Here is a 121896-nt window from a genome sequence, read left to right as displayed (position 1 = left end):
CTCTCGTACAGCTCTCCCCCTTGATGCACGTTATCCCTTCATGTGTATGAAGTGCCGGCGCCAATGCAGCACCATGACACCGCACTGTAGTGTATGGCCAGAGTCAAGGACAGCCCTGGATTGTGCCCGGTAATGGCGGCTTCCCCTCCGCAGGATGGCTGCGCTGCTGGAGCAGGGAGTGTGGAGGCAGTTGGGCACCTCAGATCTCCGGCGTGGGGGGGGGGGGGGGGGATGCTGTTTGGTGCGAGAGATCTCTGGCACACAGGGGGAGGAGGGGGAAATGCAGTGTAGTGGGACAGAGTGTAGGTGGAGCAGCGGCGCTTGCACCTGAAGGCAGTACGGGGCCATGGCAGCCGCAACCCTGCACCCACCACAGTCACACCACTGCCTGCACTGTACCCTCGTGCACCACAGTAGCTTTTGGGGGGAGCACTCTCCACACACACACACACACACCCTGTGCGGGCAGGGATGGGGGAGCCCTTGGGATAGGGGGTCCTAGGGTAATGTACCCCCTGGGCCCCCCCCTTAATCCGGCTCTGAGCATGGGGCGTCACACCTTCTGCATACATTACTGATCCGAACCGCGTCCTAGGATGCAGTATCGGATCATCTCCCACACCAATCGGCTTGCTGAATGACCCATGGGGTCTCGCAAGCCGGCTGACAAATTTGTTAAACAAAGGCCAGGAAATCTCCATTCTCTGACAAAGATGCTGGCCTCTTCCCTCCCCTACAACACTAATAACACACCTTCATCTTAAAAATCAGATGCCATTGCCGTCCCCTCCCTGCCCCCAAATGACATCAGACTGTCAATCACTGACAGTCTGATGCAATTCTGCGTCTGCCATCGCAGAACCATACTGTACATCAGTGCCGAAACTAGACATTTTGGTGCTGTGTGCAAGAAACGGCATCGGCGCCCCCCCCCCTTTATGTAAAATAGGGGCAGTGTGCGCCGCAGATACACGTAAAAAAATATAAGGGTGTGGCTTCATGGAGAAGGGGTGTGGCCACAAAATTATACCAATTCATATTACGGTGCACAGTAGTGTCCATTATTCAAATTACGCTGCACAGTAGCACCATTACACCAGGTAGAGCCCCTTTGCACATTACGGCAGGTGTCGTCCCCTTTTTACACATTATGGCAGACAGCGTCTCCCTTTTTACACATTATGGCAGACCGCGTCCCTCTTTTTACACATTTACGGCAGAAAGCATCCCTCTTTTTATACATTACAGCAGACAGTCCCCCTTTTTACACATTATGGCAGGTGGAGCCCCCTTTTACTCATTACAGCAGGCAGAGCACCTTACATCCCCCCCTACCATTAGGCTGTAATGTAGTGTACTTTAGTGTAGTGTACTTTAGTGTAGTGTACTGTAGTGTAATGTAGTGTAGTGTAGTGTAATGTAGTGTAGTGTGTGGGAAGCCACTTACATGATTTCTCCTTCTTCCTGTGGCTGTGCTGCTTCCGGCTCCTGACCCAGAGCTCCCTCTGTACACTGCACTGCAGGCCAAGGGAGAGGGCGGGCCGCGGGAGCACAGTACATGGGGGGGAGCGATGGAGGGGGGGCCGTGGGAGCACAGTACACATGGGCCAAGAGAGGGGGCGGGCCGCCGGAGTGCAGTAGAAAGGGGCGGGCAGTGGGAGCGCAGCACATGGGGATTTATTGATAGCCAGCGCTGCCGCTAACTGTATGAGGCAGAGGCTTTCGCTGATTAGAGCTTGTCTGCAGGTGCCAAATGCTGGAAAAGCACATAGAGGAGGGGGATCGGGAGGTGCGTCTGTCAACAGGGAGAATATGCGCTGTAACTGGGTGTGCACTGTGGGCCATGCCCCTCCTGCACACACCCAGTTACGGATCTGCTGTACATGCACAGTTCCGAGTCTGGCACATGCACAAAGTACTGGACATTGGTACTTTGCGCTATGTGCCGCAGATCCATTGGGATTTGAATGAGGGCCTGCATGCACAAAACACGTCACTGTGCATGCAAATCTGTTATCTGTCATTTGTATAAAATGGCGCTAAACAAGACAGTACTACTCATAATGTTTTTTTAAAGGGAGTTCTTCCTCTTCAGTCTCAGATATGAGGATTACTATGTAATGAAAAGAACAAACACAAAATATCCTTGTTGTGTAATACAGTTATAACAACGGATCAGTAGATAATATAGCCCATATTAGATTTAGAAACTAACTGATCTCAAAGTTTACGGGGTTGCCCCCCAAACATTACACTCACACTTAGCGGAATGTAATAGGGTGTGAGAACCAGAGACAGAGATTTTGTGAGAGTTCTCCTGTTTTTTTAAAGTGGCAATCATTTACATGGCAAAAGCAGGTTGATTTTGCCATGTAAATGACTGCCACTTTAAAAAAACAGGATAACTGTCACAAAATCTCTGTCTCTGATTCTCACACCCTATTACATTACACCCTTAGTAGGAGAATATACAGGAAAATCAGAAAATCCTGGTTCTAATTTGTATGTGATGCCCTCTTAATTATACACTCACAAACAAATGAGCACATCGGCTTTCACCTTAGATGGTAAATGACCTCCCCAGTACGGTCTTCCTTAGCGCCATTGTATACAATTGAACTGTTTTCTGTATACAGTATGTAATCACTGGGGACTACAAGGTGTGGTTTCCATTGTAATACATAGGCTGCTTCTTGTGAGCATTAAAGATTACACCATCTATATCTGTAAAATCTGTTAACTATCTTTTGCCGTCAAATGACCCCACATCAGTACATTATGACTAATTCAGTGCAGTACAAAACTTCACTATCTCCATTTATGGAATCACTGATGAAAAAGTTTAACTGCCCAGTATCTCAATGGAGGTTTTGTTTTAGTGTCTCTCACTGGGAAATGAGAAAACCTTGAATGTCAATAATGTTTATATTCTCTTAAACCCCATCTACTACGTAACTCTGCAGTTCTTGATTCTAACCTGGAGTATAGTGTCCATTTTAGACATCTTACTAAAGATTCTAAAACAGACAAGTGTTGGTGTTGCCTATAGAAACCAATCAGTTTCTATAAGTTTTTAGAATGCAATAGAGATATGCTAGGAGGTTTCTGATTGGTTGCTATGGGCATCATCACCGTTTATTTTTTTAGTAAATCTACCCCTATGTGTCATCTTCAAAAACAGTCAGCTATGTTATGGTCAAGTGGTAATTCTTTTTTTTTTTAATGAATAACTCAAAGTCTAATGAATGTGGCACCATGAAAATTGCCACATTACATAATAAGTGCTTTAAGTCCAGAAAAGCAGAGCACATCTACAGTTTTGTGTTTCATTCTTCCCTTCAACCCTGGTGACTGCGAAAGTACACTTAATTCAATCTTCGTTATCAGTGGGGGTTTAGGTGCGGACTAGCAGGTCAGGCGTTCGGGGCACTGCTTCACACTGGATGGATGTGAGGTAATAGAGCCAGGAGTCAGTGGCACATGCACACAAACACATATACATACATATACACATACACACACTCTCTATCTCTCTATAGAGGCGCTCTACCTGGTGCAGTGTGTATAAGTGGCTACCTACTGCAATGTCTATAAGAGGCTCTGCCTGGTACAATGTGTTTAAGGGGCTACCTGGTGCAATGTGTATAAGAGGCTCTACCTAGCATAATGTGTATAAGGGGCTCTATCTGGTACAAGTGTATAAATGGCTCTACCAGGTGTAACGTATGTAAGGGGCTCTACCTGGCGTAACATGTATAAAATGGGCTCTACCTAGTGTAATGTTTATAAGATGGGCTCTATCTGGTGTAATGTGTAAAAAAGCAGCTCTACTTGGTGTTACATGCTTTAAAAGGGATCAACCTGGTGTGATGTGTATATGAGGCTCTACCTGGTGTAATGTGTATAAGGGACTCTACCTGACACAGTGTGTATAAAGGGCTCTACCTGGCATAACATATGTAAGGGGCTCTATCGCGCATTACATGCATAAAAGGGGTTCTACCTGATGTAATGTGTATAAGTGGCTCTACCTGGCATAATGTGTATAAGGGGCTCTACCTGGTGTGTATATGGAGTTCTACTGTGTGGTGTAATGTGACTGACGGACCCTACTTTGTGGTGTAATGTGAATTGGTACAATTCTGTGGCCACGCCCCTTTCCCATGAAGCCATGCCCCTATATTTTTTACTATCATCATTGACATGCACTGTCCCTGTTTAGAATGGGGGGCGGGATGGCGCCAAAGGAAACGTTTGCCCTGGGCACCACAAGGTCTAGAACCGGCCCTGTTTGCTATGTCTAGAAATTGTAAAGGGAAAATATATATATAAAATAACAACAAACACGTTTTTTTTATTGCATTCATATCAGCATTGCAGTTTAATTATCAATTAGATGCAGCACTTTATTACAAATGCTTGGGAAACATTGAATGGAAACAGACTCTCTTACTAATATCCAAATGTATCACCTACAATTAACATATCATTGTACAGTGTTGGTTTATACAGTACCAATTAGCACAGTACAACACATTCAGGTTTGAGTTTAAATGTATAGAAGATAAGCTAAATAAGCGATAGCCATTAGTCAGTGGTCACCAAAATTTATTATCCAAACCTTTATTCACAGGCCATTTGCTTTTAGTTTTGTTCCTTGTAAAATTAATTAAATCAGTGTGTAAAAATATGCAAAATTAAAAGACAAGATTGTTAAATAACAGTTGGCCAATCAAATTCTCAGAGTTTATCTTTGCAATCCACTATTCTAAGTAAATCCAGCAATGCACCAAAATGATAATCTGTTATTCTAGAGAGCGCAGATACTGGTAGCAGTGATTTAATGCAATTCTGTCATCAGTTTGCAGATTAGTAATGGCCTGTACCATAAAAAGTATTCTGGGTCTGTTTTCTACTTTTTTTTAAATGTATGGTATATTGTTATTGAATTATTGACATCATTTTTGAAAACCAAATTATTTACTTATTTAAAACAAATAACAATTTTGTGGGTGGGAGAAAAGTTGAAATATATAGATATATTTTTACATAAGCAGATGATGTAGGTTGCCGTCAGTCTTGCACACCAGGGTTGGACTCAAGACCTTAGGAGTTCTTCTGTGAGATTTTCACAACAACAGTCTTCACCTCGGTGTACTGATGCATACCATAGTCCCCCCTAATAAGAAGAAATTACATTTATCATAAATTGTACATTTGTAACATGGCCAGTGGGTCTCAATCTTGCAGAGGTGCCCTGGGTTGGTGGTCCAGAACCCATGTAATAGGCAAAACTAGTGCTCATTGGTTCCAATCATAAAATATATGGACAAACAGAAGTCAATACAGTCCACCACAAGATAACTGAAGTAGTTGACCTACTGTATAAACACAATTTACTTAATTTAATAATTTTTTTTTCTGAATTTCTCAATAAGAAACTTTTGGCCAAGGGGTGCCATGAAAAACAAAATCTGATACTCTAGGTCACCCTTATTCAATATTTCCCATGCGAGACATTTACAATAGTTATATGTAACATTGTTCAGGTAATATATTTTACCTTAAAATGTAACAGTCAGTTGTTACCCATCAATAAAAATCTTAGCAAGCATTTTTGTTTTATTCTTTTCAGAAGAGATAGAGCTTATCCTTGGTAATGTACTGTATAAACTATATATTTATCATTAGATGAGAAACACATGTACTTCTCCTAAACTCTTCTCATGGTTACTTTTATACATAGTTACTGTTCAAGCTTTAGGGACAGAATTTGTAGTATCATTTTTCTTCCCTTTTATGTACTGTACTACAGAAGAGTTACCAGAACTAACAGATCCAGTAAGTACAAAATGTGATGTACAGTAGTATTGGGGTGCCTGAACGTTAAGATTCGGGGATCTATTCATAAAGCAGTGAAACGAGTGAAGAAATCAGCCAGTAGAGAAGTTGCCCAAGGCTACCAATCAGTGTTGATGTAACATTTATAAAGCACATTCTATAAACTTATACGTAGCTGCTGATTGGTTGCCATGGGCTACTTCTCCACTGACTCATTTCTCCACACTTTTAACTGCTTCATGAATAGACCTCTCAGTATTTTATGTTTCTGTTTCTTGTAGTTAAACTTACAAGTAAGCTTTGTTTGTATTTAACAGACTATGGGTTTTGCTTTATTTTGGCAAACATCCTCACATTTCTGTTTCTGTAATAAAAGGCTTTTTCCAGTACATCCAAATATCCAGACATAACAAGATTGTTTTTGACCGGATTCCAGGCTGTGGAATGTGAGTCCGAACATTCTTATGTTCTAAATGAATCCCTTCACCTACATGTAACAGGTTCAATATAACCAGGGACTTAAGGGACTTCCTTGAGGATTTCCAGGCGCTGCTTTCCCATCCTTTGTACAGTATTTTTCAACCTAAAGTGTCAGCTTGATATCAGTAGAAAAAGAGACTAGAAAATGTGTGAGTTTTTGCATACACCATTAAATGGATGAATACAGATCTGCAGTGATTAAATTAATAATAATGTAAAATTGTTAAACAGCTGTACTATAAGCTGCATGTCAACCGATCCCTTACTGAACAATTCCCAGTGTCTCGTACTACACTATTTTGAGGCTTTGCCACAATCATCCAAACTAACAAATGTTTTATGTAACATAACAATGATATAGCGTTGAGATCTTCTCTTTGCTAATGCAGTCTTTTAAGTATAGCCAGGGTAGTTGGACAATACTTAGGAGCTGATATGGTGCCAAATTGTTGTCTTTGTAAAGTAATATGGTTTCTCCTTAAATATATAATCTGGTGAAATAGGCACTTAAAGGTCTTTGTACTAGGCCTTGGAGAGAGGTAAAAGAGTATGGAGATAAAGTACCAACCAATCAGCTAATACTGTAACTGCCTTGTTACAGGCTGTGCTTGAAAAATCACAGGAGCTGGTTGGTACTTTATCTCTGTCCACTTTATCTCTCTCCAAGGCTTAGTACATAGACCCCCTAATTTCTTCATCATTACTTGTATACTTTTAATGTCTGTTAAATGCATAAGAATCTATCTCCCTGTTAAGTATTGGAACAAAACAGGCAGGGAGCCTAACTCTAACCTGATCGCAGCAGCAAATTTGTTAGCAGTTGGGCAAAACCATGTGCACTGCAGGGGTGCAGATATAACATGTGCAGAGAGAGTTAGATTTGGGTGGGGTGTGTTCAAACTGAAATCTAAATTGCAGTGTAAACATAAAGCAGCCAGTATTTACCCTGCACAGAAACAATATAATACACCCAAATCTAACTCTCTATTTCTGCCCCCCATGGTTTTGCCCATATGCTAACAAATTTGCTGTTACGATCAACTCTGAATTACCCCCAATGTGCAATGCTGCCCGTACTGTGAGATAGCAATGATATTCAAGCCTTTGTTAGATACAGCCATTCAATTTTCAGATGTATAGAGGACAACCAGATGTCTATGTGGGTAATTCAGACCTGATCGCTGGGCAGCAATTTTTGCAGCCCTGCGATCAGATAGTCGCTGCCTACAGGGGGAGTGTGTTTTAGCTGTGCAAGTGTGCGAACGCATGTGTAGCAGAGCTGCACAAACTAATTTTGTGCAGTCTCTGCACAGCCCAGGACTTACTCAGCTGCTGCAATCATAACAGGCTGATCGGGGTCGGATTTGATGTGAGACACCCTCCCTTCAAACGCTTGGTCCTGCCTGTGTTTTTCCAGACACTCCCTGAAAATGCTCATTTGCCACCCACAAACCCACTCTCCCTGTCAATGTCCTTGCGATCGCCTGTGCAAATGGATCCTTCGCACAAACCCATCGCTGACCGGTGAACCACTTTGCAGCTGGCCATTGCACCTGTTCATATCTGATTGCCCGCTGTGCGAAAACGCACAGCAGCGATTAAGTCTGAATTACCCCAAATATCTTGCCTGCAGCAAGCCAGGATTTTGTGTCTACTGTGTGATCTCTGATAGAAATTGGGAAAACATAAGGTGGAATGGCAAGATTCATTTTGAAAGTGACCACTGTATGCTAATAATAAATAAAGTGGGTACAGCTTTAGTTAAAAAATAATACTAAAGCTGAATATACCTCATGTGATCAGTGTGACCCAGTGATGTGATGTAACGATGCAACGCACCGCTGTACAACTACACAATGAATCATTACATTCTGCATGTAACAACTGCATGTCAGCTGTGGCATCGTCCCACTGGATGTGCAGCACAGCCAATGATACACACTACACGATGTGCATGATATACAGTATCTTACAGTGTGTGTACCCAGCTTTACTTCTTGTTATCTCTGTTATCCACAAGCCATAAATTCATGAAAAATCAATGATTCAACAAATTTGAAAGCACCATTTCTAAAGCTATCATTGTTGATAAGGGCACATTTATGGAAGTACTCTAGGATCAATTGTGCCTTGTACTTTTCCCCCTCTAATATTTATTTTATTGTTGACTTGTCATAATATTCAGCATCAGTAACATATAAATAAGCTTTGGCATTATATCCTTCATTACCACGAACAGGGGTAACAATGCTTGAGGCGTAATTAATATGTATATTTTAATTGTTTGGAATGTTATCTGGCGTGTCAGGCCTTATGTATTTTTCTCTAAAGGAGACGATGATGACTTTCCATTCCATATCTTGGATCAGAGCTGAACTTGAGAGCATTATTCCTCAGTGACCCACTGTTTGTGCACACACTACGCACTTGGCTAGAACACGTTATTCAGGTCACTCTGAAAATATTTCCAAACTGAAGATTTCTGGCTTGTGATACTGGCTGTGCTTTCAGATAAGGTACAGCTTGCAGCTCTTGAATTGATAACATTTGTTGCACTTGTTTTTAAGGTTGCTTTTACTCTTTCAGTTTCCCTTATTACAGTATATGTTAAGGATACGTGTGACATTAAAAGCTAGTTCCCAAGGGAAATTATAAGTATTCAGGGCGTTCCTAAATTATTGGTCATATGAATATGTTGGTATTTATACAGCTGATTGGACATTAGTGGAAATATTTGGGATCAAGGATTTAGGAATCTGGATTAACACCTGATGTCACAGTACCAACACCGGTTATCCAGTCTTTTCATCCAATTGTTAATGTGCCATGAGAAGCCATTTCAAACGGAACAGAAGACCAAGTAGTTAGTTTAGCCTGTCTGTGACAAAACACAGTTATCAAAGGAAATACTGTATGAGTGTTCAGATTTAAGAATTTGGGGAATGTGGTTGCAAATATATGTTTAAATACAAGAAATGCGTAGTGTGTGAGAATTATGAGACTTCACCCAAAGGTAACCTATAGTAATCATGTATCTTATATAAGGAAGCTTATTAATACTATAAAAATGTAATTTTCCATATGAAACTGTGCGAGAGGCTATGAGCGATGTAGTGATGGTGGATTACAGTATGTCTCTGGGAAATGTCAGAGAGAAATTATGGGATGAAAAAGCATTTGAATTCTTTGGGGACTCAATAATTCACACACATGCAACATTTGGTCCCCAATATTAGTAGCTAAACTGATGTCTGGGTGGTACATGCAGAGGTACCTTTATATCCAGATAACACAAATTACAATTTTCGTCCTTTTATTTTAAATTGTGTTTTTGCAAACTTATTGTATGCCTTACTTGTAAGTTATTTTACAATGTACTACTGTTTGTATACTTATTTCATAAGTGTTTATTTTATGCTCTGAGTAACTCATTAGCCTGGTTATGAAGATAAAGATTACTGGACCTTGATAACTATTGCGTGCTAGACGGCAAAGTATTAAATCCTTTGAGTGCTACTACAGGTTGAGTTTACGATATCCGAAATGCTCAGAACCAGAAGCATTTCAGGTATTGGATTATTTCGGATTTTAGAAAATACCTGGACAGGGGGGTCTTGTGGGTGTTGCTTTGTGGGGGTCCAGCGGGCATCGTTGGGGGACTGGCAGGGTGGAGGAGGCGGAGCTCTCATGAGGGAATGGCTGTGAAGCCACACTCATGCCACTTGGCTACTGACACTAGATGACATCATGACGTCATGGCTTCCAAATATTCCAGTTTTCACAATATTTCATTTTATTTTATTACGGAAATTACGGAGACTCAGCCTATATAAGAATTATTAACCCATGGCTACCAGATATCACAGAGGGTACTGATAGTGTGAAAAGGTATCTAGGCTAGGGTATCAACAATCTTATTTAAAAATGAGTGGTGGCGGCATAAATTGTGTGTTGTGGTTGGGAATGGGGGGTGGTAATTGGCAGCAAAATGTTTGAGCAAGTTTAAGTGTGAGTACTTGAGGAACCCAGTAGTATTTCCCATTAGGCACACTTAGGTGTGGCATTTTTCTGACCATTACTGTACATCACTGAATTGAAGTGATTTATCTTTTAGCACAATATATAGATTACCTGTCAGGGTTCAACAGTTTGGGAAATAGGTAAACCATAGAGGTGGCTTCAATTTCCTTAGAACCCTGTCCTGGCACTTACTATAAAAATACTGTGTATAAATTAAGCACAAGTAATGTCTGTCTACACTGCTTGTATACTATTATGTTACTAATATTATGTTGTCGGCGGGCTCCTGACCAACGCTCACATAACTACATCCCGTGATACACATGTATGAAATTGAAGTTCCTGAACGGAATCAGTAGTGGCCTTTCCTACACAATAGGGGGTAAATTTACTAATATGGGAGTTCTATTTAAGATGGGATGTTGCCCATAGCAACCAATCAGATTCCAGGTATTATGTTCTAGAAGGTGCTAGATAAATGAGAAGCAGAATCTGATTGGTTGCTATGGGCAACATCCCATCTTAAATAGAACTCCCATGTTAGTAAATTTACCCCTAGCAGTCATGAGAGGGGAATAAATAACAGCTATGCTGGCCACAGAAAATAAGAATATTCAATAAACAGATATATGGGACAGTAATTTAACAGCGACAATCCTGATTAAGATGAATTCAGGGATTAATCTCATATATATTTAAAAAAGGGAATAAGAACCTGTAAAAATGTATTTAATAACTATTAGGAGATTAGAATATAAGCCATTTTGGGAATACCTTGATTTTAATCACTATTTTCTAATTTATCAATTAAATAATACTAGATTTTAATACTTTGGAGTTATATGTTAATATGATAATCAGTCACTAGTACAGTGCACCATAACTAGAAAGTCTCAACTTTTTTTTTCTTTGATTAACTTTCTTAATACTGATTAACAGGAAGAGGACAGAGGCTGCATTCTCATAGTTCACAGCAGAACAATGTAGGGTTATGTTCACCTTCTGCCTTGTTATTCCTTTATCTGACATTTACTATTGACCCATTTTTTAAACCTTAAATTATTTAAACTGTTATTAAAATGTTGCAATAAATGTATTTGTCAAATGACATATATTAATACAAAATTCCTCTTGAAAGTTAAACATATTTTATCTTTCCTGCCAAACTTCCTTTGCTTTTACATTTGTTCTCTGTCATGGACCATCTAGAAAATGTCATAAAGTGTAAATTAAGTGGAAAATATTTCATGTGTTGTAGAAGAAAACAGTTGACGATATTGCATCTACTATTATGTGAGATGCAGAATCTCTCTGATTCATCAGAATATTATTCTGATGTTGTCTGAATGCTGCCTTTATTTCTGCATTTTAGAAACCTAACCTTCCTTGGTGCTGTTAGTAAAGGTACAGCTTGTCTGTTATGTTGAAGCATCAAGCACAGCAGTTGACTGACAGAAGATGATAGGGCTGGGACCTATTCAGAACAGACCAATCACATATCTCCCAACTTTCATGATTAGAGATTTGGGACTCCTGTGCGTGGCAAAAAAGGGGCATGGCCTTGACAAAGGGAACATGGCTTCATGGGAATTGTCTGACACGAGCCATGCCTCCCACTTTCATTACTGTGAGAGCATGTCCAGTGCTCTGTGAGGTCAGCTGCTGGTGGGACAGCGAGAACCTCCCAAAAAATGCGACTGTCCTGTGAAAATTGGGCCAGTTGGGAGGTATGTATCATATAATGCTGTCATCAGGGGGTGCACAGCACAGAGCTCAAGGAGAAGCAAGCTTTCTGATCTACAAACCAAAGTGTGTGCCTGCCTGTCTGTCTGTCTGTCTGTCTGTCTGATCCTTCAGTGTGCATACCCTCCAACCATCCTGATTTTGGTAGCAAAGTTCTACCAAATATACTGCACTTTTAATGTCTCTTAAAAGATAACACTGAATAAGCAGCACTTAGGGACTCAACCTTACTTGTTATTTATGTAGAACAATTTAACATAAGAAATTTGTCTGTCATTGGTTATTTTTCTTTGCTTTACTCCAGAACTAAACCCTATGGGGTGTATGGTTAGTGTTGCATACCAGGAGGTAAACTCATTTTTGGATGCTCCTGTTCTATTGCCCTGCCTTTAGCCAACCTTGGTTTAATGTTAAGTCTTGGGATGCCACTGGATGCAGGCCCAAATTAATTACTTTTTGAACCATACTGTACTTTCCAACATCTTTACGTCTCAACAGAGGGACAGGGAGCAAAGGTCTGGCAAATATGGGTTTGTGACCATATCCCAAGTACATGCTTAAACGAATCAAAAACAGAATTTTAATGTAGCACGCTGTGGAGTCATCTTCCCAGGAGCAGCAGGGGGGGGGGGGGGGTTTGAGAAAATATTAATTACTCAGATCTGTTGATGGGGCCCAGGCCAGCTGCCGAGAGTGACAAATGTACCCCCCTTGCACTTCACGGTGCTGCCCATAGTATTTTACTTCATAATTTTCTGGAGGTGAGGAGACCATGCATCCCAGATTTGGCCACTCCGCCTTCAGTACACAGTCTTCATATAAGCATAATATGTTTTAATAGGAGACTACTGTACTTTAATACAATAGGTCTCATCTTCTTAAGACACAGAGAGGTTGAGATAAAAGATATTTTAGGGCTTTACCTATACAAAACAATGATAGCTTTTGGCTGGCTTGCACAGCATAAACAGTGCTGACTTGGTAACTTCATCACACGTGTGTGACAATGCCATCATTAATTTTTGATTTTGGAAGATAACGCTTATTTTTATTTCAGAATGTTATCAAATGTCTGACTTACATTTCACGTCCATTTCCTGACATCTTGAATCCTCCAAATGGAGCCTGAGGTGACAGGGCGCCATAGCAATTTACCCTTTAAAATAAAAAACAGATGATTACTGGAATGTATTTTACTTTTAATACATAATTTAAGAATTGAATACATTAATGAAAATGCTGTGAAAACTTTTAGCAAAACATTTTATAAAATCGCGGTTTGCACTATGATAATTGTTAACCATATTACGTATTGCACTGTACCTAATTTAGTAGTAATAACTATTCTATAGATGTAATAGCTTAATAAAAAATGTATTGTACATCTGGCAAACAGCATTAAACAAACCTAATTATATGTCCGCCAATTAAGAATCGTTATAGTTCAGTATGGCACAGACCAGACTGATAATGAAAGCTGTAAAAGCCAGTAAGATACTGAACCTACAGACATCTTTCACTGTCCTCTCCCAACCTCACCACCAGGAGATGGTGCTGCAGTTGGTGAATAGCAGACATGAGTCCGTCAGTAAGTGATGTAACTTGCCTCCATAAATCTTCTTCACCACACAATAAAAAGAATACTACAAATACCAGTCTGAAGACACTTTTTGCATTCCATGGGGTATATTTACTAAAAGATAATTTTGGTAGATGTTTGGTCAAGTTTCGATCAATTTTATGTTTAAGGATCTAAATTACACAATTACCAACAGATGATTTTTTTACATTGATTAAAAATAAAATGTCAAAAATCATGTTAGTAAATCTGGAATTTATACCCTGAAATATAAAATCCACCAAACATCAACCAAACATTGATCCAGATTATTATTTTTTTGTAAATATACCCCTAAATCCCACATTTACTAACAAATGATTTTTTTACATATTTTTTTTAAAAAGGATGTAAAAAATCAATCGAAAATTGACCACACATCAACCAAAATCATCTTTAAGTAAATCCCCCAGATCTCAATCTCACCAATGTGAGTTATGGAAAGGAAACGCTAGCATTTATTAAACCCTGAAAATCCTTAACTCCAGACAAAACAACAGTTTTTGCAAGAATTACTGCTTTTTATTATTTATTAAGGGATATGGGAAAGATTTTCCCGCTGTAACCATGTCCTGCAATAGGTTCTCCATGCTTTGCATAGAGAATATAGCTACCGCAGAACAGTCAAAGGGACAGTACAGCCGCTATCCTCAATTGTTGTCACCATCTCAGGATGACCATAGTGGTGACTGACCAAGGGAAAAATGTTTTATCACTAAAATAAAGCATTCGCTTTTTTTATGGGTTTTTTTTTTATTCTATTTCTTACAAATATGTTTATCATTGTTATATATATTTGAAATATTTTCTTAATTTAATCTGCACAAGGATCTCATGGCCAGGCTTCCAATGCAGGGTGCATGTGTGCATATGCATGTGCAGAAGGTTCTCTGTCTGAGCGGCGATGTGCTAAGTCACTGCTTATTGCTTTACTCAGCTGACCCAGTGATTTTCTCTTTTTATGTTGTCCCCAAAAAAACTTTTATCAGCTAATTTTAATAAATAGGTCCTTAAGGCTAAGAGAGAGAGAGAGAGAGAGAGAGAGATGAGAGTGTACCTGATACCATATTAAGAACTTCAGACCAGTAGGCAGAACTTTGTGGGCCCCATAGCAACATTTTGGTCCTTGTCCCAGTTCTACTAGAGAGACTGTGTCCTCCATTATGGGGTTGCTGCTAGCACAGCTGTCCCGGGTCTTTCTAACAGAGAGGGGAGGGCCCGGGCTGCTCATGCTGTCATCTGCCTGCCGCCACACATCCTCGTTCCTATCCGTCTGCCAGCGCCAAAGATGTTCACCCGCAGGCCCTATTAAAAATGTCCCTTTCAAAATGGCCGCCTCCTCAGAGGAGACCGTTATTAAAGATACTAGAGGAGTCTCTAGTATGTTGGATAACTGTCTCCTCTGAGGCTGCTTCCATTTTGGGAGTGACATTGTCAATATTTTTTTTTTACTTGAAGCACGTGGTGCAGTCTGCTGCAGCAGCGGCGGCGAGGGGAGTTCCCCTGACAACGAGCAGAACCCCTGACAACAAGCAGGTACTGCATAATTACTGTGTGGGTGACAAAGGCAATAATGTGGGGGCACAATATGTTGCCAGGGCCATTACTGTGTGGTGCATAATATGGTGTCAGGGGCATTACTGTCGGGACTAAATATGGTATAAGGGACATAATATCGTGCTGCTCCATACAGTATGTGCATAGGATTTATATATATATATATATATATATATATATATATAGAAATTAGTACATCTTTTATATATATATATATATATATATATATAAAATGTATTTCTTTTATTTTTTTATATATATATATATATATATATATATAAATTTTTGAGGGGGGCACATATTTTGCCAGTCCCGGGCCCCACAATTTCTGATGGCACCCCAGTATTAGTGCCTTAGTTTATTTTCTGAACCATTGTAGAGCCTTAGTTAAAGTTATGCACCATAGTAGTGCCCTAGCTTACATTATGTCACATTATAGGACTGCAAGTACACATTATGTAACATGTTTGCAAGTAAAGCAAAAAAGCAAGCAACTAGGCAAAACTATGCTGCACTGCAGGTGAGCCAGTCATACAAATTTGCAGAGAGTTAGATTTGAGTGGGCTGTGGTCAAAATGAAATGTAAAATACAGTGTTGAAATAAAGCTGTCTAACATTTGTGGGCTACAGTACATGCAAAAGCAGCCAGTATTTACCCTGCACCAAAAAAAAAAAAAAAAAAAAAATTTGCTCCTCTGCATGGCAGCATGGTTTGTTCCAGACAAAAAAGTTATGTCTGTTTTTGCTTTTCTTACAAACATGTAATTCACATAATGCACATACAGTGTATCCAGTTCATAATATGCCACATTATACTGCCTTCATTTCAAATTGTGCCACAGTACAGAGCCCCAGTTCATATTATGTAACATTACAATTAGCAGGTCCAGGGGTGTAACTAGATATATTGTAGACCCAGAGGCAAACGTTTGTAACCTCTATATACCACACAATGGTGAAAAATGTATTTAACACATGTAACTGTGACAGGGAAGGTGACCCCTAAGCTCTGGGCCCCATAGCAGCTGCACTCCCTGCACCTGTGGTAGCTACGACCTGAATAACACATGTAACTGTGACAGGGAAGGTAGCCCCTCAGCTCTGGGCCCCATTGCAGCTGCAATCCCTGCACCTATGGTAGCTACACCATGTATATAACATGTAACTGCGAAAGAGAAGGTGGGCCCTCTCGGCTCTGGGCCCCATAGCAGCTGCACTCCCTGCACCTATGGTAGCTACACCATGTATATAACATGTAACTGCGAAAGGGAAGGTGGGCCCTCTCAGCTCTGGGCCCCATAGCAGCTGCATTCCCTGCACCTATGGTAGCTACACCATGTATATAACACATGTAACTGTGACAGGGTAGGTTGGCCCCTCTCAGCTCTGGGCCCCATAGCAGCTGCAATCCCTGCAACTATGGTAGCTACACCATGTATATAACACATGCAACTGTGACAGGGAAGGTTGGCCCCTCTCAGCTCTGGGCCCCATAGCAGCTGCAATCCCTGCACTTATGGTAGCTACGCCCTTGCTTCAGACTCTTGGCTTCAGGATAAGTCAGCGATACAGATCTGATAAATATACTGTGTAATCTATAATCAGTTATGTCACCGGGACCCTAGTGTCTAGATTCAGTTTGGTAATTAGTGTAGTGGAGTTCATTAGGTGCTCACCCTAATTTGTGCATTCATTACGATACTCACTAATTCCGTCATAAATAGTAGAATACAGGATATGGGGGGTCATTCCGACCCGATTGCTCGGTACAGTTTCTCGCAGCACAGCGATCGGGTTGGAACTGCGCATGCGCCAGTGCCGCAGTGTGCCGGTGCATGCCAGCCGTCATTGCCTAGCGAGCCTTTGCACTTCTGCGGGGTGGGCCGGCACTGACATGCGGGGCGGACTAGCGATGTGCTGGGCGTCCCCCCGCGTGTCAGTGTGAATGATCGTAACTACGATCAACTCGGAATGACCCCCATAATACACATGTTTTCACACTACTGTATGTCTGATGGGGGGATTGTTATTTTATACTGTAACAGTGACGTGAGGTCAGGGTAAGAAGGGGATGCATAACTTTTTTATATGGATAGATGATTGAAACATTTAAAGGTTACACATCCATGCCACATTTGCAGCATACAAGTACATGCTTTTGTATTGGATTGTTAATTGTAAATTCAAGGGACATATTTATCAAGCCTGTTTTTCATAAAATGATGCAGAAACTACAATTTGTACATCATTTTATGTATCCCAGCTATGCACTAATAGCCAATTGCAGCAGAAGGCTTATTTACGCTGCAGACCAAGGTACCCATTATTCTCAGTAGGAACTAAAGCCTGTCCCCTGTGTACCTATGTATCCTCAGATGGCATTAACCGCTTTATGAATATGGAGGCATTCTTGCAGGAGAGGGATCTTACAATTGGGGTAATTCAGAGTTGATCGCAGCAGCAAATTTGTTAGCAGTTGGGCAAAACCATGGCCCTCATTCCGAGTTGATCGCTCGCTAGCTGCTTTTAGCAGCAGTGCAAATGCTAGGCCGCTGCCCTCTGGGAGTGTATCTTAGCTTAGCAGAAGTGCAAACGAAAGGATCGCAGAACTGCTCCAAAAAAGATTGTGCAGTTTCTGAGCAGCTCGAAACTTACTCCTACCTTGCGATCACTTCAGACTGTTTAGTTCCTGATTTGACGTCACAAACACGCCCTGCGTTCGGCCAGCCACTCCCCCGTTTCACCAGCCACTCCTGCGTTTTTATCGGGCACACCTGCGTTTTTACACACACTCCCCGAAAACGGTCAGTTTCCGCCCAGAAACACCCACTTCCTGTCAATCACTCACCGATCAGCAGTGCGATTGAAAAGCGTCGCTAGACCTTTTGTAAAACTGCATAGTTTTGTGTGAAAGTACGTCACGTGTGCGCACTGCGCACCATACGCATGCGCAGAAATGCTGCTTTTTCACCTAATCGCCGCGCTGCGACCGAAAGCAGCTAGCGAACAACTCGGAACGACCCCCTATGGCCCTCATTCCGAGTTGATCGCTCGCTAGCTGCTTTTAGCAGCAGTGCAAATGCTAGGCCGCTGCCCTCTGGGAGTGTATCTTAGCTTAGCAGAAGTGCAAACGAAAGGATCGGAGAACTGCTCCAAAAAAGATTGTGCAGCTTCTGAGCAGCTCGAAACTTACTCCTACCTTGCGATCACTTCAGACTGTTTAGTTCCTGATTTGACGTCACAAACACGCCCTGCGTTCGGCCAGCCACTCCCCCGTTTCCCCAGCCACTCCTGCGTTTTTATCGGGCACGCCTGCGTTTTTACACACATTCCCCGAAAACGTTCAGTTTCCGCCCAGAAACACCCACTTCCTGTCAATCACACACCGATCAGCAGTGCGATTGAAAAGCGTCGATAGACCTTGTGTGAAACTGCATAGTTTTGTGTAAAAGTACGTCGCACGTGCGCACTGCGCACCATACGCATGCGCAGAAATGCCACTTTTTCACCTAATCGCCACGCTGCGACCGAAAGCAGCTAGCGATCAACTCGGAATGAGGGCCTATGTGCGCTGCAGGTGTGGCAGATATAACATGTGCAGAGAGAGTTAGATTTGGGTGGGTTATATTGTTTCTGTGCAGGGTAAACACTGGCTGCTTTGTTTTTACACTGCAATTTAGATTTCGGTTTAAACACACCCCACCCAAATCTAACACTCTCTGCACATGTTATATCTGCCCCCCCCTGCAGTGCACATGGTTTTGCCCAACTGCTAACAAATTTTCCGCTGTGATCAACTCTGAATTAGGCCCAATACCTCTCCCTACGCCTGCAGCTTTGCAAAGTCAGTTATTAAGAAGGAATCTTTCTAAAATGTTAATGATTACTCAAATGTGCCTGGGATCTAAGTCAGAGGGACAGGCATACTTGCAACCGCTGTCCCTGTGAATTAGTTCTAGTATATAGAGGGGATAATTTTATTAAGAATTAAATGTCTGTCTCAATGCAGACTGATAATAATTGCAGCAAAGCCACAATTATTATTACATAGGCCCCTAAATCTTGCTCATTCCAACTGTTGAGCGATAAAAATGTTAGATCTACTGTAGCAGCTAGTAGATTTTTCCTTTGGTTATTACTGGATAAATCCTGCACCAGTGTAATCTTCCCGACTCTGATTGTACTACTTTGATCTCTATTCCAAATCTTTATCTAGGGCGATAGACAGTCAGCGGGGAAAATTATTAAACATATCTGTTTTGATAAATGAGCTTCATGTTATGCGAGGTGAATGAGGCTTAGGTTAGAATGGGGATAACTGGATAGTGTTTTCTCCTCTTGATAGCTCTAATCTTTCATCTAAGTGCAGTGTGGCAAAACTTCAGACAACATTTTGATTAATGGAAAATACAGATCTTGGCAATATTGAATATCTAAACCTTGGCCAGCACATTTGCAGTCAGATAGTTTAAACAAGACATTAACAGAAAATGTGGCTGCACACATCAAATACAAAACAATGATGTAAAACAATGATGCAAACAGTTTCAGCTGAGGTTAACAACATCGGCCCTTAGCACCAGGTACGTATTAAGAGAGGAGAAGACCTGTGTGTGTTTATACCTCCCAACTGTCCCGATGTTCGTGGGACAGTCCCGTTTTTTTGGTACTGACCCGCTGTCCCAATCGCAGGCCACAGTGTCTATTCATGGAGACAAGAGGGACTGGGTGCATGGCCAGCAGCTCACAGAGCACTTGATAATCCCATAGTGACGGGGATTGGGGGCATGGCTCGCGATCGCAGCATTACCGTGAAGACATGCCCCCTCCACTGAGGCCACACCCACTTTAGCAGACAGTGGCAGCAGCAGTGACAGTGACTCTGAGCACTAGGTGGTGCATAAGTTTCTGGGAAAATGGAATGGTGGCCATTTTCCTGGTGATTTTCCCTATTTTGCATGAGTAAAACTCCGGGAAAATGTCCACCACACCATTTTCACAAAGACCTTTGCACCACCTAGTGCTCAGTGTCACTGTCACTGCTGTCGGACTCCAGAAAGGTAAGTATTGAAAAAATGGGTGCAGTGTGTACAGTAACACTATCCAGTTATCCCCTTCTAACCTAAGTCTTATTCACCTCCCATAACATAAATAACATAAATAAATGCGTATCATTTCCTTTCCACAATTCACATTGGTGAGATTGAGATCTGGAGTGCAAAAAGTGTCTTCAGACTGGTATTTGTATCTTTATTCTTTTTACTGTGTGGTGAAAAAGATTTATGGAGGCGAGTCACATCCCTTACTGACGGACGCATGTCTGCTATTCACCCACTGCAGCACCATCTCCTGGTGGTGAGGCTGTGAGAGGGCAGTGAGACGTGTCTGTAGGTACACTTACTGGTGTTTACAGTTTTCCAACAAAGTATTAGTCTAGTCTGTGCTATACTGAACTACTGTATATCAAATCTCAGTTGGCGGACATATAATTATATGCAGTGGCGGAACAAGCAAGCGGTGGGCCCAGGTGCAACAAAATGCTTTGGCCCCCCCCACCCATCCCATCCAAGTCCACCCCATGGGCAGTGCGCGCCGTAGGCGCGCGCAAAAATACATAGTGGCGTGGCTTCGTGGGGAAGGGGTGTGTCCACAAAATAATACCAATTCATAAAACGGTGCACAGTAGTCTCCATTCTTCAAATTACGCCGCACAGTAGCACCACTACACCAGGTAGAGACCCTTTTACTCCTTACAGCGAACAGATTCCCCTTTTTACACATAACGGCAGACAGCGTGCACTTTTTACACATAACGGCAGACAGCGTGCCCTCGTTACACATAGCGGCAGACAGCATACACTTTTTACACAATGGCAGACAGCGTGCCCTCGTTACACATAGCGGCAGACAGCGTGCCCTCGTTACACATAGCGGCAGACAGCGTGCACTTTTTACACATTACGGCAGACAGCGTCCCCATTTTACACATTACGGCAGACAGCGTCCCCATTTTACACATTACGGCAGACACCATACACTTTTACACATAACGGCAGATAGCGTGCCCTTTTTACACATTACGGCAGGCAGATTCTACCTTTTTACACATAGCGGCAGGCAGATTCCCCATTTTTATACATAGCGGCAGGCAGATTCCCCATTTTTATACATAGCGGCAGGCAGATTCCCCATTTTTACACATTGCGGCAGGCAGATTCCCCATTTTTACATTGCGGCAGGCAGATTCCCCATCTTTACACATTGCGGCAGGCAGATTCCCCATTATTACATTGCGGCAGGCAGATTCCCCATTTTTACATTGCGGCAGGCAGATTCCCCATTTTTTACATTGCGGCAGGCAGATTCCCCATTTTTATACATAGCGGCAGGCAGTCCCCCCTTTTTACACATTGCGGCAGGCAGTCCCAACAAATAAAAAAAGAAAGAGACAGAAAGAAAGAAAGAAAGAAAGAAAGAAAGAAAGAAAGAAAGAAAGAAAGAAAGAAAGAAAGAAAGAAAGAAAGAAAGAAAGAAAGAAAGAAAGAAAGAAAGAAAGAATTATACTTACCCTCTCTGTTGGCTCAGGCTCCTCGGTGCAGCTTCCCGGGCAGTAGAGAAGAAGGAGGAGGGAGGTGAAGGAGGGAGCCGCAGCAGCGCTGTGTTACTGGTGGAGGCGCTGCTGCTGCTGCCCCTCTGCTTCCCTATAGGCTGTTCTCAGAGACAGCCTATAGTGAAGCAGAGGAGCAGCAGCAGCAGCGCCTCCACCAGTAACAAAGCGCTGCTGCGGCTCTCTCCTTCACTGAGAGACTGTGACCTGTTTGTATATGAGGGAGGGAGGGACGGACCCTCCTCCCTCCTTCGTGTGCGGGTGGCCAGAATCGTTCCTTATGACGGGCGGGTCACAGGAGCGCTGGTGTGCGGCTGCGGCATGACATACAATGAGTCATTGTGACTCATTCATGTAATGCCGGCCGGCGGCTGTGGGCCCTTGAGTGCGGCGGGGCCCCAGTGCAATGCACTGCCTGCCCCGCCAGTAGTTCCGCCCCTGATTATATGTTTGTTTAATGCTACTGTGGTTCCTTCAGCTAGTCGCCATTTTTATGTTATCAATAGTTTAGTGGCGTCTCTCACTGAACTAGATGCTGGTTTGACATGCAGATAGGTCTTTCTTTATAGTAAAAAAAAAAAAAAAAAACTTAGTTTTGGTTGAAAAAGATGAGATGTGAAAGGTAGAACAGGAACATGGAGAGACATTAGTGGTTTCTACAGTATCAATGCATGTACTGTATGTGAAGGGTGGAGATTGCACAAGGATCCGTTGAGGTCAGCATTTATTCTCAGCACTCCTCTATCTCTTGGCAGCTTCAATCAACTCATGACTCTGGGAAAGTGTATGACCTTTACCATGTTGTCAAGCAAACAAACCGTGTTCATTTAAGTTCTTACTGTAGTTCTCAACACTAGCCAAACAATACTAAAGGTAACAATTTCATTAACACTTTCTTTTTCATCCACTAGGGGTCACTGGAGTACTCTTGGGGATATGGACGGTGTTAGCAAGGACTGGGCACGGAATATTCAAATTTCAGTAACTCTCCTCCCCTCCATACTCCCAGAATGCCAGTGTTTTTTCGGTGCTAACATGGACAGGAAGCACAAGTGTGGACCTCCAGAGGGGGACATACATTTTTTTTACTTTTAAACATTTTTGTTTTTCTTTTTTATACATTACAATCCTTTCCAAGCTTACACAAAAGCTCTGGCTACGGGATTATAGAAGCTGCTGCGTGCAGCTCTTGGCGTGTCGGGCCTCACAAAGGAGCCCCCTCACAGCCACAAGCAGCTCAGCTAACAACAGCTGAGACTGCAGAAAGGACTGGACGGTGCTTGCTGGAAGAAGCCCCGTCAGAGTCCAAGTATATCAGCTACCTTCAGCTGAGAATGCAGAACGGAGCTTGCTGTAGAAGCCCCGTCAGAGCACAGGAACCCAGGTATTTATGACAGGGGCGGTCAGCTCACGCTGCCGCCCCGCCGTGTGGGGGTACTGCTATGTGCGTTGCCCGAGCCGCTGCTCCGTCCCCGCCACCGCTGTTATCAGCTCCCCTAGTCCCGGTGCCGCTCAGAGGGACGCGCTGGACGGCCGCTGCAAGCGCTGTTCTCAGCGCTCCCTGCCTGTAATGCAATCAGACCGCTGACGGCGTTAAGTGCTGCCGCGGTCTGTCCCTGTAACGGCCGGAGGCTCCGTCGCTTAGGGAAAGGTGCTCCCTCAGACCGGACAGCGTTCACTGCTGCCGCGGTCTGTCTCAATAACGGCCGGCAGCTCAGCACTGCCAGCGCTCCCTGCACACACTAAGGGTAGCAGGGGGGGGGGAGGATGCCGGCGCCTCTTATCACTCAGACCGCGGACAGTGCACACTGCTGCAGCGGTCTGTCCCTGAAAAACAGCCCTCTAGTAACTAGTGGGCTAATGCTGGGCAGTCAGGAGTTTCCCTGTCCCTATTACTTGTAGCGCAGCTGCAGGGGGGAGAGATTATGCCACAGCAGCAGCAATAAACAGCCTATGCTAAAGAAGGGCTGCATTGTGTTATATATGCATTCGTGTAGCACTTGTTATTCCATAGACAATGTTATACCATAGGAAATGTATATAAAATACTGTATGTATGTATATATGGTCATGTAACAAAATATGCTATATGTTCTTTGACTATAAGCACATGGCTGGAGGCCTTTTTAATCATACTTTCTGTTTCTTTTCCAGAATGTTCCTGTCCTACAACACTGCTCCACTGGATGGCGCAGGGGTGTTGGTAGGAATTTTTGGATCAGGTTTCTTATGGTCTGGCCACGTGCACTGCAATTTGACCATATACACACAATTTTACTGAGGTGGAATTGGTTTGTCTTTGTCTATTTATTTGTCTGGTTACATAATAAGTCAGTCACCAGCAAAGACGGAAAAGTTGTTTCACTCCAATGTCTGTACCAGTGGGTTCCCAGTGAGTTCTACCACATGCACAGTATATTTTAAACTCCCATTTCATCTCCTGTTTTGCAAAGATAGTTGTCATTTGCCTTATAAATTCCCAGTTTCTGCTATGTTGCAATCCTGACGATTCTATGCCAGGCCTAACTGCGCAAGATGAATGTGAGAAGGGTGAATAGAACAGCAGTCAGATAGTGTGGGTGCGTCAGACTCTGAAGTTTACAGGGACTGAAGAGGCTCTGACAATTTATAAGGTGGTCTTTACTAAGGCCACAGATCTCCAGCGTGGAATCTCTAAATAAGATGTTAATAGGATCCTGATACACAGGTTTCGAAACCTCGCCGATTTCGGTCTAGTTACCCGTTTCTAAAGTCAGTGACATCTCCATGGGAGCTATGCTAGAGTCGCTGTATACAGCAGCAGGGGTGTTGCTTCGACCGTGTTTGGTTGGCATTTGGGTAACTACGGCGTTGCTTGTCTGGATAACAGGACTCGGGTCCGCCCTACAAAACGTCCACCTTATGTTTCTCGCTGATCAAATCTGCGAAGCTGCTGATTATCTATGTACAGCTTCTACGGACGTCTGCCTAGTCAGTTCTCGCCTTTCAGCGTCACTCGTTGTGGCACGACAAACGCTCTGGCTGCGTCCTTAGCAGGCGGAGGCAAAGGTCGAGAGAAGAATAGAAGCATTACATTATGCGAAGGTTGTTTGGTCCTGATTTGGACAAAGGTATTTTTCACGGGATACTCTGGACCAGCGTTCGAATCCTTTAGACCACAGCCCTTTCGAGGCCGTGGTAGACAAACAGCCACGCCTGGTAGGCGAGGTCGAGGACGTGGTTTTCAACAAACCAACGCCAGTCGTTCGGACGCTACGGTCACCGGCAAGCCAGTGGCATGACGGGCTCCCAGCCCATCTCTGTGCTCCAGTTGTGGGAGCACGCCTTCAGACGTTTCATTTGGCATGGTTGCAGATATCCACAGATGGGTGGATCCGCAATTTAGTGTTAAAAGCAATCTACCGCCTCTGCGGTTTTTCAACACAGGACTGCCTGTGTAGGAAGAGGACGGTTCGGTAAATTGCTATTCACTCTCTGCTGGAGTCAGCAGTTTTGATTCCGGTCCCTGTACACCAACAAGGTCACGGTTATTATTCCAGTCTGTTGTGGTACCAAAGCCAGATGGCTTGGTCAGGCATACTTACTTACATACTTACTACAGATTCAAGATGGAATCTCTGCGGACAGTACTTGCAGGTTTAGAGCCACAGGAATTCATGATTGCGCTGGATCTCGAGGATGCGTACTTACACATTCCGATTTGGCCACCTCTTCAGAGGTTCTTGCGTTTGCAATACGGCAGATCCATTATCAGTTTCAGACTCTACCGTTTGCCCTCTCGTCAGAGCTTAGGGTATTCACCAAAGTGATGTATGTTTTGATGGCTCATCTCATATTCCTGTAAGTGATAATAGTTCCGTACTTAGACGATTTGCTCATCAAAGCTCCGTCTCAACCAAATGCGCCTTCAACATGCGTTGCTAAGGTACAATGTGCTGGTTCAGCACGGTTGGTTTGTCATGTTCAAGAATTCACATCGGATTCCGTCTCAACGACTTCATTTCCTAGGAATTATTCTCGATACGGTAGATCGAGGAATTTGTCTACCAGAACAGAAAGTACAGACAATTCATCATCTGGTACGATTAGTGCTCAAGCCTCGGTATGCTTGTGCATTCGCCGGTTAGGCACAATAGTGGCGGCTTTCAAAGCGCTTCTGTCCGGAAGATTTCACTCACTTCCTTTTCAACTGCATGTGCTCGCACAGTGGTGGGCCTCGCATCTGCAGTTTCACTAGAGGGTGAGGTTGTCTCCACGGGCCAGAGTTTCTACACTCTGGTGGCTCCAAGTACACAATCTAACCGCTGGAACTCGGTAAGGCGTCTGGAATTGGATAGTGCTAATCACAGATGCGAGTCTCAGAGGTTGGGGAGCTGTAGTTCAAAATTGTCAGCTCCAGGGTCTCTGGGAGGATCACGACAGATTGCTGTCTATAAATGTCCTAGAACTCTGACCAATTTACAATGCTACGACAAGTAGTGCACTTGCTTCGGTCTCAGACAGTCCAAGTGCAGTCAGACAACGCAACGGCGGTCGCGTACGTCAATAAACAAAGGGGAAAGAGAAGCCGCATGGCAATGCGGGAAGTAGCTCGAATCCTCAATTGGGCCGAACATCACCAAGTGATATTGGCGGTAGTGTTCATTACGAGAATGGACAACTGGGAGGCGGATGATCTCAGCCATCGGGATTTTCATCCAGGAGAATGGCCATTAAATCCAGAAGTGTTTCACATGTTGGTCCAGAGGTGGGGTTACCCTCAAGTGGACCTGATGACATCTCGCCACAATCACCAAAAGCCAGTATGTGTCCAGAACGCGAGTTTCAAAGGCAGTGCAGTGGATGCTCTCACGATTGCGTGGCCATACAGCCTCGGCTATCTGTTTCCACAGTTTCCGCTGCTCGCTCTCTGTTGCTAAAACGGATCAAACGAGAGTCCATCACAGTCATACTAGTGGCGCCTCATTGGCCTCGGAGAGCTTGGTTCTCGGATCTCCGCGGACTACTCGCAGACGATCCTTGGCCGCTTCCGTTACGTCCGGACCTGTTACGACAGGGTCCATTCCTTTACCCCGATTTAGCGCGGATGCGTTTGAAGGGGTGGCTGTTGAGACCGCCCTCTTAAGAAGAGAGGGCATTTCACTATCGGTTATAACAACCATGTTATGTGCTAGAAATCCAGTTACGACAGCTCATTATTACAGGATTTGGCGTGCCTATATAGGTTGGTGTGAAGTTCGTAAGTTTCCGACATCTTTCAAGTTATTCCGTCCTTTATTTCTACAAACGGGGTTAGATGGAGGACTGCGTTTATCTACACTAAAGGTGCAGGTATCTGCTTTGTCAATTTACTTTCAAAGAATATTGGCTCTATTGCCGTCTCACACACCTTTTCTGCAAGGTGTTCTCATAGTACAGCCTACATTCATTCCACCTACAGCGCCATGAGACTTGAATCTGGTTGTATATTTTGTACAGCTTCATACTTTGAACCCTTACATTAAGTGGATGTTAAGTTTCTCACTTGGAAAACGATTTTTTCTCCTAGCCTTAGCTTCGGCAAGGCGTGTTTCAGATTTGGGTGCATTGGCATGCAAGCCACTGTTTGTAGTGTTTCATGATGACAGAGCGGAGCTTCGTACGAATCCCGCTTTCTGGCAAAAGGTAGTGTCATATGTTCACATCAATCAACCAAAAGTAGTTCCTGTGTTAACAGGACAGTCTGGAAATTGGGATGTGGTACGCGCATTACGCGTTTATGTGTCCCGAACGTCTACAGTTTGTAAGACGGATACGTTGTTTGTTCTCTATGATGCTGCCAAAATGGGTTGGCCAGCTTCTAAGCAGACCTTATCCAGATGGATTATACTGACCATACGTCAGGCTTACCTTCATGCTAGGTTACAGCCGCCTACATCAGTAACAGCTCTTTCCACACGTTCTGTGGAAACTTCAGGGGCAGCTGGTCGTGGGGTGTCTACGACGCAGAATTGCCGTGCGGCTACATAGTCATCAGTGCACACGTTTGTGCGCTTTTACAAGTAATACGTTTGCGGCATCAGCATCTAGCTTTGGCCGCCTAGTGTTACAGGTCCAAACAGCTCTCCCGCCCACGAGGGAAGCTTTGGTACGTCCCAAGAGTACTCCAGTGACCCCTAGTGGATGAAAAAGAAAATAGGATTTTGGTACTTACCAGGTAAATCCTTTTCTTTGAATCCATAGGGGGCACTGGACGCCCACCCAGAGCAGTTTTACCTGGTTGTGGTAAGTTCAGGGGATCTTATGGTAACACATTCTCACCGATTTATCGGTTATGGTGTCAACTGGTTAGTTGTCAGTTACGTTATGTGTCAACTTTATTGGTGTCCGTTATGTTATAATATTATAGGTAATTCTCCATTGTTCATCCTCTCTATCCTGTTCGCCTCAGGAAAAAACACTGGCATTCTGGGAGTATGGAGGGGAGGAGAGTTACTGAAATTTGAATATTCAGTGCCCAGTCCTTGCTAACACCGTCCATATCCCCAAGAGTACTCCAGTGCCCCCTATGGATTCAAAGAAAAGGATTTACCTGGTAAGTACCAAAATCCTATTTTCAATGTAACTACTGTATCCATTTCCATTATGCCATTCTCTGTACTGTAGATTATGCATCAATTTACTCCCTGCAACTTTTTCTGGTTATAAGATTTTTTTGCACTAATAAATGATGGATTTTATTAGAATATAAAAGTGCATTATAAATGAACATATAACATTGTAGTTAATCCCTACATACACCACACTAAAGAGTGTGTTTGCCACTTATACTGAATTACCTGTTTGACATTTAGGGAACTGATATCTCTCTGTAACAAACATCAAACAGTGGCATTAGGTGCCAGTCAGTTCTGACCTTGCTGCTTCTGATTGTTGGACAGAAGCGCCATGAACCTATTTGTGTTCCACCTGCTGTTACTGTACGTATTCAGCCAAACACTTTCTGTTCATGGGCCTTTAGCCCTACCATCCATTGTAACAACAATTTTTTTTTATTTCTCTTTTGACAGGTTTGTTTAAACTTTAAAGTGAACAAAAATACACATGCATACATCATATATATGTGTATGCATGTGTATGTATATATATATATATATATATATATATATATATATATATACTGTGACGTGCAGCGAGGTGAGGCAGGTAAAGCAGTACATTTGCCTGTCATACTAACGTATACGCCAGAGGTTTGACTATAAAAAAGTATATATGAAAAAATACATAGAATACATTAGAAATATCTTTTTTGTATTATTCCAATCATTTTTCTAGTCAAAACTCTGGGGTAAAAAGTCTATGACAGGTGAGGCAGTGCCTCGCTTGTCTTTCTTTTCTGCACATCTCTGATCAAAAGTCACTAATTTCCAGCAGTACATATATACTGCTGCACCTGTGTATAATGCCCACACGAACCCTTTGGCTCATATACTGTGTGTAAATCTGGCTCTGGTGCCTCCTAAGCCATTTACCTCACTGCACACTATAGCAAGGAAACCAGCAAAATGCCCAACCCTGCTGGTAAATTGTCCCAAAAACAAAGTACCAGCCAATCAGCTCCTAACTCCCATGTTACAAGCTGTGTTTGAAAAATGACAGGTAGGAGTGCTGTTCTGATAGCACTAGGCTCTTCCCAAGACCCAGTGCCATTTCTTGCGGCGGGCGAGCCGTGCAACCGCACGGGGCGCCCGCCGCTGCACTTCCTGAGCACTTTCAATCCCCCCTCCCCTCTCGATTGCCCAGCTCGGGGGGCGGGGTTTCGCGGAATGACGCGTTTGCGTTGTGACATCAAGATGCAATCGCGTCATTCTGCGAAACCCCGCCCCCCGAGCTGGGCACTCGGGAGGAGGGAAAAGGGAGAGCCAAGCCGGCCAGCGCTGCACAGACGAGGGAGAGGCGGCTAAAGAGCGGGAAGAACCGCTTCAAATGTAAGTCAGCCCCTCTCCCTCTCCCTCTCTCCCTCCCCCCCCACCACCACCTGCCGTACTGTGTAAAATGGGGACACCTGTCTGCCGGAATGTGTAAAATGGGGACACTTGCCTGCCGGAATGTGTAAAATGGGGACACTTGCCTGCCGGAATGTGTAAAATGGGGACACTTGCCTGTTGTACTATGTAAAATGGGGGCACGTGCCTGCCGCAATGTGTAAAATGGGGATACTTGCCTGCCATAATGTGTAAAATGGGGACACTTGCCTGCCATAATGTGTAAAATGGGGACACGTGCCTGCCGTAATGTGTAAAATGGGGACACTTGCCTGCCATAATGTGTAAAATGGGGATACTTGCCTGCCATAATGTGTAAAATGGGGATACTTGCCTGCCATAATGTGTAAAATGGGGACACTTGCCTGCCGTAATGTGTAAAATGGGGACACTTGCCTGCCGTAATGTGTAAAATGGGGACACTTGCCTGCCGTAATGTGTAAAATGGGGACACTTGCCTGCCGGAATGTGTAAAATGGGGGCACGTGCCTACCGCAATGTGTAAAATGGGGTCACTTGCCTGCCGCAATGTGTAAAATGGGGATACTTGCCTGCCGTAATGTGTAAAATGGGGGCACGTGCCTGCCGCAATGTGTAAAATGGGGATACTTGCCTGCCGTAATGTGTAAAATGGGGACACTTGCCTGCCGGAATGTGTAAAATGGGGGCACGTGCCTATCGCAATGTGTAAAATGGGGTCACTTGCCTGCCATGCTGTGTAAAATGGGGGCACGTGCCTGCCGCAATCTGTAAAATGGGGACACTTTCCTGCCGCAATGTGTAAAATGGGGGCACGTGCCTGCCGCAATGTGTAAAATGGGGACACTTGCCTGTTGTACTGTGTAAAATGGGGGCACGTGCCTGCCGCAATGTGTAAAATGGGGACACTTTCCTGCCGCAGTGCGTAAAATGGGGGCACGTGCCTGCCGCAATGTGTAAAATGGGGACACTTGCCTACCGTGCTGTGTAAAATGGGGACACTTGCCTGCTGTAATGTGTAAAATGAGGACTTTTTTTATCCTGTGGTGGCCGTGATGATGAGATCAGATAAGGCCACGCCCATCTTAACAAAGCCACACCCATTTTAACGAGGTCACGCCCCCTTGCCGGGAGCACGCGCATACTTTTCCTCTTTATATCTATGGGGAAGGGGGGCGCATTTTTTCTTATGTGAAGGGGGGGGGGGGGCATTTTTAAATCTCGCACTGGGAGCCAAATTGGCTAGAAACGGCCCTGCCAAGACCCATGCCTAAATGAATCTTTTTCCCCCTATGGATGCATTTTATGTCTGTATGCCCTAGGTGCACACTTCTGTGAGCAACATTCTTTCATTGAAATGATCAGTTTACATCTCACAAGGCCTGGCCTGAAACCTCAGCCTGTTACCAGTCTCAAAGGAATGGAGTGTCTGTTCATTTTGATTTGGTCATGGCCTCTGCTATATAGGTTTGGCACATTTTCTCTATGCCTGTTGTGCAGACACACATTGCGCCAAGTATCATGCACAAAGAAGTTGACTAGCTGCATATTGTATATAGCCTAGCACAAAGCAGACCCACTTTTACTATGTTTATATTACCCCCATTGCTGCATTAGTTTTTTTTTACCAGCATAACAGATGTACTGTATATACATAACATGATAACAGATATACTGTATATACATAATCATTGCTTACCAGACAGTTCCAGCTTGAAAAGCAGAGGAAACAGTTAGTGCTTTGTCAAGGTCTTTGGTGAAAACTCCTGCAGCCAATCCATATGTGGTGTTGTTTGCTCTCTTAATTACTTCATCAATAGTTTTAAATTTCATAATTAGTTGTACAGGTCCAAATATCTATTGACATGAATACAGATACCATATTTACTTCCTATAAAACATTAGCAGTAACATAAACCATGGTAGATGTATGACTTAAGAGCAATAGTTACACAGTTATCCAGGGCAATGTAAATATCAGATGACTTAATAGATAATGTTAATTATCTGGCTCATGGTCATAAATGTTGGATTCAAGTTATCAAAGCAGTAGTTATTTTGGGGAAAAAAGGAAAAACTATGGGGGTAATTCAGACCTGATCGCTCGCTAGCTGTTTTTTCAGTTCTGCATTCGCATAGTCGACGCCCACCAAGGAGTGTATTTTAGGTGTGCGAGTGTGCGATCACATGTGCAGCCGAGCACAAAATAACTTTGTGCAGTTTCTGAGTTGCCCAGGACTAACTGAGCCGCTGCGATCACTTCAGCCTGTCCAGGGCCGGAATTTACGTCAGACACCCTCCCTGCAAACACTTGGACGCACCTGCGTTTCTCCAACCACACCCTGAAACGGTCAGTTGCCACCCACAAGTGCCTTCTTCCTGTCAATCACCTTGCGATCGGCTGTGCGAATGGATTCTTCGTGAAAACCCATCGCACAGCAACGATCCGCTTTGTACTCGTGCGAGGCACCTGCACATTGCTGTGCATACGCATGCGCAGTTCTGACCTGATCGCAGCGCTGCAAAAAATGCTAGCGAGCGATCAGGTCTGAATTACCCCCTATATCCATTTCCATTAGCAACAATATGGCATAGATTTGTCTGCACAATATCCCTGCTTCAAACATGAACTCAGATTAAAGTGGAGTTGTTCTAATGAAGCTAAATACTATTTTGGAAAGTTTAAGCAATGCAGAAATTCCAAGACTATAATTAGTTTAATATCAGTGTATATCATATTATGTTTTATTAATTATTTTAGTCATACACATACCTCTTCTTTGGCTATGCGCATATCATCTTTGACATCTGAGAAGACTGTGGGCTCTATATAGAAACCTTTGGTGCCCCATGGACCACCCCCACATTCCAGCTTTGCTCCTTCTTTCTTTCCACTTTTAATTAAGTCAAGAATTCGGTCATATTGTTCCTTGTCAATCTGTAATACAGGATTTATTTTTAAGTTTCTTTTTTTCCTTTTTGAAAACCTAAAGCTCACAGAATATGTGGATACATTATAGCATGCACAAACATAGCATCTGAATCAGAAAAGCATGGCCTCACATTTTAAAATACTAAGAGTCCCATGTAACAATGAGAATTCGCTAAAGGGGTTATGTACTCCTTCTAGCGTTTAACAAACGGTGGCAGGCAAATACATGGCAACAGCAATACAGTTCCCATTGCCAGCAAGTCTTCCAGGCAGTAGCCAAGTCCCCAGTGTGTGAGTGTGTCCTGCACATGCTCAAGCTAGCAGTCGCGCATGCATTTTATAGAGCACCCCATCGCCGGAAGAGGTAACCTGCCAGCTACAGAGCGAAGGACGCCGCTGAAGAGGGAGGCATCACTAGACCTCGCTGGAGAGGTAAGTAGTGCTTAAGACCAATGGCATATTCGCTAGTATCACTGTGATACTAAATGAAATATGGGGTCTTAAAAATCCCTCTTGAAAAGAGTCCTTGACCACCATTAATGATATTGGCCAACAATCATCATAACATACTTGGTGGCTAGTGAATTTGGAAATTGGATCTAGTTTGTGAAATCCATAAAAGTTGTGACATACTGTACATAGAGATTTTACATTATATAACTATATAAATTACATATTTTGTATGCTAGTTAAACTTTAAGCATTTGTTTAAAACTAAGGGGTGAACTGGAATGTTGGTGCAATTTTAGAGTTTTCCCAACATGGTTGCATCACTCTAGTTTACTATGCTAAAAACCTCCAGAATTCCGCAGAGAAGCCACACTTTAAACAGCCATCTCATCCCCCCCCCCCATTAAAAGTATAAAAACCGTCAAAATAGATGCTTATAAAAATGACGTCACTGAGAGGTATTTTGCGCAACACCCTGGACAGATCCCTCATATCTCTGCAGAGTTTTTTTTAATTTACTATTCGAAAATATACAAAATAGAACAGAATCAGACCATCAGACCACCCCACCAATAAAGAAAGGTAAACCAGCATTACGGCTTCAGCCAAGGCTAGCACTGGAAATATCAAGTGAACAAAGAGCACAAAAGAGCATTCCCCCTTCCACAAATTCCCATTACAGCACTAAGCTTTACCAGCCAGGGAAGGTGGACTATGGCAGTGGGACACTTGGTGTGGGGTCCCCTGCCCTGCCATTATGTCAACCAGCTCTAGGTCTGGATTCCCTATGGAAGTGGGGCCTGGAAAAAAAAAGTGCCCCTCTCCCCCTAGGGACAACCAGCTGTGTGCTGATAGCACCAGTATTATTCCCCACTACATTGTGTATGTTATACCTTTCATATAGAGTATTTACAGCCTTTTTTTATTACAGTACTTTATGTTGCAGATAACAAAGTAAGAAATACATAAAATGAAAATCGTATTTTAAAAAGACAGAGCAGACAGTAAAATCTAAAATATCCATGGGCTAATTATACAAGGACCCCGTTCCTCAGCTCTTATGACCTTATTCAGATATGGTGGCAGTAAGCACAACCGCTATGACTTTGTATGCAAAATGTGTACTAAAGTATGTAAACGCTGCAGGATACACCTACTGCTGGCTTCTGTGATCCAATGCTGCATCCTCGAATGCAGCATATGATAATCTGCGTGACCATTGCCCATCTGAGCATCCCTCAGATTATTTAGTATGTCCTATTAAATCAGCATTTGTTTTGTAGCATGCCTACAAAACAACACTGACACACAACCGGTTTGAAAAAATGCTCCCATCACCACCTCCGCCCTCCAAATGGCCCCAGCCTCTCAATCAGGATGTAGTGTTCCAGGCACTGTGAGGACTGACGTTCAATGAGATCTGCACATACACAGTGTGGCATATGCCCATATGCACATCTCGAAACATTGGAGATGTGCGTTAACATTGAGTTAAGGTACATCTCTGATTCAGACCCTTTGAACGGTGAGATCAGTCTGCGTGCACCCAAGTTGTCCTGTTCATGTAGGCACTGTACAGTAAATATGGTATGCATGGAAAAAAAGTAGAAATGAAGATAAGCCATATAAATAAATGTATCTACAGGAAAGAAATATGGGTTTCTCACTGAACTAATGGAAGTGAAGCTAACCGTACCTTGTGTTGTTTCATACAGAAATATTTTGTCTAGAAAACTTTCATAGTTGTTCATGTTTATTCTTGCTTTGTGATAACATATATCTAAAACTCCCACAGCAAATATTTCCAAATAAAGGAAATGTACTGCAACTATATTTTGTATAATATCTCATAACCAGAACCATTTTACGAAAACATATCATGAGCTTTCCTCTAACATTACGCAACAGCTTTGCTGGGAGCATTTATCCAAGTATAGTGCTTGAATTAGCCATGCATATAATTTCTCTTTTATTCAATCTCAGGTTTCTATTGTAAGTTTAATTCACTTAATTTGTGACTTGAGCCAGGCAGCAGAATGGAGAATTTAGACCACAAATAATGAACATTTCTAAAAATGTACATGCTTGACTGAACGGCTATGTGTTGTGTAATGGAATGGCAGTCAAAGTAATTCAATAAGAAGATTTTCTTAAGACAATACACTTATATCAGAATACATCTGATTAATGCTTGTAGAGTATGCATTTATTCAGGCTACTGTGCAGGGAGAATAGGGAATGAAACATGACATTTCTGATGCTTGGGCTTTCATTTAATTATCTAGCAATACAATCTCCTTGGATGTTGCAGGTGGCATTGTTTAACAAAAAAACTGTGATAAGAAAAGCTACAGTATGAGATTGTTTTCTTGAAGAAGCTGTTTTGCATTGCATCTCTCATATATGTTTTACTGTGTGTGGTGTAGGCCATTGAACACTGGAGGAACAATGGGAAGGGGCATATACAATTCAATGGGAGCTGCTGTTGGTAGGAAAATTCTGCTCACACCACATAGGTTGCGAACAGAATCAGCCTTCTGTAATTAACACGTGGAAGCTACAGGAACAGGTCCCGGTAGCTCCTGTGCTTAATTGAATTTTCCCCATAATGATCATCTTCATGTTTGTAGTCTTATCTGATTGCCATTAGAATAGATAGTGCTACTATATTAATAGGACTTATATTTACTGTACAAAGACTTTAGTTTCCAACGTTAATTTTTGGCTACATTATATAAGAAGGAACTACACAGAAGGCACCATGGAACACAACCGTTATTGGAAAGTTCAAAGGTACCTATTTGTATCAAAATGGTCCAACTGGCCAGGTATTATACAACTCAGCTGCAGAAGCAGTGGTGGAACTTGTGAGTGATCGGCGCAGCTGCAAAAATATAATTTGGGCCTCCCTCTCCTCCTCAACCCAAGTTCACAACATGTCACATGGCAGTGGGTGACAGGGGTACAAGCACAATGTCTTGTGCGGTGTGAAGAACAGGGGGCATGTACCTTAATGGGGGCCCTTATCTCTTGTGCTTTCCTCAGTTTGGCACTCAGTCAGTCAGGCAGACTCTGACACTGCCAGTTACAGGTGGTGAGCTGGATTTAATTCACAGACAGCAGTGAATCAGAATAATGTACAGCTGTCTGTTATTTAGAGGCAGTAAGTGGCTGTGATCATCAGCACTGAGAGATGGCAGGACTTCTCTATCAATCCATCACACACAAGGTTAGCCCTGCCTCCCTAAGGTAAGGGGCAGGTCCCTCAGGCAGTAGGGCCTACCCTCCTCTCTTCACCGGGCTATTCATCTGACATTGCTCAAAATGGTCTGCGGGGGAGGGGGAAGCCAGAGGATAATTTATTGCTGGCCTGGACAGCAGTGGGCCCCCTAGTCCTCAGGGGCCCTGGTGCAATGCACCTGCTGTACCAACGGTAGTTCCGCCGTTTGGAAGAAGGCAGTGTTGGGCAGTGACATCCCAAACATATTTAATTTTGGATGTACCAATCTCTCTCACTCCATTTTTACAGTTATCTTCACTGCATTCTTTCATCATGGCAACTTTTGCAAATCTACACTGTCATGGAGTAGGCCACATTGTGGCATTGCTGGTGTAAGTGGTACTGTTACCATATTGGCCCTGATGCTAGGTGGCACTTCTTTTGTTGTGGGGTGAGCATTGTTTTGAAGCCCCCTCAACTGGTTGCCAATAACAACAGGAGATAAGAATGTATCTGTCTGGAATACCTTTGGGGACGGCCTAGTGGAAAGTCAAGGTGCAAGAATGAAAGGCGGCGGGGGTCGGTCCTGCTCTCAAGTTTACAATATATAGTAAAATAAGGATCAGTGCTACAATCTGTAAATTGTTACAGCCAGGTTGCAAAGGTAATGTCCTTTGTCAACTCATTAATCACAAAGTTACAGTGTCATGGGGTCAGAGAGTTATGTGAGTGAAGAAAGAGAACATATGTAAGTTTTGTGTGAACTGTGAATAGCGGAGGTAATTGGGTAGGGTAGCTTATGGTGGTCTTATGTGTGGTCCAGGAATTTGATAAGCTCATTTGAAGAGATATGTTTTCAGGGAACACTTGAAATTTTAGAAGAAATTCTTGGGCGTGGGAGGGCATTCCAGAGAAACGGTGCAGACCTAAAGAAATCCTGTAGTTGCCAATAGAAGATGTTAATAAATGTGGAGATTGAGTAAAGATTGACATAGAAAAGCAACAATAAAAGGCCATTTTGTTGGGAAAATCATTCTAGCTGCTCCATTCAAAATAGATTGAAGTGGTCAAAATCTGGGCAGAGAAAGGAGACTACTGCAATAATCAATGCATAAATTAAAGATTACATACTGTATTAAAGCATATTGTGTGAGATATGTGCGTTCCAGTGTTTGAAGGTAATAAAGAGGAATAAAATGTGCTTATATGAAAAAAGAAAAGGAAGCAGCAATAAATTAAAAATAAATCTAATTTATCTTTACATTTTAAATCAAATTACAACATTTGTGAATGTATTGTGAATAATTTATTTTAATGTTGTGCAATATTAAAAAAATAACCCATTGCATTTCACTACACTATATGTATATTTGTGTGCTTGTAAGCTGTATACCAAACATCTTCTTGCAAATCTTTTAAGTCATAAACTGTATTTTTGACTGTTAATTGCTATTCTGTATGTTATGGAATGTCCAGGAGGATCCACAATATACTGTATAAAAGGTAACAGAATTATACCTGAATCTCAGGTCACAAATCTTCGAAATATAAAATTTACACCATTCACAGAGCAATTTCCTTAGTTATTATTAATAATTTATGTTATGTTTGTTTGAAACAATGTTCCCAATACTTTGTTTTGTTGACTAATTGTAAATATAGAATTTAATAACCCAGTGTATTTGAAAATAACCACAGAATATTGGGGGTAATTCCAAGTTGATCGCATCAGGAAATTTTTTAGCAGTTGGGCAAAACCATGTGCACTGCAGGGGAGGCAGATATAACATTTGCAGAGAGAGTTAGATTTGGGTGGGTTATTTTATTTCTGTGCAGGGTAAATACTGGCTACTTTATTTTTACACTGCAAATTAGATTGCAGATTGAACACATCCCACCCAAATCTAACTCTCTCTGCACATGTTATATCTGCCCCACCTGCAGTGCACATGGTTTTGCCCAATTGCTAACAGAATTCCTGCTGCGATCAACTTGGAATTACCCCCATTGTACAAAGCTTTAAACCTACATGTGTATATGTTGGTGACTGGTGGATTGGGCAATATATTATTAGTTTAGCTTTTTAACATAGTATAAAATGAAACATCAATGTGTTTTAATTGTTACTTATATTTTGCAGCCATACTCTCCCACTGTCTAAACCAGGCCTGACCACCCTCTGGCTCTCCAGCTGTTATGAAACTACACATTCCAGCATGCCTTGCCACAGTTGTAGCATTCCCTAATAGCAAAACTGTGGCAGAGCATGCTTTCACAAAAGCTGGAGAGCTACAGGTTTGCCAGGCCTGGTCTAAACAATCATCAGTTTTTAACAAGAGCAGTTACATTATTTGTACATCATTTATCATATTTATTACTTGTGATATTATCTGTTTTGTAGTATGAGTCAATAGCAGTACATAAAACTGTAATAAGAACACATTCTGCAGAAACCAACTGTAAAATATGCTTTATGAAATTGGGAATTAAAGGGACATTTTTCGGTGATCACAATTCAGGGGATTTTAGGCTTAAGATCTTTTTCTGTGGAAAGTGATAGTCTGATTAGACACCTACTGGAAAGAGGGCCAAAAGGTGCATTATTGCACAATCTGTACTGCTTGTTAAAATCTTATCAACAATGGCTTCAAGGTTCTGCTGTATAATCTCCTGCTAGTGAGATATCATTTTATAAAAAGATGTACACATCAGAATTCAAATTGGCAGCAATTCAAGTGGTGTGTGTTTAATCACGTGCTTATGCCAGGGAGTGAACACAACACCATGGCGGCTCGCCAAATACAGTTATTTTCTTGCCTGGGAACCTGGCAAAAACACATGGTACAGCAGCTTTTAATTGAATGTATAATTATAATGCCTTTAGGTCTGATTATGCACAGCACCCTTTCATTAAAACAAATTAAAAAGTCTAACATTACAAAGCACAGCTAAGTGTAATATATTTCTATAGCAAGGTTTGTTTGCAAAACACAAATGCACAAGACCTCCATGCTCTATGACAAACAACTATGCATTGCATAATGTATCTAGAGGGGCTAGGGGTGTCTAACCCCCACAGTGTGTGTTCCCAGATTGTAAATCAGATGTGTACCAAGTTTGGTGTAAATTGCTCCAGGCTTCCACAGTTTTGCTGTCTGCTGACATACTCTGTGCTGCTGTCCTACCCCTAGGGTGTGCTAGGGGTGTCTGACACCCACAGTGTTTCTTTCCAGAGTGAAAGTCATATGTGTATCAAGTTTGGTGTAAATTGCTGCAGGCATTCCAGAGTTATGCTGTCTGCTGAAATACTCAGTGTTGCTGCCTCACCACTAGGAGTGCTAGAGGTGTCTTCCCCCCACAGTGTTTGTTTCCAGATTGTAATTCATATGTGTAACAATTTTTGAGTACATTGCCCCAGCAATTCCAGAGTTATGCTGTCTCCTGATGTACTCTGTGCTGCTGTCTGCCCCCTAGGGGTGCTAGGGATCTCAAATTGTTTAAGTTGCCTCCGCCGTGTTTTAATACGTTCGTATGTAAAATTTCACGATTTTCGCTTGTAAACTGTGGAATTGTATAGAAAGACAGAAGGACAAATTTTCATTCGTGTATATATATATATATATATATATATATATATATATATACACACAAGAAAAGTGTCCAGAGCCCGGCACTCCCGTGAGCCTTATAGAGTAAGTGCTGTGGTGCCCTCCTGGTGATTCCAGGTCACTATATAAAGCATATGTAGAAGGCGGCACTTAAACAGACTCCTGATTGCAGATGATTAAGTCATTTAATAGACCAGAGCGGCCGACATGTTTCGGGGCAGAACCCCCGTCCGCAGGGCCCTGGTGATGGGGCAGAATGCCCCGAAACGTTGATGTTTTGCACTAAACTGTGTGCACTAATGTTTTTTTGATTCTCAACCTTGGAGTGCCGCCTTGCTTTTTTGTTCTATATATAGGGGGTTGCCATACCCCAGGAGGGCACCCAAGTCAAGTTACTGTTGGGGGGTTGTAGCTACCCTGTGGAGTGCCGGATATGTTCTAATATATATATATATATATATATATACATACACACATTTACAGTATATTTACACATGTATATATATACAGAGACTTGGCTGTCAGCACTGCACCACTGGAGGGTCTACCACGTGTTCTAAATTGGTTAGACATTATACCCATTTGAATTGCCTTCACTCCTGAGTCTGAGTGTCAGGTTCAAGCTGCTGACCGACGAGGTTCCTTATGCTTGCGAACAAGTTAGATTCTATACACATATGAATCTTCCCCATATTCGAATATCTGAATGTCAGACTGAAGCTGATGATATATGAGGTATGGTCCTCGCTGTATCAATCAAGTCCCATTGAAATATTGAAACGTTGTTCATACATCTTTGAATGACCTTTTATGTGCTGACAATATGTTCTGAAATGAAGAGATTTTACCCCTGATGAAGTCTTGGAACAAGACGAAACGTGTTGGGTTATTTATCTATCTATTATCTGATGTTACCTCCGAATCTACAATAAGGAGAAGGAGGAAATCGTAGTGATATATCTACGCTTTTTCCTCATCACTACAAACTGATTGTTCAAATTGTGCGACAAATGTAAATGTATCAACTCTGTATACTTATGAACATTTGTGTCGGGTTTATATGTTGTTTTAATAAATTTTTATGTTAGTATTTGTTATCTGACGTAATTTATCCGGAGAGTACTGTGAGGGTCCGTTTTTAGGTAGGGCGTTGATATAACTCCCTTGGCGCCATCTCCTCTATTTCATTTCATATATATATATATATATATATATATATATATATATATATACATATACACATATATATATATATTATATTATATATATATCACACATGCATATCATGTTGCACATACTGTACATTACACACACTTGCAATGCAAGCATCTGCATGTTGTAGATGTGCCTGGGACCAGACACCATGTCCTTATGTCCTTAGGCCCCTCCCACTAATGGCGATGGCGATTTGCAGATCAATTGCAAAAGGGCCGGGTCAAAATGACATGCTTGTAATGGAATACATCATGACCCACAAATCATGGCATTGTGGGTACGTACTCAGAAACCCCACCTGCATGTGAAACTGGTGCTGTCAGTGTCAGAGAAATTGGTTATGTGTGTGAATGCATACAGTATGTGTGTGTTATGTGTGAGTGTGTGCACAGATCACATATTATGAAAAATAGAAAATAATGACTATGTAGTTATGTTAGTTTGAATGTGAACAACTCTTATGTTATGATCATCAAGTAAGATGAAAAGTCAACTCCTAATTATATCTCTGTGTACTTAATACTGTACATCTCTGGTTACCACTCTGGGAAGGAATTTCAAAGAGATAAATCACCATCTGAATATTGCAAAAAAACTCTGCACCTGTACTGTATGTGTGAATGTTGGTGGCTGGTATACTGGGCAATATATTGTTAGTGTTTATTTAACATTTTAAGTAGACAAATATCAAGAATTAGTCCTCTTCCACATATTCATACTCTCCTACTGTGGCAGGGGCTGACTAAAAGTGGAGGGCGCTTACTGTATGTCCAGTTTCTGAGACCCTCCTTTTCTTTGGCAGGGCTTGTGTATGTAATGAGCAGACGCTGGCAATTTCTCCACTGGTTCACTTCTCCACTCTTTTCACTGCTTCATGAATAGACCCCTTAGGGTGGAATGTATCACAGCCTTTTTGTGTTAAAATCCCAGAGAAACTGTAATTTTACTGCATCTATATACTTTCCCATATATAAGAAAAAGGGTTCGCAGCGGATATTGGAGACATCTCCAATATGTGCTGCAGTCCCACGCAAAGCAGTCCCTATAGCATTCTGTGGGGCTCTCGTGTGACCGCATACAAAAAGCTCTATAAAGTGTAACGTTCTAGAGCTTGTGCCCGGTACCAAGGTAACTAATGCCATCGTTAGCTGTCATATGCTATAGTAGCCTATGGACCACTTTATACAGAAAATTCCCGGATCCTTCTCTCAGGTCAAATGTCCAGAAGTCAAGAACATGAAGGTGAAGATATTTGTTAATGATATAATTATAAATGAGATCAATAATACATCTTAAACCAATTTATCTCAAAATCTTATGAATCTTTTTGGCACTTTCATTTGGAAAATATACCTATCACTGTCACTCAGAAAATGAATGTGCATTTCAGGCCTCAGCCAAATGCACATTCGTAGAGGACCACAGATTGATCGGTAGAAATTAGATGAAACGGGTCCCCCCAAAATCATTACTGTTAGGATTCTATAAAACTGATGCAGGAAGATTGCATCAAATTCACCTTTATTGTTAAAGAAGTTCAAAGATTTGCTTAATGGTAGGCATGAAAGGTATTTTGAAATGTGATATTCAGTGCTTCCTAGCAGCGGAATTGCATGCTCTCTGCACACAAAGAACATCTTTGAATGAGTTTCTCCATCTACAGTATATGTGTAAAGTCACTATGTAACAGTTGCAGTCATACAGATTATTTAGTATTAGTTTTTTTCATTCAAAATCATAACTTTATCCGCATACTTTATATAAAAATAAATTATAATGCATTGTATGCAGCTGCTCCACAAGTATTTTCATGCACTTTTAAAAAGCCCTGTCTGATTCTCTTTAGTCAAATAATTAATTTAGTTGATTATATATCAAATACCAACCTGAGGACCTTGCACTGTTCCTGGTGCAAGAGGATCTCCCAGAGTCCGCTTCTTAGCTTTCTCAACACATCTGCGCACAAACTCAGGGTAAATCGATTCTTCCACAAATAGCCTGGATCCAGCTATGCAGCATTGGCCTTGATGATAGAACACACCATGGTGGGTCTGCTCTAATGCATTGTCCACTGACAGGAGAAATATAGCTTGGATTATTTGAGGGAATACAGTAGGTTTGAGTCTACTATTGGTAGCTTTACTACCATTGAAGATTATTTGCTGATACTGGTAAAACGTACAACGGGGAAGATGTATTTACCTGGAGAGGGCATAAGAAAGTGATAAAGCAGTGATAAGCGCTAGGTGATAAACGCACCAGCCAATCAGCTCCAATATGTAAATTGACAGGAGCTGGGTGGCTGGTGCGTTTATCGCCTTGCCCTTATCACTGCTTTATCACTTCCTTATGCCTTCTCCAGGTTAATACATCTGCCCCAATATCTGCACTAAACCTGCTGCAACCAGACATTTATTTTCATTGCACTCAGGGCCTAATTCATGTTTGTATGCAATGGTGATGTTTGCCGTGATCACACTGCAGACACGCAAAGTGATCACACTGCAGACACAATGCGGTTTTCAGTGAGATTTTTAACACAAAGTGATTGACAATAGGTACCATTTGGGAGAGGTAACAAGGAGTGGTGGCAAAAACTCAGGCATGTCATGGCCGTTTTTGGGGCGTGTATCTGTTTCAGCTGTGATCATGTACGCATAGATACATAGATCCAGCCGTGGCCAGTCTGTGTGACCATAAACTCACTCAGGGAGCGTTCTTCATTATTGTGTTGATGGTGTGTATGTGTGTGCAGATAATGAGGACTTTGTGATGAATCTGGTGGGCATCTACATATATTCATTTTTGGCGGCAGCTTCACTTGCGATGATTCGCAAATCCATAGCCTGAAAAATCGCTACTGCGTAGATATGTGTGTACAGACATGGAATAGGCCCTTATTCTCAAAGATAAGCTAATTTAAATTGGATACTGTGATTTTAATACATGAAGTAACTCATCTTTTATTTTCAATAGAACTATTATTTTGGGATGTAGTTATGTGGCCGCCGGTAAACCATACCCAACCCATTATTTTACATGCTGAATTATCCCACTGTTTTCTCAGAACTTTGTTGCAGATCTTTCCATTTTCCTCTAGACTATGCTCTCTTGGAGCAGGAACCTCTCTACCCTGTGTTTTAAAATTTACATTTATTTTATCTACCTTGTATGAACCTTGTATAAAAAGATCCTGTTTTCCATACTGTCTTCTGCTGTCAAATAATGCAGTACCTTACAAGTCACTGACATTAACAACATAAGAACATCCCTCTTATACCCCTTTCAGACAGAAGCCAGGGCTTGGACCCTGGTTTAACTGGCTTTTGGAACGCAGGTTGGATCCCAGTCCCAGCTCAGTACCCTCTTTCACACAGAAGATGAAAATACTGGGCCAAGCATTTGGACCCGGTAATTTGCCAGGACAAGACGGCTTAATCCGGGTCCTATCTCTGTGTGACAGGGTCCATCTGGATCAAGAATGCTGGAGTTTCAACCCTGGTTGCGACCAGAGTCAGAGCCCCCTGCAGTTTTGACCCAGGTGGACCCTGTCACACAGAGAAAGGACCCGGGTTGATTCCGGATGCCCTGGCAAATTACCGGGTCCCTTTATCTGTCTGAAAGGGGTGTCAGTGCCAAATGTAATAGTTTGCAACCATTTTGCAGACACAATCATGATTCTGGTGGTTTTATCCCAAAGATTTAAAGCACAAATAATTTAATAGGCAAATACAACTAGGGTTTTATTGACACTTTCAATCTACAGGCTAAATAGTCGTTATCATATTAGTCCTTGACCCATAGAATAGATTTGGCATCAAGTGACTCTCTTCTAAGACCAATGGAATAAAGAATTAATGTAATGAAAAATTTAATCTTTATACCAATAGTTATGGGTTTCTATTTGCCATTCTAATGCTATAAATGAACTTAATGCATTAACCATAGTAAATGCTTACTAAATCTAGCTCTCATTTTAATGTCAGGCTTAATTGTGTTCTGCTAATGCATATGGGGGTCATTCCGAGTTGATCGCTCGCTAGCAACTTTTTGCTGTGCTGCGATCAGATAGTCACCGCCTATGGGTGAGTGTATTTTCGCTTTGCAAGTGTGCGAATGCATGTGCAGCTGACGGCACAAAAAAGTTTTTTGCAGTTTCTGAGTAGGTCTGGACTTACTCAGCCGCTGCGATCACTTTAGTCTTTTTGGTCCCAGAATTGATGTCAGACACCCGCCCCCTGCAAACGCCTGGACACGCCTGCGTTTTTCCAAACACTCCCAGAAAACGGTCAGTTGACACCCATAAACCCCCTCTTTCTGTCAATCTTCTTGATATCGGCTGTGCAAATGGATTCTTTGTTAAATCCATCGCCCAGCACCGATACTCTTTGTCCCCGAACGACGCGCCTGTGCATTGTGGTGCATAAGCATGCACGGTTTTGACGAGATTTAACCTGATCACAGTGCTGCAAAAAGTTGCAAGCGAGCGATCAACTCGGAATGACCCCCTAGGGCGCTAATAAATGATTGGAAAATGCATGATGTACTTATATATATGCATGGGTGAAATCCATGGTTTTCTAGCTACATGTGATTGAAAATATTGCCGGCAATATTGTTGTGCTCCATTAAGCTAATTTCAGCAAAAAAAAAAGTGAAGACAGACTGAGGCTACGTACAATCTGCATCTGCAAAAACGATAACTGGACTTTTTCCTCCAAGTTCCAGAGTAACTCTCTTCAGGTTAGTCTTTCCAGCTGCTTCTTTTATTAGCTGTCCTACCTAAAACATAAAACAAGTACTGTAACAAATATATACATAAATGAATTTCATAAAATTCTTCCTTCGATTGAGTTCCAATAATTTTTAGTTATCTGAAAATGGCGAATGGGACTTAAGGTCGACACCCATTAGGTTGACACCCATTAGGTCGACACCTATTGGTTGACAGTGGGTAGGTCGACACTAGAAATAGGTCGACATGGCCATTAGGGTTTTTTAATTTTTTTTTGTGTAGTTGTCTCCGTCAAGTGACCGGGAACCCCAATTAGTGCGCTACGGGCAAGGTGCCTCGCTCAGCTACCACGGCGCTCAGCACAGGTTACCATTCCAAATCGTAGTCCGCGTGGATCGTAAAGTATGAAAAAGTCCACAAAAAATGTGAAAAACTCATGTTGACCTTTCTTCATGTCGACCTTGCTCATGTCGAGCTAACAGCCATGTTGACCTATTTCTAGTGTCGACTAATCCACTGTCAACCAATGGGTGTTGACCTAATGGGTGTTGACCTAATTGGTGTTGACCTAGAGTCCGGATACCCTGAACATGGAATGTCTCATTATCATCATTACATCAACCGAGTTCTGGTGTTTGGCGTGGTTGTAATTACATAATGACCACTGTCCAAATTGATCATGTAAAATTGCAGTGACATAAAGGCAGACCATTTACCATACCGGGAAAACATACATATTTGTAGGTCATTACAGAGATTAATTTTTGGAGATTTTATATATTTTTTTCCAACTTCATCTTTATAATGTTTCTTCTAGTTACTTTAATAAAGAATAATGGGGGTCATTCCGAGTTGTTCGCTCGTTATTTTTTTCTCGCAATGGAGCAATTAGTCGCTAATGTGCATGCGCAATGTCCGCAGTGCGACTGCGCCAACTAAATTTGCTATGCAGTTAGGTATTTTACTCACGGCATTACGAGGTTTTTTCTTCGTTCTGGTGATCGTAATGTGATTGACAGGAAGTGGGTGTTTCTGGGCGGAAACTGGCCGTTTTATGGGAGTGTGTGAAAAAACGCTACAGTTTCTGGGAAAAACGCAGGAGTGGCTGGAGAAACGGAGGAGTGTCTGGGCGAACGCTGGGTGTGTTTGTGACGTCAAACCAGGAACGACAAGCACTGAACTGATCGCACTGGCAGAGTAAGTCTCGAGCTACTCAGAAACTGCACAGAGAAGTTTTTTCGCAATATTGCGAATCTTTCGTTCGCAATTTTGATAAGCTAAGATTCACTCCCAGTAGGCGGCGGCTTAGCGTGTGCAAAGCTGCTAAAAGCAGCTTGCGAGCGAACATCTCGGAATGACCCCCATTGTGTCTTGCAGTAGTGCCTGGCATAATTTAATATATAACAATTAAAAGCATTTTGGTACCAATGCTTGCAGAAGTATTAGTAAAATGGGAGGTGTCACCATTGTTCTCATTTTTACAGATGAATTGAACATAAGTATGCAATCGAGATTTCATGATTTGTAAGGTTTCAAGGAAGATGCAAGAGTATCTTAGTTATGTCATACAAATGGGTCCATTGCAAACCCCTCCACACCTCCGTAAAACTCATCCATTTAAAAAAAACAGTGGGGTTTCAAGTGAGTTTCAAGCGAGGCTTGTCTCCTATTATAAAACTATTCCTATGCAATTCAACAACAAGTTTAGACAATAGGGCATGCACAGGAGCAAAGAATAGAGCCAAGGAAATCCTGTTTAGAAAAAACAGCTCATGTAGCATGATTTGTATCTGCACAGAAAGTTTCAGCTTGTCTGCGGTACTACTGTAGTTGGCAGATCTGTATATACAAATGGATCGAGCAACCCATCACGTTGTGAATACCCTTGGAGAGCTGAGTTTAATAGCCTCCAACTGCAGAAGACGTACATATCTTATGATTGACTGCAACTGATCTCTACTGATGGAACTCTGATCTACTGATCCCAAGCTACTGTACATCCAAAATTGTGCTGCAATTCTTTACAATACATACAAAATTGGACTTCCTGCGCAGTGCAATTCAGACACTTGAACAAATGAAAACCATCACTCCACTACATCCAACATCTCTGCTAAGTCCTAAATAGAGTCATGCCCAAAGATTAAATATTTAAGACTATTCTTTCTCACTCAGTATAGACTGACAAAAACTGCATACTGATTGATTACTAGAGAAGGGTGTTCCCATCTCAGAGTAAACGCTTTGAGCTGGTCTCTACTGTTCCACAAGTAAATATTGAACTGGTTACTGTGCTAAGTAAGCTTCTGATTATGCCAGGTGTATTCCCGAACCATAGGCATGCAGCAGTTTGTAATGCTGCACAAAGCCTTTTATTATTTGCTCCAATGTCAACAGAAATTCAGACCACATGGAATAGATAGATATGCCAGGAATGCTATAAGTGAGCCCAAGCAATCCCCCTCCACTCACATATTGTCTGGCCTCTAAAGCACTTCTAAGCTGGGTACCCAAATATACAATCAGCGGCTGATTGGGTAAACTCTCCCGATCAGCTATGCTGTGTGTCCTCAATGTAACCCCCCTGTCAGCTGCCTGCTGACTATAGCACAGTGTGTATGGGCTTCTATGAGATCAGGTGGTCGAACCTTTAAAAATTAAACAGTACATAAGATTCTTCCACCTTATTATTGGCTAACGCTACATCAGCACTACATATAAACTTATACAATTGTTTGCCGTACTTCTAATATTGAAAGAATGACCAGACAATTGCATATTTATGTACCCCCATCTTGTATGACAGAAAAATGGAGTACTCCTTCTTAGATAACCATGGATATTTTCTTGCTCTCTACAGTATGTTTTATTCCTAAGCACCATGTTAGGTTGCATCAATATCTCACACTACATGTAGGTCACAGTAAAAACTCATATCTACAGAAGTCCTGGGTGGGTGGATACATACTGTACATCTCTAAATGGATGTTGTTCCTCCATAGCCTATTTTTATGAATTTTCAGTATACCTCTGAATCTGAGCTTTGTACATTAGATAAAGATCAACCAAAGTGGTCCCCATTAAGCTGATGAGCATATCTCATATCTCACCTTTCCCTCTCCCCCAGGATATACAGTGGGCTGTATATATCCCACTTAGTGTTAGGGTCTCCTGCTCTGTGCTGCCACGTCGTCATGGCAACCGGGAGACAAGTGCTAGCGGAGTAACCTGAGCGTAGCTGATACTCCGGTTCGGGTCTTTTGCTGTGCAGTGGTTACAGGCTCTGTGCACGGCAGGGGATCCGGTGCTGGTTTTTGTGCTCACAGTCTGTGAGGTCTGAGTGGGGCGTGGACAGCACCTGCTATATAAACCCTCTTCTCAGGTTAGGCAGATGCTGCTGAATCTTTGTTGGTTAGTCAGTTCCTGAAAGCTAGCTAGTACTGTGTAAACTTTGTATTTGTTTGTTGCTTACTGCAAATAGGCCTTGGGATTTGGTATTACACTCTGCCAATCCAGACCTAGCAGTAAGACTGGAGTCAGTCGTTTAACCTGCTGGGGTTCTTTTGCTACTCTGTGAACCTAGCAAGTTTGCGGCTGTATTCTCAGACTTGCCTGCCAAAATCCTTTCTCACTGTGCAAGGTGTTCAGGTGTCAGTTTAGTGGCAGTAAGCTGAACCAGTGCACTGCAAGTGAGGACTAGGATTGTGGAGACTCTCCTTGTGTCTATTATTCCATCTCTGACCAAGGAGTTTACTGCCACACCCGTTGGTAACCCTTTAGGGTTTTGCTGTTGCCCTTAGCAACAGCATTTCGGGTTCTCTACGTATTAAATCACAACATCTCGCTTCTTTCCATCTGAGCATTCCTAATACTAGGGAGACACCCAGTTTCTTAGCCTTTGGGCTTCTCTGTTCACTTTGTGTTTATTTTGTTACCCTATCACCTTCTGTGTATGTAATGTCATATTCCCCTGTCTGTCTGTGAGTTCATTTGTTTTGCATCTCTCTCCGTTCAGACACCAGTACATTCCTGCTGGCACTGGTGTGCATAACACTTAGAGAGCAACTGGCCTGTAAAATTCTAGCACTAATGCCAAAATTACATATGCACAGGTTTCTACGGCAAGTATAAGGGGTTGACATGTTTGTTGGTTTATTACATCTATGCTATGCATATATTAACTTGACATGTTTTACAAGGATTGGATTCCCTACATGTTTGTCCTTATAAACATATAAATAAAATTATAATACATATTTTTATATCCTCCCCTATTATTTCTTCTATTTATGCCATATAAGGGTTAAGGTGCTTTCATATCTATTGTGTAGAACATTACCTGTTACAAGAACTCAGTGATGTGGATTACCCAAACAAAGTGATGACAACAAAAAACAATTGAAACAAATATATAATGAAACCCAGAAGAACATTAGCAGAACCATGGTACCTGAGTAGATCCTGTGAAAGCTACTTTATCCACGTCCATGTGATGTGATATAGCTGCTCCTGCTGTGGGTCCAAAGCCAGGCACAATATTCACTACTCCAGGAGGGAAACCTGCCTAAATAGGAATAATTAAATAGAATATGTATTACAGTATACTGGACTTTTATCCATTAGGACACTTTCCATGAGCACATTTACTCCACATAGATAGTCTCAAAATCTGAAATTGAATTCACCAAAATGTGACTAAACAGAAGTAACAGTGAGATTGTTGACCTTTCTTAAATGTACCCATGAGGAAGGCTAGTCCGAGTCTTGGCTGTATTGGGAGAGAAATAAGCAGAAGAAAGAAAGAAGTAATAATGCCACTGTATAGGTACAGCCTCATCTAGAATACTGTGTTCAATTCTGGAGGCCATATCTTCAAAAGCATATTAGAGACTGTACAAAGAAGGGCAACTAAAATGGTGCATGGCCTACATCACAAAACATACCCAGAACGACTATAAAATCTCTATATGTATAGTTTGGAGCAGAGAAGGGAAAGTGGGGACATGATAGAAACTTTCAAATATATCAAGGGTTTTAAAAAGATCCAGGAGGGAAACATTCTTCAAATGAAGAGAAGCAATAGGACACGAGGACATGCACTGAGACTGGAGGGGGGGAGGGGGGAGGTTCAAGAGAAATATTAGGAAAAATTACTTCACAGAAAGGGTAGTGGACAAGTGGATTAGTCTCCCATCAGACGTGGTAGAGGCTAAGACAGTAGAGCAATTTAAACATGCATGGGATAGACATAAGGATATCCCTACAAAGAAATAAGGATCAAATAAGGTTTGAGATAAACATGGTACAAAAAGGAGCAGACTAGATGGGCCAGGTGGTTCTTATCTATCGTCACATTATATGTTTCTATAAAAAAAAAAGTATTTTAAGTGCTAGGGGCCTGCGTTAAAGAAGACCCAACAGAGCAAAACTATGGCTGCAAAATTGTAGCTTAGTATATATATTTATTTTGAGTTCCACATATACTATGTGCAAACAAAAATGCTGTGCTGAGTGTCACTCATTCAAAATACCCTCTGAGGATCAGATGATGCCACATCCTATCTAAAGTCTAACTCCAATGTTAACAAATATTTGCTCAGTATTTCCTTGTTCCATGCAAAAACAGGCAATATTAACCGGGTAAACGTTTCCACCCTTTAGCTGGATTTCTTTCTAGCTGAAAAAAGGACTTGAGTGTATTGTATAGGTAAAGATATGACAGCCGTTATCACTATCAACTTGTGATGACTGATGTTTTCTAAAAAGATATATATATATATATATATAAAAGATCAAAGCATTACAGAAAAGTCAAAAATAATTAAACCAGCAGTAATGCTATAACCACGGCTGGAGAACCAAGGGCGTAGATAACCCTACAAAAGAGATGATCAGTACCAGGCTATGCAAGGTTGTACTACTCTAGTCACATTAACTTGTTTCAGGGAATCCTGCAGTATAAAGATCACCCATAATATGCTGCTGGCCTTAATATTCCTGAATTTCATGTTTGTGGCTTGCATGAGTTTATAAAAGAACTGTCAATTCTTCTAGTATATCTAAAGGATGGCATATTTGCAGCTTTTATTTGTTACACATACTGTATTTGTTTCTATGAGAGTGTGATCAGCACATAACAGGATTCCCTGGGGGAATAGAGCACTGAAAAAGCACACCAGCCTGTTCTGAATAGCGCTGAGTCCCGTCCTGGTTGCCATGGGTGGTGGCTGTCAGAGTTATGCTTTAATGTGTCTGAAACATTAAGAACATTGGCTCTACTATAAATCAAATCAAGCCCTAGCAGACATTAAAATATTTTGATTTAAATCTAACTTGAGCTTGCAGGCTTTCTTTATCTGACATCATAGCAATGAAAACTAATCCTCATAAAAGCAAGTGACACACACTAGAACCTACTTTCCCTATCACTGACCAGACTGGGATCAGATTAACAATGGGGCGGATGGGATTACAGCTCCAGGTCTCCACAGGAATATATATCCATCATCATGGTAAACAGAAGCTCAAAGGGACAGACACCTGTGTATATCGCCAATGTATTACTTTGATCATTTTATTGATAGGTGCCCCCAAACGTGTGTTGCTCAGGGGCCCCCACAGACCAGCATTGTCTTATTGGGAAGTTATTTGGTGGTAGAGACTCATTTTAACGTCCTTGCCCATTGGTATAGATGTCTTTCAGTTCTTGCCAAAATGTTCCCAGGAGTACCTGCTACGCAATTGTGAGTGAGGAGGTTAGCACAGAACCTGCTTTTTAGCTCATAAATAGAAGCATCTCAATAGTGCAATTAGCTGTCATACCGGTGCACTGGAGATCTATTTCCCCTCCCAGCATAACAGAATGGTTCTCTAGGTTGGAGTTCTATGTGACCATATGCAACCTCATGTTGTCTGGAGCTGCTAAAATTAGAGAGTTCAGCTCCATTTGAGGACACTGGCTCCTGTTCAGAAACACTCAATATTACTCTGACATTCTCCACGGTGGCCAATAATCAACCTGTCAGTTACATTACTTGTTATAATTCCTTTCCGGGTGTCCTCCTCAACCTGTCCTACCTCTCTTTGTTACTTTCTTTTTTACATTATTTCCTATACTAATTACTGTTTATCCTGAACTCATCTTGTTCAAGCAACTACAGTATGTTCTCTTTTTTATCTATTTGCCACTATATTGTTGATAGTGCCTTGCTTGGTGGTTGTTCTCCACCCTAGGAAATGCCTTTGGTAATTTTTAATAAAACTTTTATTGCAAAAATGAAACAAATTACAAAATGATGTAATATTTTATACCTGTACACATTTAGGAAGACATTGGGGCTGATAGTGTGAAGAGGGGTTACACGCACACATGGCACTGGCCACATCCACACAGCTCCGGTCACACCCCCTTTTTTTCTCACAATAGACCCTTGAACATTTTCTGCCCTTGAACATTATCTGAGACCATAAGCAAAGGACATCTACCACATTGCTTTTGCACTTTGAGATTATACTATTACTCATATCTAGTGTACAATGGACTGACACAAATCAATTTTTTACCAGCTTGGCAGATCTCTATATACAGTACATCCAAAGTCCAATACGGTCATGATAATAAAATTACACAAAAACAAAACACATGTAGATGCAGACACTAGAGTACATTTTTTATAAGGATCCAATTAACTACAGTAGCAGTATGTTTTTAATTTGTGGGCAGAAACCAGAGTACCCAGAGGAAACCCATGCAAGCACATGACCTCAGTGCTGTGAGGCAGTAATACTAACCATTACACCATCCATATTGCCCATGTTTGCAAAAGCAAAATGGAGGCTTAATAAGTCACTCTAGTACAATATTTTTTTTTTGTACAAACAATACTCACCTCTTTTATCAGTGATCCCATGTACAGAGCAGTCAGCGGTGTTTGCTCTGCTGGCTTAACGACTACGGTATTACCACAGGAGAGTGCAGGTGCGATTTTCCATGAAAACATTACAAGTGGAAAATTCCACTGTGGAAACAAAGATTGTTTTTTTTATTAACAATAGTTTTTACTATATAATCTATCATAAGTATTATATCATCTTACAGTCACTTACATGTTACAGTTATGTGTTTGGGGCATATTTATTATACACATTTTGTGGGAAATCACCTAAAAAATTGGGATACCTTTAAAAGTATTTACTGGGAGAGGGACTGTCCAGATCCCTCTCTGGTAACAGCCACTGGTGCTTGCGCTGTCTAATGACCACGCATTCATAGTAGGTCTGCAGCAGAAAGTATGACGATCCCTGATGCGATCACTTTAGCTTACACATTGCTGGGATGGGCTCCTATTGGAGCACCTGTCCTTGGATGTCATTTTTTAATACATCTTGGCAGGAATTCATTTCTTATTGTCCAGATAACAGCAATAAGAAATTCTATTTATCAAATCTAAACCTCAATAAACAGTAAATGGACGCCTTAATGTTGTATTTTTCTTCTAATACACTATTTTCTGCATTCCCCATAGTGTCATATATGGTGCTTTTTACATAAATGTATATAAAGATAGATTGATAGACACACAGATAGACAAATATTTCTGTCCTCACGTAGGTTGTGTGTCGGGTCCAGCAAAGTCAGCAATTTAGGGGTGCTAAAATGCAATTATGGCCCATATTTATCAAGCCTTGGAGAGTGATAAATAGCACGGTGATAAAGTACCAGCCAATCAGCTCCTAATTGTCATTTTTCAAACACAGCCTGTAACATGGCAGTTAGGAGCTGATTGGTTGGCACTTTATCACCGTGCTATTTATCACAAGCAAGGCTTGATAAATGGGGGCCTATATCTTGGCCCCATCTATAAACTCCATAAAACCTGCACTGGACTTCAATAATGCAAAAAAATTAACCTGTATTAAGACTTAAATGTTTCTGAGATTCCACCACATACCTACAATGGGGCGGATGCCGCCGAAACATTGATTTATATATATATATATATATATATATATATATATATATATATATATGAGGGACATTAATAGGAACATTAATGCTTCCTGCTTCTGCTGCATGAATGCTGTCTTTACTCACAGGGATAATTTGACCACACACTCCAACTGGTTCATGTCTTGTGAAAGTAAAGAAATCTCCATCTATAAAACAAAATATTAATGTGATGAAAGACAATTATTATGAACAGTGTTTAGTAAATAAAAATTTCTGGGTTAGACTATAGTATGTCGAATTAATTGTTACAGCCTGTGTGACTAAAACCTTCACTGGCTAAGCATAGCAACCATGACCCCACATGCTGTCACTTTGCTAGTGATACTGGGAAAGTGGACATGCTGATACAGTAAATATTGTCACATTTTATCTTTAAAGATAGTCCACATTGATAACAGCAGGTATCCGGGTGTTCATAGCCATATCGGACAGCAATCAGCAATAGTGGCACACGTGTGGATAGCATAAGCTACTTTTTGGTGTGGATTACGTTATATTAATATATACAACATATTGAAGAGATACAGATAATATAGTGCTCAGTAAAAAACAAACTGACCAAATACTCTGGGGTAAATTTACTAAGATGGGAGTTCAATTTAAGATGGGATGTTGCCCACAGCAACCAATCAGATTCCAGGTATTATATTTTAGAAGGTGCTAGATAAATGAGAAGTAGAATCTGATTGATTGCTATGGGCAACATCCCATCTTATATAGAACTCCCATCTTAGTAAATTTACCCCTGTGAATTTTCTTAGATAAAAATGACAGTCGGCCATATTTCTAGCCAACTTTCTGTACATCAAAGAAGACAATCAGTTTACACCTGCACACACTTTCTGAAAAAGTAGTCAAGAGACTGAAATTAAAGCATGTGCTAATGTACAGTACTTTGTTCTAGAAATAATTGTAAATGAATGCCAAAACATAATGATCATCGGAATGCTGATTAAATGGTGAAAAAGCTTAAGGCTTCATAAATGATGTACTGCATTCATTCAAACCATTCTTAACGCTACAAAAATGTTCTTTGGCAATGATAATAATGTATTGTATTTGACTTCCATTCAATAAAGGTAATTCTGTTGACATCACTGAATGTAGCTTGCATTTAATGCATTGCATGGACAAGGCAACATCTGAAACTTGTCGGAAGTCTATATATAATCATTAAAATGAGTGATTTTCATTTTCATGCACTGAAATAGAGGTAAAAATATTAGCGTAATACAGTACATGAAATGTAGGTGGGTATAAAGCCAGAGGCTGCTGTTAATATGCAGTAGGATAGTGGTGCTTTGTTATTTGGAACGTTTTCAATGTACAGTATACTGTATCATAATGATTTACTGCTCTAAGGGGCTAATTCAGACCTGATCACTAGGCTGCATTTTCGTACAGTGGGCGAGCAGGTCTAAACAGAGCATGCGTATGCACCGCAATGCGCAGGCGCGTCGCACGAGTACAAAGCAGATCGCCACTCAGCAATGGGTTTGTGCATAGGATCCATTCGCACGGGCGTTGGCAAGAAGATTGACAGGAAGAAAGCATTTGTGGGTGTTAACTGACTGTTTTCTGGGAGTGAAAAACGCAGGCGTGTCCAAGCTGAACAGGCTGAAGTGTTCGCAGCAGCTGAGTAAGTCCTGAGCTACTCAGACACTGCACAAAATCTGTTTGTACAGCTCTGCTTGCACAGCTAAAATACACTCCACCTGTAAGCAGCGACTATCTGATTGCAGCAGTGCAAAAATCGCCTGGTAGCGATCAGGTCTGAATTAGGCCCCTAATACAATTCAGTTGAATGCAATCAATGTAAACACCAAAAGCTCCATAGCAGCTGCATGACACTAGTTGTGCAGTAAAAGGGGTAACATACAAACCGTTAGTAACACGACTCATGTGACATATGTGACATGAGTACTGTAAATATTTGCTAAACAACTGAAAAATATTATTTTATTTATTATATTTAGTATGTCAGAGTGTGACAGAAAAGCACATATACACTATGAAGTCAATTTTGGAGCATAACACATCAGTGTTACATAGTGACAAAAATAATAATCTTAATACTCCCGTTTTTTTCATTCAACTCGCAGGTTATTATATACAGTACATAAGGACCTACAAACTCAAACATAATACCAGCTTATCACATGAAAGACACCTTTCTGTAAGGGGCAGGTGTGAATATGTCATCCTAATTATATACTGTATATCCAAATACAGATGTAGCCGTGCTCATCGTGGCTACATCTAGGCGCATCTGAGCCTTGTTTGCCATGACCACATTCACGTCTAAGGCACATGCACGCCATAGACGCAAATGGCATCGTAGTTCCACACTCATGTTGCAAAGAAAAATTAATCAAAGACCCAGATTCCAATGTAAAAAAAACCATAAGTGAGGCACTCCCCGGATTTGATTGAAATCACAAAACAATGTTTCAGTCCTCTCTAGGTACAAAGGTCCGAAACGTTGGTTTGTGATTTGAATGTGATGTCCCAGTAAAGCTAACATAGTTTCAACAATTCTATCTCTCTTTCTCTCTCTCTCTCTCTCTCTCTCTCTCTCTCTCTCTTACACACACACACACACACACACACACACACACACACACACACACACACACACACACACACTGGATTGTTTATTCTTTTTTGTCTAATCACTTGAGTGCTGCCTTTTGTCGGAGAAAATACTATATATATATATATATATATATATATAAAGGCAGTTGAAAAATAGCATACCCATTGGTATTGTGCGTCCTTGGTTTTTGTCTGCCCATCCTGCACAATAACGCAATGATTTAACAGCACCTGGTATGTCTGCATAGTAGGATGCAGCAAATGCCTTCCCTGCATCAATAGATTCCATAGTCTGCAAAACAGATTAAAGCTTCAGTTATTGTTTTTCTCATTTGTATTAGTGATCAACAAAACATTTTTTTTATTCCATGTTTGAAAGACAACCATATTATTTACAGAATTTACAGAGCAGAAATCATTTTGAAGTTACGCCATGTTAAGTGTACTGTACCTGAAAGGCTGTTTTGCTCCATAGTTTTAGAGATTTTGATAGTAAAAAATGAATTTTAGCCCTAATTTTTAGATGCATTTTAACACTTTGCAATAAATCTAAAAACACAATTATAAATTGATAGCACTTAGGGGGTCTATTCATGAAGCAGTGAAAAAAGTGGAGAAGTGAGCAGGTGGAGAAGTTGCACATGGCAACCAATCATTGTTGAGGTAACATTTATAAAGTGCATTCAATAAAATTATACGTAGCAACTGATTGGTTGCCATAGGCAACTTCTCCACTGGCTCACTTCTCCACACTTGTCACTGCTTCATGAATAGACCAGTTAATGTGTCTTTATATTTAACAAAATTGTGATAAAAGGCATAGAAAACCACGGTTCCAGTGTCACCTACCTCTCTTATGTCACAAATACAAAAGGGACACAAAAACTGCCCATCATACATGAGACAGACACATGGGCCAAAAAAGTGACATAGACACACAGATACGCACATGAGACCCACAGAAAAAAACACTTATGGAAGACACAGACAGAAACACAAATGGGACACTCAGAAAGATACACACAGAACACAGAATGAATCTATTATCCAGTATGCAGAAAATGGTCAGTAAAGTACATCCAGGTGGCACATTAACACAACTCCTGGTTTGTTCATTCTTCTAAGGGTAGTCAAGTTTTTGAGAACATCATTTTCAGGTGAATTAACTTCACTTTACAGTGCCTCATTTTACTGAGTTATACAATTAGCCTTTTTTCTGGAGACTAAAATGCACTTACACCTTTGTAAACTATTCATCCACTATGGCTTGTAGCAATGGAGACAAATTTCCTTGGAGTAATTGATCACCAAGTGGTTAAAGTATACTCAATATGGAGAACATGATTAGATCACATACACTTAAGTGTGCATGTTCGGTCTTCAGTGAGATCTCTTACAGTCTGATGCCTCGCCTCACCCCATTGCACATACAAAATGCATAAACAAAAAGGGCCCAAACGTTTTAAGCATATAATGATACCTACAGTAATGCAAATAAAATAAAATGGATGCAAAACCCAACTCCTAGCAGTATATCTACAGTATGAGAGCTACCAAAGTTGCTCAGACATGAAATTATGATGGGTATTTAATTACATGCTCTGTATTTTAACTTCAATTATACATTTCCCCAGAACCCCTTGGTGAATGCTCTTTACTTATTTATATGGTTTATAGATCTACAATAAAAAGTCTACAGTCAATAGGTCGACCACTAATGGTTGACATGCATTAGGTCGGCATGGTCAAAAGGTCAACATGTAAAAGGTAGACAGTCCAAAAGGTCAACAGGTTCAAAAGGTTGACATGAAAATGGTCGACACACATATGGTTGACACAAGTTTGTTTTTTTATAAAAATTTCTTCATACTTTACCATCCGTGTGGACTACGACTAGGAATAGTAACCTGTGCCAAGTGCAGTGGAAGCAAGCCTTGTAATGGGGCTATTTTGTGGCTGGAAAGTGACAAAATACCCCCCAAAAAATTGTGTCTACCTTTTTTGTGTCAACCAATTCCATTACCTTTTGATCCTGTCGAACTTTTCTACTGTCTACCTACTACATTTTGACCTTTTGACCCTGTCAACCTAATGCATTAATAGTCGACTTATTGATTGTAGACCTTTTCAGTGTAGATCTAATGATCCATGGCTCCGTTATATTGTTGAAATATAGTGCTGCTTCAGAAGCAGAGGAAGTGTCAATCTAATTTTATGACAACAAACACAAATCCACTCTTCTAGTACTTGTGGTTTTCAAATATAAGTCTTCAAATAAGTAATGACAGAACACGGATTTATAAATTGTAATGGGGACATAACACAGCATCAGTCTGTTACTTCCGGTTCAAATAAATACAGGGAGTATATTCATCAATATGTCTATATGAGATGTCTACATTAATTGTTGGCTCAGCTTACATCTGGACCAACAAGACATATTGCCACGTTAACTTCTAACTATCTCTATGGCAGACCTAGCAAATCTACTTTGTAAACTGATATGATAAATAACACATGAATGTTTTAAATAGATATATATATGTACAAAGGTATAGATAACTCTTGATTTGCTACAATATAATCTTAGATAACAAAAACGCCTGATGTGTGATATGGTACTGTGTCTTTGACAATCCAAAATGTACATGAAACATTCTTGTGGCTGCAGACACAAGAATGCGCCATCTCTTCACATGCTACCATCCACTGAATGGCTGTCAGCACTCTGATTGGTGGATAGGTCCAGCCATCCACCAATCAGCATGCTGACAGCCATTCACTATCTGGCTGAAAGCTGTGTAATTCACAATCAGAGCACCCAGGCAGCATTCTCTACCTGCCTTCGACGGACCCTAGAATCGTGGAGCCCTGGGCATTTACACAGTGTGACTAAACATTAAGACAGCCCTGGGTTTGGAATACATAATTGTACAGAAAAAAAGATAGAAAATGCATATGCACATGCTAAATCAGAGGTTCTCAAATGCAGTCCTCAAGGCACCCCAATGGTCCAGGTTTTAAGTACTGTATATCCAAGGCTCAGCACAGATGGTTAACTCAAATTGACTGAGGTACTAATGAAGTCACCAGTGATCAAGCATGAATATACTTAAAAAATGGACCGTTGGGGTACCTTAAGGACCGCATTTGAGAACCTCTGCTCTAAACACTAAGAACACTTGTAATCAGTACAATTATAAAGAAAACTCTGCAATTTAACATGGAATAAAAGTGAGGTTCTTAGCATAATTGCTGACCAAAAATATAGGCCCCTCTGCCACGTCCAGGTGACTTAATCAGGTGTGTCCCTAACATTCGTAAATTTCAAGTCCAGAGCATGGGATTCCCCAGGGGCCAGCATAATCCACCACTTCAAGGCATCAACCTAACAAGTAGCTGCAGTTTCGGTATTAGAAAGTGTTACATTAATGAGAAGTTGTTACATAGGTGATAAGTATTAGTAAAAACCATTTTAAATGCTAAAAAGTAGGTTCTTAAATTGCTTTTTACTAATGTAACACTTTTTAATACCTTATTACTACTTCTCACTTACTGTATGTAACACTAAACACTACATCAAAGATAACCACATACATTAGTGTGTTGCACTTGAAATATTTCAGTTTGGCAAACATACAGTACAATTACATTATAAAGTAAACTTTGGTGAACTGTAACATTTTTATGTAAATTCAATCAAATTGTTGTGTTTGTGTTGACCTTGTACACTTCATTGTGTTGTACATGTTTTGCGAAGCTAACATCTGCATTTTTTGGTCTTCTAGATTCAATCCAGATAATTTGTGTTTGGAATTCATAGTGCAGTTTATAATACATTTGCAATGTACTACAGGAAATTGTGGTTTGTAAAACAAATTGTAAAATGTGTGTGAAATTTCAAACTATGCAGTAAATATACTATATCAAGCATTGTGGATCTTTCTGACTACATCAGTAGTAATATATATTTATCAATGCTGAGAATTAATCTTAAAGTATTAACGCTTACAGTTGTTTACATATATTCACATATAGGCATTATAAATTGTTTCATATAGCTGACATATTTTTTTCTTTCTTTTTTCGAAAACATATTATTGCAATGTCATCACATGTAAATCACTTACGCTGAGAATTAAGATGTCACGTTCAACTAGGTCAGCTAACTTATTCATAAGCTTTCCTCTTTCTGAAGCATCCATCCTTCGCCATGGTGACCCCAGCGCAAATGCCTCTCTTGCTGCTTTTACAGCTTTATTTACATCTTCCTAAGAGCAAAGACATAATTTAGGTAATATACAGAAAACATTTGTAATAAAATGTGGTTTATTATTACAACACACCTTTTACTTATTAGAGACATGCTAACATTTTAAGATTAAAGTGTTGTTATTAGAGATGTGTGTGAACCCCCACGTTTTTGGTTTTAGTTGAATCATCGTGTTTTGGTTTTAGATTTATTCAAAACCACCCTCAAGCATTTTGGTTCACATTCAGTCTTTGGTTCCGATTTGGATTCCTTTAAAAAAAAAAAAAAAAACTATACAAGTAACTAAAACAGCTAAAATCATGTAATTTGGACCTGTTTACATTCTATTCAAAACCCAAGTTTGTTTGTTAAAATTGATCTCCAAACTGAGCTGAGCAGAGACTCGTAATCCCAAAGTGATTCTGATGTGGGACTCAATTCGAGATTATATATATATATATATATATATATATATACATACACACACACACACACACACACACACACACACACACACACACACACACACACACACACACACACACACACACACACACACACCAACCATACCCCCCTAGGGCAATTGCTTTTCTGACTCCAGGACTGCACTGACCAAATAGAGGGAAACACAACACTAAGGAGGTGTAAGGACTTATTTGGGACATACTGTACCTCCATAAAGTGTGAATCGCTGACTACAAGAGTCAAACAGGCCCTACCGAAAGGAAGCCAAATATTAAGAATTTTTATACTTAAAAGCTGTACATCCCTGACTATGGATCAATAAAGGCTCATAAATTGGATCAGTAGAAGCTTTAAATAGCTAGTACCGATTCTAAACATTAAGCCCATCAAAAGGCCACACTAATAGAGGAACTATCCAATATTTGAAGTCCCTCTACGATCTTGAACATCCCTGATGAAGTCTTTGCTGATGAAATGCGTTGGATGATATATAGTTTGAGTATGCACTGAAACAAAGAAAATATAAAGCTTATCTGTGTACAGCAATTTTTATACTGTATATGCCATATTAGGCTGTCATTTTAACTGCTTAAAGTGTCTTAATAAATTGTTAGACATTCCTAATTCAGTTTATTTGGTTGTACTCAATGCTATATATGATATCCTCACCACCTCCACACATAGCCAGATTAAGGGGGGGAAGCAGGGCATACTGTACCCCCTCCCCCCTTTGTCAGCCCCCCCCCCCAGCCAGAGCACACTGACTTTACTAGCTTTCCCTTTTATGCAAACGCAGCCAGAATGCTAGCAGGACAGTATGCAGGGCAGGCAAAGTATCATGTTTCATGAGCTACCGATGGAGCATTCTGACTAGAGAACAGATTGGAGAGTGGAGAGAGCTGTAGGTGACACAGGGATCCCAGCTTCTCCTCCTCCCCACCTGGGTGTCTGTGTCCTGTGTTATCTAATGAGGGTCTAGACACACACACACACACACACACACACACACACACACACTCCTGAGTCATCCCGAGTCCTGTCCCAGTGTGTAAGTAGTAATGCTATTCTTGCATGTGACAAGATAAATTATAGATTTTATTTTTCTATGTGTATTTTATGGTTAAGTTGTTCCACTACAAAAAAAATGTAAATTATACAATTGTTGAATTTCAATTAGGTGGTGCTGTCAACAGTACCCACGCATTGTTAAACTATTAGTTTAAAGTTAATATACACCATTTGTTTAAATTTAATATACACAATCCATACCTCCCACCAAGACCTGTTCCAGGTTGAATAAAATGTTGTCTACCTGGACTTTCCTCTTAATTTATGATTGCAATCACCTGTGTTGAAGCACCTTCTTATCAATTAAATAGGTCAACACAGGTAACACAAATCATATATTAAGTGGGAAGTTCATGTGGAGAGCATTTTGACCCTCCTGGAATGGGTCATGTTGGGAGGTATGCACAAGCTAATATATACCCCACTTCCACCAAGGCTTCCCTGTCTTAAGTGCCCCGGGCACCCCAAATTCTTAATCTGGCCCTGCCTTCACATGTGATGACTATACAATAAGTCTATTAGAAATCAAGTGATACGAATAGGCGCCCCCTGAGATACATTGTCTAGATACATGTATACTGTGTGTTTAAAAACTTAGTTTTGGCTATACGTTCTTATTGAGTGAGGTGGGAGGGGGTAAATTTGTCATTTAGGGTGTTTTTTTTTTAGCTAACCTATGTATACTAACTACAGTACTAAGATGTTTATTAATTTTAGATTTATTTTATGTTTTTTTAATTGTTACTTTGTATAAGTCTCCAACTTCATTATCATTGCACTTGTTGTCTGTCAACTTATGCATGAACTACTGTTTAACCTTTATTATTGCAGTACCATAAATATAATTCAAAGTGCTACTGTACAGTACAGTTATGTATTGTGTGTCGCTCTGTATAACAGCACAGGCACTCTCTGCCTAGAGCAGGCATTCCCAACCACGGTCCTCAAGGCACACTAACAGTGCAGGTTTTAGTGATATCCAGGCTTCAGCACAGGTGACTTAATTAGTAGCTCAGTTATTTTGATTTAACCATCTGTGCTGAAGCCTGGATATCACTAAAACCTGCACTGTTGGTGTGCCTTGAGGACTGTGGTTGGGAATGCCTGGCCTAAAGAGAAAAGCATAAGATGAAAAACATAGCTTTACCTAAAAATAGCATCAAGAGCCCCTACATGAGGGAGGCATTTGATATGCCGGCTGCCGGGATCACGGCACTCACCGTACTGACGACGAAATCCTGACAGCCAACATTGGGACAACTAGTCTCCCTCTTGGGGTGTCTACTACACCCCTGGAGGGAGACGCGCTGTCGTGCCTGCAAGGGGCTCTTTTGCGCTCACCCCGCTGCCTGCATGCCGGCGGTCCAGATCTTGGCGCCGGTATGCTGGGCGCCAGGATCCCAAGCACTGGCATAACATACTACACCTCTACATAAAGATCTATACTAGAGTCTAAAGCCACAAGCCTATAGCACATCATATTCTTTCATTTTAAATATGACATGCTGAATTCGAACTCACCTATACCTGTGATTAATAAATCCTATGGACATTTAAGAAATTGAGCAGATTGAAAAACTGGCCACTAAATATTCCAATAAGTACATCACAATTATTATGTTCCTTACCTTATCTCCTTCTTCAATTTCACATATTTTTTCTCCAGTGGCTGGATTTAAGACAGGGAATTTTTTCCCACTAACCGAATTATGCCATTCATTGTTTATGAAGATCTGGGGGATGAAAAGCCACAAATTACATACTGCAATAAAGCATTAGCAGATTTTAATCATACTGTCTCTACAGATAATTACAAAATCCATAAGCAGAGATCATTCCAAACTTTTGGGTCACTCATAATGCATCTGTCTGGACGGAGGTATACTGTAGGTATTATATTATTGATTGATGTGGTATGGTATAAATACATACAGTAAATGTGTGTGATGTTTAAATGAGTTTACATTGCCTATAAAAATGTAATTACTATTTTCTGATAAAATAATTCACATGCTATGTACACTATTTTGGTGTTTGTTCCCAATATGAAATTAATTCCACCAAACATATTTAGTCACATGCATTCACAGAACTAGCATTTGCATGCAAAATCATTCACTTTTGTTATGATATTTTAAAAATCTGCTTATTACGAATCTAAATCATTAAAACCTGTGTCATTACTGAGTCAAGGAGCCAATATAAGCCACAGTCAGCTACGTGCATTGTAGGTTTCCATGGGGTCAGAGTTCCTCTCTCTGATACAATACACATACAGTAGGGCCTGATTCATGTTTGTAAGTAAAGCAAATTATCAAGTAACTACACAAAACCACGCTGCACTGCAAGTGGGGCAGATGTAGCATGAGTAGAGAGAGTTAGATTTGGGTGGGTTATATTGTTTCTGTGCATGGTAAATACTGTCTGCTTTATTTTTACACTGCAATTTAGATTTCAGTTTGAACAAAATCTAAATCTCTCTACACATATTGCATCTGCCCCACCTGCAGTGCAACATGGTATTGCCCAGGTGGGTGTGGTGTCCATGGGCCCCTTTATCCAGGGGGCCCACAACATATACCCTGCTGCCATTTTCACGAAAATCTGTACATGTGCAGTAGGTGAAAAATATATATCATATATATCAAGGGTTTTAACAAGGTGCAGCAGGCAGGGCTGGCTCTACCATTAGGCAGCTTTAGGTGGCTGCCTAGTGGTGCTAGCCACTGGAGGGTACCACCGAATTCATCTACCGTAGTAAAAAACTGAAGGCTATCTCTGTATGCGGGTCAGTAATCAACTTATAGATGGGAGGATGGAAAACAATAAGGAGCATACAAATATATGTATGTCTGTGCGTATATATGTATGTATGTATGTATGTATGTATGTATATATATGAAGAGAGAACAATATTGCCTTATAGTGGGGCACATTACTGATTATAAAATGTAACTTTTAATTCATATTATTAAAAAACATTTGCGAAATATAGGATAAAACGTGAAAGTGAAAAGATAGAAAAAAAAGTGTTTAAAATATGTGACTTCCTGCACACAGGGTGTCCGCAAATTGTAGAGTCTATATATCTTTATGGTGTACACATTTCTGCGTATTTGTATTTATGCTCATTAATATATATCATGCAGTTGTCGGCAGTGTTCATGTCTTGTTCTTTATTACCCGATTAGTACATATCATGCAGTTCCACCAATTATTTGTGTATTATTTCTTATCTTTTGATGTAACCAATGTAATGTATATGCTAAAGATATGTCTGTATTTCATCCATGTATGAGAAATAATCACTGTAAGAGTCTCTGAGGGGTCATTCTCATTTATTGTCCAATGACAGATCCGAGTAATCACACAGCATCCTCACACTTTATTGGGGTCATTCCGAGTTGTTTGCTCGTTGCCGATTTTCGCTATACTGCGATTAGTCACTTACTGCGCATGCGTAAGGTTCGCAGAGCGCATGCGCTTAGTTATTTTACACAAAAGTTAGGTATTTTACTCACGGCATAACTAAGCTTTTTCATCGCTGTGCTGATCGTAGTGTGATTGACAGGAAGTGGGTGTTTCTGGGCGGAAACTGGCCGTTTTATGGGAGTGTGCGGAAAAACGCAGGCGTTCTAGTTGCAAAACGCAGGAGTGGCTGGAGAAACGGGGGAGTGGTTGGGCAAACGCTGGGTGTGTTTGTGACGTCAAACCAGGACCGAAAAGGACTGAGCTGGTCGCAATGGCTGAGTAAGTCTGAAGCTACTCAGAAACTGCTAAGAAATTTCTGTTCGCAATTCTGCTAATCTTTCGTTCGCACTTCTGCTAAGCTAAGATACACTCCCAGAGGGCGGCGGCTTAGCGTGTGCAATGCTGCTAAAAGCAGCTAGCGAGCGAACAACTCGGAATCACCCCCAATGTTTCTCCTGAAAGTCTGTATCTCAATATCATTAGGTGTAACAGAAATAAATACCTTAAAGGTGTGAGAATTTTCACAGTGAAGTGACCACAAAGAATTTGATTACCTTTTTATGTGAGTGACAGAAATAAGAGTAAAGTTATGTCTGTAATCCTGCTAGTCAGAATTCATATATCTGTCCTTATGTATCGGACAGTTGATATTTAATTATATTGGTACATACAGTAAGTATCGTGAATAGATTCCAAATAGTTCTCACACCTCACTTCATCTATTAGTTGTATGTTGGCTAATTCTTTATACATTTAATCACAGTGGAAGTGAGATCTATATACAAGATGTGACTGATTAGAATTCATATATTCATATGAGCCAGACACTGTTTACTTAATTATATTCTTAAAGTAAGTATCTTTAAATAACTCCAAATTTATGCTACATTTCACAGACATTCAGATATGTATCAAAGATCACTGTGAGTCACTTCTTTGTATCAATGGTTAGGTAAATATGATACAGTGCCTGAAATCTAGTACATGTTGTTACACCGTATCTGTGTTCTTTATTAGCTACACAGTTGCACAGCCTAGCTGTGACTCATATGGTGCCGCAAATGTTCAGATACTATAGCTGTCTCAGTGGGATTGACTCCTATCAGCATATACTGCTAACTGTGTGATTTGTGTGGACTGTCAATATAATAATTGTAATGAGATTTTCCACAGGATTAATTAACACAATTTACTGCTACTGCAGGCGAGATTATCTAAATACCCACTTTCTCAATTTAATTATACCCTTCCGGGAGTGTATACCGAATGCTTTTCACTGCATGAACATTATATACTGAGTACAAAAAAAACACGTGTAAATTTGGTGCTTCAAACGGAGTGCTGCAAAAACCTCTGAGCCCACCTGTAGGGCAAAAAAGAGCGGTTAACCAGTATCAACTCCAAGACTGGGGGAAGCTATTATATTGAACACATGGGTTCCTGGACTACATCCGGAGATATACCGGAAGTAGTTGTTTTATCATTTTAGTTAAACTTATTTTTTAGGACATTAAAAAAATCGTTTTTGTTGAAATTTTTTTTAATGGAATGTATATCTAATAGAGATCATGTGTATAGCAGTGTTTCTGTATTTTGAAATAATAAGATGCATTAAGGCAATTCACTTCCTGGAGTGAATCCACCAATGAACTTTCAGTAAGGGGTATATATATACCCATAGTAATATCAGCCCAAACACCTTGATAAAGGCCCAGGAGAGCCGAAACGCGTTGGTGAACAGCATCTGTCTGGACAGCGACCCAGCTTTGGATTCTGAAGGTGGATTCTTATACCAGGGATTCACCACAGACATTATAAACACAAGACTTGGTGTGCTATATACACCTTATCTTAAGGTACGCTGCCAGCCATATGTTTTAATACCTTATTTCTTTTATTAAAATTGAGTTACACTATAGCGGTTTCTCCTATGTCTTCTTTTCATACATTGGATATGAAGAATTAACATCCCTCTGAACCAAAATTGAAGAAAGATTTGGAGAATCTATGACTACACAGAAAGAATATGTAGTTTAAAAAGAAAATGTGTGGTTTTCATGCTATCTCCTGTTGTGATAAGGTGGAGTCACTATATAAGTGGATTCGATGAATATCAAGATAAATTCACAGTTTATAGTTCCAAGAAAATGCCCAAAACTGTAATTCCCTTTTTTGCCCTACAGGTGGGCTCAGAGAAAGAAAGAATAAGGGAATTACGTTTTTGGGCATTTTCTTGGAACTATAAACTGTGAATTTATCTTGATATTCATCGAATCCACTTATATAGTGACTCCACCTTATCACAACAGGAGATAGCGCGAAAACCACACATTTTCTTTTTAAATTATATACTGAGTGTTATAGTAGAATATACTAAGAATTGTCATAGGATATTTCCCCAGGATTATTGACACACTGAACTGCTGCTATGCACGGGACTACATCTTGTATATAAATATCACTTCCACTGTGATTAAATGTATAAATAATTAACCAACATACAACTAATAGATGAAGTGAGGTGTGAGAACTATTTGGAATCTATTCACGATACTTACGGTATGTACCAATATAATTAAATATCAACTGTCCGATACATAAGGACAGATATATGAATTCTGACTAGCCAGATTACAGACATAACTTTACTCTTATTTCTGTCACTCACATAAAAAGATAATCAAATTCTTTGTGGTCACTTCACTGTGAAAATTCTCACACCTTTAAGGTATTTGTTTCTGTTACACCTAATGATACTGAGATACAGACTTTCTGGAGAAACTTAGAGTGTGAGGATAGCTGTGTGATTACTCGGATCTGTCATTGGATAATAAACGAGAATGACCCCTCAGAGACTCTTACAGTGATTATTTCTCATACATGGATGAAATACAGACATATCTTTAGCATATAACTTACATTGGTTACATCAAAAGATAAGAAATAATACACAAATAATTGGTGGAACTGCATGATATGTACTAAGCAGATAATAAAGAACAAGACATGAACACTGCCGACAACTGCATGATATTTATTATTTATTAATGAGCATAAATACAAATACGCAGATATGTGTACACCATAAAGATATATAGACTCTACAATTTGCGGACACCCTGTGTGCAGGAAGTCACATATTTTAAACACTTTTTTTCTATCTTTTCACTTTCATGTTTTATCCTATATTTCACAAATGTTTTTTAATAATATGAATTAAAAGTTACATTTTATAATCAGTAATGTGCACCACTATAAGGCAATCTTGTTCTCTCTTCATATACATATAATCCTATCTTGCCTGTGGTAGCACCCCCTAGCAAAGAATATCTATATGAATAAAATAGAAAACATTTAAGGGGGTTGGTCTAAAAGAATAGATGATTTGTGCGACCTCTTTTTCCTATATAATTATATATGTATGTATACACATACAATTAAAGGTATGTACTGTAGTTGGCTTCCTGGTGTTCAGATTGCTGGCATTTAAAATACTGGTGCCAGAATCCCGACACCTGTCAGAATGCCGACGCCAGAATCCCAACAGCCGGCATCCAGAATGTTAGTATGCCAAGCAGTGGGAGGGAGGGCTAGGATAAGGGGTTGATTAATTTCATTCAAAGTGCATGTATTATGGTGGTCGGGATGCTGCTGTCAGTATTCTGACTGGCGGCATCCCATACCCAATTAAATATCTCCACCAATCCCCATGTACAGTATTAAACAGTATATAAAATTAGTCTGCACTCAAGGACTTGTAAAGTGAAAGAAGAAAAATGTTGTGACTTTGTTTACATTATACTTTATCACTGTAAAAGGCCTTGAGTGTTTTCCCTTTTCTGTGTATATGTATAATGATGCAATTCATCCCAGCCCCCCTAGTGGCCACCCGCATCTCTCCTCCAGGAGGTGGTGGTGGTGGGGTTTGCAGGTTAGGGGGGTACTAGGCTGAAGCTTTGCCTAGGGTACAGAGAGACCTTGCACCGGCCGTGACAGGAGGGACTGGAGACATTCTTTAAAGGAACATAAGTATTAAGACATAAGGACATGCATGAAACTGGAGGAAGGTAGACTTAGTGAGTGTTTTAGAAAAAAATACTTCACAGAAAGGGTAGTGGACAAGTGGAATAGCCTCCCATAGAAATTGGTAAAGGCTGATACAATAGAGGGATGTAAACATGTTTGGGATAGACATAAGGATATCCTTACAAAGAAATATGTATCAATTAAAAGGTTTGAGGCTACAATAAGGTTGAAAAGAGGCAGACTAAATGGGCCAACTGGTTCTTATCTGCCATCAAATTCTATGTTTCAATGACTATCCCAACTGCAGGGGCAGTCAGGAGGTACTTACTGCTAGCCTTGTAGGAGAACTGTATGCACTACTGTTAGTAGGACTTCCTCACATCTATTGCTGTAGCTAACACAAAGTACTGACTGAGATATTAGTTACCCAAATGTTGTACTGTTCCGCTATTGTCTGTATATTGAAGGTATTTGAACAGTTGGAGAGCAGACTAGCACTGTGTGAAATTAGAATCATGCTGCGCATGCCCAGTCTGGCAGAGTGGCATGGAAACCCCCCTAACAATCCTGCATTTGCCCATGCACTTGTTGTAAAACATTTGAATCAGTGTTTTTTTCTGTATCTATATGGGTGTCCCTTGATAATCAGTTACAGAATCTGGCAATTTTAGGTTAGTTGTTGCATAAGAGGAATATGTGTATTGTGCTTTCTTTATTCATTTGCACTGCAATATACATAAGTACTTTACAGTATACACTGATAATAATTGCATATAACTGAATCCTCCAGCATTTCTAATTAATTTATAAAGTCTTTTAAAGTACAAGTGCATAACCAATATACAAAGAACATAGTAATCGTATGCTAAGGCAATTGCAAAGATTAGTAATAGTGACTGTGGAGATGTGGTATGATTGATCGACAGTCATCAGGTCAATGCAAGTATGTCAACAGGATCCAACTGCTAACATTCAGTATGTTGGCATGCTCAACAAGTCAACAGTGACAATGGCGCTATTCATCATGTCTGCAAGGATTATATGTCACATGATGAACTGTCAACAAACCATACCTGGTGGCCTAGTGGTCTCTTACCCTCTCCTGGTGGCAGCAGTGGCCCCGGTGTCTTCTATCAGGTCACAGTGGTCATGTAACAGTCACTTCCAGTGTGGGCCTCCATAGCTACAGTGTCCTGGTGAATGTTCTCCCTCAATCCCCAACAGTAATCCCTAACCTTCTTCCTGGTGCCTCTTACCCCCCTCCCCCACCCATGCAACCTACATTTAACCTCCCCTGGAAGCTAAACCCCAATTTCCACCAACCCCCCCCCACCCCCACCCATCCAAGCCTATGCAGCCTAATCATAAACCATCAGCACTTCATATTTGATCAAGCTCCAGAATCCAGGAATTCCAGACCTTGGCCCAAGTAACCTCTAGGCTACGCTCTGCATAGTATATATTGCCAGTTTTATAGTGACTGTAGAATATAGGCTATACTCTGCAGAGTTTACCAGACGAGGGACCTGTAAAATCCCTCCCCGGTACTTCAGTTTGCAAATGTGCTGTCAGTTGACTGCGCTTGCTCAGAGTGGCACTGGGCTCCATTAGGATCACATTAGGTATCACTGAACTTCTAAAACACCACGGGAGAGGGCTACTGTCTGAGTCCCTGTCCCTGCATGTGATTATTAATACATTCATGCAATTCTTAATTTCTTATTGCCATAATAAGCCATAAAATTAAATTATAATTATTAGATCTAGAACATGATAATTTATAAATATGCAACAAAAGAAAAAAAATTGCAACATATGTTGCATTATTCAGAAAATAAACTTCTGACACTGGGGGTAATTCTGAGTTGATCGCAGCAGGAACTTTGTTAGCATTTGGGCAAAACCATGTGCACTGCAGGGGAGGCAGAGAGAGATAGATTTGGGTGTGGTGAGTTCAATCTGCAATCTAAATTGCAGTGTAAAAATAAAGCAGCCAGTATTTACCCTGCACAGAAACAATATAACCCACCCAAATCTAACTCTCTCTGCACATGTTATATCTGCCCCCCCCCCCCCCCCCCCCCCCCCCCCCTGCAGTGCACATGGTTTTGCCCAACTGCTAAAAAAAATTCCTGCTGCGATCAACTTGGAATTACCCCCACTGTTCAGGGATAATTCCATATAATTGCATTCCTTGGGACTGAAAATTAAATTAGAAAGTGTCTAAGGAGACTGACAATTTGTACATGAACTCCTTTTGGTGACTGATTACTGAAATAACTCTGCTTGATACAAGTCTTGCCAAAAGGCAGATATTCCCCTCAGAGGTGAGTAGGTTGGGTTTACTAGGCCTCATTATGCAGAATTCAAGCTGTGCTCATCTGTATATGGTCACATATTGACTCCTCCATGCACAGCCAGTTGCTTATCCATTTCAAAAGAAATGACTTGAAAAACTGCAGGAAGCGCAGCCTTGATTAGTGAGCATGCAGAGTCAGAGTGTTACATTAAATGTATTTTTTTTTTATTATTTTCAGTGCATTCTTAAGTAATGCCCATGGCACAGTCAAATGACTTGTACACTAGTTCTGACTGGATATCAAACACATACTGTGCTCATTTCATTCCACACTCAGCTACTGGACCTCAGGACTGACCCTCCATAACCATATTGCTAAAGGTCTGTCGCCTAGTCTTAGACAGAGACATCATTGTTAGCTGGTACCGAATATGAATTACTGCATTGTCTAGACTCATCTGTCATCCATGAGCAGTTAGATAATTATATTAAATGCTTGGTAACAAATATTTTGCAACAATGTGCACTGCAACTGTAACTACCTGAAGTGTATCTAAACCTGTAGCTTTGACCGTGTTCAACAGTTTGATTATGGTAACAAACAGCTTCTGGTCAGGTATGTACAAAGTGTATTTGTATAAACATAAAATTATTTTTGTTTATTTACTTAGTTATATATTCAATAAAAGAGTGCATCATTTGTGATACTTTAGTTACATTGTGACTAATTATAAATATCTCCTATATATTAGCCCAGATCTGTGACTTTGTGCCTCATTTGCTAACGCTTGGCGGAGTCACAACACTGGGCGGAGTTAGTCAAATGAGTCAGATCTGGGTAAATCTATTGGAGACTAGGAGCAGAAGCAGATGGTATGGGCATGGCACAGGCAGGGGTGTATACCTCCCAGCTTTCTCCAGGCAGACAGGGGTGCATACCTCCCAGCTTTCTTCAGGCAGAAGGAGGGACACATGCGCTGTGAAAAGGGGACGTGGTCAACGTAAAGGGGGCATGGCTTCACGGGAGGACCCGCCATCGAGAGCCACGCCCCCGTTTTCATCACTGAGGGGGCATGCCCAGCACTCTGTGAGCTGCTGGCATGCCCCCAGGGGTGGATTATGAGTCCGGGGGGGCAGGGCACTTGAGACAGGGGGGCCCTATCTCATTGCTGTGCCTGCTGCTGGTTCAGGGCAAGGCCTAATCGCAGACCGCGTGGCCACGCCCCCTTCCGGGAATTGGTTTTGTTTTTTATGGGATTTTGGCCCCTCAGCTAGGGGTAAATCCAGAGGGGGTGGTCGCTCCCCCCTACACACCCACACAGGCAGTAGAAATCAGGTAGGCTGCTGCCTCCCTGCAACACCACAGACCTGCCAACACGCAGCAGCGTGTGCTGACTGTAGCACAATGCTGCTGCTGTTGCTGGCAGGACGGGGGAGCTTCAGAGCTGGGACAGAGCTACTCTAGCCGGGGGGCCCCCTAAAACTGTGGGGCCGTGGTACATACCCCCTGGGCCCCCCCTTAATCCGGCTCTGCTGCCGGACCCCCCTTAATCCGTACCCCCTGATGCCCTCTCTCCTCCTATCTCCACTAAACAGAACAGCGAGTACAGGAGTTTCCCAACTGCCCCCCACCCCACTGCGGCCCGCGGGTGGGACAGCAGGACAGACCCGAAAAAATGGGACTGTCCCGCGAAAATCGGGACAGTTGGGAGGTATGGGGGTGTGTGAGGGGGTATGCCGTACAGGCAGACGGTCACCGGCTCACTGTGTGCTTGACACCCCACATCAGCATACTCAGCAGGGTCTCTCTGGCGCGGAGGAGCATCACTTTCGGGCACACTCCACGCTTCTTAGCTGCAGTTTTGTGGGGCACCTGCCGCTGTGCAGGTTCCGTACTGCCTCTGTTATCTCCAGCCCCGGCAACCCCACCGCTAGCTGCAGCGCTGCCACCCGCAGTGAGGTGCGCCCAGCTCCTTCACACATTTTAGCCGGTGGGCAGCGCTGCAGAAGTCCGCGCTGCTTGCAGGCTCCGACCCCCTCCTCCCTCCAGCAGCAGCGTCTCCTGGGGGCTAACCAGTCACTCCCAGTCTCCCCTTACCACAATGCCTGGCAGCCGCGTCCACGCTGCGTGCATGCTATGACCCCCTCCTCCGTCCAGCCGCAGCGTCTCCTGGGGGCTAACCAGTCACTCCCAGTTTCCCCTTACCACAGTGCCCGGCAGCCGCGCGAGGTCCGCGCTGTGTGACTGAGGAGGGGGGGAGGGATGTGGACGGGCAGAGGAAGCAAGACTCCAGCCTGAGAGAGTCAGCCATACCAAGCCTCCACCAGCAGCAGATCCCAACAAGTTGGAGTGGAACAGCAGCAGCCAGCAGCAGTGACTACGGTAATACACATCTGTCTGTCACCACTGTTCTGTCCCTAATACCAATCTCTCCCGTGCCCTGTGTTCTGTCATGTCCCTGTCACCCTTATCCTGGCCCTGTCACCCTTATCCTGGCCCTGTCACCCTTATCCTGGCCCTGTCACCCCTATCCTGTCCCTGTTACCCTTATCCTGGCCCTGTCACTCTTATCCTGGCCTTGTCACCCCTATCCTGGCCCTGTCACCCCTGTGCTTGCCCTGTCAACCCTATCCTGGCCCTGTCACCCCTGTCCTGGTCCTGCCGCCCCTACCCTGGCCCTGTCACCCCTATCCTCTCCCTGTCATTTCTGTCCTGGCCCCGTTGCCCATGTCCTGGCCCTGTCACCCCTGTCCTGGCCCCGTCACCCCTGTCCTGGCCCCGTCACCCCTGTCCTGGCCCCGTCACCCCTGTCCTGGCCCCATCACCCCTGTCCTGACCCTGTCACCCCTGTCCTGGCCCCGTCACCCCTGTTCTGACCCTGTCACCCCTGTCCTGGCCCTGTTACTGCATACCCTCCAACTACCTTTTTGGCAGGTACAGTACCCGCAGCGCCTCCAGACCCCTCCCCAATGCACCACACCTCCGCACCTTCCCCTCCACCACATGCGGCACCCCACCCCTCCCCCACACGCTCTGCCTCCATACCCCCTACACCACCAGTGGCTCCCACTCCCCCGCCCCTCCACCACCCACAGCACCTCCAGATCCCCTCCACCATCCAACCCCCATATATGTCTCCCCCCACACCTGCCCCCCCCTCCACCCGCAGCATCTGCAGACACCCTCCTCCATCTGCAGTCCCCCCCCTCACGGCACCCCCGCACCTGCCCCTCCACCACCTCCGGACCCCCTTCCCCATCCGCCGCACCACCCGCACCTGCCCATACCCCACCTGCGGCGCTTCTGGACCCCCTACGTCAGCTCCGGCCACGATCAGCCTGTTCTCATCGCACTGTAGAAGTAAGTCCTGGGCTGCACATAGACTGCACACAGTGGATTTTTGCAGCTCGGCGTACACATGCGATCACACACTTGCATGGGAATTTAAACTCCCCCTTTGAGTGGAGACTATCTGAACGCAGGACAGCAAAGTTAGCAGCCCAGCAATCAGGTCTGAATCACCCCCTAAATACTTGGTTCTGCTAAGTTTTTCATCCAGTATCAGACATCAAGTCCTTTTGTCACAGGACTGTCATGTGTCACTCTATAACACCCCAGAGAATCCACTGGTGAGAAATATGCCTCTTCAGTCACAAAGGATCAAGATGTGAGGCTCCATGTCACTACCTATGTGTTGGGAGTCCGAACCACCTGGGCAGTGTCGGACTGGGGCATGTAGGGCCCACCGGGGGAATGCAGTGGTAGAGGACCATGTTAGGGGTGTTGCCAGTCTGATGAGGGTGTGTGCCCTGCCACCTCATTGGTTTGACTAACCATTAGAGAGTTCAACGTCTGGGCCCCTTCATAAATATATACAATAAATTCAGCTGCTGCATGCATGATAATGTACCAGATTAATAACAGATTAATAACAGCAATGCACTGTAGAAAATACACCATAGTCCAGTATAAGGTAACATATGTATAATGTATTATTCAAGTGCACAGTCTGGAACCTGATCCTTAGAGCAGGAGGTGGGCCCCCAGGCAGTAGCGGCTCTTGCCATAGGCAAGCAGGCTTTTTGCCCGGGGCGCCGCTACCCTGAGGGTGCCACCGCCACCCTGAGGGTGCCGCCGCCGCCGTGGCAAGAGCTGCTACTAATCCACCCTCGCTTCCTGGCCCCCGGCTGCAGTGAGCACCGTGTGTGCCCGCTGCAGCCGGCATCGCTGACTGACACTAGAGGTCAAAATTGACCCCTAGTGTCAGTACGGCGCTGCTATGGTAGAGACGTCATGACGTTTCTCCCATAGAGAGGAGCCGGCACCTGGAGACAGCAGCAGCAGCGGTCCGGAAGCAGGAGCGAGGCTGGTAAGTATTGTGGGGTTTTTTTTTAGGGTTCCTAAGCAGTGCTACTACAGGTGGCACATACTGGGGGCACTACTAATGGGGGCACTACTACAGGGGGCAGATCTACAGGGGGCACAACTATGGGGGGCACATACTGGGGGCAATGCTACAGGGGGAACAGCTACTGGGGGCAAATCAACTGGGGGCACAGCTACAAGGGGCACAGCTATTGGGGGCACTGCTACAGGAGGCACTGCTACAAGGGGCACTGCTACAAGGGGCACTGCTACAGGGTCACAACTACAGGGGGAACAGCTACTGTGGGCAAATTAACTGGAGGCACAGCTGCTGAGGGCACAACTACTGGGGCACAGCTACTGGGGGCAAATCTACAGGGGGACACAACTACAGGGGGCACATACTGGGGGCACTGCTACAGGGTGCAAATCAACTGGGGGCACAGCTAAAAGGGTAATCGCTACTGGGGCACTACTATAGGAGGCACTGCTACTGGGGGCACAGCTACTGGGGGCACAACTACAGGGGGCAATGCTACAGGGGGAACAGCTACTGGGGGAAATTAACTGGGGGCACAGCTGCTGGGGGCACAACTACTGGGGGCACAGCTAAAGCGGGGCACAAGTACAGGGGGATAACTGTGGGCACACCACTTCCCTATGAAGAAGCCACGCCCCTTCCCTATGAAGAAGCCACGCCCCTGTTTTGGGGTGTGCACCAACTGTATTTTAACTGGAGGGAAGGGGGGGGGGGCACAGGAAACTTTCACCCTGGGCGCCACAAGGTCTAGAACCAGCCCTGCCCCCAGGCAATGGGGCCCACCGGTGGTTTCCCCTGTACCCCTATGGACCATTCCAAGCCTGCACCTGGGACACATGCGAACATGTGTGCTGAACTATAGGACTTGGGACCTTTAGCTGGTAGTGTTTCCCACTTATGGCATTGCTAGCCCAAAGCTACAGGCTAAACTATACAGGTGCAAATTGCAGAGTGAAATATACCAGTAGAAAGTACATATTAGATGATACAAGTACACACTACTGACAGTACTGCACAGTTACAAGCTGCTAAATACATTTATTTTATGACACAGGAATAACTACTACTATACCACGTTTAATAGTTAACAGTCAGCCATAATGATCAGACTTCCAGACAAGTAGTTGAATGATACAGCTATTATATATGCTATTGTTTCTCTCGAAAATACCTGCAGGAACCTGTTAGTAGTGGAACAAGAAGATTACTTATTTATTTTCTAGCTAAGTTTATAACTTAATAAATAATCCATTTGAAGATATGTTGATTAGAGAAACATCAACCTGCTCTTTGACCCATTTCAGCTAAGAAATAGTTGTCTGCCTCTGAACTTAGGCCCTCATTCCGAGTTGTTCGCTCGGTAAAAATCTTCGCATCGCAGCGATTTTCCGCTTAATGCGCATGCGCAATGTTCGCACTGCGACTGTGCCAAGTAAATTTGCTATGCACTTAGTAATTTTACTCACGGCTCTTTCATCGTTCTGGCGATCGTAATGTGATTGACAGGAAATGGGTGTTACTGGGCGGAAACAGGCCGTTTTATGGGCGTGTGGGAAAAAACGCTACCGTTTCCGGAAAAAACGCAGGAGTGGCCGGAGAAATGGAGGAGTGTCTGGGCGAACGCTGGGTGTGTTTGTGACGTCAAACCAGGAACGACAAGCACTGAAATGATCGCAGATGCTGAGTAAGTCTGGAGCTACTCAGAAACTGCTACGAGGTGTGTAATCGCAATATTGCGAATACATCGTTCGCAATTTTAAGATGCTAAGATTCACTCCCAGTAGGCGGCGGCTTAGCATGAGCAAATCTACTAAAATCCGCTTGCGAGCGAACAACTCGGAATGACCTCCTTAGTACAGACTTTCTGACTGAGTTACACTTTGCTTGCAGTAAAATCGTTTATTTTACATCAACTTATGTATTTCTGAATTAAGGCCAAGATTTATCTGTTTAAAAAAAAACAACAAAAAAACAACAACAGCTAAATGCTTCAATAGTTTTAGCTTCAGAAACAGGGGAATATACCCCAGACTGGGCCATTGACACAGTTATACTTTGCAGGTACTGTAATACATTGATCAGTTAATTGCAAATCAATGCACTTACTGTATCTGACTGCTGTGATATTTAATGTGAAAAAAATATTTTTTTCATTATATTTAAATAGTTGTCTCTGTAGGTGTATTCTTTGTAGTTATAGAGTTACATTCTCTAAATAAATATGGGTGGCAAAATTTAGCACAGTGAAAAATTCCGTCCAAGTAACCCAGTGTCATACTACACAACTCTGTTAAAATCTGTGTGGCTCTATTGCCTATCGGACTCTCCAAGGCCATGAAGATATGATCATGACACAATGCACCCACACATCAGAGGGGTCCAGCTAAAAAGTCAGCATATATTCCTAATGTGTGCTGCCATAAGGGCCCAAAGCACAGAGGCGGCATGCCTAGTACAAGACCACAAAGCCTTTCTTTTTCATGCACTGTGCACTAGTTTTGAGGGGCATCCACTGCAGTGCATAGCAGACTAGAGCAGAATGCATTTACCAACTACCCCTGCACTCAGAACAAAGTGCCTGATTCAGAGATGTATGTAACCTGATGGTGTATGTACATCTCTGATGGTGGGGTACCTGCACATACACAGGACCCATTCTTCACATGTGCAGAACAGTTACTGGGTGGTCACAAGCAGTGCTCCCTAACAGCAGCCTTATTGACAAGTAGCCAGCGTTTGTGGGCTGGTGGTGGGTGGAGCTGAGCAGCATTCCCGGAAAAAAGCAGTATTTCACCCTCATTTTCTGGGAGAGGGGAGGCCAGGGTCTACATCTCTGTGTGCCGATTTCCTCTCCCCAGCAGTGTGTACAGCCTGACCATCCTGTGTTACTTGAGGGTTACTCAGACAGGCGATGTACACACAAGTAATCAGATGTTGCACCTGCAGATGCAGCGGCAGATCACACAAGCATGCAGGAGTTGTCTAATGACAAAACACATCTTCTACAGCGGATTCAGTATGTATTGCTGGCAGTTGGGATCACAGCGGTCAGGAGACAGACGCCGGAATCCCGACAGCCCCTAGAAGGCTTGCTGAGCTCACCATGCATCAGGCCAGGTGGTGACCTTAAATCACCACACTATTATATTCCCCCTCGGGTGGTGGCGTGGACCATCACCCGAGGGGGAATTTGGGACAGCGATCGGGATTCCGGCCACTGGCATTTCCCCTGCTGTCGGGATTCCTGCATCAGTCTTTGAAATGCCGGGATCCTGACAGCTGGCAAATTGACTGTATCCCCCTACAACATTAGTATATTTTCATACAGCAGCTGTGCCCAAACACGCAGCTACTGTCAAACTGCATCCAACTCTGAATCAGGCCCAAAGTCTTGACTGCACAGCAAAGCTAACCAAGGTCTTGCCACATTTGGGACAGTTTCATATACAGTGGCGGTTATTACCTATGGGCTGCAGGACTGCAGCCCCCCAGGTAAAACCCGCGACCCAGCTCAGTGTCGGTGAAGCCAGATACAGTACATGTGACTGCACTGGCTTCACTGTGACCGGCAGTGACTTCCTATTGTCCTACTTGCCAGTCACAGACACTACAGGCAGTCCTATTGTTAGGTGTTTCCTTCCTCCGGCACTGCCAGTCTGGGCTGAGACACTCGTAGGCAGCTAGCTGGCTTCCTCTAGGAAGCCAGATCCCTGTCTCTCAGTACTAGCTGGCTTCTATGGACTGCAGCCATAGAAGCCATTGTTTTGCGCATGTGCAGTACCGTCTGCACATTAGAGAAGAGCGCCGGAAAATTTTCGGGTTTTGTGTTTTGGTTTTGGGTTCGGTTCCGCGGCCGTGTTTTGGGTTCGACCGCGTTTTGGCAAAACCTCACCGAATTTTTTTTGTCGGATTTGGGTGTGTTTTGGATTCGGGTGTTTTTTTTTAAAAAACACTAAAAAACAGCTTAAATCATAGAATTTGGGGGTCATTTTGATCCCAAAGTATTATTAACCTCAAAAACCATAATTTACACTCATTTTCAGTCTATTCTGAATACCTCACACCTCACAATATTATTTTTAGTCCTAAAATTTGCACCTAGGTCGCTGGATGACTAAGCTAAGCGACCCTAGTGGCCGACACAAACACCGGGCCCATCTAGGAGTGGCACTGCAGTGTCACGCAGGATGTCCCTTCCAAAAAACCCTCCCCAAACAGCACATGACGCAAAGAAAAAAAGAGGCGCAATGAGGTAGCTGTGTGAGTAAGATAAGCGACCCTAGTGGCCGACACAAACACCGGGCCCATCTAGGAGTGTCACTGCAGTGTCACGCAGGATGTCCCTTCCAAAAAACCCTCCCCAAACAGCACATGACGCAAAGAAAAAAAGAGGCGCAATGAGGTAGCTGTGTGAGTAAGATAAGCGACCCTAGTGGCCGACACAAACACCGGGCCCATCTAGGAGTGTCACTGCAGTGTCACGCAGGATGTCCCTTCCAAAAAACCCTCCCCAAAAAGCACATGACGCAAAGAAAAAAAGAGGCGCAATGAGGTAGCTGTGTGAGTAAGATAAGCGACCCTAGTGGCCGACACAAACACCGGGCCCATCTAGGAGTGGCACTGCAGTGTCACGCAGGATGTCCCTTCCAAAAAACCCTCCCCAAACAGCACATGACGCAAAGAAAAAAAGAGGCGCAATGAGGTAGCTGTGTGAGTAAGATAAGCGACCCTAGTGGCCGACACAAACACCGGGCCCATCTAGGAGTGGCACTGCAGTGTCACGCAGGATGTCCCTTCCAAAAAACCCTCCCCAAACAGCACATGACGCAAAGAAAAAAAGAGGCGCAATGAGGTAGCTGTGTGAGTAAGATAAGCGACCCTAGTGGCCGACACAAACACCGGGCCCATCTAGGAGTGGCACTGCAGTGTCACGCAGGATGTCCCTTCCAAAAAACCCTCCCCAAACAGCACATGACGCAAAGAAAAATTAAAGAAAAAAGAGGTGCAAGATGGAATTGTCCTTGGGCCCTCCCACCCACCCTTATGTTGTATAAACAGGACATGCACACTTTACCCAACCCATCATTTCAGTGACAGGGTCTGCCACACGACTGTGACTGAAATGACTGGTTGGTTTGGGCCCCCACCAAAAAAGAAGCAATTAATCTCTCCTTGCACAAACTGGCTCTACAGAGGCAAGATGTCCACCTCATCATCATCCTCCGATATATCACCGTGTACATCCCCCTCCTCACAGATTATCAATTCGTCCCCACTGGAATCCACCATCTCAGCTCCCTGTGTACTTTGTGGAGGCAATTGCTGCTGGTCAATGTCTCCACGGAGGAATTGATTATAATTCATTTTAATGAACATCATCTTCTCCACATTTTCTGGATGTAACCTCGTACGCCGATTGCTGACAAGGTGAGCGGCGGCACTAAACACTCTTTCGGAGTACACACTTGTGGGAGGGCAACTTAGGTAGAATAAAGCCAGTTTGTGCAAGGGCCTCCAAATTGCCTCTTTTTCCTGCCAGTATAAGTACGGACTGTGTGACGTGCCTACTTGGATGCGGTCACTCATATAATCCTTCACCATTCTTTCAATGGTGAGAGAATCATATGCAGTGACAGTAGACGACATGTCCGTAATCGTTGTCAGGTCCTTCAGTCCGGACCAGATGTCAGCATCAGCAGTCGCTCCAGACTGCCCTGCATCACCGCCAGCGGGTGGGCTCGGAATTCTGAGCCTTTTCCTCGCACCCCCAGTTGCGGGAGAATGTGAAGGAGGAGATGTTGACAGGTCGCGTTCCGCTTGACGTGACAATTTTCTCACCAGCAGGTCTTTCAACCCCAGCAGACTTGTGTCTGCCGGAAAGAGAGATCCAAGGTAGGCTTTAAATCTAGGATCCAGCACGGTGGCCAAAATGTAGTGCTCTGATTTCAACAGATTGACCACCCGTGAATCCTTGTTAAGCGAATTAAGGGCTCCATCCACAAGTCCCACATGCCTAGCGGAATCGCTCCGTGTTAGCTCCTCCTTCAATGTCTCCAGCTTCTTCTACAAAAGCCTGATGAGGGGAATGACCTGACTCAGGCTGGCAGTGTCTGAACTGACTTCACGTGTGGCAAGTTCAAAGGGCATCAGAACCTTGCACAACATTGAAATCATTCTCCACTGCACTTGAGACAGGTGCATTCCACCTCCTATATCGTGCTCAATTGTATAGGCTTGAATGGCCTTTTGCTGCTCCTCCAACCTCTGAAGCATATAGAGGGTTGAATTCCACCTTGTTACCACTTCTTGCTTCAGATGATGGCAGGGCAGGTTCAGTAGTTTTTGGTGGTGCTCCAGTCTTCTGTACGTGGTGCCTGTACGCCGAAAGTGTCCCGCAATTCTTCTGGCCACCGACAGCATCTCTTGCACGCCCCTGTCGTTTTTGAAAAAATTCTGCACCACCAAATTCAAGGTATGTGCAAAACATGGGACGTGCTGGAATTTGCCCATATTTAATGCACACACAATATTGCTGGCGTTGTCCGATGCCACAAATCCACAGGAGAGTCCAATTGGGGTAAGCCATTCCGCGATGATCTTCCTCAGTTGCCGTAAGAGGTTTTCAGCTGTGTGCGTATTCTGGAAAGCGGTGATACAAAGCGTAGCCTGCCTAGGAAAGAGTTGGCGTTTGCGAGATGCTGCTACTGGTGCCGCCGCTGCTGTTCTTGCGGCGGGAGTCCATACATCTACCCAGTGGGCTGTCACAGTCATATAGTCCTGACCCTGCCCTGCTCCACTTGTCCACATGTCCGTGGTTAAGTGGACATTGGGTACAACTGCATTTTTTAGGACACTGGTGAGTCTTTTTCTGACGTCCGTGTACATTCTCGGTATCGCCTGCCTAGAGAAGTGGAACCTAGATGGTATTTGGTAACGGGGGCACACTGCCTCAATAAATTGTCTAGTTCCCTGTGAACTAACGGCGGATACCGGACGCACGTCTAACACCAACATAGTTGTCAAGGCCTCAGTTATCCGCTTTGCAGCAGGATGACTGCTGTGATATTTCATCTTCCTCGCAAAGGACTGTTGGACAGTCAATTGCTTACTGGAAGTAGTACAAGTGGGCTTACGACTTCCCCTCTGGGATGACCATCGACTCCCAGCAGCAACAACAGCAGCGCCAGCAGCAGTAGGCGTTACACGCAAGGATGCATCGGAGGAATCCCAGGCAGGAGAGGACTCGTCAGAATTGCCAGTGACATGGCCTGCAGGACTATTGGCATTCCTGGGGAAGGAGGAAATTGACACTGAGGGAGTTGGTGGGGTGGTTTGCGTGAGCTTGGTTACAAGAGGAAGGGATTTACTGGTCAGTGGACTGCTTCCGCTGTCGCCCAAAGTTTTTGAACTTGTCACTGACTTATTATGAATGCGCTGCAGGTGACGTATAAGGGAGGATGTTCCGAGGTGGTTAACGTCCTTACCCCTACTTATTACAGCTTGACAAAGGCAACACACGGCTTGACACCTGTTGTCCGCTTTTCTGTTGAAATACCTCCACACTGAAGAGCTGATTTTTTTGGTATTTTCACCAGGCATGTCAACGGCCATATTCCTCCCACGGACAACAGGTGTCTCCCCGGGTGCCTGACTTAAACAAACCACCTCACCATCAGAATCCTCCTGGTCAATTTCCTCCCCAGCGCCAGCAACACCCATATCCTCCTCATCCTGGTGTACTTCAACACTGACATCTTCAATCTGACTATCAGGAACTGTACTGCGGGTGCTCCTTCCAGCACTTGCAGGGGGCGTGCAAATGGTGGAAGGCGCATGCTCTTCACGTCCAGTGTTGGGAAGGTCAGGCATCGCAACCGACACAATTGGACTCTCCTTGTGGATTTGGGATTTCGAAGAACGCACAGTTCTTTGCGGTGCTTTTGCCAGCTTGAGTCTTTTCAGTTTTCTAGCGAGAGGCTGAGTGCTTCCATCCTCATGTGAAGCTGAACCACTAGCCATGAACATAGGCCAGGGCCTCAGCCGTTCCTTGCCACTCCGTGTGGTAAATGGCATATTGGCAAGTTTACGCTTCTCCTCCGACAATTTTATTTTAGGTTTTGGAGTCCTTTTTTTACTGATATTTGGTGTTTTGGATTTGACATGCTCTGTACTATGACATTGGGCATCGGCCTTGGCAGACGACGTTGCTGGCATTTCATCGTCTCGGCCATGACTAGTGGCAGCAGCTTCAGCACGAGGTGGAAGTGGATCTTGATCTTTCCCTAATTTTGGAACCTCAACATTTTTGTTCTCCATATTTTAATAGGCACAACTAAAAGGCACCTCAGGTAAACAATGGAGATGGATGGATACTAGTATACTTATGGATGGACTGCCGAGTGCCGACACAGAGGTAGCTACAGCCGTGGACTACCGTACTGTACTGTGTCTGCTGCTAATATAGACTGGATGATAATGAGATGTAGTATGTATGTATAAAGAAGAAAGAAAAAAAAAACCACGGGTAGGTGGTATACAATTATGGATGGACTGCCGAGTGCCGACACAGAGGTAGCTACAGCTGTGAACTACCGTACTGTGTCTGCTGCTAATATAGACTGGTTGATATTGAGATGTAGTATGTATAAAGAAGAAAGAAAAAAAAAACCACGGGTAGGTGGTATACAATTATGGATGGACTGCCGAGTGCCAACACAGAGGTAGCTACAGCCGTGGACTACCGTACTGTACTGTGTCTGCTGCTAATATAGACTGGATGATAATGAGATGTAGTATGTATAAAGAAGAAAAAAAAAAAAAAAACACGGGTAGGTGGTATACAATTATGGATGGACTGCCGAGTGCCGACACAGAGGTAGCTACAGCCGTGGACTACCGTACTGTACTGTGTCTGCTGCTAATATAGACTGGATGATAATGAGATGTAGTATGTATAAAGAAGAAAGAAAAAAAAACCACGGGTAGGTGGTATACAATTATGGATGGACTGCCGAGTGCCGACACAGAGGTAGCTACAGCCGTGGACTACCGTACTGTACTGTGTCTGCTACTAATATAGACTGGATGATAATGAGATGTAGTATGTATAAAGAAGAAAGAAAAAAAAAACCACGGGTAGGTGGTATACAATTATGGATGGACTGCCGAGTGCCGACACAGAGGTAGCTACAGCCGTGGACTACCGTACTGTACTGTGTCTGCTGCTAATATAGACTGGTTGATAATGAGATGTAGTATGTATAAAGAAGAAAGAAAAAAAAAACCACGGGTAGGTAGTATACAATTATGGATGGACTGCCGAGTGCCGACACAGAGGTAGCTACAGCCGTGGACTACCGTACTGTACTGTGTCTGCTGCTAATATAGACTGGATGATAATGAGATGTAGTATGTATGTATAAAGAAGAAAGAAAAAAAACCACGGGTAGGTGGTATACAATTATGGATGGACTGCCGAGTGCCGACACAGAGGTAGCTACAGCCGTGAACTATCGTACTGTGTCTGCTGCTAATATAGACTGGTTGATAATGAGATGTAGTATGTATAAAGAAGAAAGAAAAAAAAAACACGGGTAGGTGGTATACAATTATGGATGGACTGCCGAGTGCCGACACAGAGGTAGCTACAGCCGTGGACTACCGTACTGTACTGTGTCTGCTGCTAATATAGACTGGATGATAATGAGATGTAGTATGTATAAAGAAGAAAGAAAAAAAAAACCACGGGTAGGTGGTATACAATTATGGATGGACTGCAGAGTGCCGACACAGAGGTAGCTACAGCCGTGAACTACCGTACTGTGTCTGCTGCTAGTAGACTGGATGATAAATAATGATATAAAAAATATATATATATCACTACTGCAGCCGGACAGGTATATATTATATAATGACGGACCTGCTGGAGTGGACACTGTCTGTCAGCAGAATGAGTTTTTTAATTTTTATAGAATAAAAAAACACCACACAAGTCACACGATGAGTGTACTTTTTCAGGCAGACATTCAATCACAATATACTATACTGGTGGTCAGTGTGGTCAGGTCACTGGTCACAGTGGTCAGTGGTCAGTCACACTGGCAGTGGCACTCTGGCAGCAAAAGTGTGCACTGTTTAATATGTACTCCTGGCTCCTGCTATAACCTATAACTGCTCCCCAGTCTCCCCCACAATTAAGCTGTGTGAGCACAGTCAGATATTATACATAGATGATGCAGCACACTGGGCTGAGCACAGATATGGTATGTGAGTGTGACAGTCACTGTGTATCGTTTTTTTCAGGCAGAGAACAAGAACAGAACGGATTATTAAATAATAATAAATTATAAAACTGCACTGGTGGTCAGGTCACTGGTCATCAGTCACTAGTATAACTCCTCCTAAGCTCCAGTAAGTAAATGAAGTGTCTCACTCTCACTCTCCTATCTATTTTAATTTCTAAACGGAGAGGACGCCAGCCACGTCCTCTCCCTATCAATCTCAATGCACGTGTGAAAATGGCCGCGACGCGCGGCTCCTTATATAGAATCCGAGTCTCGCGATAGAATCCGAGCCTCGCGAGAATCCGACAGCGTGATGATGACGTTCGGGCGCGCTCGGGTTAACCGAGCAAGGCGGGAAGATCCGAGTCGCTCGGACCCGTGTAAAAAAACATGAAGTTCGGGCGGGTTCGGATTCAGAGAAACCGAACCCGCTCATCTCTACTGCACATGCGGTGGGTCCCGGTGTCTGTGCACTGTCCATAGTACAGGTGCCGGGATCTAGGCAGTGGAGACCCAACAGCATTGCTAACAGCAGCCCTCCTCCTCCACCGAGGCAGGAGCCGCTGCTGTATATATATATATATATATATATATATATATATATATAAAACATTTCCTCCATAAAACCCTGAATCCCTAGTTTCCTGATATAGCAACAATCTTTCTCCATTTAGTATAATCCTCATTTTGAGGCTGATTCAGAGTTGGACGCAGCAGCATTTGTGTCTGCATATATTGGCGGTCACCCATCGGAGACTTGATGTAAATGCTGCTATACAGGCCTCCCTGGACAAGGACAGTAGACAAATGTGGGGGGATGCATTGTGTGACTTAGAGGCATGCACCGAAGAAATAAATTGTTCCACAGCATCCAACATCGGCTGTGCATGCCACTCCGAATCAGGCATCATAAAAAGGGAATCCCTCATTAAAATGGAATAGATGGTCACCCAATGCAACCCACTGCCTTCCAGTAGCTGTAGAATTACCAGTTGCAGCATGTCTGGTGTGCTGGGGCTTGCAGCTTCACTGCTGCATGCTGGGAATGAGTGTCTTGAGACTTCTGTTTGGGAATACAGTACAATTATCTTCAACAGAAAGCAAGAGAACATTACTATATGTTCTTTTGTGAGTAACACTGTGTCTGTGGATTGGCTGATGGTGATGATGGACAAAGACCTTTTAAATACTTGATTCATGGGATTTCAGTGTCAGCTGTCTGGTGGAGTGTGTGTGTGTGTGTGTGTGTGTGTGTGTGTGTGTGTGTGTGTGTGTGTGTGTGTGTGTGTGTGTGTGTGTGTGTGTGTGTGTGTTAATGTTGAATATTTAATATTAGAGATATGAATAATACTGTAAATTAAGTGGTATAGTTGGCCGGTGCCTGAGAATGTCATGGCATCTTAGCAAGAATGACCGGGGACAGTGCCCAAACCAGTATCTATTGATTTACTGGGGATTTCACTGTGGTTTGTCATATTCTTTTCAGTAAATAGGATGAAGGGAAGCAAGATCAGAGATTATATATAGCTTGGGGTGTTAGGTTAGGTTAGGTAAGGTTTGCAAACTGGCATTGACTAACATTCCCTTGGACATGATGTTCTTGCAGATAAATTTAGCCATCTTTATAGTGAGTAGGTAATGTGAGATAAATGTGTGTATGTGCTTATCTCTCTGCAGAGAAGTTTGTGTTTAGAATCCTCCTGTTGCATAAGTCATACAATGTTTCTTTCACATCGTTAAGAAAGTTTCTGATTGATTGTTATTCAGAAAACACTAAAAACATCACTTCTCTTTATATTTATCAAATACAGTGACAGAGCTGTAATCCAGAATGCAAATCCAATTACCAAATTCTACTTGTTGTGTACCGTAATACTGGTGCTATGTTATACCCCTTTTAGACCATCAATTAAGTATGTGCTCCTGGAGACAGAAAGGGGCAGGAGAAAGGAGGTTTAGAATAAAGATTGCCTAGAAATCTACACTCTAGAGGAGGATTCAGAAGGGAGGGGTTTGGGTGGAAAGGGAGGAACTAAAGAGGTTGTTTTGTTATTTTCTTGTTTAAATATAATTTATAATTATGTGGTATATGTAAAAATGTTGGTATGGTTTAATTCTTGTTCAGAACTACATAAGCAATATGCTGTTACCTTATTATTTATTTGAAATTGTAAAAATGTAAATATGTGGTTGCAATTTGAAATAAAAACATTCCCCTTTTAGACCGTCAGCTTTGAACACGGGTTATTGGCACATGAGCACACATAACCTGTGTTCCTGTGCAGTCTGAAAGGTGCCAGGGGACATATATCGGGACCCGGTATTTCAACCCTGGTAGCGAGCAGGGTTGAACTCGTGTTCAAACCGACTCGCTGTCCGGTGAGAACGTGAGCTGGGTCGATGCGACCCATTTCCCGTTCACACTGTGTGGGTGGGCTGCGCTTGGAGATCATTTCATTGCAGACATCGGCGGTGGGGGGCCTGAGGTGAGTCGCACCCTGGGAGCTCCCGTGTCAGGCTCCCGGGTGTGACCCCCTCAGGCCAGGGGTGTTAGAAAGCCTGCAGCTAATAATTCTGTAAATGTTGCTATAGCGGGCTAAACAGACAACAAATCTCATGTTTGACTTAATTATTATGATGCATTAATCAACTAGAATCAGCAAAATTCTTGCAACATATATTTATGAGAAAGTCGTTCCGTTTATAGAACTTCAAAGGAAACAACTGAAAATAAAATAAATTGAAGTTAACACTTAGGGGTAATGTACTAAGCAGTGAAAAGAGTTGACAAGTGAGACAGCGGAGAAGTTGCCCATGGCAACCAATCAGCTGCTCTGTATAATTTAATAGTATGCAAATGATTGGTTGCCTGGCAACTTCTCCACTGGCTCACTTCTCCAACCTTTTCACTTAGTACATCGCCCCTTAGAAGTGCTCAGTAACATTTCCCCCTGAAACACACCTCCGCCAGACAAGGGTGAGTTTTGGTTAGGGGAGCATATAGACAAGGCAACCTGCATAATGGGAAGACAATTATTCAAGTTCAGGTAATGTTTTTTGAGACTGTTAATTGGCCCTGCTCTCACTATTCCTATCAGCCCCTACTAAAAGAGATATCTGTTGTTGTATATCATGTCCCAGGGCAGAAAATTGTGTGTAAAAACAATGGGGGTCAATCCGCATTGATCGTTCGTTAGCAGTTTTCAGCAGCCGTGAAAACGCATAGTCGCCGCCCACGGGGGAGTGTATTTTCGCTTTGCAGGAGTGCGAACGCCTGTGCAGCAGAGCGCCTGCAAACACATTTTGTGCAAAACAAAACCAGCCCTGTAGTTACTTATCCTGTGCGATGATGTGACGGAGTGACACGGTAATGACGTCAGATACCCGCCCAGCAAACGCCCGGCCACGCCTGCGTTTTTCCAACCACTCCCAGAAAACGGTTAGTTGACACTCAGAAACTCCCACTTCCTGTCAATCTCCTTGCGTTCGGCTGTGCGATTGGAATCGTCGCTAGAACCAGTGCAAAACCACAAAGGACTTCGTACCCGTACAACACACGTGCGCATTGCGGTGCATACGCATGCACAGATTAGCCATTTTTTTCACTGATCGCTACACAGCGAACAACAGCAGCTAGCGATCCACTCGGAATGACCCCCAATATCTTGATATTATCATTGACAATTCTGTCAGAGTAGAGTACTATAGGTATCTGATGCAGCAAAACCATAAAGTACAATTTAAAAGGTGTTAAACACATACTTCAAGTGAAGGATGTACCTGAATGGAAAGTAAGATCAGGTAACATCTTAATTTACTCACGTTATGATGTTGTTGGTTCCAGAAATGATATTATGGTAAATGAAGGGATCCCAGAGGAGGAACCCCATCTTTCCTATTACAGTAAGGATGTTGGTGCTGAAGCCCTCTTACTGAGACTCTGACTATACAATTATATTAAGCTACATTATTATTCTGTGACTCTGCATTGCCAAAGTATTTTGTCAATTTGCTTTTCAATTGGGAGTTTTGAGTACTTCCATTCACATTGTATACTGTTCTAGGCTAAAGACATTCTGAAACATGATCATTCAAGATTTTATAGCTAATTTATAATGAAAAATGATTAAAGTAGTGAGATAAAGGTTAATGATATGAGGAATTGCTGTTGAGAAATTGTTTTATTAGAAATATTGCAAGGGTGCATTCATGGGGGCTGGGCACAAAGTACCGCCACTAGATGGTGCCCGACAGCAACAATTCCATACCTCCCAACTGTCCTGATTTTCGCGGGACAGTCCAATTTTTTTGGCTCTGTCCCGCTGTCCCACCGATGGGCAGCAGTGTCGAGCAGTGGTGGGGGCAGTTGGGAGGCTCCTGTCACTCACTCAATGCTCTGCTTAGTGCAGAGCAGAGCAGTGGTGAATAGACTCTGTGCGCATGTGCACAGTGTATATTCACAGGAGACTTAGGGACTGGGGCATGCCAGCTGCTCACAGAGCACTGGCCATGTCCCCACAGTTACAAAAATGGGAGGTGTGGCTCGCGATCACGGCATGCTCACAAAGCCATGCCCCTTTCTGTAGCCCATTGTACCTTTCGTGCGGGCACGGCTTTGCCACGCAAGGGGAGTCCCTCTTCACAAGGTCCCGATGTTGGGAGGTATGCAATTTAGTTGTTCTGCCGTTTGGGTGCCCAGCAGCTACAGGGGACACATTTTTTTCTCGCAGCCTCCTGAGGTGCGAGAAAAAATGCATACAAACTCAGCATTTTGGGTGTCCAAACTACTGTTTAGCCATTTTATACTGATAAACCCTCTCTGCTTGTGCATGACATGCGCAATATACATGTGCACATAAAACAGCAATTGAATATCAGGTCCATTTCCAATATCCCATTTAACTCTGGGCACACTCACTGACAAATTGCAGCATTAAGCTTGCTCTATAGTAGGTTGACATAGCTGCAAGGTAGTTGGTGAATTTTTATGCATCCAGGAGATGCTTTATCAAGATGACAGTAGGCAGTACTGCATCCATAGGGGTCCCAGACAAGAAGTAAGTAGGGACCTAGTGATAATATTTATTTATATAGTGCTACCCTAATATGTAGTGTTGTACAGACAATATTTTAGTCATTCACATCAGTCTCTTAAACTTACAGTGTATCTTCCATACCGCGCTAACACAATGAGGCCCACTTTTGTCAGAAGCCACTTATTCTACTAGTAAGTTTTTGCAGTGTGAGAAAACCAGGGGGGAAATTTACTAAGCTCCCGATTTTGACCGAGATGCCGTTTTTTCATCAAAGTGTCATCTCGGTAATTTACTAAACACTAATCACGGCAGAGATGAGGGCATTCGTAATTTTTTGCAAGTCCAAGTAAAAAATTACGAATGAATACACCATCGGTCAAAACGCGGCTGTTTAAGTATGAATCTCGGTCATTTACTAAGAAGTGCAAAGCAAAAAACAAACAAACAAACACTGCCGTGAAAAATTACAACTCGTAAAAAAGTGCTAAAAAAAACCAGACCTTTTTTTTTTTATTCGTGATTGGATAGGCATGCACGGATCCATGAGATCCGTGCATGTATATCAGTGGGAAGGGGTGGGAAAGTGCTTATTTTTACAAAAAAAATTGCGTGGGGTCCCCCCTCCTAAGCATAACCAGCCTCGGGCTCTTTGAGCCGATCCTGGTTGCAGAAATATGGGGAAAAAAAATGACAGGGGTTCCCCCATATTTAAGCAACCAGCATCGGGCTCTGCGCCTGGTCCTGGTCCCAAAAATACGGGGGACAAAAAGAGTAGGGGTCCCCCGTATTTTTAAAACCAGCACCGGGCTCCACTAGCTGGACAGATAATGCCACAGCCGGGGGTCACTTTTATATAGTGCCCTGCGGCCGTGGCATCAAAAATCCAACTAGTCACTCCTGGCCGGGGTACCCTGGGGGAGTGGGGACCCCTTCAATCAAGGGGTCCCCCCCCCAGCCACCCAAGGGCCAGGGGTGAAGCCCGAGGCTGTCCCCCCCCATCCAATGGGCTGCGGATGGGGAGGCTGATAGCCTTTGTTGTAAAAGAAAAGATATTGTTTTTAGTAGCAGTACTACAAGGCCCAGCAAGCCTCCCCCGCATGCTGGTACTTGGAGAACCACAAGTACCAGCATGCGACGGAAAAACGGGCCCGCTGGTACCTGTAGTACTACTACTAAAAAAATACCCAAAAAAAGACAAGACACACACACCGTGAAAGTATAATTTTATTACATACATACACACATACATACATACTTACCTTAAGTTCCCACGCAGGTTGGTCCTCTTCTCCAGTAGAATCCAAGGGGTACCTGTTGAAGAAATTATACTCACGAGATCCAGGGGTCCAGGATCCTCGGGAAATCCAGGGGTAATCCACGTACTTGAAAAAAATAACAAAACGGTGTCCCGACCACGAACTGAAAGGGGACCCATGTTTGCACATGGGTCACCTTTCCACGAATGCCAGAAACCCACTTTGACTTCTGTCTAAGTGGGTTTCTTCAGCCAATCAGGGAGCGCCACGTTGTAGCACTCTCCTGATCAGCTGTGTGCTCCTGTCCTCACTGACAGGCAGCACACGGCAGTGTTACAATGTAGCGCCTATGCGCTACATTGTAACCAATGCTGGGAACTTTCTGCTCAGCTGTGACGTCACTTTAGGTCAACCGCAGGGCAGAAAGTTCCCAGCATTGGTTACAATGTAGCACATAGGCGCTACATTGTAACACTGCCGTGTGCTGCCTGTCAGTGAGGACAGAAGCACACAGCTGATCAGGAGAGTGCTACAACGTGGCGCTCCCTGATTGGCTGAAGAAACCCACTTAGACAGAAGTCAAAGTGGGTTTCTGGCATTCGTGGAAAGGTGACCCATGTGCAAACATGGGTCCCCTTTCAGTTCGTGGTCGGGACACCGTTTTGTTATTTTTTTCAAGTACGTGGATTACCCCTGGATTTCCCGAGGAGCCTGGACCCCTGGATCTCGTGAGTATAATTTCTTCAACAGGTACCCCTTGGATTCTACTGGAGAAGAGGACCGACCTGCGTGGGAACTTAAGGTAAGTATGTATGTATGTGTGTATGTATGTAATAAAATTATACTTTCACGGTGTGTGTGTCTTGTCTTTTTTTGGGTATTTTTTTAGTAGTAGTACTACAGGTACCAGCGGGCCCGTTTTTCCGTCGCATGCTGGTACTTGTGGTTCTCCAAGTACCAGCATGCGGGGGAGGCTTGCTGGGCCTTGTAGTACTGCTACTAAAAACAATATCTTTTCTTTTACAACAAAGGCTATCAGCCTACCCATCCGCAGCCCATTGGATGGGGGGGGACAGCCTCGGGCTTCACCCCTGGCCCTTGGGTGGCTGGGGGGGGGACCCCTTGATTGAAGGGGTCCCCACTCCCCCAGGGTACCCCGGCCAGGAGTGACTAGTTGGATTTTTGATGCCACGGCCGCAGGGCACTATATAAAAGTGACCCCCGGCTGTGGCATTATCTGTCCAGCTAGTGGAGCCCGGTGCTGGTTTTAAAAATACGGGGGACCCCTACTCTTTTTGTCCCCCGTATTTTTGGGACCAGGACCAGGCGCAGAGCCCGATGCTGGTTGCTTAAATATGGGGGAACCCCTGTCATTTTTTTCCCCATATTTCGGCAACCAGGATCGGCTCAAAGAGCCCGAGGCTGGTTATGCTTAGGAGGGGGGACCCCACGCAATTTTTTTTTAAATTTTACAGTGTTTAATTAAAAAAAAAAAAAAATAGAACCCCAGCACGGATCACACAGATCCGGCCGAGATTAATTGTAAAAAAGTCGGCAGTGTTTTGCTAATCACTGCTGTAAAAAACACAAAAAAAACACGAATGACATCGACATCGGAAGAAAAGAAAAACCCGAATACGACAGCTTAGTAAATCCAACGTAACAAATTCAAAAAGTTGCAGTTTTACACTTTCGATGTCATTCGTGATTGAACTTTGACCTGAAACGGGAAAATACGAATCTTAGTAAATTTACCCCCAGATCTGATTTGAGTTCCAGCACATATTTTTCCCAGCACATATTTTCACTTTGCACTATGCTATTAAATAAATCCATCTGTGTTTATTTCATTATGCAACTACCAAACTGTGACTAACAACTTACAGAATGTTGTGATTTCTTAAAGCAGCCTGTAGGCTCTCTAGCTGTTGTGAAACTATAAGTTCCATCATGGATCAATGGAAAATCTTCCGTTGATTTAAATAACTACTGTATATTACCTATTAATGTCCAAAACTCTAAGTTTAATCATAATCTTCATTAGTTTCAGTTAATATAAAACAATTTTTTTTAAAGATAAAACCCAAATTTAATAAACGAATGCAGGGATTAAAGTAGGCTGGAATGGGGTGGAACTGCGTTGCATCAGTTGTATTTGGAGGCTGACCACTAGCCCACCTTGCACGGCAGGGGAATTCTATACAGGCAGTGCTTCCTCCTCTCTGTGAGCCGCGGCTCCCACATTAATAGATGTGGTGGGTGAGCGGTGCTAAGACTATGACTGACTCCCTTTGCCTGCCTTTCCCAGTACCAGCCCCCCTACCCCGATGGTGCTGGGCTGCAGCAGGAATGAGACCACAAAAAGAGAAGCCAGTTGTGCATTGAGAGGAGACAAGACCCATGCGGATTCCGAAACACCAGCGACACATGAGGCAAGTAGGGTGGGGGTTGCATTTCTTATGTGTATAAGTGGCGCTGCTACCAAGGGCATGTGTATACAGTAAGCTGCACTGATACTGGGGCCATGTTTATAAGCGGCACTGCTACCGTAGGCATGTTTATAAGCGGCACTGCTACCGTAGGCATGTGTATAAGTGACACTGCTAGCGTGGGCATGTGTATAAGCGACAATGCTACCATGGGCATGTGTATAAGCTACAATGCTACCGTGGGCATGTGTATAAGCGACACTGCTACCATGGGCATGTGTATAAGCGACAATGCTACCATGGGCATGTGTATAAGCTACACTGCTACCGTGGGCATGTGTATAAGCAACACTGCTACCGTGGGCATGTGTATAAGTGGCACTGATACCTTGGGCATGTGTTTAAGCGGAACTGATATCGTGGGCATGTGTATAATCGGAACTGATACCGTGGGCATGTGTATAAGCTACACTGCTACCGTGGGCATGTGTATAAGCAACACTGCTACCATGGGCATGTGTATAAGCAGCACTGCTACCATGGGCATGTGTATAAGCAACACTGCTACCATGGGCATGTGAATAAGCAGCACTGCTATCGTGGGCATGTGTATAAGCTACACTGCTACCGTGGGCATGTGTACAAGCGACAATGCTACCGTGGGCAAGTGTATAAGCGACAATGCTACCGTGGGCATGTGTATAAGCTACACTGCTACCGTGGGCATGTGTATAAGCAACACTGCTACCATGGGCATGTGTATAAGCAGCACTGATACCATGGGCATGTGTATAAGCAACACTGCTACCATGGGCATGTGTATAAGCGACAATGTTACCGTGGGCATGTGTATAAGCTACACTGCTACCATGGGCATGTGTATAAGTGGCACTGATATCTTGGGAATGTGTTTAAGCGGAACTGATATCGTGGGCATGTGTATAATCGGAACTGATACCGTGGGCTTGTGTATAAGTGGCACTGATACCGTGGGCATGTTATTGGCACTGATACCATGGCCATTATTATGTGTATCAGCGACACTGCTACTGCGGGCATTATTATGTGTATAAGCGGCACTGCTACCATGGGCATTATTATGTGCATAAGCGGCACTGCTACCATGGGCATTGTGTATAAGGGGCACTTCTGTGTAGCATAACATGAATATGTGGCAGTACTGTGTGTCATAACGTGAATAAGGGGCACTACTCTGTGGTGTTATATGAAATAGGGGCCGTATGTGCGATGTAATGATAATGCGATTGTGCTACTGTGTGACTTAATTTGAATTGGAGGTACTACTGTGTGGCCACTCCTCTTCCTTGTGATACCACAACCCTTTTTTGCACTACGCACCTTCAGCATGCACTGTTCCTTTAGACAGTTTTGGGGTTAGGGCAGGGGTGTATCTAGGGGACCGGGGCGCCCTTGGCATAGTCCCCACAGTCATATAGTCTAGTCCCCATCCCCCTCCCAGCACATAGCCATAGTCCCCTCCCAGTAAATAGCCATAGCCACCACCTCCCCAAGCAATAGCCGTAGTCCCCCCAGCACATAGCCCTAGTCTCCACCTCTCCCAACACAGCCATATAGTAGTACCCACCCCCCTCCCATCACATAACAATAGTTCCCTGCCAGCATAGATAGCCATAGTCCCCCTCCCTGCACATAGCTCCTCACCTCCCCAAGCACATAGCCATTGTCCCTATCCCCCTCCCAGCACATAACTGTAGTCCGCCCTTAGCACATAGTAGTAGTCTCTTCCACTCGCAGCACATACATAGCCTCCCCACACAGAACATAGCCCTAGTCCCCACCCCACAACATCCCAGCAGATAGCTGTAGTGTCTGGCAATACCTGCTGTGCCAAGTTGCCTGGGATGGAGGGCGGAGGAACACTCAGCAGGCAGGAGCTGGCACTGGTGTCCGCCACCGCATCAAACTACATGAGAGCTCTCGACAGCAAGGGTTGCTGGGAGTTGTAGTTTATTTTCAGTTTCTTCTCTGTAGTGCATTGCGGTGCCGGCCACCGGTGCCAGCTCCTGCCTGCTGAGCGATCCTCCGCCCTCCATCCCAGGCAATGCTCAGGCAGCTTGGCACAACAGATATTGGCAGACACTACAGCTTAAGGGATTCCACCCATTGGCCGAGGGTGGCACTGTCGGGCTGCGCCGCCTGCTCAGCTGGCACCCCTGGCGGGTGCCATCATGTCCAATGGGAAGATACACCCCTGCATTAGGGTACAAATTTGTAGATGGCAGGCAGGCACTGAACATCCTACCATCGGCGCTGGCTCCACCTAATGGGAGGGGAGTAGGTGACAGGGAAAATTATTTTCACCACTTCTCCAGGACCACTTTAAGCCCTGAACTAATGTCTATTTCATACATACATATTTATATATGCTATTTACATTAAGAAGAAAAGGTATGGTTATTGAAAGTGTTAACTCTGAGCTACGTTAGTTCTATCTCTTGGTATTGTTTACATACTACCACACCTAGCCATTGTAAATGAACACCTTACTCATGAACTATTCACTAATGCTATAAATTGAATCCTTGAAAATAATTCCTCCATTCAGCTCTTGCAGCATTCAATCAAAAAATAAGATTTTACTCACCAGTAAATGTATTTCTTGTAGTCCGTAGTGGATGCTGGGGACTCCGTAAGGACCATGGGGAATAGACGGGCTCCGCAGGAGACTGGGCACTCTAAAGAAAGATTTAGTACTACTGGTGTGCACTGGCTCCTCCCTCTATGCCCCTCCTCCAGACCTCAGTTAAGGAAACTGTGCCCGGAAGAGCTGACATTACAAGGAAAGGATTTTGGAATCCGGGGTAAGACTCATACCAGCCACACCAATCACACCGTATAACTTGTGATAACTTACCCAGTCAACAGTGTGAACAACAACAGAGCATCAACAATGGATGCCAACATAACGAAACCCTTTATTAAGCAATAACTATATACACGTATTGCAGAAAGACCGCACTTGGGACGGGCGCCCAGCATCCACTACGGACTACGAGAAATAGATTTACCGGTGAGTAAAATCTTATTTTCTCTAACGTCCTAGTGGATGCTGGGGACTCCGTAAGGACCATGGGGATTATACCAAAGCTCCCATATGGGCGGGAGAGTGCGGATGACTCTGCAGCACCGAATGGGCAAACACAGGGTCCTCCTCAGCCAGGGTATCAAACTTGTAGAACTTAGCAAATGTGTTTGAACCCGACCAAGTAGCTGCTCGGCAAAGCTGTAATGCCGAGACCCCTCGGGCAGCCGCCCAAGAAGAGCCCACTTTCCTTGTGGAATGGGCTTTCACTGATTTTGGATGCGGCAATCCAGCCGCAGAATGAGCCTGCTGAATCGTGCTACAGATCCAGCGAGCAATAGTTTGCTTTGAAGCAGGAGCACCCAGCTTGTTGGATGCATACAGGATAAACAGCGAGTCAGTCTTCCTGACTCCAGCCATCCTGGCTACATAGATCTTAAAAGCCCTGACTACATCAAGCAACTTGGAATCCTCCAAGTCACGAGTAGCCGCAGGCACCACAATAGGTTGGTTCAAATGAAAATATGACACCACCTTCGGCAGAAATTGCGGACGAGTCCGTAATTCTGCCCTGTCCATATGGAAAACCAGATAGGGGCTTTTACATGACAAAGCCGCCAATTCTGACACACGCCTAGCCGAAGCTAAGGCCAATAGCATGACCAATTCCACGTGAGATACTTTAGCTCCACGGTCTTAAGTGGCTCAAACCAGTGGGATTTCAGGAAACCCAACACCACGTTGAGATCCCAAGGTGCCACTGGTGGCACAAAAGGGGGCTGAATATGCAGCACTCCCTTAACAAACGTCTGAACTTCAGGAAGAGAAGCCAGTTCCTTTTGAAAGAAAATGGATAGGGCTGAAATCTGGACCTTTATGAGGCCCATAGTCACTCCAGACTGTAGGAAGTGCAGGAACCGGCCCAGCTGGAATTCCTCTGTAGGGGCCTTCCTGACCTCACACCAGGCAACATATTTTCGCCATATACGGTGATAGTGTTTTGCTGTCACGTCCTTCCTAGCCTTTATCAGCGTAGGAATAACTTCATCCGGAATGCCTTTTTCCGCTAGGATCCTGCGTTCAACCGCCATGCCGTCAAACGCAGCCGCGGTAAGTCTTGGAACAGACAGGGTCCCTGTTGCAACAGGTCCTGTCTGAGAGGCAGACGCCATGGGTCCTCTGTGAGCATTTCTTGCAGTTCCGGGTACCAAGTCCTTCTTGGCCAATCCGGAACAATGAGTATTGTTCTCACTCCTCTTTTTCTTACGATTCTCAGCACCTTGGGTATGAGAGGAAGAGGAGGAAATACATAGACCGACTGGAACACCCACGGTGTTAACAGGGCGTCCACAGCTATCGCCTGAGGGTCTCTTGACCTGGCGTAATACCTTTGTAGCTTTTTGTTGAGAAGGGACGCTATCATGTCCACCTGTGGCAGTTCCCATCAATTTGTAATCTGAGTGAAGACTTTGTGATGAAGTCCCCACTCTCCCGGGTGGAGGTCGTGCCTGCTGAGGAAGTCTGCTTCCCAGTTGTCCACTCCCGGAATGAACACTGCTGACAGTGCTTGCACGTGATTCTCCGCCCAACGAAGAATCCTTGTGGCTTCTGCCATCGCCACTCTGCTTCTTGTGCCGCCCTGGCGGTTTACATGAGCCACTGCGGTGATGTTGTCTGACTGTATCAGCACTGGTTGGTTGCGAAGCAGAGGCTCCGCTTGACTCAGGGCGTTGTATATGGCCCTTAGTTCCAGGATATTTATGTGCAGACAAGCCTCCTGACTTGTCCACAACCCTTGGAAGTTTCTTCCCTGAGTGACTGCCCCCCATCCTCGGAGGCTCGCATCCGTGGTCACCAGGACCCAGTCCTGTATGCCGAACCTGCGGCCCTCGAGAAGGTGAGCACTCTGCCGCCACCACAGAAGAGACACCCTGGCCCTCGGGGACAGGGTGATCAGCCGATGCATCTGAAGATGCGATCTGGACCACTTGTCCAATAGATCCCACTGAAAGATCCTCGCATGGAACCTGCCGAAGGGAATGGCTTCGTATGATGCCACCATCTTTCCCAGGACTCGCGTGCAGCGATGCACCGACACCTGTTTCGGTTTTAAGAGGTCTCTGACTAGAGTCACAAGCTCTTGAGCCTTCTCCGCCGGGAGAAACACCTTCTTCTGGTCCGTGTCCAGTATTATGCCCAGAAAAGGCAGACGCGTAGTAGGAAACAGCTGCAACTTTGGAATATTCAGAATCCAGCCGTGCTGTTGCAACACTTCCTGAGAGTGTGCTACGCTGATTAGCAACTGCTCTCTGGACCTCGCCTTTATGAGGAGATCGTCCAAGTATGGGATAATTGTGACTCCTTGCTTTCGAAGGAGCACCATCATTTCTGCCATTACCTTGGTAAATATTCTCGGTGCCGTGGAGAGCCCAAACGGCAACGTCTGGAATTGGTAATGACAGTCCTGTACCACAAATCTGAGATACTCCTGATGAGGTGGATAAATGGGGACATGCAAGTAAGCATCCTTGATGTCCAGAGACACCATAAAATCCCCCTCTTCCAGGCTTGCAATGACCGCTCTGAGCGATTCCATTTTGAACTTGAATCTTTTCAGATAAATGTTCAGGGATTTTAAATTCAATATGGGTCTGACCGAACCGTCCGGTTTCGGTACCACAAACATTGTGGAATAGTATCCTCTTCCTTGTTGAAGGAGGGGAACCTTTACCACCACCTGCTGGAGATATAACTTGTGAATTGCCGCTAACACTACTTCCCTTTCTATGGGGGAAGCTGGCAGGGCAGATTTGAGGTAACGGTGAGGGGGCATCACTTCGAATTCCAGCTTGTATCCCTGAGACACAATCTGTATAGCCCAGGGATCCACCTGTGAGCGAACCCACTGGTAGCTGAAATTTCGGAGACGCGCCCCCACCGCTCCTGGCTCCTGTGGAGCCCCAGTGTCATGCGGTGGATTTAGTGGAAGCCGGGGAGGACTTCTGTTCCTGGGAACTAGCTGTATGGTGCAGCTTCTTTCCTCTACCCCTGCCTCTGGCAAGAAAGGACGCACCTCTGACCTTCTTGCTTCTCTGTGATCGAAAGGACTGCATTTGGTAATACGGTGCTTTCTTAGGCTGTGAGGGAATATATGGCAAAAAGTTTGACTTCCCAGCCGTAGCTGTGGAAACTAGGTCCGAGAGACCGTCCCCAAACAATTCCTCACCCTTGTAAGGTAACACCTCCATGTGCTTTTTGGAGTCGGCATCACCTGTCCATTGCAGAGTCCACAGGACCCTCCTGGCAGAAATTGACATTGCATTTATTCTAGAGCCCAGTAGGCAAATGTCCCTCTGGGCATCCCTCATATATAGGACAGCGTCTTTTATATGCCCCAGGGTCAGTAAAATGGTATCCTTGTCTAAGGTATCCATTTCCTCAGACAGATTATCTGTCCATGCTGCTACAGCACTACACATCCAGGCCGACGCAATTGCCGGCCTCAGTAGAGTACCTGAGTGTGTATAAACAGACTTCAGGATACTTTCCTGCTTCCTATCTGCAGGATCCTTTAAGGCGGCCGTATCCTGTGACGGCAGGGCCACCTTTTTAGATAAGCGTGTCAGAGCTTTATCTACCCTAGGGGAGGATTCCCAGCGCATCCTGTCTGTTGGCGGGAAAGGGTACGCCATAAGTAACCTTTTGGAAATCAGCACTTTCTTATCGGGGGAATCCCACGCTTTTTCACATAATTCATTTAACTCATGTGAAGGGGGAAAAGTCACCTCTTGCTTTTTCTCCCCATGCATATACACCCTTTTGTCAGGGACAGGGTTTACCTCTGATATGTGCAATACATCCTTCATTGCTATAATCATGTAGCGGATGGCTTTAGCCATTTTAGGCTGAAATTTTGCATCATCGTCATCGATACTGGAGTCAGAATCCGTGTCGATATCTGTGTCAACCATTTTGGATAGTTGGCGCTTCTGAGACCCTGACGGCCTCTGCACTGTAGGATCAGGGATGGGCTGAGACCCCGACTGTCCCAAGGCATCAGCTTTATCCAACCTTTTATGTAATGAGTTTACATTATCATTTAACACCTTCCACATATCCATCCAATCAGGTGTCGGCGCCGTCGGCGGAGACACGTCATTCATCTGTACTTGCTCTACCTCCACATAGCCCTCTTCGTCAAACATGTCGACACACGCGTACCGACACACCACACACACAGGGGATGCTCTATATAAGGACAGGACCCCCACAAGGCCTTTTGGAGAGACAGAGAGAGAGTATGCCAGCACACACCCCAGCGCTATATGACCCAGGAATCACACAGTAACTTAGTGTTTACCCAGTAGCTGCTGTATATATATTAAATGTGCTAAATTTATGTGCCCCCCCCTCTCTTTTTACCCTTTCTACCGTGAGTCTGCAGGGGAGAGCCTGGGGAGCTTCCTCTCAGAGGAGCTGTGGAGAGAAAATGGCGCTGGTGAGTGCTGAGGAAGAAGGCCCCGCCCCCTCAGCGGCGGGCTTCTGCTCGCGATTTTGTGTAAAATTAATGGCGGGGGCTCATGCATATAACAGTGTCCAACTGTATATATGCTGCTTTTGCCAGGGGGTATCTAATTGCTGCCCAGGGCGCTCCCCCCTGCGCCCTGCACCCTACAGTGACCGGAGTGTGTGGGTTAGTGTGGGCACAATGGCGCACAGCTGCAGTGCTGTGCGCTACCTCATATGAAGACAGGAGTCTTCTGCCGCCGATTTTGACGTCTTCTTTCTTCAACCCGCCAGCTTCTGACTTCTGGCTCTGCGAGGGGGACGGCGGCGCGGCTCCGGGAACGGACTACAAAGTCAGGTCCTGTGTTCGATCCCTGAGGAGCTAATGGTGTCCAGTAGCCTAAGAAGCGCAACCTAGCCGCAGTTAGTAGGTTTGCTTCTCTCCCCTCAGTCCCACGTAGCAGAGAGTCTGTTGCCAGCAGAAGCTCTCTGAAAATAAAAAAACCTAACTAAAATACTTTCTTATTAGCAAGCTCAGGAGAGCTCACTAAAATGCACCCAGCTCTGTCCGGGCACAGATTCTAACTGAGGTCTGGAGGAGGGGCATAGAGGGAGGAGCCAGTGCACACCAGTAGTACTAAATCTTTCTTAGAGTGCCCAGTCTCCTGCGGAGCCCGTCTATTCCCCATGGTCCTTACGGAGTCCCCAGCATCCACTAGGACGTTAGAGAAATATTAGGAATTTTCTGAAACACAAAAAAATCTTCATCTGCCGCAAAAACAAAACTTCTACAAAGTTTGTACTAAGAAACCTATGACAGTAGTAAAATGTTCAATATTGAATGATTCAGGACTACTATGGCAACCACAGTCACATGCCATATGATGTTGTGAGCAGGGAGGCTTTGAAATGTACCTCAAAGCTCTGGGGCTAATTTTGAGTTACACAGATTTGTGTTCATGGATGCGAATGATGAGTTACTGCATACAGTGAATGTGCAGATACAAATTGACACATATTTGCATATTTCCATCGGGTGCAATTTGGCCGAATTTACTTTCTGTGAAACAGGGCGTTTTGGGGTGTGAACTGGGTGGAGAAAATATGATTATTCATAATGACCCTGATTCGTGGGAGTGTCATGGGCATGTACTGTATCAAAAGCTCCATGCAATTCTGAGATGTGTATACATGGGTGGGAAGCCTGCTTCTAACATATCTGTCTAGCATGGGGCTGGTGCAAGTGCAAATAGTAATGACGAAGTTGCGAGGGTCATTGTAAAATAAATGGGTGGCATGGATTTCCACTTGCATATGCACAAACCCGTGCATTAGTTGAAACGATTAGTCACTTTGGCATAAGGTAGTGAATCAGGCTTCAGCGGCCACCAGCAAATACAGCCATTTTACATGTGACTCAGAACCAGCCCCCCTGTATCCAATGTGACTTTCAACTGTTCCCTTTCTGGCATCACATACAGTAACATGTTCAAAGCGGTGAGTCTGTGTTTGCATTTCAGACTGAGGGTGTCTGAGTCTGCCAACCATTTTTGTTTGCGCACCAGAAAGATTTTGTAAAGTCAATAATCTATTATAGAAGGATGCCAGAGAAAAATATTAGATGCATGCAGAAACTTGTCATTTAAAGAGAAAAATATATATATATATTCTGGGTTTAAATTGTAGAATGACACAGCATTTTCCCTTTACTGTCAGCATGCAGCTTAGACGTATTCACATTATTCAGAAAATTCTATCCCCTGCTTCTTTGTTTAAGCATAATAACAGTGTAATTTCTCAGGCTGCATTTTGTGTTGCCCTTATTAATATACAAGTCAGTTACACAAGCGTCTTGTAAGAAATACAGTACTTTGTAATCTCTACTTTTAGGAATGTTTACCATACTGTATCATTCTTAACAGCCTTTGTTTATTTAAAACTTTAAATGTTTAACATACAGTAGAAATATATGGAACAATTTCTGATGCATACATGTTTCTTTCTTAAAATTGGCTACAATTAACTAGCAAATCATGCCAGATCTGGCTGGTTGGAATGAAAATCTGGTAATGGATGAGAGCAAATGACAATCGACCATTTGCTCCCAAACACTGGAAAACTGACAAAAACTTTCATTCCCACAAATTGGTTAAATCTGAATGACAGGTTTTGTCAATTTTCCAGTGTTTGGGAGCAAATGGCTGATTGCCATTTGCTTTCATCCAGATTTTCATTTCAACCAGCCAGATCTGGCAGCTGATCTGTGAGTAATTGTATAGTGTATGCCTAGCTTTAGGGGTCTATTTACTAAGCACTGGAAGGAGATAAAGTGGACGGAGATAAAGAACAAGCCAGTCAGCTCCTGTTATTTTTCAAACACAGCCTGTGACATGACAGTTAGAAGCTGATTGGCTGATACTTTTTCTCCATCCACTTTATCTCCATCCAGCACTAAAGGGGGGTACACACGGAGAGATCTGTGCTTAAAATCTAAGCAATCTTGCTAGATTGCTTAGATTTTAAGCACGGATCTGCCGTGTGTATGCCCTCCAGCGATAGCGATGCGCGGCCCCGCGCATCGCTATCGCCGGTGCTAGATTGAGCTGCATGCAGGCTCAATCTAGCGAGTCGCTCACTTCACCGTTGTGTGAAGTGAGCGGCTCCCCGTCTGCTTTCCCCCTCGCTCAGCACATCGCGCTGTGCTGAGCGGGGTGAGAGATGTGTGCTGAGCGGTCTGTGTTAAGATCGCTCAGCACACATCTCTCCCGTGAGTACCCCCCTTTAGTAAATAGACCCCCATGTCTTTACAGCTCCATACTGTAGTAATACTTTTAAATAATAATAATAATAATAATAATAATAATAATAATACATGCGGTAACTAGTGGAGACTGTAAAGATAATGTTATTTAATCGCTGCAAGTACTTTAAATGAATTGCCAGTCTCCAAAAAAAAAAAAAGTGCACAGCCTGAGTAATATGTACTGTATACTGCAAATAAATAATGACAGACTTAGAACACCAGTTTATTGCTCACATACTGTATTTGTTTACTAAGGTAGTTAAAATCATGTTAATGTAATGTTACATTAGAAGCATAAAAACATGTTATCAATAACATAGGAAGTATAAAAACCTTTGTATCAAATCTAAATGTCGGTAAAGCTGCAATACACTTCTTACCAATCCTGCCTATTATTGAAAATAAGAATTCTAGTTGTGAGATAATTATGCTGCATATTTTTTAAATGAGTCCCTCTTGAGATTAAAAAAAAAATATTCAATGTTGTGAAAGACACATGAACTCATCTGCACTGTACAGAATATGAGGCAAAGCAAAACACACATGAACTACTTTAAACATGTTTGCAAAGTCACAGTTTGCATGATTATGCTTTAGGATACTTTACTGCATTCCAAAATGATATCTCACCCAACAGGTCAGACATTCCCTGGTCAAAATTCCATCAGTAACTCACAAAGTCTAAAGTACACAATTTTAACCAGTCATTGTGACTTTAAATGTTCTCCAAAGTACAATATATGTTTATTAACGAGTTTTGCTGCCTGTATCCAAATATGCGACTTGGTAACTAATTGTTCACTTGATCTGCATTTTATACACATAGCTCTCTGTTCCTTTTTTTATCTTGTTTGTTCTGTGCAGTCAGTTAGAAAAACCACAACTCTTCTCTATTTATTTAGTGTACTTGGCCTGTGTGCAAGTGAAAATGTTACAATATGCAGTTAGAGATTGCTTTGCAATCTTTAGAACGTTTTGAAATTGTTGTTATTTGCTACTGTATAAATTATAAAACAATCTACCAATACAACCACAATATAGTAGCAAACATATTGCAAAAGGTGTAAAAAGTTTTTGGCAAGGGAGTTAATTCTGAGTTGATTGCAGCAGCAAGAAAGTTAGCAATTGGTCAAAACCATGTGCACTGCAGGTGTGGCAGATATAACATTTGCAGAGAGAGTTAGATTTGGGTGGGTTATTTTATTTCTGTGCAGAGTCAATACTGGCTGCTTTATTTTTACACTGCAAATTAGATTGCAGATTGAACACACCACACCCAAATCTAACTCTCTCTGCAAATGTTATATCTGCCCCCCCTGCAGTGCACATGGTTTTGCCCAATTGCTAAAAAATTTCCTGCTGCGATCAACTTGGAATTACCCTCAAGATCTGTTAGGTGCAGGAATAAAAACAACACATTACAGTAGTGTACATGGACTTTAGAAAATAGTCTTCTTCAGATAACCAGTTAAATGCAAGTATTTAACTATACGTTTTTCTCAACAAGGACTACGTTTCAGTTTGTTAGGTCTTGTCATAATAACAGAAAGCAATATAAAATACACTACTTTTTAATTAACAGTAAACATATTAGAGTCTTACCTTGGTGTATTTAATTTCCAAATTGCTGAGTGGAGCAGGTGCTTTAACTGTAGTAATCTTACTGTCAGATGCCATTTTAAGCCTATTTACTGAAATACAGGTAAAGTAAAGTATTAGTCAGATTCAGTCAGTGATTTTATGCTGACTGAAGACTTGGCTTTCTTTTTGTCTTTTAGTACAGATTGGACAGAAGAATATTTGCATACAAAGACACTATTGGACATTAGCAGTCAGGCAAAAAAACACTAGGAGGAGCACCTCCCCTAATGTGCTTTCACTTCAGTGTGACATATGTTGGAGACATTTATATTTTTTTCAGTTCTGCTCTATCTATCTATCTATCTATCTATCTATCTATCTATCTATCTATCTATCTATCCAACATTTATTTAAAAAAAATGTCACTGTATGAATTGCTTCTCCCAAAAACAATTTACTATATTAAAGTGCTGTATTTATAAGTGCACTCCATATTAAACACTGGGCCTGATTCATACTGTATTAGTATGCAAACCGGATGGTGTGCATACAAATACGATGTTCGGGGGGGTCTGCTCAGGCACAAGACCAATTCTGCGCATGTGCACAACATGTCTAGCAATGTAGCTCGCAGCCCCTGGTCAGATGCAGTGTGATTGACATGCTGCGGCATGTGGGTGCGGTACCAAGCAATGTTCTTCAAAACGGGGGCGTGTTGATCCCATTTTACAGGCGTGATGGGTCCTTGGTCTGCGTTGCAGACTTCCTGAACCCTAGTGTTCAAATCTTATGACCAACCTGAGTAAGCTTCAGCTTATGCAGGCTGTCCGGTGCCTGTAACCTACGTCCGACTGGCTGACCGAGGAACCGTTTCCAGTCCATTTTTGTGGGACTATGTTTATAGGTACCTGGTTCTCTGCACTCACACCTGCAAACACCTGCGATGCAGGTAGTGGGTGCTTCTAAACATTGTCCCAGCATAAATGGAAGCCATTCCCCGGTCCGCCAGTCTGACACTGCCTGTAACCATCTGAAATCACGACCATCGATGGTGATCCGAGGTTGCGTCCTCAAACGCAGCACTTGCTAATGCTAACAGGAGGTGTCTATCTCCTACAGATGCCTCCTGTTGCATTACAATTTTTATTAGATAGAATTGCACAGCCGCTTCCTTGCGGCTCTGCGATTCTATACAAACATGAATTGGGCCAATAGTGCTGTTCTTTATTCAACAGCTGTACAGATAAAAGCCGATCATAACATAAACCAATATTTAAGATAAAAAATGCTAAACAGAGAGAAAAAGAAAAGGAAAACCTATTCTTTCTACTTAAAAAACTAAAAAAGACTACATATTTGTGTGAATAGCTGTTAGTGAGAACATTAGATATGATGTTACAATGAACAGTTTGTTTTCTTTAGATAGTAATATAGTAACATAGTAATTGAGGTTGAATAGAGGCAAAATGCCCATCGTGTTTAACCTGTATTCTGTATTAAGTTGAGTGGATTATAATGTACCTGCTGAAGTAATGCTTTATAACTAGTTAACAACTATAAATCATGTTACACTCGGATTATCAACGTCAATATTTTAAATGTTATAACCTTGGATATCATTTTCCATCAGAAATTTATCCAATCCTTTTTTAAATGCATTTACAGAGTCTGCCATTACCACCTTCCCTGGCAGGGAATTCCAAATCCTTATTGCCCTAACAGTGAAGAACCCTTTCCTCCGTTGCATATGGAATTTCTCTCCTCCAGCCTCAGTGAGTGCCCACATGTCCTAAACGGTGTTCTTTTAATAAAAAATTCCTCTGATAACTCTTTGTAATGTCCCTTTACATATTTGAAGATATTAGGAATGTCTCCTCTTAGATGCCTCTATTCCAGTGTATACATATTCACCCTAGTAAGCCTTTCCTCGTAATCCAGTCCCGCTAGCCCTTTAATCAATTTAGTAGCTTGCCTTTGAAACCTTTCGAGTTCCCCAATATCTTTTTTATACAGTGGTGCCCATAACTGAACACAATATTCCAGGTGTGGACGTACCAATGATTTGTACAGAGGCAGGATTACATCCTCGTCCCTTGTCTCAATTCCCTGTTTTATGCACGCTAGCACGTTACTTGCCTTCTTTACTGTGCTTTGACACTGTATACGGTTATTAAAATGTCTATCATAGACTGTCCTTCATTCATGCGCATACACCAACATCCATAAAAGAAGTAAGTGACACTGACACCAGAATAATGTTTGCCAATAGAATTGTCAGCTTTTATTAAACAAATGGTATGGTGGCAAGGAGGGACGGCCTATTTCAATAATGTCCCTATTTATTCTAACCTTTTAAACCTTTTAACTGTGGCTGACCAAAACACAAGAGGAGGCAAGGGCCCAACTTCAGCCCGGCCTCCATCGCATAACAAGGAGGCTTTAAGGGCCCAATTTCAGCCCAGCCCCCATCACATCACAAGGGGAGGCTTTAAAGGGCCCAATTTTAGCCCAGCCCCCCACACATCACAAGGGGCCATAATGGGCCATTTGCCACCTCTTGTGTTACTTGCTCTTTATCGGGAATACCGTGGCCAACTCTCCACTCAAGGTATTCCCCAACTCCCAACCAAAATGTGCTCAGGTGTGTACCAACTCCACCGGAGACCGAAGCCCACCTGGTCCGATGGAACTCCGGCCCCGTAATGTATCAAACTCCACCACCTTCACATCTCCTGAGCACCTATAAAACTCTTTAAATTACAGCCACAATTTCAGGCCGTGCCAACCCGCCACAGTTTCAATGAAACCCCGGCCACCATACCTCTACCTTAAAACTCTTCTTACTACTCCTAAACTCCTCCTACCTATCAATAAAATTCCTGACTAAAAACAGCGAACAACAGATCCTCCATAAAAATTTCCATACCCCTCAAATTCAGCTGGACACCATTGGCCATGTAAAGATGAGGGGCAGAAACTAAAATTGAGGGATGTGGGACCACAAACCCCCAATTTTCACTAACAGTCCTGCCCACCACAGAATTGATCCGGCGCCGGACCAACTCTATGGCAGCCGGTCTCTCCGCATCTCTCCAAACCAAACGAGGGATAATGTCCGACCATCCCACACTCAGAAAACACAAACTGTTCTGCAAACTAACTAAGTCCCTAACTATAGTTTTGCGAAGATCCAGACCAGTCCTTCTGGTCAAATCATTTCCAGCAGCATGGAACACCACCCTCAGCGGGTATCCCGACCTCTCCGACTGTTGCCAAAATAGAGGCATGACTTGCTCCCAGCGAAGTCCCCTCACACCGATCCATCTGACAAGATTAGCTTCAGGGGACTGAAGTAAACCATAGTAAACGTATGAGTGCCCAATAATCCATATAGGACACTCGTCCAAGCGCAAATCTGAAAATACAAAAACCATTCACAGAAGCTTATCATACAAAAAAACCCTAACACAAAATTTTTGAAACAACATTACCCAAAAACATCCCATTATAAACTTACTAAAATGTTTTTTTTTAAATAGTTTAATTTGGCCTCTAAGGTGAGAATATTTGAAGCGGGAATGAGGGATCAGACTTGACGAGAGGCGAAAAACACACCTGCCAAGCGGGTATGAGCCCCGAGGCTTAAGGCACTTGACAGGATAAAAAATTCCTCAAGACCCCCAAATATGGCGAGTGGCTGAAACCTCAAGTCTGATTTTTAATCCAACAGGTCAAAACCTGATATATTTCCGAAATACATCAGACTTTCACCTCCCCAGAGCTCTAATTTGCCCGCTCGAACAGCCTTTTAGCGGCTGCTGTTGTCGCTGCACCTATCCGAAATGAATGGGTACCATATCTCGTGCAAATACAATGTTCCAGCACCCATCAAAATTGAAATTGAGGCCCCGGCATACCATCCAAATGCTGCAACCATGGACTTGGCATATCAGTCCTTGTTCTCAAATAAACCCTCGCCAAGGACACAGGACAAATCTCTTTGTCGTCCACACATCTTAAAACAACCCAACAACCTTTGCCTAGTCGGTCCGTTTTGGAACGTTGTACTTTGCACCATAAGCCTCCATCTTCCAGTGACACATGCTCACGAAGCAAAGGTGACATTGCTGTTTTCGAAGCTGACACCAGTTCACTGACTATAAAGGCCCCGAAAAAGGCCATGGCGAAACACAATTTAAATAAGAGTGCTTCATAATCAGATGCACAGACCTCATGCAACACGACCGCCATGCGCCGCAATATTGAAATGGTTATTGGCCTTCGTGCATCTTGTACAGGGGGCATCACTTGAGCCCACCCTTTAAGAATCCTTGCTAAAAAGAAAGATTTAGTAAAATCATGCCGGCCTTCAAGTCTCAAGAAATAAGAAAGAGCAGACAGTAAATGTGTTACAAACCCTCTTGACCTGCCTGCGCTAAAACATTCCCAAACATAGTTCAATAACATTGTATAATCAGTCTTACCTTGGTCCTGATGTAAATGGACATATCTCTCCCACTCTCCCATAGCGGTTCTGTACCCTCAAAGGGTAGAAGGTGCCAAAGATCGTAGAGCTAAGCCCTCCAATCCAGGCGTATCACCTGCCAGGCATAAGACGGGCAAGGGTCACCAGATACATTCGCATCCGGAGCTAGCACCCTAAACCTGCACCACTCGAAACGCGATAGCGCATCTGCCACACAGTTTTCAATGCCTGGAACATGCCTAGCGCAAAAACTTATATTTGATTGAAGGCAGCGCAAAACAATCTGACCCAACAATCCCAGCACAGGAAGGCCAGTAGCTCTCTGACTATTAATTGCGTGAACCACACCCAAATTGTCACACCAAAAAAAACTACTAACAAATTGGTCAAGACCCCGTGCCATAACTCCAGAGCAACCATGATAGGGAATAATTCTAATAATAACATATTACTAGTGAGTCCCTCTTCAAACCAGGTTTTAGGCCATCGGGAAGGACACCACCTACCCTCCAAGTATGCCCCAAAACCCATAGAACTTGCCGCATCGGTGAATAATTGCAACTCTACATTGGATATGGGTATGGACTGCCAAATGAGAACACCATTAAAGGTAGCCAAAAACTCCTCCCAAATGTGTAGATCCCTACGAATTTCTTTGGATAATCTTTTAAAATGACTAGGTTTTTTAACACCCGCTGTAGCTCTCTCCAACTTCCTGCTGAAGACCTTACCCATGGGTATAACTCGGCAAGCAAACTTGAGAGACCCCAGTAATGATTGAGCTTGTCTCAACATCAACTTGCCATTTGCCAATGCCACAATTATCTCTTCTTTTAATTTATCTATTTTTTCCCTGGGTAAACGACAGCAACCTTCCATAGTATAAATTTAGATTCCCAAAAAGGTCAACACCGATGTAGGACCTACAGTCTTCTCCTCAGCTACTGGGACCCCAAATTCTGGACAAAATGTTCAGGAATTGCATCATTACCTGAAGACCCTTTTGGAAATGACAAGTGCTGAATTAATCTAAATTTACCCGGATTCTTTTTTGGAACAACCCCCACTGGGGACAAAATTAAATTAGACACTGGGGGACAACTGAAAGGCCCTACCATTCTACCTAAAGCAACCTCCTTATCGACTTTTTCTTTCAAGATTACTGGAAACTCCTGAGCCGAGCGTAAATTGCAAACTGGACCACAATTAACTTGGCCTTTAATAGGCAACGGAAAACCCTTTGAAAAACCTAACCTTATCAACTCGGAGTCCTCTCTATTTGGATAATGGCCCTCATTCCGAGTCGTTCGCTCGGTATTTTTCATCGCATCGCAGTGAAATTCCGCTTAGTGCGCATGCGCAATATTCGCACTGCGACTGCGCCAAGTATCTTTGCTATGAAGAAAGTATTTTTACTCACGGCTTTCTCATCGCTCCGGCGAACGTAATGTGATTGACAGGAAATGGGTGTTACTGGGCGGAAACACGGCGTTTTATGGGCGTGTGGCTGAAAACGCTACCGTTTCCGGAAAAAACGCAGGAGTGGCCGGAGAAACGGGGGAGTGGTTGAGCGAACGCTGGGTGTGTTTGTGACGTCAAACCAGGAACGACAAGCACTGAACTGATCGCACAGGCAGAGTAAGTCTGGAGCTACTCTAAAACTGCTAAGTAGTTTGTGCTCGCAATATTGCGAATACATCGGTCGCAATTTTAAGATGCTAAGATACACTCCCAGTAGGCGGCGGCTTAGCGTGTGTAACTCTGCTAAATTCGCCTTGCGACCGATCAACTCGGAATGAGGGCCAATAATCCAACCAATACAATAATTTGTCCAATTTCACTGGAGTAGGGGCCCTACTTAGCCCCAGCAGCTGCCGGGACTTGTTGCTGCTGCTTATGCAAACCCCCTCTACCACTGGCAGTCTGCTGGCAGTTTTTAATGGGATGGGATCCCTCACAGCGGATACAAATGTGCCGAAAACTACACCTGAACCCTAGTGTACATTGACTATTATTGAAGGCATAACATTTGCCTGATCGATTCTTACCCACCATCCATCTGTTACTGGTATTGCCTCGCTTCTCAGCCAGACTCCCTGAACCACTTTTTAGAGGTTGAGTAACATCTACAAAAATCTCAACATCTTTTTTACCAAAATCTATGATTTCCTTGCCATTCTGTTTTCTACGAAACTCCTCATCATAGGACCTCCATGCTGTTTCGCGCCCAGATATGACCAATTTGTGAAGCAAATACATATATTTTATTATATTCATGTGCTCCTGAGGTCTGGATTCCAAATAACAAGCCGCAAAGATAAGCATGCCCTTCTGCCAATTAGAGTAAGACTTATAAGCCTCCTCACCTATATCCGATTTCTTTCTGGACGCCTCTAATGCTTTTTTCGCTTTACTAGTGTCAAAGTCAGAAAAATATCTCTATGCACACTACCATATTTGCACCTCACACAGGTCCGTGCTGCGCATGCGTACGCTCTCCCGTACGTGCGCATACTCACAGTCGCGGGCACCCGCAGGCGCACGGTATGCGTATTTACGGTAGAGTTTATGTGATCGTAGTGTGCGACTCAATCATTACATATTTTCACTATATAATGTATTTTGTAGATCATGGTCCCTTTGATAGATTCTGAAAGTTTGGTTAATGTAGAATGTTCATGAACAGAGAAATCCCTCTTTGTTTGATACGAAGGGACAGACAGGAGTAATACAGTGGTGTTTAGTACCCATCGGAAGAGTATTTAATTAGCAATATTCCGGTGTTGGTTTGAAGCAGATTAATCGCTCGTGCGAATAGTTATGGACATAAGAAGTTTATGAACATTTACTGTATTTGCACTTACTTATCCATGCGGCGGGAAACCCAGTTTCCCTCCCACCTGAGCTGTTGGAAATAGTCACGGCCCACCTGTATGAATCAACCTATGACCTTTTGTTATAATGCGAGGAGGAATTCCTGTGTCCAATGAACAATGAGATTGTAGGGACCATTGAATTGTATTGTGTGTGGGGCATAAATAGACAAGCCGATCACATCCAGCTCTCACTCTTCAACGGCTATCATTGCTGAAAATCGGGAGCTGGATGTCCAGAGGCGCATGCGATCGTTTCCTTTGTGCGTAAGTGTTTCTCCGCAACCATATTGATCTTGTTATTGTGGGCCAATCTCTCTCTCTCTCTTCTCCTCTTTCTCTCTTATTTTCCCTTAAAACGTAATTGTATTGTATTGTATTTCCTGTGTAGTTATCTGGTTAGGTAGTCTATGTTATATTGTAGTGTATGACTTGTATTGTGTTAATTCTTTTGCAAGTATATCATTCATAATATATATATTAGGCGTTGGACCCTAAGCACGGTATCTGTGTATTTCTTATAGTGCTAAGTATTCTCAGAGCGTCGGTAATGCTCAAACAGCTTTTAAGTTAATAAGGTTACACTAGGTTGCATCTACACCCTATTTCTACACTAAGGTTTTACTGCATAATATACTGTTTATGGTTTAGATTTAAAGGTTTAACATTGTGAGCGTCAGCGCCGCTGGTGATCTCCTCGTGGTCCCGAGCGTCCGCTACGCTATAGCGAATCATTACGTTAGTCGGCAGCCAATAACGTGCCTGCCTGTGATCTCTTGGCCGTGAGCGAACGTGACGCTTGAGCGTCTCGACTACGGCTAAGCGATTGCTACGCAACGTGCGTACCCTTACGGTACTCCATACGTAAATAGCGTACAGTGTTCTTAAACCTCACAAAGGGTATTATATACGATAGATATTCAGCTTTATCAATTGGCCGCTCGCCCGTCCTTCACATATCTGCACTAGGTAATTTCAGCAGACATTATCCAGCAGCAAAGGGCGGGAGGTCATATTCCTCGTAGTGCTGTTTGGATAAGCGTCTGCTTCGCTTAGTAAAGGGTGCTGAAGGAATCCGGGACCGGAGGTAAGAACAAAACGATAGTGTCTTTTTTTTAAACTGTTTATTTCTGTCTTGCGTACACACGCACGCATTTCAGCATTTCTTTTCATTCGTGTATTTTCATATATCACTCTCCTGTTTGCCATTGTATAATTGATAAACGTACTAAGAGAGATTTGCCGCTATTCCATAGTTAAAGAGTAAAAGTAATACATTAAAAGGGATAAAGTGTAAAGCGCACACGCAACTCTACCTAAAGGTATAAAGAGAGATTGGTGTGGTGCTTGGTAGATGATCAAGGATCATCTACATTGATAAAACGTGTTAGTTGTGTTACGGTAGACAAAGACTGGTGTACACGTGTCTCTAACAAAGGGAGAGACTCGCGTACGCAAAGGCCGACGCACGCAGTGTAAATTACGCAACGGAGCGTCTGGGTACGCCCACGTAACTCAAGTCACACGATAGTGTTGATTTTTAAATAACGCAACAGGCGATAAGTAGCGCAAATCTATTTTATATTCGAAATTTAAATTAACAGATCCTTCTCCTAATTTGTAACACATCTGGTCTAAAGAGAAATTTCTGCGCAGAAATAGAAATAGAAACAAAAGTGTACATGTAGTGAGTGAGTGTTTTTACATACATTTATACAATTTTGAGGTTGAACCAAAAGAAATCATCGAGTTCTCGTGAGGTACATACGTGTAAGTGACATGCACGGTGGCTAGGGAGGCATCCTTGGTTAAACATAAAAAAAATTGAGCATTAGAGTATAGCAGATCAGGAGGTCATACTGTAACAGACCAGGAGGTCATAGCAGACCAGCAGGTTCAGGTACAGCAGACAAGGAAGTCCGCTATACAGTCCACAGGCACAACACCTAAAAGGGTTGGTGCAACACCCATATAGGCCATACAAGCTCTTGCTGAAGGAATTCGCAGCCGCAATTTTCGATTCCGCTGGTCGCTCCGTACATAAGATTAGTTGCTTATGTGCTGAACGATTGTACCGCACGTAATTGTGTGCATTAGTAAACCTGACCGGTACTATTTGTGTACGAAGGTCATAAACGCTACTTGTACATTCTGACGTGATTTGTGTAATTTTTTATTTTTACAAAGGGAAGTTCGCTGGTCACTCAGGAATTATCCTACAACCTCACCTTTACTGGAAAGAGTAAGTGTTCTGCGGATATCCCTCGCATGTTCCAGTAAACAAAGGTTAATAGGTGCCCTGGGTCGAGTACGCCAGCACCATATCGGTGTGATCAGGTCGTATTGGTCGGCGTGGGCAGAGTGAGTAAGGTGCTCGGTAAACCTTACCGTCAACCTATCGTGAATATCTTGGTTTTTTGTAAGGGTCCGTAACACCTGCAAATTATGGGGGCCAGTTGTTCAGGAAGGGGGCGATCAACCTCGGTTCGGGTTGATTCCATAAACCGACCAGTCGGGTCGGCAAGGTACGTAATGTGTGAAAAGTACGGAAGTCACACAGAAGCTTTATGTGATGAATGGGAGAGAATGACAGTACATGACGGGGAGAAATTCCCAAGAGTAGGTAGCTTCAGCACAGAAGTGTTAACGAATTTAAGGAGAAGGATATGTCTCATTAAATCAGCAAAGAGACGAATCAAGCATTATGATTATTTGCAGTTGTGGCAACAGGAGGGTGACATACAGAGAGGATTTGCTCAGGCGGCGGGATCTGGCTCAATCAGGAAACTGATAGCCACGGCCCCACCGCCACCATACATATCAGGAGAGAAATTGGTTGCGGAGAATGACGCACTAAGGTGTAACAAACAAACACTTAGCAACTGTGTAAATGTTAAAGATAATGTTAACCAATTAACCAATGCAAGTATTAACCCGTGCAAGTTGTACCCTGTTTTGAACTTTCCTCAGGAGTGTGATCAAGAGGACGAATCGGCAACAATTTCAGCGCTCTCTCTAGCAGCCACCATAGCAGAGACCACAGTAGGCACAGCTCCACCCCCGAGATTAGTAACAAAGGCCCCTAGCGGAGGGATAGGTGAGGTCGTATCAACGGGTAAGTACGGCACCATACACTATGCTGAAACTATTTCACCACAGCCTGTAGAATCTACACAGAATGAGGTTGTTAGAGTTAATCCTGTTAAGGTAATAGTAGTTCCAAATGGGAAAACAGATACTTCAGGAGTCACTCCTGTTAGGAACATTGCCATGTATAGCCCATTTTCCCGAATGGAATTAAGGACCATAGTGTCTGAATTCCCTGACCCTAGAAAAGACTTAGTTGCCAGCCAAAAATACATCAGAGACCTAGGTAACACGGTAGAGCCCAACAACAAAGACTGGCAGATATTGCTGAGAGCATGTTTACCCTCCAATGTTGACGCAACTCAATTTTTAGCTGACTGTGGATTAGATCAGGATGTACCTCTTACAGAAGTGTACAACAAAGACAATGTAAAAAGAATAAGCTTACAGTTAAAAGAGTATTTCCCAGCGGTAGTTAAATGGAACAAGATATTCTCCATTAAACAAAAGGAGTCAGAAACAGCTACAGAGTATTTTCACAGAGCATTATTAGAGATGGCAAAATACACAGGCATAGAGGACATTAAAACAAACATAAACCATCGAGAAGTAGCAGTATCGGTACTGATGGATGGTTTAAAAGAGTCATTAAAGACTAGGGTACAGACCACACAACCATGTTGGCGAGGTCTGTCTGTGGCTACTTTGAGAGAGGCTGCTATTGATCACGACCGGAATATCACCAGACACAGGGAACAATAAGGTGATAAGTTAATGGCAGTAAGTATACAGGCCTTGACCACAAAACAGCCTGTGTTAATATCACCAAACCCTGTGGGTAAGTCAAATGTGGTAACATGTTATTCTTGTCACAAACAGGGACACTTTGCACGAGACTGTAGATCGAGAAATATACAAAAATCTTAACCCCCTAGACAACGACACAACACACGACATTGGGATCAGGGTCCGCAGAAACGGAGTTATGAGCCACATGCAGGGGAAACAAAAAGATATCCCCCGAACAGAGACTGGCAAGCCTCTGGTAGCTCCCAATTAACTCCATCACAAGTAGTTGCTGCCAGCGGGATTCAGGGAGGTCACCATACCCAATAGGGGTGTGGCCATACCTGTAATCTGCAGCCAGTAAAATTGATTGCAAGCCTTGGAAGTGAACCAGAAATTGCAATCAATGTAGCTGGTAAATCATTAAACTTTCTTGTAGATACAGGGGCGGCCAAATCAGTTATAAATTCGACAGTGGGCATGAGAACCACTGGTAAGACAATTCCAGCCATAGGGGTAACGGGGGTAGTCCAGCACTACCCTGTTAGCAAACCAGCCGAGATTACAATAGGGCCTTTACATACCAAGCATTCCTTTTTGCTGGCTGCATCGGCACCGACTAATCTCCTGGGTAGAGACTTACTGTGTAAAATGGGGTGCGTCATTTATTGTACTCCTGAAGGTGTATTCTTGGACATACCTGAGAATCACGCTCAGGAAGTACGAGACATGTTAGACTCCCCATCAAAATTAATGTCACATACCATTATGACAAATAGGACTCCCTCCCAAGTAGAAGAAATGACATCTCAGATACCAGAGTCACTTTGGACTAAAGATGGACAAGACACTGGATTAATGGCAAACGTAGCTCCGGTAGTTGTACAAGTAAAAGATGGTAGGATAGCTCCAAAAATCCCACAGTACCCTCTGAAGCCAGAGGTGGAGTTAGGAGTTTACCCAGTAATAGAGCGCTTGCTACAACAGGGCATTCTGGTAAGAACGTCCAGCACTGCCAATAGTCCCATCTTCCCTGTGAAAAAGAGTGGGGGGAGGGGTTACCGGCTAGTGCAGGATCTAAGGGGGATTAACAAAATAGTTGAGAGTCAGTTCCCCGTAGTGCCAAATCCAGCTGTCATCCTAATGCAAATCCCTCCCACTGCGAAATTTTTCACTGTTATTGACCTCTGCTCCGCTTTCTTTTCGGTACCTCTGCACCCTGACAGCCAATATTTGTTTGCATTCACATACAGAGGAGTCCAATACACATGGACTCGATTACCACAAGGATTCATAGATAGTCCAAGTATATTTTCCCAGGCTTTGCATGATTGTTTACAGTCTTTCCAACCAGTGAGTGGATCAGTATTAATACAGTACGTGGATGATCTACTACTGTGTTCTGATTCATTGGAAGCATCCCTGAAGGATACGAAACAGCTCCTGTTTCATCTTTCAGACACAGGACACAAGGTTTCCAAAGACAAGTTGCAATTATGCCAAACTAAGGTAAAATATTTGGGACACTGTCTAACACAAGGACTGAGACACCTGACCGCTGATAGAATTCAAGCAATTAGAGACATGACTCTGCCCCAAACCCAGCAACAGATCAGAACGTTTTTAGGAATGTGTGGGTATTGCCGTAACTGGATCCCAGGGTTTTCCATTCTAGCGTTACCCTTGCAGGAGATGGTCTCCTCAAACAAACCTGATCGGATTTCGCATACAGACGAGTCTGAGACAGCATTTGAGAGACTTAAACAGTGCCTAACGCAGGCACCAGCATTAGGTATGCCAGACTATGGGAAACCCTTTGAACTATACGGAACAGAAAGTGCTGGTTGCGCGGCAGGCGTACTAACCCAAAAGCACGGTGATGCCAGCAGGCCAGTAGCATATTACAGCGCTCAGCTAGACACGGTAGCGCGATCCCTCCCCACATGCTTGCGAAGCGTTGCTGCGATAGCATTGCTAGTAACGAAAAGCGAAGATGTCGTGCTAGGTCACAACCTCACAATTCATACACCACATGCAGTGTCAGCCTTGCTGAATTCTGCCCAAACCAGGCACGTCTCATCAGCG

General features: G+C 43.2%; 1 protein-coding gene across 1 annotated transcript; it reads right to left on the bottom strand.

Annotated features, from left to right (window-relative positions):
- Positions 1-4591: 4591 nt before the first annotated feature.
- ALDH1A1 (aldehyde dehydrogenase 1 family member A1) lies at positions 4592-108756 on the bottom strand. The gene is made up of 13 exons (XM_063913878.1): positions 108601-108756; positions 65048-65152; positions 61765-61905; positions 57797-57926; positions 55124-55185; positions 53919-54047; positions 50480-50593; positions 45974-46076; positions 43181-43365; positions 32643-32807; positions 31569-31726; positions 13166-13240; positions 4592-5179 (listed from the first exon to the last, which is right to left on the bottom strand). Exons 1-13 carry the CDS (start codon positions 108673-108675, stop codon positions 5107-5109), a joined length of 1515 nt encoding a protein of 504 aa, XP_063769948.1. The 5' UTR covers positions 108676-108756; the 3' UTR covers positions 4592-5106.
- Between the last annotated feature and the right edge of the window lie 13140 nt (positions 108757-121896).

This window comes from Pseudophryne corroboree, chromosome 1, assembly GCF_028390025.1.
Source record: "Pseudophryne corroboree isolate aPseCor3 chromosome 1, aPseCor3.hap2, whole genome shotgun sequence".
In the NCBI taxonomy this organism is placed as follows: domain Eukaryota; kingdom Metazoa; phylum Chordata; class Amphibia; order Anura; family Myobatrachidae; genus Pseudophryne; species Pseudophryne corroboree.
This window is presented reverse-complemented; position numbering and strand designations above follow the sequence as displayed.

What these genes read in the sequence shown, in the direction of transcription:
- ALDH1A1 (XM_063913878.1), bottom strand. Translation starts at nt 108,675, where the DNA reads ATGGCATCTGACAGTAAGATTACTACAGTTAAAGCACCTGCTCCACTC. An exon ending in GAACAGTGCAAGGTCCTCAG is followed by an intron (nt 32,808 to 43,180) that starts GTTGGTATTTGA and finishes CCTGTATTACAG; the next exon opens with ATTGACAAGGAACAATATGA. An exon ending in TTTCAAGCTGGAACTGTCTG is followed by an intron (nt 13,241 to 31,568) that starts GTAAGCAATGAT and finishes TTTATTTTAAAG; the next exon opens with GGTAAATTGCTATGGCGCCC.